The 144,179-nt window shown below is 39.7% G+C and overlaps 3 protein-coding genes across 4 annotated transcripts; 2 read left to right on the top strand and 1 right to left on the bottom strand.

The window, feature by feature from the left end:
* Positions 1 to 5,650: 5,650 nt before the first annotated feature.
* RNASEH1 (ribonuclease H1) lies at positions 5,651 to 33,425 on the bottom strand. Of its 2 annotated transcripts, XM_043988743.1 has the most exons (9): positions 33,140 to 33,275; positions 29,694 to 29,780; positions 28,237 to 28,352; positions 22,973 to 23,128; positions 13,815 to 13,914; positions 10,165 to 10,219; positions 8,152 to 8,236; positions 6,275 to 6,399; positions 5,651 to 5,961 (listed from the first exon to the last, which is right to left on the bottom strand). In XM_043988743.1, the coding sequence occupies exons 2-9, from the start codon at positions 29,699 to 29,701 to the stop codon at positions 5,869 to 5,871; spliced, it is 738 nt and encodes a 245-aa protein (XP_043844678.1). In that variant the 5' UTR covers positions 29,702 to 29,780; positions 33,140 to 33,275; the 3' UTR covers positions 5,651 to 5,868. The 2 variants fall into 2 exon arrangements, with proteins under 2 accessions (XP_043844678.1, XP_043844677.1); XM_043988742.1 differs by lacking the exon at positions 29,694 to 29,780 and having other exon boundaries at positions 33,140 to 33,425.
* An 18,029-nt stretch (positions 33,426 to 51,454) lies between these two features.
* RPS7 (ribosomal protein S7) lies at positions 51,455 to 65,118 on the top strand. The gene is made up of 7 exons (XM_043989694.1): positions 51,455 to 51,532; positions 51,900 to 51,982; positions 52,809 to 52,880; positions 55,959 to 56,102; positions 57,138 to 57,202; positions 63,918 to 64,068; positions 65,005 to 65,118. The coding sequence occupies exons 2-7, from the start codon at positions 51,908 to 51,910 to the stop codon at positions 65,080 to 65,082; spliced, it is 585 nt and encodes a 194-aa protein (XP_043845629.1). The 5' UTR covers positions 51,455 to 51,532; positions 51,900 to 51,907; the 3' UTR covers positions 65,083 to 65,118.
* Positions 65,119 to 83,717: 18,599 nt separating this feature from the next.
* COLEC11 (collectin subfamily member 11) lies at positions 83,718 to 141,641 on the top strand. The gene is given in 8 exon segments (XM_043981229.1): positions 83,718 to 83,853; positions 91,476 to 91,547; positions 121,387 to 121,458; positions 130,331 to 130,385; positions 140,329 to 140,424; positions 140,616 to 140,623; positions 140,625 to 140,864; positions 140,866 to 141,641. Coding segments are annotated over 7 exon segments (687 nt in total). The 5' UTR covers positions 83,718 to 83,853; positions 91,476 to 91,478; the 3' UTR covers positions 141,013 to 141,641.
* Positions 141,642 to 144,179: the final 2,538 nt, after the last annotated feature.

The following is a 144,179-nucleotide window of genomic DNA, read 5'->3' as shown; positions in this document are numbered from 1 at the left end:
TAAAGAGTCTGGCAGTGTGGTTTAGTGGCCAAAACACTTAATCCTGTTAAGGGCTAAAATTCTAGCTAAACTGTCTAAAATATCTAATGAGTGGTCGCCAATAAATTATAAGCTTTAGCAAGAGTTAGACTTTTAAGCATTTATTAAGGAGAATAAGAATTTGGTAAAGAGAGAGAAAAAGGCCTAGATTCCTATCTATTAAAGGGAGAGCACATTTCTAGCTCCGCTCTCCACCAGAGTCCAAAGGAAAGCGAGTGAGACCGAGCGCCAGTCTCTTCCTTCCTCCTCCCACTAGCCCGCGTCACTTCCTGACGCCCGGTCTTGCCCTCAAAGACCTTCGCTTCATGGGCAGAACTCTTCTACAGTAAGTCTCCAGCAGGTGGCGTCATTCCAATCGTTACAATCCCAAGTCAGAGAACTTGGACTCTATTTGTGTCTCCCTACTTACTACCTGTGTAACACCTGGAAAATCAAACTGTTTTAAGCCTTGATTTCCTCATGTTAAATGAGGGAGTTGCATTAGATGATAACTTAGGTCCTTTCTAGCTAGGTTTGCCAAAATAAAAACTTTAAAATGCAGTTAAAACAAATATATCAGTAAGATGTAACTAGTTTCTATGGAAAAAAAAAAGCTAGTATATACCAACTGGTTGGGCAACCTTAGTTCTAATTCTATCATTTCATTATTGTAATCATTTTTGAGTCTTTTACGATCTTGGCTCTAGGCACTGCAGACAGCACACCCTTTCTTTCCCCTTGTTGTAGTTATTCAGTATAGCACAGCCTTGAGCAGGACTGGGGTGAGGCACCTCAGTATTGCCCTCCTGGGCTCCTCTGTATGCCTCACTGCCACTTCTGGAAGCTTCTGCCTTTAGGTCAGAGCCTCAATCTTTTGTGTGTCAGGGACCCCCCTTCTGGAAGTTGTGAAGCCTATGAATCCCTTCCTAGAATAATGTTTCAAAAGACATTAAATGAAATACACTACATTAAAAGGAAGCCAACTTTATTAAAAATAGATATCAAAACATTTTCTTTAAAAAGTTCAGTTTCCAGGTTAAGAAATGCTAATTTATGGGGGGCAGCTGGGTGGCACAGTGGATAGAGTACTGGCCCTCGAGTCAGGAGGACCTGAGTTCAAATCTGGCCTCAGACACTTAACACTTACTAGCTATGTGACCCTGGGCAAGTCAATTAACCTCAATTGCCTTAAAAAAAAAAAAGGAAAAAAAAAAGAAATGCTTTAGTTCTTAGTAGACAAGCATCAGTTGTTACTACTCCCAATTCCAGGCTTCCACAGCTCTGCTTCCTAAAGCTCTCATCAGCCTCTAGCAGGTAGTGGTAGTTCATCCAAAGACTGTTCTTTATTTTCCATTGCTTTTCAATTTTCCTTTTCTTTTAGCAAATGACACATACTTGGGGGACCACCTCTATAACACAGTCCCTCTGGGATGAACGAACATTCACCCTAGACTTTCTCAGTACACTCCCTTTCATGAAGCCTTCAGAAAAAGGGTGTTTCACAGCTTCAGATCTCTTTCACAACAGCCCTACTAGGAGACTAGAGAAACATCCTCTCCTTGCACCTTACCTAGGCTTCTTCTCCCTTTACGTTCATGTAGGCTCATAATGACTTATTACTGTTAACATTTTTTTCTTTCTCAGTTCCCTTCCATGAGAGTACTTCATTCACTCTATCTTTTTTTTTTTTTAGTGAGGCAATTGGGGTTAAGTGACTTGCCCAGGGTCACACAGCCAGTAAGTGTCAAGTGTCTGAGGCTGGATTTGAACTCAGGTACTCCTGACTCCAGGGAGGTGCTCTATCCACTGCGCCACCCAGCTGCCCCCATTCACTCTATCTAAATGTCTCACCATGCTTCAGACTTCCCATTGGGCAAAGTTATTCAAAGAACATGGTAGCAGTTTCCTGAAACGTTAAAAAGAGAAGAAACTGGGGCAGCTAGGTGGTGCAGTGGATAGAACACCAGTCCTGGAGTCAGGAGGACCTGAGTTCAAAAATCCAGCCTCAGACACTTGACACTTACTAGCTGTGTGACCTTGGGCAAGTCACTTAACCCTCATTGCCCAAACAAACAAAATACTAAAAAGAAGGTTCAAGGGGCAGCTAGGTGGCACAGTGGATAGAGCAGTGGCCCTGGATTCAGGAGTACCTGAAGAACAAGAGAAGGAACTGTACTCCTGGTACCACATCAAGGAGATAAAAGAATTGTGATTTCTACTACATACAAAATCCACAAATTCTGTTAAAATTGACCTTTCCTAGTTCAGTTTATAAAAAAACATTAGGAATATGTCCTTTAAGGTTTGCAAAGCACTTTACATACATATATACGTTTTATTTGATCTTCAAATTAACCCTTTCACAAATAGAAACCAGAGAGGTTTAGTGGTTTGCCCAAAATCACACAATAAAGCGTTTGAGGCAAGATCTGAACTGAGGGCTTTCTGATGCCAGGTTCAGCACACTATCTACTGTGCCATGTTGCCTCTAGTATTGTGTAGCATAGAGTAAATATATAAAAAGGCAACTATTAAAAACCTTTACTGCTCTTGATTAGAGGCATTTCTTCTACTTATAACTATTGGTTGTCTAAGACACTGAATCTTTCAGAATCCTTCATTTATTATCAACTGGGTTTATAAAAATTAAACCTGGGACATTTGGTATTTTTCAAATTAAAAAAAATATTTATAGCTGCTCTTTACGTGGTAGGAAGGAATTGGAAGTTGAGGGGGGTGCCCATCAATTGGGGAATGGCTGGACAAGTTGTGGTATATGAATACAATGGAATACTACTGTGCTGTAAGAAACGATGAGCAGGAGGAGTTCAGAGAAACCTGGAGGGACTTGCATGGGCTGATGATGAGTGAGATGAGCAGAACCAGAAGAACATTGTACACAGTATCATCAACATTGAGTGTTGACCTACTGTGATGGACTATATTCTTCTCACCAATGCAATGGTACAGAAGAGGATCTCCAAATCCAAGAAAAAAAAAGAACGAACGAACTGTGGAGTATAGATGCTGATTGAACCATATTATTTCTTTTGTTTTGGGTGCTGTTGTTTTTTTTTTCTATTTTGAGGTTTTGCATCACTGCTCTGATTCTTTCTCTTGTAACAGGATTAATGCAGAAATAGGATTAATGTTATTATGTGTATATATATGTGTGTGTATATCTATCTATCTATATGTATATGTATAGAGATATATAGATATAACCTATATCAGATTACCTGCTGTCTAGGGGAGGGGGGAGGGAGGGGAGGGAGGGAGAAAAATCTGAAATTGTAAAGCATGTATAAACAAAAGTTGAGAACTATCTGTACATGTAACGGAAAAAATAAAATACCTCATACATTTAAAAAAAAAAAAACTGAGCACATGGTCCATAGTTTATATCTCAAGCCCAAAGATAATGACTCCATTTCTAAAATCTAATTTCTAATTTTTTTTCATTTTTAGGTTTTATCAAAAAAAAATTATCTAACACCATTCAAATAATTTTATAGAAGGAAAACTTGTTTTGTTTTTTGTTTGTCCTTTGTTCTCAAAAAGGACCATGACATTAAGGAGGCGATGTCATGACTTGCAGTGAATTGGATTTAAGTGTGGGAGAGCTGTGCAAAGTCACCAGCCTCATTCCTCCAGAGCCATCTGGGTCCAGTGACAAGATATTTATTATCAGGATGACTGGAGATGGCTCCAGATGTTTGAGGCAATTGGGGTTAAGTGACTTGCCCAGGGTCACACAGCTAGTGTCAAGGGTCTGGGGCTATATTTAAACTCAGGTCCTCCTGTCTCCAGGGCCAGTGTTCTATCCATGCACCACCTAGTGGCCCTGTAAGGAAAAACTATCACCAAGGCAAATGAGTAATATCTATTCATTATGCTCTTAAAAATTAGGTAGAGTTTTGATAGAATTATGCAGATGAATACTACCAATCAATAGGAAGTGTTTAAGTAGACTAACTCATTCTAGAAAAGCATGGTTTGCTCATGGTGCCACTTAAGCAAGAAAGTACAGCTGGATTAAAAAAACAAACAACAAAACAGACTGCTCAGAAGCACATGCCCTGTTAGGAGAGTCAGTCAGTAGTATCACCTTCCTATGTAAAAAGTAGCACCTAATCATATGTAGCATTACAAGAGCAAACATTTATGCACAGCCAATATTTAATAGTAATTACATCATTTTGCCAGACTTTGATCAAAAATTCACCAAATTTGTGACTGGGAAATGAGGGTTACGGGAAAGAGGTAAGCTTTTTCTGACACCTTTCTCATAGAAATACAGAATTTTCTATCTCAAGTAAGAAGATGGGTGTAAAAGTACTCTGGAAACTTTAAAGTGATGTGTAAGTGTGAGTTTTTATGATATTAAGAGAGTTTAATTCAAGCTCTCTTACTGTACAGATGAGGACACTGAGACCCACAAGATTCCAGGTCTTGCCCAAAAGTCACACGTGGAGACAGTGGCAGAGACAAGGCTAGATAGAAGTCACATCCAAGCTGGGCTGGTTCCATGTTACTGAAGTGTGGTGCTCAAGTTAAAGACAGGTGGGTTCTCTGCCTTTTTATATATAGGATTTACCAAGTAAAGAGTGGGCAACATCCACTGTTCTGGCAATTACCTACAGTACTCCTGAGAAGAGTAGGAATAAGAGAAGACCTACTCCTGAGAAGCAGGAATAAGAAGGAATATCTGAATGGGTTACATTTTTTAAACCACTAGTTATCGGGAATATCTGATAAGTCTCTGCTAGAAAGGCTTCATAATTGGAAATTAAATCAAGTTTAAAATGTTGATATTTTATTTCACTTTTTAAGACAACAAAAGGATATATTATGAATAGTATGTCATTATAAAGGCCTTAATGGGTCTCTGTGGATTTATTATATTTCTTTCTATTATCAAAAATTGTAACTATAGACCAAATCATAAGGAGTACCATGTATTCCTTGACAGCCTGTGCAGCATTTTCACAAACGGTCAAAGAAAGTTTTATTTGTGCAAATTTGTTTCTTAGGGTTCATTTATACCTGTATGATAACATTATTTTCCACTAGAGTCTGCAATACCTACACAATGTCATAAAAATGGTTCTAGGCTGTTGAAAGTAATTCCACCAGTCTATAACCCGATAGGTTATAAGATGGAAAGGCTTTGCTTTTAGTCACGAACTCTGTGTGCACATGTATCACCCATAGACCAGCCAAGTGAAGTTCAGAGAAGCTTAACATCAAGAGGCTGGACACTTATTGATGAATTTTCTGTCAAAACAAACAAACAAAACCCTAATACAAGGCGGGCAGGGCTTGCAATCTTTTTTGGAGGGAGTGCTCACACTGATGAAATTGTGGATCATTTGAAGTATAGCATCACATTCAGTTCTATTCTACTGGAAGTGACCTGGGAAGATAAATTAACTTTTTAAAATATTAAAGGAACAATAATTTTAGTACTGGCTTGAGATTGCATTTACTTTTCACACTTGGGGTTGATCAGAATATCATCACCAGCATCATCATTGTTGTCATTTTACCTAACACTTTACAAACAAAACATTAACTCTTCTATTTAAGAATCAAACTTCAGTGCAAAAAATGACAAAAATGTTAGGCCATAGTCAATTATGCCTACTTTATGCTGAAATCCCAAACAATTACAAAGGGTAGTTTAATATACTGAACCATATTTCAACAGAAAACTACACGGTTTTTCTGATGAAACAAGAATGAATGTTCCCAAGTCCACCTACAATAGTGCATGTTTTTGCAGGCAAATTTTCACACAAATGATGACTAATGAACACTTGGTTTGCTCTGTAGATTACAAAAATTATGCTATGTTGATTCTTGAGATTTTTTAGCTCCTTCTCTTGCTAATCTATCAGCTTCTTCATTGCCCACAAACCCTGAATGACCAGGAACGTGCACCTGTTGAAAGATAAGTTTAAATAATAAGTTACTTAGTCTTTGGTCAATAAAATTACTTTCATTAATGAAAGAACCTTTAATGTAGTGTGAATTAATACTCAAGCTATGTCTATATGAAAACCGTCTCGATAATTTCAACTGATTTCAAATGCAAGTAAATAGCACAAAAAAGGGAAAAAAGATGTCTTTCACAAAATTGTGATATTAGCCTTTTTCAACTGCTTTTTAAATTTTTCAGAACATTAATTTAGAAAGACTATAAATGTCAAATAAGTTGAACACTATGTCAAAAGAAACACACTTCACTACTCACCCATTTAATGTCTACACCTTGCATAAGTGTATCAAGCTTAATAAAGTCTTCTTTGTTAATGACATCTTTTCCTGTGCTTGTTTTCCAGCCATTTTTCTTCCAGCCTTTAACCCAATTTGTTACACCTGAATAATTAAAATTTAACCAGTCATCACACCATTTCACAACTAACTTCATTGTATTTCATCCTCAACTTTCTTGAATTATCAGCTTTTCCAGGAATTTTCATAGCTGTGGTTCTCTATAGATATAGCTACATAAGGACCATTTGTGCTTCAATTTAATTTGCCAAAACCAATATAAACTAACCTTAGAGCCTACTAAAATAGATCCAGTTGTCTCAAAGCAAACTTCTTTGGAAGACTCTAGACATATCATTTGGCATTCTACTACTGCCCATAAGCTGTGAGTAGCCTAGCAAAAAATGTCCAGGTGAACAATGGATCAAAACTCCCCGGAACACCTGATAGATGGGTTTCATTCTGTTCAATATGAAGGATCGGGGGCAGCTAGGTGGCGCAGTGTATAAAGCACCAGCCCTGGATTCAGGAGGACCTGAGTTCAAATCCAGCCTCAGGCACTTGACACTTACTAGCTGTGTAACCCTGGGCAAGTCACTTAATCCTCACTGCCCTGCCCCCCTCCAAAATATGAAGGATCCTTGGATGATCCAATCACAATCATCCAAAAGGTGAATTAACTCATAAGAAACCTCTCTAATCATAAAAAGGGGAAAAGGACCCACATGTACAAAAATCTTTATAATTGTCCTTTTTGTGGTGGCAAAGAATTAGAAATTGAGGGGATGCCCATCAACTGAAGAATGGAATACTATTGTGCTGTAAGAAATGATGAGCAAGCAGATTTTGGAAAAACCTGGAAAGACTTACATGAACTGATGCTGAGTGAAGAGAATAGAACCAAGAGAATATTAAACACAGTAAAAGCAACATTGTGTGATGATCAACTGTGATAGACTTAGCTCTTCTCAGCAATACAAAAATCCAAGACAATTTCAAAAAGCTTATGATGGAAAATGTGCTCCACATCCAGAAAAAGAACTATGGAGTCTGAATGCAGATCAGAGCATATTATTTTCACTTTTTTTGTTCTTACTTCTTTCTTGTGGTTTTTCCCTTTTGTTCTGATTCTTCTCTCATAACATGATTAATGTGGAAATATGTTTAACATGATGTAATGTATAACCTGTATCAGATTGCTTGCTGGCTTCAGGTTTGGGGAGGGATGGGAGGGAAAAAAGTTTGGAACTCAAAAATCTTACAAAAATGAATATTGAGAGGGGGCAGCTAGGTGGCACAGTGGATAAAGCACCAGCCCTGGATTTAGGAGGACCCGAGTTCAAATCTGGCACCAGACACTTGACTCTTCCTAGCTGTGTGACCCTGGGCAAGTCACTTAACCCTCATTGCTCCCCCCCCCCCAAAGACTATCGAAAACTATCTTTAGTTGTAATTGGAAAAAATAAAATAAAATACTATTAAAAAAAACTTCTCTAATAGGGAGATATTCTCAATTTTTTTTGAATAATGAACCCCTTTAGCAGTCTGGTGAAGTCTATGGACCCCTTTTTCAGAATGTTTCTAAATGCATAAAATAAAATGCAAAGAATCACAAAGGAAACCAATCATATTAAAATATACTTATTAAAACATATTCTTTAAAGTTCACAGACTGTAGGTTAAGAATCCCTGCTCTATACCAACTCCTATTCCCAGTTTGTCATTTTGGGCTGAACCTGTCCTCTAGAAAGTACTGAAGATAGCCAGAAGTCACTTGAATTCCTCTCTTCCAGGTAAGCAGCTGTCTTAGTCCCTCTACACATAAGAGCCACAATAAGAAACAAAATGATAACTTACCATTTATAGTAAACATACTATCTGTGTAGAGAACCAACTTACTGATGTTTTGATTCTTTGCTTGTTCGATTGCTTTACAGGCGGCCTTGAAGAGATATTTTCGTAATTACACAAAGGAAAAGTGATTAACTTACAGCACTTCAGGTTTATAATGACTATAAAGTTTATTTATTTGCTCTAATATCACTCTAGGTTCACAAAGCTGATGATTCTTAGCTATAGAAGGGACTTTAGTCTGTATCTAATCCAGATGTTCTTGTCATTTGTGTCATGTGTCCCTTTGGCACAGTGGTTAAGCTGTTCTCAGAAAATGTCATTAGATGTATAAAATAAAATACACAGGATCACAAAATAAACCAGCTACATAGAAATAAAGATGTTAAGAACCCCTAAGCTAAACCAACCTCCTTATTTTACAACTGAGGAATGACTCAGTTATTATATTCCCTATCTGATATAATGTCACAAATATAAGTGGAAAGCTATATGAAAAAAAGTTTGTAAATTTTTGTAAAAAAACACTTCAGAATATATTATCACATCCTGAATAAACTAATCTTGTAGCATTACAACATTCCCTCCCTTAAAACAGCTAATCCAGGGCAGCTAGGTGGCTCAGTGGATAAAGCACTGGCCTTGGATTCAGGAGTACCTGAATTCAAATCCAGCCTCAGACACTTGACACTAGCTGTGTGACCCTGGGCAAGTCACTTAACACCCATTGCCCCGCAAAAAAAAAAAAAAAAAAGAAAAAAGAAAAAACCCCCCGCTAATCCTGTTCCTTGTCCTGAGACCTCCACTTTCTACTATTCTTTTTCAGGCTGTGAGAAAATAATGGGGTTTTGGGACTCTCAGAGACCCCCTCACTCAAAGGCCTAACTGCCTGACCTTTTAAGACTGGCCCAGAGTCAGCCAAGTGGGACCTGGGAAGGAGAATGGGCATTAAAACCACACCCACCTGAAAGCCTTGTTCCTGCCAGAGGATCTGTTCTCTGGGCTCTCAAATCAGCACCCTCAAATTTCTTGGCCCTGGAACTTGGTGAAAGCAGAAGTGACCCATTTTCTCTCTTCCCCTAGCTAGGCTTTCCTATCTTTCAGAGCTGTGTGTGCTCTCTACTAATATTTAATATGCTTTAATAAATGCTTAATGCCCCCAAACTGGTGCAGTAGTCACTAATTTCTAAGTAACATATATATAATAAACCTCAGCTAATTTTCCCTAAACTTGGGACAGAAATAAGGAGACCACATATAGTTTTATTTGCCACAAGGCCCCTATTCTTCACCAGCTCCAAACTCCTCCCTTCCCTGGCTCAGCTCCTTTGTAAACCAACCAACCTCTAAACTTATTCTGTACTCGAATCCGTTACTCCCCTGTCCTATTACTGATTACACCTTGCCAAACTCCAGTCCTGGATTACTCCAACAATCCATCTCTGTCACTCCTATTTATGTATTGCTGAACAGAGCTGGAGGAAATCACAACTGTGCTGACTGGGTCAGCTCTGAATTTAAAGTTATCTGATCTCAGCCGAGCCCTCACCCTAGCAGGACAATCATTTTACTCCCCTTATCTGAACTATTATTATCATCAGTCCACTGGGGTTACTCAGGCTTACAACCTCACAACCTCAGTGTCATCTTCCACTCTTCAGTCTAACTCATGCCACATATCCTGCTCCACTCTGAGATCATGTTTCATTTACTCTGCTATCTTGTATGTATCTACATGGTTTTCCTCCCATTAGAATGTGAACTACTAAAAGGCAGGAACTTTATTACTTTCTTTTGTATCATGAGTGCTTAGCACAGTGCCTGGCATTGTAATAAATGTTTAATAAAATGCTTTTTGATTAACTAAGCCTTTTCTATACCTGAACTTTTTTAGATTAGTCCAAGTAATACAGAACTAGATTTCATTTCATAATCAAAGAAAAACTAAACTATTAAGCAGAGATCCACTAATTTTTAATATTTTAAAAGCATATGAAACTCTGATAGCTCACAACTTACATGTATTTCTGCTCTTTGGTTTGTCTGTCGCCCAGGAAGTCTATCACCCACATTTCTGTGAGAGTGGAGAAAGAAAAGGAAGAAAGGAGAGGAAAAAAGAAAAAGGAAAAGAATGAGGTAGAGAATGAAAAGAAAAAAATGTATAAATCACTCTTTAGGCATTACAAAATACTAGGTAAAAATCTAGCATGTTTAAATACATATACACATGTGCACAAGGATATGAGTGTGCGCGCGCGCGCACACACACACTTGAGAGGCAGCACATTATAGAGTTGGCCTTGGATTCAGGAAGACCTCCTTTGATACTTAACACTGAGGAGGTGCTAATCTGCACAGGGAGAGATTCCTTACCAAGTTCCCTATTCCAATTAAATTATAGATTGGGTCCAAAATTATGTGTATTTACTAACATCTTATTAAACATTTTATATTAAATATATATAATAATACTAGAGAAGAGCAGTGTGCCTTAGTGAAGGGAACACATCTACTTATTTCTAGACAATTTCTTTTTATTTACCTTCAGCTGAATGGCTTTTAGATATAATTAAATTTCTTTCAGGGCCTATGCTTTCAGGCTTGGGTTTGTACGCCTCAATTTTATGATATTACTATGGTTTCACATACATTTGCACCAAAATATTCTTAAGAGCAATTCACCTGTTACATCCTTCTATTCTCGCAAACGATAGGAGTTATTGCCTAGGCTAAAAGACTAGTACCCTAACTTCATGACCAATAACCATTCCATCTGGTCAGGGTCCTTAACCTTTTCTGTGTCATGGACTCTTCTGGCAGTGTGGTAATGTCAGACCCTTCTCAGAATATTGTGGTTGGTGTGTGTGTGTGTGTGTGTGTGTGTGTGTGTTTAATTCATAATTGAAGGAAATGATAAATGTCAGTTAGAGGTTAGTGAAAATTAAGATGTAATTTTTTCCTATCCAAATTAATGTACCTTCAGAAATCGATCTGTGGACCCCCAAAACCTCTGCATCAATGAAGAAGCCTGAGATACTTGTATGAACTGATGTAAGGTGAAATGAATAGAACCAAGAGAACATTTTATACAGTAACAACAATATTATAAACAACTCTGAAAAACTTAGGCACTCTGATCAACACAATGAACCCACCACATATCCAAAGGACAATTGATGAAACATGCTATCTACCTTCAGATAAAGAGTTAATATAGTGCAGATAGAAGCATATTTTCTTTTCTTTCTTTCTGGACATGGCTAATGAGGGAATTTGTTTTGCTTGACTATACATATTTATAATGGGCTTAGGTTTGTTTTTTTTTAAACTTTCTCAATGGGTAGGAAAGAGGGAGGGAGAGAATTTGGAACTTGAAAAAAAAGGGAAATTCTATATTAGGTAATACTGCTCTGTTATGGGTTATGTGAATCATTTAAGTAGATGACTAATTTTGGCACAAAGTATTTTGAATAGAAAGAGACTTGCTATGAGAAGTTTGGAAGAAAAGGAAAAGTCTCAATCATACCTAAGGCCTTTCTGAAAGGAAAATCTGAATAATGCTGAACTGGAACATGGTTTTCTAACATTCCTAGGCCTTTTAAACAATAGTTGATCTTTTAACTATATTGGGAGAAAGAAGAGGATCAAAGAAGGGATTTACCTTTGCTTGGAGTGGTAGGGACTATCATAACTGCCAATAGGGGAAGACAGAAGTGCTCAATTCTAATTTTCTTCTGTTTTCTCTAACAAAGAGAAAGATCTTTGCACTAGAAATGACAAAACAAAAATGACTGATGGAGAGTTGATAACCAGGATAAGTAAGGCCATTGTCAGTGAGGATCTAATTGACCTTGATGAATTAAATTCACCTGTTCCAGATGAACTACATCTGGGTACTGAAAGAAACAGTAGGTGTGACTTCAGAACAACTATCAGTGATATCTGAGATAGCATGGAAAAGAGAAGATCTGTAATATAATAGATGAGGAAAATATTATGATATGATTTATCTAGATTTTAGCAAAGCTTCTCATAAAATATCTGATACTATTCTTAAGGACAAGGTGAAGGGATATAGATTACATAATAATCAATTAGATGAATTCACAACTAGCTATATGGCCTGTTTCAAAGAGTAGTTATTAATGGTTTGTCAGCTCTAATAGATGTCCAGTTGTGTCCTTCAAGGATTTCTGCTTGGTCCTATGTTGTTTTGGCTCTGATGGGATAAAGACATAGATGACTCACACATAAAACTTGGAGACAACACAAAACTGGACCATTTACATGCTAGAGCACTAGACTAAACCTAACAAGGTGAAATTCAATAGGGAGAAATGTGGTGTTACATCTGTTTACCAAAAATAAACTTCATACTTAAAAGATGGGGAAGGCATAGTCAGATAGGAGTTCTGAAAAAGATCAGGGAGTTTAAATGGATTGAAAGCTCAATATGAGTCAGTAATGTGCTGTGGCAGCCAGAAAAGCTAAGGTGAGAGCTTGGGCTGCATTGAGAGGCAGGAGTAAGGAGGTGATAAGACTACTGTACTCTGCCTTCACCAAAATTCATCTGGATCTGTGTTCAATGTTGTGCTCAGTTCTGAGTGCCAAGATTTAAGGATATTGATAAGCTGGAGAGTATGCAAAGGATGACTATCAGAATGGTGAAGGGCCTTGATTTATGTTTTCTGAGGTTCATTTGAAAGAACTGTCCATGTTTAACTGGAGAATATAAGGTTCAGAGGGACAAGATAGTTGTCTTTAAGTATCAGAAGTTCTGTTTTATGGGGAAGAGATCGGACTTGTTCTGACTGGTCCCAGAAGGCAGAACCAGGAGCTGTGGGTAAAAGTTGCAAAGAAGCCAATTTAGACTTGATGTCAAGGAAAAATTCCTAATAATTAAAGCTGTCCCAAAGTGGAATGGGATGCCTCCAGAGGTGGAAATTTCCCCCTTCTTAGAGGTCTTCAAGCAGAGGCTGGATGACCACCTGTCAGGTATGTTAAAATGGGTATTCTTTTTGTGTACAGGTTGGACTAGATCAAAGCTTCTTAAAAATGTGGGTCAGGACCCCAGATGGGGTTGCATAAATGAATGTGGGGGTTGTGAAAAATTTGCCAACAGTAAAAGGTTTGTATACCTATTTTATGTAGCTATATACCTGGAGTCATGTAAAAATTTCTTGGGCGAGAAGGGGTCACGAGTGGAAAAAGTTTAAGAAGCTCTAGACTACATGACTGGTATGATATATTCCCGTTCTCAAATTCTGTTAGTCTGTAATATTTATAAAGTGCTTCAAGGTTTGTAACCCCATATTCTCATTTGATCTTCCTAATAACCTGGGCTAAGAGAAGCTAAATGACATATCTGCCCAGGGTCCCACATCAACTGCTGAAGGTAGGATCTGAACTAAGGTCTCTCCAAACTCCCAGTTCAGTGCTCTTGCCATAGGAAAATTGTGCTTCTCAAACAATTACAGCAGGTTCTCTACAAGTCTTGATAAGTTTTAAAATATGTCAAAGCAACTGGGTAAATGTGAATATCAGAAACTGAAATGAGGTTTAAAATAAAGTCAGGTGTGACCCTGGGCAAGTCACTTAACCCTCACTGCCCCGCAACCCCCCCCCCAAAACAAAACAAAACAACAAAAATAAAGTCAGAAGTTGCTTACAGGGGATGGCCTGGCCCCCAGTAAACACCAATGCCTGCTCGTGCTTTATTTCTCCCATTACTGGAGCAGCAGCCATCTGTGTAAACCACTGCTGCATCTCCTGTGAAACAAAAAAACTTGGTCAGTATTGCACAAGGGTAATTATTAATAATGCCAAATACTTTGCAAAAGTTTACTATCATTTCTAATGAGGAATTTTTAAGGTGGTTCAATTTGATTAAAGGCCAAGAAGAATAACCTCATTTTTCCTTCTGGGGTTTCACTTTTAGGTCCCACCATTTCCTTAGAATCCAGCATTCATGCGCAAATCAATGGGTTTTGAAACTACTTTGTGCAACTGGGTCACACAAGAATGATCAAGCCCCATCTGTCTGGATTCTAAATGAGAAGGAAAGATCATCAGAGAACAGCAAAACTGTCTCTTTGTGTACCATAAGCAATGATTCTTTTTACACATGAAGCATCTCTGCACCAAGATGACGCACAGAGCCTGAGTCCAATAATGATCAACGTTCCAGCAGATCAGGCCTCCTGCCTAATGTTAAATCAACTTCAAAAAGATTTTAAGTATGTATGCCACTAATTCTTCAGTGAAGAGTTCCTCTGATGACTCATAGTGAAATGAGGGTGACCTTAGGTTCTCAAAATCTATGCAAGCTCTTGTAGATCCTACAAAACTGAAAAGGATCTTTGTACACAATCAGAGAAGGATGGAAAGGAAATATGACTGTTATCCAATGATCAGTCTAGGTAAGGATGAAGAGGTTCATGAGCAGATGGGCCACAGGGCAATGAATTTTTTGGCTAAAGCAATCCTTTAAGTACATTTACTAAATAAGAGAGAATGGATGCAATGTGTGTCAGTGGAAGGACTATCTGTTCTGACAAAAATCAAATTCTTTGTCTTTATCCTGGAACCTTTAATCAGAAAGTGGACAAAAGTATGTATGTCTAAATAAGGGAGGAAACAAGAAAATCTTCTGTTATGCCTCCAAAGTAGACAGCTGTTAAAATGTGAAATCTGTCCAAATGGCTATTGGAAACCATCTACATTTGCAGTGGAGAGACACCATTAAAATTTTTTGTCAGAAGTAAATCTACTGGGACAGCTAGGTGGTGCAGGAGGGGGGTGGGGGGAAGAAGTAAATCTACCGGGGCAGCTAGGTGGCGCCAGTGGATAAAGCACTGGCCCCGGAGTCAGGAGGACCTGATTTCAAATCAGGCCTCAGACACTTGACACTTACTAGCTGTATGACCCTGGGCAAGTCACTTAACCCCAATTGCCTCACCAAAAAAAACTTAAATCTACCACAACTTCTAGAAGCCAAGATGATGGAGTAAGTAGTAAATGGTCATAATTCTCCCATATTTACCTCCAAACAAACCTAAAATAGCACCCCAAAATAAATCCCGAAACAGAAGAACCAACAAAAAGACGAGAGTGAAACATTTCAGCCAAAGAAACTTGGAAGAATGGCAGGAAAGGTTTGTCTTACTTGGGTAAAAGGGGAGTGTAGTCCAGGACAGAAGCATCCCAGCAACCCAGCAGCAAGCCCCACCTAAGCAAACCAGCAGGAGATCCTGAGCCTCAGTGTGGTGGAACAGGCAAAATGTCAACACCAGGACTCCTCAGGTGCCTCAGCATAGCTAGGGGAACAGGCAGACTCCAGGTCCAAGAACTACCACATGCTTCGGCGTAACCCCTGGCAAATAGGCTTGTGCTAGCAGCCAGACCACAATGTGCTTTGGTGTAGCCCTGGGAAATGCTTAGCACATACCAGACACTAGCACTAGGACCAGGTAAGCTTAGCACCAGGTAAGTTGCCAGACTGCTATGGTATCCAGAAGCACCTGCCACACCCTCAGTATAGCACCAGATAAGAGGATCCCAGGTGGGCCTCAAGGCAACATTAGTGCATCACCAGATAAACAGTCAGGGCCTTTAGAGCCTGGCACAAGAAGCCTGAGACAAAAACCCTCCCGCCCTGGGAGCAGAGCTCATATTGAAAAGAAAGGGAAAAGGCAAAAAAAGATAAGCAAAAAACAACAAAAAAAGACCTGACCATAGAAAGTTATGGTGACTGGGAAGACCAAGACACAAACTCAGAAGAGGATAACAATGTCAAAACACCTATGGGCAAAAGCCCAAAGAAAAATGGGAAGTGATCTCAAGCCCAGAAATAACTCATAGAAGACTTCAAAAAGGAACTTAAAAATCTTATAAGAGAAAGAAGAAAAATTGGGAAAAGAAATGAGAGTGATGAGGCACCTAGGTGGTGCAGTGAATAAAGCACCAGCCCTGGATTCAAATCCAGCTTCATATACTTGACACTTACTAGCTGTGTGACCCTGGGCAAGTCACTTAACCCTTATTGCCCCACCCCACCCTCCAAAAAAAGAAGAAAAGAAAAGAAATGAGTGGTGCAAGAGGACTACGAAAAAGTAAACAGCTTGGAAAAAGAAAACTGCTTAAAAAGTAGTATGGGGTACAGTGCAACTGCTTAAGAAGTAGTATGGGGGCAGCTGGGTGGCCCAGTGGATAGAGCACCAGCCCTGGAGTCAGGAGGACCTGAGTTCAAATCCAACCTCAGACACTTGAAACTTACTGTGTGACCCTGGGCAAGTCACTTAACCCTCATTGCCCCACAAAAAAAAAATATTAATAAAAAGTAGTATAGCCAAATGGAAAAGGAGATAAAAAAATGCACTGAAAAAAACCCAACTCCTTAAAAAGTACAACTGGCTAAATGGAAAAGGAAGTACAAAAGCTAACTGAAGAAAACAACTTAAAAATTAAAATTGGGCAAATGGAAGCTAATAACTCTTTGAGACATCAATAATCAATTAAACAAATTCAAAAGAATGGAAAAAAATAGAAGAAAATGTAAAATACTTCATGGGAAAAACAACTGACCTTTAAAATAGATCCAGGAGTGATGTCAAAATCACTGGACTACCTAAAAGCCACAATCAAAAAGAAGACCTGGATAGCATCATTCAAGAAATTACCAAGGAAAACCTCCTCATTGATATTCTGGATGCAGAAGGCAAACTAGGCATTGAAAGAATCCATTGATCATCTCAGGAAAGAGACCACAAAATAAAAACTCTAAGGAACATTATTGCCAAATTTCAGAACTATCAGGACAAGCAAAAAATATCGCATGTGGCCAGAAATAAACAATTCAAATATCAGGAAGTCACAATCAGGATTACACAGGACTTATAACAGCTGCAACATTAAAGGATCAGAAGTCATGTAACATGATATCCTAGAAGGCAAAAGAGCTAGGAATACAACCAAAAATCACCTGCCAGGCAAAATTAAGCATAATACTGCAAGGGGGGAAAAAAAAGATCATTCAATAAAATAAAGGGATTTCAAGCTTTCATAAGGAAAAGACCAGAATTGAAAAAGAAAATGATCTCCAATATCAAGACCCAAGAGAAGCCCAAAAAGGTATTAAAGGAAAAGGAAACATAAGAGATTCTATGAAACTGAACTGCTAATATCCCTCCTCCATGGGAAGCTGATACTTTTAAAAATTGATGTTAAAATTTTGTTTTTACATATATTTTGGAAAATAAAATTCTATTCAGAGTAAAAAAAAAATTGTATCAGTAGAAATGTTTTACATAATTTCACATGTATAACCTATATCTGATTGCTTACCACCTTAGGGAGGAGGAGATAGAATTTTCTTTTCTTTTTAGTTTTTTTTCCAATTACATGTAAAGATATTTTTTTTGTTTCAAATTTTTCTCCCACCCTCTTCCCTCCCCACTCCCAAGGCCAGCAAGCAATCTGATATAGGTTATACATTACAATCATATCCAAATAACGCCATAGGAAAATGCCTGGAGCAGCAAAACTCACAGAAGAATGTGTTGAAATTATCTTCTAACCAAGAATGGTTTGGAAGATCAGAAGGAGGGAGCTGCTGTGCTGATACAGGAGTCAAGCCCAACCCCACAGTCACCCTGACACAGATCCAGTCCCAGGAAGGCCTCACCAGAGAGGGAGACCCCCAGAGCCTCTGAATCAGCTGAAGTGCCAGTGTCTTCTGGAACTAAGCTCACAGCCTGGTGAGAGGATTGAGCCCTAGGCAGGGGGGAGACTACAGGGGTCTATGCTGGTGCTGAGGCAGAACTTGGATTTTTCACCCCTGCCAAGAACCAGGAGGTAGGCTTGAGTAGTAGTGGCCCAGGTTGGGGAGGGTCACAGGCTCATCGGAGCTAACAACTACAACACACAAAGCTGGCTGATTAGCAAGTTGGTCAACTAGGACCAGGGAACAGGCCAGGCAAGTTAAGAACCTGATCCTCTTTAAATCATACCACCTGGGACCTCTTAAGCTTGGGATACTGCAGCCTGGAAACAGTGCCCCACTTTAAGGAGCTAAAAGTCAAGTAAAAGAAAGGCAGGATGAGCAGGCAGAGAAAGGTTAGGACCATAGAAGGTTTCTTCAGTAACAAGGAAGACCAAGGTGCACCCTGAGGGGAAGATGTCAACATCAGGACCCCTATATCTAAGGCTTCCAAGAAAATATGAATTGGTCCTAGGCCACAGAGGTCCTCAAAATGGACTTTGAAGATAAAGTTAGAGAGGTAGAGGAAAAAATGGAAAGAGAAATGAGGGTGATGCAGGAAAGACATGAGAAAAAAGCCAACAACTTCAAAAGCCAAATGGAAAAGCTCTCTGATGAAAATAATTGCCTAAGAATTAGGATTGAACAAATGGAAGCCAGTGACTTTATGAGAAACCAAGACACAATAAAGTAAATCCAAATGAATAAAAAAATAGGGGGCAATGTGAAATATCTTCTGGGGAAAACTGCTGACCTGGAAAATAGGTCCAGGAGAGATAATTTGAAAATTATTGGTCTACCTGAAAACCATGATCAAGGAAAGAGCTTAGACACCATCTTCCAAGATATTCTCAGGGAAAATTGCCCTGAAATTCTAGAAGAAGAAGCTAAAATAGAAATTGAAAGAATCCACCAATCACCTCCAGAAAGAGATCCCAAAAGGAAAACTCCTAGGAATATTATAGCCACATTCCAGAGCTCTCAGGTCAAGGAGAAAATATTGCAAGCTGCCAAAAAAGAAAGAATTCAAGTACTGTGGAGCCCCAGTCAGGATAGCACAAGATCCTAGCAGCTTCTACATTAAAGGACCAGAGGGCATGGAATATCATATTCCAGAAGGCAAAGGAATTGGGATTACAACCAAGAATCACCTACCCAGCAAAACTTAGCATAATCTTTCAGAGGAAAAAATGGGACTTTAATGAAAAAGAGCACTTTCCGATATTTTTGATGAAAAGACCTGAACTGAATGGCAAATTTGATTTTCAAATACAAGACCCTAGAGAACTATAAAAAATTGGAGTTGGGAGACATGCCTGGGATCATACGGTGGGTTACTGTCTTGTGTCTAAGGCCAGGTTTTGGCTGGGATCCCCCTGGGTCCAGGGGGGATGCTCTGTCCACTGTGTCACCTAGCTGCCCCATGATGACATCTTTAGGGTTAAATTGAGGGGTGAGGGGAATGGGCAGAGGTGAAATCCTACATGAAAGAAACAGGAAAAGGCTTATGGAGTCGGGGAAGAGATGGGAGAGGAGCAGGGCAGTAAATGAGCCTAACACTCATCAGAATTGGCTCAAAGACCTTAAACTCATCAGAGTTGCCTCAAGGAGGGAGGGATACACACACACACACACACACACACACACACACACACACACACACCCAACTAGGTGGAGTAATCTATTTAATCTGGGCAGTAAAGGAGCCTTTAACACTCATCAGAATTGGCTCAAAGACCTCAATTTCATTAGAATTGGCTCAAGGAGGGAATAATGTACACACTCGATTGGGTGGAGAAATCTCTCTAACCCTGCAGGAAAATAGATGGGGAAGGGGATAAAGAGAGGCAAAAGAAGGAAGGGCAGAGTGCGGGAGGGGACAGATAGAAGCAAATCCCTTTTGAAGAGTGATAGGATGAAAGAGGGATAATAGAATAAATATTATGGGAAAGGGAATAGGATGGAAGGGTATCAGTTAACAATAGTAATCATGAAAAAGAGAAAAGGGGGAAAAATTGTACAAAAAAAATTTATAGCAACTCTTTGTGGAGGCTAAGAATTGAGAATCAAGGGAATGTCCATCAACTGAGGAATGATGGAAGAAGCTGTGCTATATGATTATGGTGGAGTGGTCTTGTGCTACAGGAAATGACAAACAGGATGATCCCAGAAAAACCTGGAAAGACTAATTAACATCGAGGTATAGTGAAGTGAGCAGAGCTGGGAGGACATTGTGCTTAGTGATAGCAGTATTGTTCAATGAGCAATTATGAAGGACTTAAGTACTCTCAGCAATGCAATGATCCAAGACAATACCAAGGAACTAATGAGGAAGCTTACTTTCCACCCCCATAGAAGGGATTGATAAAAAGAACACTTGTGGATTGTATGTATATAACATGGTTGCAATCTTGTGGAGTGGGGAGGAAAGGAAGGGAGGGAGAAAAATTTGGAACTCTAAATTTTATGAAAATGAATGTTGAAAATTACCCCTACATGTAACTGGAAAAAATAATACAAATGTTTGTTGCTAAAATACACACACACACACACACACACACACACACACACACACACGCCAAAAAAAGAAAAACTAAGGAGGTAAAATTTTTTTCAGCAGCACATGGCACCTACATAAAAATTGACCATTTATTAGGGTATAAAACCCTCAAAATCAAATGTAGAAAAGCAGAAATATTAAATGTATTCTTTTTGGCTCATAATACAATAAAAATTACATTCAACAAAGGGCAGTGGAAAGACAGATTAAAAATTAATTGGAAACTAAATAATCTAATCCTAAAGAGTAAGTGGGTCAAAAAACAAATCACAGAAACAATCAATAAATTCATTAAAGAGAATGACAAGGGGCAGCTAGGTGGCACAGTAGATAGAGCACCAGCCCTGGATTCAGGGGGACCTGAGTTCAAATCTGACCTCAGACACTTAACAATTACTAGCTGTGTGACCCTGGGCAAGTTACTTAACCCCAACTGCCTCACAAAAAATAAAATAAAAATAAAGAGAATGACAACAATGAGACAATCCCAAAATTTATGGGATGCAGCCAAAGCAGTACTTAGGGGAAAATTTATTTCTCTAAATTGAAAGTTAAAAAAAAACTACAAAGCTAATAAATAAAACTAAGAGCTGGTTTTATTAAAAAAAAAAAAAAACAAGGGGCAGCTAGGTGGCGCAGTGGATAGAGCACTGGCCCTGGATTCAGGAGGACCTGAGTTCAAATCCAACCTCAGACACTTGACACTTACTAGCTGTGTGACCCTGGGCAAGTCAGTTAACCCCAATTGCCTCACTAAAAACAAAAAACAAAAACCAAATAGGATAGATAAACCACTGGTTAATTTGATTTTACAAAAAAGAAAAGAAAACCAAATATCCAATATCAGAAATGAAAAGGGTGAAATCACCGCCAATGAAGAAATCAAAGTAATCATTAGGAAATATTTTAACTTCTTTATAGGGTAAGACAGATTTCTATATCCAACTGAGTGTGTATGTTATTTCCTCTTTGAGTCAACTTTGATGAAAATAAGGTTTAATCTTTGCCCGCCAATTAGCTGCCTACAGAACAAAGGATAGACATTATCATAAAATACAAAATCAATACATAATAGGATAAAAAGGGCCAAATGGGAAAAATTATTTCCATTAAAGACCTTTTATAAGGGTCTGATAGCCAAAATATACACCAACATAAAGAAAAAGAGACATTCACTCATGGTTAAGTGGTCAAATATATGAACAGAAAATTCTTTTAGAAACTTACAAACTATTAATAACCATATAAAAGATTGCTCCAAGTCACTAAAAAGAGAAATGAAAATAATGCTAAGGTTTCTCCTCACACCCAGAAAATTGTCGCAGATGACAAATGATGGAAATGGTCAAAGGTGGAGGGAATGTGGGAAGACAAGATCACTAATACACTGTTGGTCAAGCTGAAAACTGGTCCAACTTTTCTTGAAAGCAATTTAGAATTACAATAAAAAAAAGTGACTGAATTGCTCACATTAATTTGACCTCAAAATTCCACTACTTGGTATATATCTCAATGAAGTCAAGACAGAAAAAAAGGCTTCCTATACACCAAAATATTCACAGCCCCACTTTTTGTGGTAACAAAGTAGATGCCCATGAACTGTGTAATGGCTTAATAAATTGTGGCAGAAGAATGGAATAAAATATTACTATGTCATTAGATACAGCTCAAGTACCACCTTCTACATGATGCTTTTCCCCATGCCCTAATTGCTAAATCCTCTTTCTCTCAAATTACCTTGTAGTTAACTAGTTTGTATTTATTCTGTCTATACTTATTCATGTACTTGTTAGCTCCATCATTAGAATGTAAATCGATGAGCAAGGATTTTTCATTCATTGTATTTGTATATCTGGCACGTAGAGCAGTACTAGTACAAAGTAGGATCTTAATGAATCCTCATTGATTCAAAGAAGCATAGGAAGACTTACATGAACTGATGCAGAAGCAAAATCAGGAAAACCATAAACCCAACGACAACAATGTAAATAAAGAACTGAATGCTTTGAAAATATAACAAGCTTGGCCCCAGAAAATACTTGGAAATATACTTTCTTCCTTTCATTACAAAGGCAAGGGTCAATTGGTATGGAAGATTATATATACTATTAGACTGGACTGATGTTGGTTGGTTTACTGAATTGTTTTTCTTTCCTCTCTTTTTAAAAATTATTTTCTACAAATGATGGCTCACTGAGTAGGGTAAGGGAAAAGGATATATTTGGAAAAAAGCATTTTATAAAAAGATATAACAGATGTAAATAAAAATACAGTCTTATTTAAAAGCAGGAAAGGAACCACTATTTAGAAATGGAACAAAAAAATTTCAAAAATTACATACAATGTTATCCATTTCACTAGTGAATATAGCAGTTTTCTACTTAACTTTTGTAAAAGGTTTTAAGACTTTTACTACATTTTCAGTTAAATTAGCCACCCCAAAGTAAACAAGTTAAATACATATAAATGTTCATATAATATATTGCCAATAAATCAAGTTCAAAACTTACCCATATAAGAAAATGTATCTTTGCCAAGGGAAGGTACTGAATCTGCATTTTGTTTTGCAAGTTTGGGGCAAGGCTCTTCCTCTTCATCTGATGACTCATAGGATCTCTTCTTTGGCTTCACTTCAGGGTCTTGTGTGTCACATTTCTTCTTCTGCTCTACAAGTCCATGCATAAGTGAGCAGCAAGAAATTAAACACAAACTTTCATCAAAATTCTGCTTCTAACATAATGACTGTATTCCAACATTCTCATTTCACAGTTTAGAAAACAGAGGTCTAAAAACGGTAAATGACTTGCTTAAGGCCATACAGATAATCTGAACACAGAAACTCCAAATCATAAAGCATTTATCAAGTGCCTTCTATGTGACAGACACTACCTTCTAAGAAGGAAAATAAATTGGTCTCTTACCTCAAGGAGTTTTTGTGGAAGAGGAAGGAGGAATCTAGATTCTTTTTTTATGGTATATCATGGCCTCAAGGTGTCCTCAAATATTGCCTTCTCTACTTAAGAAATGTCTTTAAGGACCCAAATGTACATAGAAGCATACAAACTACTAAGGATCTATTATCTTAAAATTGGCATTCTGTAATTTAGCTAGATTTTTCATTCTAGGCTCAGAGTACAGGAGTAAATTCAGAACACATATTCTTGTGGAATAAAATCTGGCTTTGCTTAAGGATAAAGTTTTTCTGTTAAGATTCCCAAACCAGGGGGGCAGCTAGGTGTCCCAATGGATAAAGCACCAGCCCTGGATTCAGGAGGACCTGAGTTCAAATCCAGCTTCATACACTTGACACTACCTGTATGACCCTAGGCAAGTCACTTAACCCTCATTGCCCTGCCCTCCCCTCCCCCCAGGAAAAAGATTCCAAAACCAGGGAGAGATCTCTCAAAGGCATCTATTTCATTAATTAAGGTCCATTAAGAGAATGGAAAGAAGTCTAGAAAAGGAAAAAGGTGTGAAGAGATAATAACTCCCTACCACCAAATAAAAACATTAAGCCCAATAATAAAGTAATTCTGAATTCTAACCCCAAAGCAAAAACTTCAGCAAAAGGTGTGGTTACTTATAAAATAAGTCTTTACCCTACTCAACTGTTCCTAAATCTTCTTCCACTAACCCTGTTCTCCTTAACCTCACCTGACTTCCATAGAAGAAAACTATGGCAAATAGGTGTTTATTGACTGAAGACATTTAAAAAGATTTAGGGATGTAAGGAAAAATATGAGAATTTAGGAGCAGAATAATTTACCAAAATGAGGAAATTTTGCAGAATGGAAAACAAATTATATGTGAGTGACAACTTGCTCTAGGATTAAAAAGGTTAGTCCTAGTCCTATCCTACTATACCTCCCTTATCTCTCTGTCCTACCCTCCACAGCAGCTCTTCCAAACCTTTTCAAACTTCCCATGGCTCCTCTCTTCCCCTCATTTTCTCACCCAAGAAGCTTACCTCATAGAAAAAATTGAGGTCATTAGCTGGGAGATCCTTCTTTCCCCCCTTCCTTATCTCATTACTCAGATGCCTTCTGTCATTATCTTCTTCACATGATGAGGTGGCCTTCCTTCTCACCAAGGCTAACTGCTCTTTCTGCACTAGTGATCCCATTCATCTCATTTCCTCTAACAGACTGCCTCCTCTGTAATCACCAGACAATCACTTATTCTCAGTCTCTTCTCTCTACTGGCTCCTTCCCTACAGTCTACAAACACCCATATGGTCCCCCCCATTTACAAAAAAAACCTTCACTTGATCCTTCTATTCCTGCTAATTATCATTCTTTATCTTTTCTAAGCTTTTTGTGGCTAAACTCCTTAAAATGGCTGTCTTCAATGACTGCTGACATTTTTTCACCTCTTATTCTTTTTTCAATCCCTTGTCATCTAGCTTCTTACCAAAACTTCTCTCCAAAGTTACTAATGATTTCTTTTTTTGTTTGTTTGTTTTTCTGGGTTTTTTTTTTTGCAGAGCAATGGGGGTTAAATGACTTGCCCAGGGTCACACAGCTAGTAAGTGTCAAGTGTCTGAGGCCAGATTTGAACTCATGTGCTCCTGAAACCAGGGCCAGTGCTTTATCCACTGTACCACCTAGCTGCCCCTGATTTCTTAATTAATTTCTTAATTAAGAAATTAATTTCTTAATTAATAAATCAAATGGTCCTTTCTTAATCCTCATACTTGATCTTTCTATAGCCTCTGACATTATTGAGCACTTTCTCCTCCTTGATACTCTCTTCTTTCTAGATTTTCAGGAGATTATTCTCTCCTGGTTTTCTCCTATCTGACTACTCCTTCACTGTCTCCTTTTTCTGGATCCTCCTCAAGACCACGTCCTCTAATCCTAAGTGTCCCTCAGGGTTCTGTTCTGAGCCCTCTTCTCTTTTTCATCTATATTATTTCATTTGGTGATTTCATCAGCATCCATGGATTTAATTACCGTCACTAAACTGATGATTCTCAAATCTACCTATCCTGCCCCAATTCTCTGCTGGCCTCCAGTCTCACATCCCTAAATGCCTTTTAGACATGCTGAACTGGATGTTGTTCAGTAGACATCTTAAACTCAACATGTCCAAATCAAACTCATCACCTTTCACTCTAAACTCTTCTAACATCCTTATAATTGTCCAGGGCAACACCATTTTCCCAGTTACTCAGCCTTGACACCTAGGTGTTATCTTCAACTCCTCACTATCTCTCAATCAGATCCATTACCAAGGCCTGTCAATTTCACCTTCGAGTCACTTCTAGAATACGTCCTTTCTCTTCTCTGCCACTGCTATGATTCTAATAGTCCCTCATCACCTCATGCCTAGACTATTCCAATAGCCTGAAGAGCCTGCCTGCTTTGGGTCTCTTTGCACTTCCATTCATCCCCCATTCAGTCACCAAAGTAATTGTCCTAAAATGCCAAGTCTCACTTTATCATCCCATATTCAATAAATTCCAGTGGCTCCTTATCACAAGATAAGATTCAAGACACTATTCAGAATCAAAATACAAGATACTCTGGCACTCAAAGCCCTTCATAACCTAGGCTCTCTCCTATCTTTCCAGTCTTCTTATGCCTTACTCTCTACCACATACACTTTAACTCAATGACACTGGCCTCCTTGCTGTTCCACAAATGAGATGCTCCATCCATTTTTTTCTGGCTGTCCTCTATGCCTGTAACGCTCTCCCTCCTCCTCCTCCTCCATGCCTACTGGTTTCCCTTGCTTCTTCTTAGTCCCAATTAAAAACCCTATCTTCTACAGGAAGCCTTTCCCAACCCCTCTTAATTATTTCCTACTTATCCTAAATATGGCTTGTCTGTATATATTTGCTTGTTGTCTCATCCATCAGATTATGAACTCCTTAAGGAGAGGGACTATCTTTTGTTACTTCTTGTATCCCTAGCTCTTAGCCTAGTGACTGTCACATAGGAACTTAATAAATGTTTACTGACTGCTAATATATACAGAACTACATGCAACATAGAAATTCTTTACTAGCTGTTTTACTTTCCAATCCTGAGAGACAGGATAGAAGTTAGGACTTACACATGTTTGTCAAATATTTATTAACTGACTACTATATACAAAGAACTGAGTAAAGTGCTAGTGATAGAATATATACATAGTAAAGTAAATACCAAGTATACAGAGAGTAATACAAAGTAATTTCTAAAGGCAGCATATACCAATAACTCAGGAAATCAGGCAAAATCTTGTAAAAGATGGCATCTAACCTGTTCTCTAAGAAATGAAGGGGACAGTTTTATAGAAACTTGGAAAGATTTTTATGAACTGATGCAGAATAAAGTGAACAGAACCAGGGGAACAATTTATACAATGACAACCATATGGTTAAGACAAACAACTACGAAAGAATTAGTGTCTCTGATCAGTGTAATGACTAACTACGATTCCAGAGGAGTAATAATGAAACATACTAGTCACCTTCTGAAAGAAAGGTGAAGGGGGGCAGCTAGGTGGTGCAGTGGATAGAACACCGGCCCTGGAGTCAGGAGTGCCTGAGTTCAAATCCGGCCTCAGACACTTAACACTTACTAGCTGTGTGACCCTGGGCAAGTCACTTAACCCCAATTGCCTCACTAAAAAAATAAAAACAAAAACAAAAACAAAAAAGAAAGGTGAAGGATTTAGAATACAGAAGGAGACACACATTTCTATTGGGGGGTGGGAGGGTAGAATGACATGGCCAATGTGGAGATTTGTTTTGCTTGACTGCATGTTTGTAATAGAAAGTTTTGTTTTCTTTCGTTTTCACTTAGGTGGAGACTCCAAAGAAACCTAGAAAAGTAATTTTATTTGAGCAATTGCAGTGCTAACATCTTATAGGGTGAAAAACAACAAATATTTCTTCAAAACCTTAATGTCTTGGGGCAGCTAGGTGGCGCAGTGGATAGAGCACTGGCCCTGGAGTCAGGAGTACCTGAGTTCAAATCCGGCCTCAGACACTTAACACTTACTAGCTGTGTGACCCTGGGCAAGTCACTTAACCCCAGTTGCCTCACTAAAAAACAAAAAACAAAAAACACCTTAATGTCTTTAAGGGGCATCAAGGGAGTTAAACAAGAAAAACAGAAGACCTAGAGACCTGGATTGGTTCTGTTCTCAAGGTCTTAAGGGGGAATGAAAATCAAAGGAAACAGAAATACACTGATGTAAAAAGGCAGGAGGGTGGAACTTGCTATTCTCATAACTGGGGTTTCTCAATAGGGTATGGAGGAAGGGGTGAAAGAAAAGGGCATCAGGTAAACCTAACTGTTACTTGAAATGACAAACAAGGGTTGAAAATACAGAGATACTGGGCAGCTAGGAGGCACAGTGGATAAAGCACTGGCCCTGGATTCAGGAGGACCTGAGTTCAAATCTGGCTTCAGACACTTGACACTTACTAGCTGTGTGACCCTGGGCAAGTCACTTAACCCCAACTGCCTCCCCCCAAAACCCCACAGATACCACCACCCTCTTTAGGTAAAGAAATTCTGCTTATTTCTTTAGAATGAGAATCTATCAGAAACCCTGGTAAGCTTAAATAACAAGATCTATGCTTTAGCCCCATTTCTCACTAACAACGAGGTGTGATAGTGAAGAAATCATCTAATCTCTATGGGTCTCAGTATCCTTATCCATGAAAAAGAAATAATACTATCCAGCTGCCTCACAGAATTATTTTGAAGATCCAATGAGACATAATAAATGTGAAAATGCTTTAAAGGTGTGGGAGGAGCAAAAGCATAAGGCATATTACCTGTTGAATGATCGGGGCTTGCAGTATTCCGGACAAAGGCCCAAGCCTCTTCCTCAGTAGCAAACTTCTTGAACCTGGCAGCAGGAAATCGGTTCACTTGTTCTTGGCATTCACTCCTGAAACAGAAAGACATAAATCACTTATAAAGTAAGGGTACAATAATAAAAACAATAATGGTACTTACAGAGCACTTTAAGGTTTGCAAAGCCTTGCAGAGATGTTATTTCATTTGAAGTTCACAATAAATCTGGGAGGTAGGTATTATTATTATTCCCATTTTACAGATGAGGAAACTGGGATATAGAGAGATAACTGACTTTTCTAGGGTCACAAAAGTAATAAATATCTGAGGTAGGATTTGAATTCAGATTTTCCCTACTCTAAGTTCAACACACTGTCTATTATACAAACTAACTGCTTATAAACCCTTAAAGAAGTGCTTTATAAGAAGTGCTTATAGTAGATAAAGCACTAGCCTGGATTCAGGAGGACCTGAGTTCAAATCTGGTCTCAGACACTTGACACTTACTTGTGTGACCTTGGGCAAGTCACTTAACCCTCACTGCCCTGTAAAAAAAAAAAAAAAAAAGCAGCAGCAGCTTATATGTTACCTGCCTTTCAACGAAGTGTTAAGAATTTGTTCGGGTTTATTTTTCAAACCTAACTTTTTAAGATGAAAAGTGATTTGATTCTGAACTACCTAATAGTATGAAACATCTTTCTTTATTCTCAATATATCTAGTACATTTGCTGTGTTTTCCACTCTAAATACTAACTAAATTAAGAGACTACTTGGCTTCCTCCTAGTCTAAGGGTTTTTAACCTGTGGCTTAAGAACCTGTTTCATCTGTTGTTTTTTGTTTGCTTTTCTGAGGCAATGACTTGCCCAGGGTCACATAGCTAGTAAGTGTTTCATTTGTTTTAAAAGTATCTGGTGTGGGGGGTAGTGGGGGAGCAGCTAGGTGGCTCAGTGGCTAGAGCACTGGCCCTGGAGTCAGGAGGACCTGAGTTCAAATCCGGCCTCAGACACTTGACACTAGCTGTGTGATCCTGGGCAAGTCACTTAACCCTCACTGCCCTGCAAAAAAAAAAAAAAAAGCATTTTGAAAACTGTATTTACATATAATCATTTTCGTTTGTAATCCTATGCATTTTACTTATGCATCTGAAAACACTATTCTGAGAAGGGGTCCATAGGTTTCACCAGATTGCCAAAAGGATCCATGAGATGGTTAAAAAACACTGTTCTAATACAAAATGTACTAAACTTATTTGTATTTTCATTCATTAACTTAATTTTGTTTCCACCTACTATGTTCAAGGCACTGTGTTAGGTACTGTCCAGTTGCTTTCAATGTACAGGATTTGGGCTTGCATATTAGAAAGACTTCAATGGAACCATGATCTGATTGACGTGAGAGCACTGTTCAAAAGTACAGATCACAAATCATTTATACCTTCTCATCCTATGTAGCTCTTATGCACATCCTCCCATAAACTCTTCATAAACGATCCAGGTCCAGCCCAATGTTCATCTAAAGTGTCTATTCAAGATATACAAACATATATACAATGGACATGTATGTATTTTCACACATGCATACCATCACACATACCACCTGCATATTACCATCTTAACAGACTTTCTTCATACATTTGGATTTTCCTGTGTTGCTTGCTAGGCAGGCTAAATTCTTAAGTGGTTGTAGATTGTATAACTGAGACTTTGGAAGTTCTGGGGCTTGTTTCAGTCAGTACAATGTCACCCAGAAAGAGGAACGGCTAGAAAAATTGGGTCAGAAAGACTGGTGTTTGAATCCCACCTCAACCACTAGCTGTGCAACTGTGACCAACCAAGTCATTTAAGCACTCTGAGTTTTAGTTTGTTCACCTGTATGATGAGGAATTTGAACTTGAAAACCTCTGGGGTCTCTTCTAACTCTAGATCTATGATCCAAAGAACTTGCCTATTATTATCATCTGTCATAGGGAATTTCTTTTCATTTGGATTCTAAACTCATCCTTCAGACAATAGTGAACATAATCTTTCATACCTTGCTTGATACTGATAAAATCAAAGGATGGGGGCAGCTAGGTGTCGAAGTGGATAAAGCACCAGCCCTGGATTCAGGAGGCCCTGAGTTCAAATCTGACCTCAGACACTTGACACTAGCTGTGTGACCCTGGGCAAGTCACTTAACCCTCAATGCCTCACCAAAAAAAAAAATTTAAAAATTAAAGGATCTTTAAAGTTCTCTGTATTACATTTATCAAGGAATCTTCTGTGATCATAGCATGCAAAGGAGATACCTTTAAAGTTTGTTTTTCTCTACTAAGTAAAATGTTTTAAAAATAACCAAACTGTGGGATATGGTATTCTCTGTACCTTCCAATCAGGTCAGTGAAAATGTGGTCAGGTGTAAAAAAGAGTTTGTGAAAACCTGCTTTCTCATCTTTTCAAGGAAACTCTGTGTGTGTGTGTGTGTGTGTGTGTGTGTGTGTGTGTGATTTTTATAAAATGAGATAGTAGGTACTGGTAGAATTATTGCTTTATTTCTGGTAGCAAAACTATCTTTAAAAAAAAATTGCCGGGGGCAGCTAGATGGCACAGTGGTTAAAGCACCAGCCCTGAATTCAGGAGTACCTGAGTTCAAAAAGGCCACAGACACTTAACACTTACTAGCTGTACGACCTTGGGCAAGTCACTTAACCCCAATTGCCCCACCCCCCCCAAAAAAATTGTTCAGTAACTTCTCCACTTTCACGTATTTTGAGAAATGATTTTTAGTGCTTTCAAAAGTGTCACCTCCTGCACAGATTTCTTCTAATTATATGTTAGCAATAATAATAAACACTTCTAATTTATGTAGAGCTTTAAGGTTTACAACACTATGCTTATGTTGGAATATCAGTCTGTTGTGGTGAAAGCATTAATCTTGTTGAGGCTTCTTTCCATATTATTCAGGTTAAGATGGTCCTCAATTACTGCTATCTGGTGTTAATTTAATGTTTGCCAAATAAGATTATAAGCTTCTTGAGGTCAGCAGCCATGTCTATTACAAGGTCTGTGTTTTTTATAGCACCTAGCATAATACTGGTCAAACAGTAGGTGCTCACCAAAATCTTTTTATGGATCAACTAGTCAATCTTAGATATAAACGAGGGGCACTATGCAATGAAGTGGATAGAGTGCCATGCCTGGAATCAGGAACACCCAAGTTCAAATCTGGCCTCAAGACACTAGCTTCAAAACCCTGAACAAATCACTCCACCCTGTTTGCTTCAGTCTCTTCATCTGTAAAAATGAGCTTGAGAGGGGCAGCTAGGTGGCGCAGTGGATAAAGCACCGGCCCTGGATTCAGGAGTACCTGAGTTCAAATCCGGCCTCAGACACTTGACACTTACTAGCTGTGTGACCCTGGGCAAGTCACTTAACCCCCATTGACCCGCAAAAAAAAAAAAAAATGAGCTTGAGAAAGAAACGGCAAACCACTCCAATATCTTTGCCAAGAAACCCCTATATGGGGTCACAAAGAATCACACAGGACTGAAACGATTCAACAACAAAAAGATAAATAACAAAAATGATCCTCAGTTGAACAAGCACCATATTAGAAGCAATCTATTAATTTATCTTTTCTTAAGAAGGAGGATGAACAAAAAATGTTGCTATAGGATTCTACAATATTGTCACCACTCTTAAGACTGAGATTTAGTTAGCCAAACTGCATCTCTCCAAACATTTTTTGGGGGGGGAGGGGGGAGGGGGGAGCAATGAGCTAGTAAGTGTCAAATGTCTGAGGCTGGATTTTAACTCAGGTCCTCCTGAATCCAGAGCCAGTGCTTTATCCGCTGCACCACCTAGCTGCCCCCCAAACATCTATCTCAAGTACTCTTTTTAAACATACAACAGGTACCAAATGTTTGATGTTGCTTCTGCAATTTCTCATTGGCTCTCTCAGCCCGGCAGTAAGTAGTTTAGACATTCAAGTCCCCCCCCCCCCCAATCAACTGAATGTCATGTTATAGTGAAAAATATTCTGCCCTGGAAAGCAGGGGACCTAAATTCTGGTCCCCAAAATCTTTTTAGCGTTATCATCTGTAAAATGTTAGGATTAGAGGGGATGAACATTAAGGTTGTTTCCAGTTTTAAATTGTTATTCTAGGGGCCTGTTGCTCTCTAAAATCCCTTCCACCTCTAAAATTCCAGAATTGGTTTCAGGATCACCTAAGCCATGGTCCCACTTTGGAGCCCAAAAGGCTGTCACCAAGATCTTCTTCTGCCTTTGTCTGATAAGTGAGGGAAATTAACGGACAGAATGCAGGGCTGGCAAAATGACAAGCTTTCTTTAAGTAATTCCCTGGTCAATCACAAAATGCAGCCGATCACAGACCATGCCAAAGGGAGAATTTTATTATAAAGATGGGCCAAAGCTTGTCATCTAAAAACCTCCCCAAAAGACTGACCTTTTCTCATTGGTGGAGACAGGCCTTGCCAAAGGGACTGGGTCAGAAGGCCCAAGTGGGCACCCTGTGGCATCTGGGGGAGGCAGAAAATGGTACCAACAACATCTTGTGCTGGGGACAAAGATGTGCAAAGGTGTGTCTGAGGTGTGTCTGATTGCACTGCACTTTGAAGATGGGGAAGAAGTGGAAGGGAGGAAGTCAACCGACCTGGGAGGCTGGAAAGCACACTCACTCACCAGGAGGGCACACGCATCCACTCACCAGGAAGATACTCTTCCCCCCCGCCCCCCGCGGGCACACACACTCAGCCATCAGAAGGTCACACTCACTCAGCAGAATAGTCTCCCCCATCCACCCAGTGGGTACACTCACTACTAGGAGGGCACACACGCTCTCCCACTTTCCAGGAAGGGGGTACACTGCCTCACACACTCACCAGGTGGGGAACACGCCCGTCTTGCGGCCCCTCCTCACCGCGTAGAACATGCCGGCGCTCAGGCGGCGCGGGCCACAGCGGCCGAAGACACCCGGGACTACTCTGGGGACGGCGGCCCAGAGCCTCAGCATGGCCCGCTCTGGGACATAGTGGCCGCGGGGACAGCTTCCCGGCCCGGGGCGGAGAGGACGCGGTGCCGGAGCTTCCGCCCAGGCGGCCGCAGGGACGTTCTCCACGCCCACCGAGGCTGGGGCCGCAGCTACCAGAGTCCGATTTCCGGGCTGGGGAAGAGCCGCCCCCGGCCGCGCTCCTCCCGCGGGGGCGGGGCCGAGGCCGGAGCACGTGTTTGAAGGTCAAAGCGGGGGGAGGTGCTTAATGGTTGGTAATTCTAAGAAAGCCCGAATGCCCACCTTGCCTTCAGCGAGCTTACGTTCTAATGAGGGGAGGAGGGGGGAAGGGAGAGGGGAAGAGGCAAAGTGCTTATGCTGTTTACTGAGGGCAGTCTGCTAACCTTTTTTTGTTTTCTTTTTAAAGTTTTCTTTTTAATTGTGAACTTAACTACGAGGACCAGGAAATCATTGTTTAAGAAACCGAGCTGGACATTGTTATTGTTTTAAGAAATAGGCAGGGGGCAGCTAGGTGGCAGTGGATAAAGCACGGGCCTTGGACTCAGGAGAATCTGACTTCACGTCCGACCTAAGACATTTGCTCGTGCTAGCTGTGTGACCCTGGGCAAGTCACTTAACCCCCATTGCCCCGCAAAAAAACAAAAAAGAGAGAGAGAAAGAAAGAGAAAGAAAGAAAAAGAGAGAAAGAGAAAGAGAGAAAGAAAGAGAAAGAAAGAAGAAAGAAAGTTTTTATAAGGTTGTAAACCGTCCAAACAGTGGGCCTCCTTCTCCGGAAAGTCCCCCTCCCAGGGACCTGGAGCCCCAAATACTCAGGAATTTCCAGAGGTGTCCGACTGGGGGCTTTGGCGCTTCTCTGCTGACTGAACCAGAATTAAATGTAATTTGGGGACAGTTAACAAAATAAAGAAGATGCAATAGAACATAGATAATGTTAATACATGGCTTTCTAAGTCTCAGCAGGCTGCCTGCTGGGATCCTTAAGTACCGTTTAGTGGTGCTTTCCCCCCCATTTCTATTTGACACACCAGGTGATCTCTGAGGTCTTTATAGCTAGTTTTGTCCCCTCTATTAGATACTTTATTATATTCCTACAAGGCAGGGGGCATAGTTCCAAAGTGTTTGTATCTTCCCCTTTTCCCTGCCGAATTTTATCTTAATAAATGTTTGGTGCCTTTATTAATAATGGTATTCTGGCAATCTTTCAGCAATCCATACATTAACCTGCTACACATGGTGCTTCATCAAGAAAATCTTGGATTAAACTAAGGGAAAAAGAGATCTCTTTCCATCAACACAGAAAATTTCAGCACACACTTAGAACAGTTTGGGAACAATGACACATAATGGTGTTTCAAGTTATCTATGATTTTATCAGTGTAGGTCAAAAAATTTATTACCTGGTGGATGAGCCTCTGTAGTTAGATAGGCTGGTCTTTAGAAGGCACATCCTATCCATTTTAATCTGCACTCAAAGTGTGATGAGACCTAGGCAACTTGTATTTTCCTGGTATAAATTTGGGAAATCCATGTGAACCTCTAAGCAATGATGATACCAAAAGAGAATTTTAGGAGGGAAAAGCATCTCATCAATCAGTTATGTCCTTCGGATAAGGGCTAACCTTAATCAGTTGAGACTCTAAACAGAAATTAGAAGGAGAAAGCCTGCATTATAAATTAATAGTTATTAATATAATTGTATAATAATTCTCTTAGGCAACTAGGTAGCAAATAGGATAGAGTAGCAGGCCTGGAATCAAGAAGACTCCTTTTCCTGAGTTCAAATCCCTACTCAAAAACTAGCTGTTTGACCCTAGGCAAATCAGTTAACCCTCTTTGCCTCAGTTTCCTTATCTGTAAAATGAGCTGGAGAAGGAAACGGCAAACCACTTCAGTATCTTTGCCATGAAAACCCTAAATGAGGTCATGAAGAATTGGACACCACTGAAAAGCAAGGAACATTCTCTTGGATCTTGAACCAGATCCTACTCAAACAGGAGACAATTTCTGTTTGGAGCATAAACAAAATCCAGTCTGGGCCAGCCCTTACCTTGAGGAAAGGAACCCCTGTCCTTGATCTTCCTCATTAGAGTTTACGGTGACATGACTCATGAAGAAGAAAATTGGCTAAAGAGGTCGTGATGGAAATGGCTTCCCTTGGCCCAAATTGCTGCAAGCTGCTGAGCCTCATGATCAAGTCATGTTCTCAGTAGGGAAACTGAAGACTTTTAGTATACCTCCACATGAAATGCCCACCAATCAATTTAATTAATAAATTGATTAATTACCCCAAACTCTGTTCCTCAGGGTTTTCTGTTTGTCACATGCCCATGCCTCATAACTATTGTACTTTTTAACTTCAAGATCACTCTTCCCATGGACACGAGGTGTATTTGTAGGAAACTGTTTCCCAAGTTTTACCCCAGGATCGGAGGAGGATGATGTTTTGTACTTACTGTTTTCTCTTTGCCACTTGAATAAATACCTTTCCTGATTGTATCTACTGGCTGGTAAGGGGGCTCATAAGCTATAGTGTTAGTAGTACAGCTCTACAGTATTATTCCTAGGACCTGAGACAGCAGCTAAAAGTGTGAGTTATGGAGTAAAAGATGAAGTGTTACATATATATTAGGTTCCTATATGACACCTCATTGCCACAGAAAATAGGTGGAGGGGGTCCTTAGGTATTACTCTTTAAAGAATTACACCCTTTCACGCACAATTCAGTTAAAATCAAATAGTCTTTTATTTAGGCGCTTAGAGAAAGTGACCAAGAGAGAAGGAGGAGATATCTTAGAGATATCTTGGTTCTCCAACAGAAGAAAGGCAAAAGCTTTTATAGACCATAGAAGGGGTAACCACCACCTGACAATGGAAAGTCCTTTTTGGGGGTGGGGAAAGCTTGAGTGAGGTGCTGGACCAGACTTCTGGAGTTATCTCTGTCCCTTGGCTCCAATCAGGCAGCAGTGATCCTAATGGGCTTATCTCTCTTACTTCCCAAGGCATGTCTGTCCTTTAGCTAGTAGGCCAGTTTAAACTTTAATAGTTTCAAATTCCTTGATATGTCCCAACCCCATAATATCATGATTCCCAAAGATATTCCCTAAATTCAACTGCATGAACTAATAAATATAACTCTTAGTTCATTCTTTGTAAGGGTCAAAGTCTAAGTAGCTATGATTAATCTATCAATATCAATATTTATTCAAAAAATTGCTACTGTGATATCAGTTTGGGTAAGCGTATTTTAATTTATTAATATAATGTACCAGTAAAGGATAGATCGAGAGTCTTCCTAACTTCTCATGGTCTCAGGATGAGTGATAGAGAAAGCAGGGAGAGAGCTTTGGCGTGGCAGTTAGTGCAAGCAGGAGAAAAGCACTCTGTTTCAAAAGACCTAGAATGAAGAGGCTGGTCATTACACATTGATCAAAGCCAATTGGTTATCATCATTCAATTTCCTTGATTGACATGACTCGAGGGTGGTCTAGCAAAATGAACTCTCTACAGACGACATCAGGAAGAAGAATGTAAAAGACCTTCACTGCAGTTCAAAGCAAAGTTCATTATCTAGGTGTGGTTTGATCACATCAGTCCTTCACTTAACTAGACTAGAGTCTGTCTCTTTTGTTCTTTTGTTCCCTTGGGTTTTTCCCAAATAAGATTTGCTGAAGTTTCTGAAGAACTGGACTTTCTGTAGTTGGGGGTGGGGGGGGGAGGGGAAGAGAGCACTGAGAAACTCATCCCTGGGTCCCCCAAGAAATCTATTATTAATAATTAACTTCTCACAGATGCTTACTATGTGCCAGGCATTGTACTAAGAGCTGAGACGAAGACAAAAGTGAAACTCCCTTAAGGAGCTTATCCTCTAGGGTAGACTGGTGCTTTAAAGGAGGCTAGGCATGGTGAAGTCCGAACAAGAACTTCAGCAGCAATAGCATCTGCTCTTAGAGGCTAATGCCAAGATCCATCTTCCTGACTTTAGTCTGTAGGAATGTCACAGGGTGGGAGAAGGTTGGGGGTTCTTAGGTATTCATTCCTCTGTAAAGAATTATACTCTCACACACCATCCAATTAGAATTAAAATGGTCTTTTATTTGGCAATAGAGAAAATGACAGAGGGGTAAATCAAAGACTTCACTCCTAAAGAGGACTCAAACATTCTCCTCTCTGAACAGAAGGAAGGCAAAAGTTTTTATGGAGGATTAGATGGGGTATCCACCTAAAAATGGAAAGTTCCTTTTTTGGGTGGGGTGGAGAAAGCCTGTATGTTTGTCATATTCTTGAGAGTTGAGGGGGATTTTTAAAAAAATTATGATCCTGCCCTTGGGGTTATCTCTGTCTCCTAGCTCTAGTCAGGTAGTAGCCACACCTAAGTGACTTTCCTGCTATAGAATTTTATCTCCCCTTACTTCTTTGGTGTGTCTGTTCTGATATCTAGTTGGTCAATCTAAACTTTAATAGTCCCTTGTCCTGTTATGTGGTCATCTTTGGTTTTGCTTCTCACAGGAGAAACTTCTGACTTATCCTAAGGCCATGTCAGGAAGAAGGAATAGAAGAGTAAGAACTACTAACAAATAAGTTTTGCCACAGTTTCAGCACATATAGATAGCAGAACTGTTACAGCAATGGCATCAGCTTTGTTTTCATCTCCCTGAGGCACCCTGGCTATATTATTTTTCATAGTCCTTTATTTAGAATGATTATATATCAGTGAGGGAAGCTAGGTGGTAGTGTGGATAGAGTGCCAGGCTTAGAGTTAGGAAGACCCCTCTTCCTGAGTTCAAATCTGGCCTCAGACATTTGCTGTATTGCCCCAGGCAAGTCAGTTAACCTTGTTTGCCTCAGTTTCTAATCTGTAAAATGAGCTGGTGAGGGAAGTGGAAAACCACTCCAGTATCTTTGCCAAGAAAACCCCAAATGGGGTCACAAAGAGTTGGACACAACTGAAAAAATGAATGTGTGTGTGTGTGGGGGGGTGTATGTGATGGTGGACGCTAAAAAGGATTAACAGACAACCCAAAATCTGAGCTCTAAGACCTGAGCTCTAAAAGGGGCTAGTAGATAACTTAACAACTCTAGCTAAAAGGACTTAACAGATAAGACTTGATCAATAGTACTACTAAAAGGGTTAACAGAGAAACTAAGGTTTGTGTTCTCATCAACGGTACTGTAAGCAAGAGGGTTCAAGTCCCAAACAAGCAACACCATCAACAGAGACAGTAACTAGGGACTATTAACCATTAATAGCCATTAATATTACCAGATGACAGGACACCTAGAAACCAGATCTTAAGTAAAGAGATATCAAAAACACAGAGACCCTCTGGGTCTGACAAGTTTAAGCATGTCTTTAGGAACATGCGCAGAAAGGACCAAATGTGTCCTTAGGTTCACCTTATAACATTTAAACCCAAAAAACACACCTCCAAGGAAAAAGGTCCCGGCCTTGGAGATTGTCTTAGGACCCCAGGAAGTCCAAATTAGGATAAATCCTCCAATGTACCCCCTTAAAAAGGAGATTAAGATAATGAGGGGATAACCTACTTTTTCTCACTATAAATATAACCATTTTCATCCTCCTATTTGAGACACCTCAATGGTGCTCTCCCTGTGGTCATCAGTCTTTCAATAAAACTTGGGAAACTGAGTCACTGAGTCTTTTAATTCTTTAGAATGCCTCACGATCAATTTGATCAATTAAATCTATCCCCCACAGCATATATATGAAAGTGCTTAAATAGCCTCACAGCTCACATACCTGTAATTGGAACCAATCTCATTCGAAGGTATAAAATAGATAATGTTGGTCTTAAGTGTTCATTCCTACTTTTAGCTCCTTCTTTTTTATCACCTTTGGCCCAGCTGATGTGGGATAGAATTAAGGGTCAAATTGATCGTGAGTCATCCCAAAAGAATTACAAGACTCAGTGACTCAGTTTCCCAAGTTTTATTGCAATACTGTGAGTGATCACAGGGAGAGAACCAGAAAAGTGGAAAGATATCTTTCAAATAGTGAAAGAAAAGACAGTTATTTTTATAGTATGGATAAATTGATTATCAGTCTCATTATAATAATCTCCACCTTAGGGAGGTACAGGGGAGGGCCTGTCCTAATTTGGAGTTCCTGGGGTCCTAAGCCAACCCCCAAAGCAGGTACCTTTTTCTTCGGAGGTGTGTTTTGGGGGTTTACTCATCATAAGGTGAATCTGGGGACAAATTTGGCCTTTTCTGCACATGTCTCTTTCTGGTTCCCATGCTTAGTTTCAAACATTTTCCTTTATCTTTTATTTCTAGTCTAAATTTCTATAGCCTGTCAATGTATCATTGTTATAGTCTTAGGCCTTCATGGCCTAGCTCCCTCTGTTCCCGTTATGGGTACTTATTACTGTGGGTAAGAGAACGTAGCATCCTGACTTGTAAGTTATCCATTAACTGGGGTCTGAATCCCTCTTAGAGCTCATATCTGAATTAGAACTTGGGTCTTAAGTTTTTCTATTAACCCCTTTTTGCCTCCTACATCATAACTACAATACCCCAGGTGCTTATCCTAGTTTTTTCCATTCAGTCTAGGTCTATTCTTCATTGGTTAACAAAAGTCTTCAATCTGTTCCCTGGAAAAGCTTGGAAATTTCAGCTCATGGGCCAGTTAAATTTTAATTGTAACCCTCTAGAAATATGGTTTCTACTTTTATTATTTACCTATTTAATAATATTAAAGCAGAAGTTTTCACCAAATAAAATCTGTTTATCAGTGCTTCTCCAAAGTTTTTCCCCCCTCTGCTTTAATCCTTTTCATCAGGACAAAAGATATTAGGCAATTTACTTTATGGGGTGGGGAAGGACTTAGTTTCCTCATCAAGCAAACCCTAGATCTTGCCAAATAGGGAGACAAATCAGCTATGGACAATATCTGTTAAGAGTATAAGTTTGGGGCAGCTAGGTGGCACAGAGGATAGAGCACTGGCCTTGGATTCAGGAGGACCTGAATTCAAATCTGATCTCAGACACCTGACACTTACCAGCTGTGTAACCCTGGGCAAGTCACTTAACCCCCATTGCCCTGCAAAAAACCCACAAAAAAAAAACAAACCCCAAAAAACAAGAGTATAAGTTTACTTTATAGGACAATGGTTCTTAACTTGGGATCTAGGATCTAATGGATGAATGAATGAATGAATGAATTGAATGAATGTTATGAGGTTGGGACTATTAAAGCTTAAACTGACCAGCTAAATTAAAGGACAGACATACCTTGAGAAGTAAGGGAGATAAGCCCATTAGACATGGCTACTACCTAAGTGGTGCCAAGGGGATGGAAATAGCTCCAGAAATCAGAACAACCACTCCTTGCCTGACTTTTCCCAAACTACCCCCAATAAGGGCTCAGGTGATCACTCCATTTACCATTTATAAAAGCTATGACCTTTCTCCTGTTCCAGGAGATAAGTATCTCAGAGGACCATGTCTTTGAAACTATGTCCCCTCAAGAGGTTTGACTTCTCTCTTGGTCAACTTTCTCTAGCACCAAAAATAAAAGACTGTTTTATTCTAATTGGATTGTGTGCAAGGGGGTGCAATTCTACCCGATTCTCCCCCCGCCCCCAGTCTTTGCAGCTAGTTTCTTTGATAAAGGTAATTTCTAACTGAGTCAAATTTACAAGAATAAGGGTCATTCCCAAATTGAAAAGTGTTCCAAGGATATGAATGGGCAGTTTTCAGAGAAAGAAATCAAAGCTATTAATAGCCAAATTAAATAATCCTCTAAATTACTAATAATTAGACATAGTCAAATTAAACTACTCTGAAGTACCAACTCATACCCATCAGATTGACTAAGATGACAACAAAGGAAAATGACAAATGCTGGAAGGGATGTGGGAAAACAGGCACACTAATGAACTGTTGATAGAGCTATGAACTATTTCAACCATTCTAGAAAACAATTTGGAACTATACACAAAAGGCTATTAAATTGTACATACCATTTGACTCAGCAATACTGCTAATAGGGCTATACCCCAGGAAATCAAAGAAAGAAGAAAATATGTACAAAAATATTTATAACAGCTCATTTTTTTGTGGTAGCAAAAAATTGAAAATTATGGGGATACACATCAATTGGGGAATGGTCAAACAAATTGTGGTATATGAATTCGATAGAACACTATTGTGCTATAAGAATGATGAAGGGGGCAGCTAGATGGAGCAGTGGTTAAAGCACCAGCCCTGGATTCAGGAGTACCTGAGTTCAAATCCGGCCTCAGACACTTGACACTTACTAGCTGTGTGACCCTGGGCAAGTCACTTAACCCCCATTGCCTACAAAAAAAAAATGATGAAGGCAATGGTTTCTGAAAAACCTGTATGAAGTAATGCCAAATTGAAGGGAGCAGAACCAGGAGAATAATCTACACACTAACAGCAATATTGTAAAGATAATTCACTTTGAGGGACTTAGTAATTCTGAACAACCAATGACCTACCACAATTCCAAAGGACTTATGATGAAACATACTATCCACTTCCAGATAGAGAATTAATAGACTAGAGGTACAGATTGAATCATATTTTTTCTTCTTTCTTTCTTTCTCTTTTTTTTGAACAATTAATTCAGAATGGGTTTTTTTTTTTGGCATGGCTATAAATATTTGTAATAGGTTATGTTTTTCTTGTCTTTTCAATGGGTGGAGGGAGGAATAAGGGAAGGGAGGAATTTGGAACTAAAAAAGGAAAAGTCTTTGTGTTTAAAAGAAAAAATAAAAATTTAAATCAGTTAACAGAAAAAGAGCTTGATATGGAACCCAATTAAGTCCATCTGGGGAATATTTAGAGGTAAAAGCAGAAGGAGGTCAACAAATAAATGAAGTGGAATAGCAGTTTTGTGCCCTTTTCGTGGCCAAAGGCAGAATCACTGTACTAGGACTCTACTACTTCAGAATACAATGTAGTATATGAGAAAACAGCAATGGTACTTAAGAAAATGAAATCCAAGGAAGCAGCTTAGACCTAACTAAGCATGTTCTGGGTCTGGAATCAGGAAGACCTGAGTACTTGCTAACTCTGTGACCCGGGGCAAGTCACTTGCAAGTAACCTGTTTGCCTCAGTTTCCTCAAATGCAAGAGGGGGATCATAATACCACCTACCTCCCAGGGTTGTTGTGAACGTCAAATGAGCTATTAGTAAAATGCTTAGTATTGTGCCTGAAACACAGTAGGCACCACATAAATATTAGCTATAATAATAGTAATAATTATTACTATTGTTATAAAAAGTCCTTGATAAATTCTTGTTTCCTTCCTTCCTCAACAATAGCTAATAACAATAACAGGTGGAACTGATACAGCTTTTTAAGGTTTGCAAAGTGCTTTTCATACACTACTTCGTTTGATCCTCATGACAACCCTGTGAAGTAAGGTGCTACTCTTATTCTCATTTTGCAAATGAAGAAACTAAGGCTGAATTAGGTTTAAATGATTTGACTAGGTAAGGGAAGGGAAAGGGAATAGACATTTATATGGTGTCTATTATGTGCCAGACACTGTGCTATGGCTTTAACAAATATCTCATTTGACTCTTACTACAACCTTGGGACAAGTGTGCTATTATTATCTCCATTTTACAATGGAGGAAACTGAGGCAGAGGTTAAGTAACTTGTCCAGGGTAACACAACTAGTACATACCTAAGGAAGGATTTAAATTCAAGTCTTCCTGACTCTAAGTCTAACATTCTATTCCCTGTTTCAACTAGCTGTAATTTCACTGGTGTGGCCACCTCCAAGGTAGATCAAAACTCTTCTACATTAGTAGACTTTTCATGAGCTACTGTGGTTGAAAAAATTATTACTAAAAAATAATGAATGGGAAGATTAGGATATTGACAAGACACCAGTGAGGTGAAATCATGAAGAAATTATCCATTCATGCTAGAAAGAAAAGTATAGAGCCTGTCATGTTACAAATATTAGTAATATTAGAGAATAGCCTTTGAACTACCATGAGGATTACTACTGTATTAAGATCATTCTTTGTAAACTCTGCTTTACTGAGAGTGGAACTTTAAAAATTCCAAGACATGCTTATGACCTTGTTTTAATTAAATGCATGCTAACTCAGACTTTTCACATTCATTACAGGCTTGCACATTCATTTTACTTACATCCTCCTTTGGCCAATAGATAATAATAAATTTTTTTCTTTAAAAAAAGTTGCCAGCTGTAAGTGGAGGGGAGAGAAAAGACCTTCTGTTAAATTCAACCCATTAATTTTTGGTTGAACAGACAGGTCCATAAATTCAATTTACATGCAAGGACTGATCAGTAACTCTCCTTCTGTCACTACAGCACCAACACTGAGAGTGGGGATTTGGAGAGAGAGGAAAATGACTTTGAGGTCTGTTAACTGCCATTTCCCCCACCCCCTTTCCCATTTTTCTGACCTTAAAATAATCTCTGTCTCAAATGCTGAGATTACACATTCTCCAAACATGCATCAATTTACAGGTAATTTAGAGAATTCTTCATTTTTTTGGCAGGAAATATGGATGTTGAAGGCCAGGAACAGGGGGACAGGGAGTTTGCTAGCAATGCTGTATGTAATTTTACTGGTAGACAGGAGTGTCAAGAATCATCCTGGTCCAATTCCCCTAGAATCAATTTGATTAACAGGGTTCAGGGCTAAGTGGAATCATTAGAGCATTACTAAGGCACCTTCAAGATTATTGAGTCATAGAATGGTAAAACTAGAAGGTCCCATAGAGATCATTTCGTTCTAGAATTACAGAATGTTAGAGCTAGAAGGGACTTTAGAGATTGATAATCTAATAATAAGTTCTCATTTATACCTAAATACTTCAAAAGATTCACAATTTTTCCCATGTAGGCCCCTTTTTCTGGACCAAAGTGGAGATCTCAACCTTTCCAAAGTTCAGTAGGTGACCATTATTCATAAATTGTTGTCATTATTTAAAGGATGTAGAGAATTTCCAATGAGGCAACTCGACCAGTGCAGTTAGTTAAGCAATAGTTCTGCTAGTCTGAGAGTTTACTTAAGGCACTGAAAGTTAAGGGACTTACTCAAATCAGTATGTGGCAGAGCCAGGAACTGAACCCAGGTCTTCAAGTCTTGCAGGGCAACTCTTTATTTTTCCATGCCACCCTTTCTATTCATAAAATTCAATTTAAAAAAAAAATTCAAAAAATAAAACACATTACCTATGGCCAACCTTGTGATGTCATTCCAGATTTATTTAGACTAGTCCTCCAAGTACAGACATGCAGGCTCTCTACTCAAAATCCTTCCAGCTTGGTAGATAAATTCACATTTATATAGTGCTCTATAATTTACATAGTACTTCACAAAAACACTGAGAATTACAGAATACTGTAATACACATATTCCAGATTAGAAAACAGTAGCTCAAGGGGCAGCTAGGTGGCACAGTGGATAGAGCACTGGCCCTGGAGTCAGGAGGACCTGAGTTCAAATCCGGCCTCAGACACTTAACACTTACTAGCTGTGGGACCCTGGGCAAGTCACTTAACCTCAATTGCCTCACTTAAAAAAAAAAAAAGAGAGAAAACAGTAGCTCAGAGTTAGCAAATGGCAGACCTGTTTTTATAGGATCATAGAATTTGGAGCCAAAATGTACTATGAAATCCTTTCATTTTATAAATAACTGCCCTGGTCCAAGATTACAAAAAGAATAGACAGCAAAGCCAATATTCAAATCAGGCTGGTCTAATTATTTAAATTTAAATGCCCCTTCTACCATACCATGCTGCCATATTGAATCCATATCTCTTGATTTCAGGCTCAGTGTTCTTTCCACTAGAGAAATTGCAACTTTCTTATTTTAAAGATGAAGAAACTGAAGCCCAGAGAACTATTCTATACAATGCTAATATACAGATGTTAATATATATATTAATGTGTTAATATAAAAGGCCTCAAAATAATTTTAAAAAGAAAGGTATTAATTTTTTAAAAGAAATCATTGGTAACCTTTGGGTGAATAGTTTTGGTGAAATGACTGGGTCAGAAAACAAATTATAAGGGATTGAGAAAATGAGTAGGGGCAGCTAGTACAGATCTAGAAATTTGACAAGTGAAAGGGAAAAATGATATAGAATGTTAATTTTGGGGGATAGGAGAATGAAGTAAAGAGCTTTTTGTTTGTTTGTTTTTAAGAATAGGAGTAACCCAAGCATGTTTATAGGCAGTGAAGAAAGAACCAATAGAGTGATTGAAGTTGGGGGGTGGAGATGCCAGGGGAAAAATGGTCTATATTAAGGAGAAAGAAGTTGGGATCAAGAACACAGAGGCCTTGTCAAGAAGAAGAGCCACCTCAACCTAACAAGGGGGATTAAGATGTAAAGAGATGCTGAGATATAGAATAGTGAAAATGAGGGAACCTATGATATATGGTATCATTTTTCTTAGTGAAGTAGGAGCTAAGGTAATATGCTGAGAGAGGAGTCTGGGAAAGGTCAATCAAAGATGAATGAAGGCTGGTTAAAGTCAGGTAAGAATTTGTAGTGGACTCAGTCATCTTAGTTATGGGACTTCCTCCAGAAGCTTTCAGAACTCAGGAGTAGAAACAAAGAAATATTCCTCACTTCAGGAAAAATAATACAATAAAACAAACATTTATTAAGCACCTACTATGTGCAGAGTGCTGTGATAGGTTCTGGGAGTAATGAAAAATTTAGATAAATGTGATCCTTTCATGAAGGTTCAATTATCATCTCTCCTCAGATGATTCCCAAATCTATTTATCCCTCCCCAGTCTCTCCCCAGAACCCCTGTTCTACATCAACAGCTGCCTGAAGCACATATCCTTTTCCTTTTGTTTTTGTTTTTGTTTTTGTTTTTGTTTTTGTGAGGCAATGGGGTTAAGTGACTTGCCCAAGGTCACACAGCTAGTAAGTGTCAAGTGTCTGAGGCTGGATTTGAACCCAGGTCCTCCTGACTCCAGGGCTGGTGCTCTATCCACTGCACCTCTAGCTGCCCCCAACAAAACCAATTTTAACAATTTAAATGTAAATAAATAGAATTTTGGTGTAGCTAAAAGTAAACTGACCTCAGAGTTAGAGGATCTAAGACTTATCTCTCTGTTTTTCTTCTTATTACCTAAGAATTCAAGGCACCTGGGCCCAGAGTCAGAAGACCTGAATTCAAATCCTACCTCCAACACTTCCTAACTGTGTGACTCTGGGCAAGTCATTTAACCCTGTTTGCCTCAGTTTCCTCATCTATAAACATGAGCTGGAGTAGGAAATGGCAAACCATTCCAGTATCTTTTCCAGGAAAACCCCAAGTGGGGTCATGCTGAGTCAGACATGACTGAACAACAACCAGTTTCCAAATCCTATTGTTTCTACCTTCTTAATATCTCTTCTACATGTCCTCTTCTCTTCACTCCCACAGCCATAACAGAACCTTAATACTTCTAACCCAGACTATTTCAATAGGTTTCTAACAGGTCTCTCTTCATGTCTCTTTCTACTCCAATCCTTCTTTCACTCAGCTACAAAGTGATGTCCCTAAAGCATCAGTCTCACTACAGTATTCCCTACCCCACCACCCCCAGTCAATAAACTCCAGTGATTTTCATTACTTCCAAGAACAGATAAAAATTCTTCTGTTTTAGCACTTAAATCTTGTCATAATCTGGCTCTTTCCTACCCTTTTAGTCATCATACATTTTAATCCTCCTGAAAGACTATAGGATATTGCATATAGCTATATTGACCTACTTGCTTGTACTGTTGCTCTCTTCATGTGGCTCCACCAGGGAGGCAAGAGTAGACATCTCTACATTATCCTCCTTCTATCTCCCTCCAAGGGAGACTTTAATTCCTTCCAGGAGGGGACGAAAAAGAGGGGCCAAATATTGGCCACTCTGATTTCCCCAGAAAGGTACTTGGTTAGAATTATATCTATCATCTCCCTTAAATATTGTTAGTCTAGGGGAAGTAACTTTAAAGTTCATGCTAAACTCCTGATTGCTATTCATTAATAGGGAATGGGGTGGCAAACTTTATATCCAAAGGTGAAACTCCCTTCTCGCCAAATACCAGTTCCAAAATGAACACACATGGCAAATAGCAAAGAAAACCATTTATTCAGGTTGGTAGCAGACCAGAATTCAGAGAATGTATACATATGAGAATACTTACAGAGAATACATAATAAATGAGCTTTCCCTCTGGAAGTGAAGTAACAGCTCAACTGAGAGTCTCAGATTTCACTGAAAGGGGAAATTTCCCAAAGTGATAGAGACTGACAGCTCTTTAAATGTTAGCATCTTCCCAGGCTCTTTCTGCTTTCAGAGGTGCTGAAGAAAGGTTGGCTTCACACATCTCTGTTGAAGCTATAAATCATAAGAACCTGAAGAAAGTGGATCTCTCTTGTCTCTTTATCCTATCAACTCTACCCTGCCCCTCAAGCTAGCTTGGGGCATTCATCTCCACCAGTGACAAAGCCCCAAACCAAAGGGCTTTGAGGCTCAGGTGACATCCTGCTCCTTTAGATATAGATATAGGGGCCCTGATGTTGACATCTTTCTCTGAGGATGCCCCTTGGTCTTCCTTGTTACTGAAGAAACTTTCTATGGTCCTCACACCTTTCTCTGTCGGCTCATCTTGCCTTTTTTTTTTTTTTACTAGACTTTTAGCTCCTTAAAGTGGGGCACTGTTTACAGGCTGCAGTATCCCAAGCTTAAGAAGTCCCAGGTGGTATGATTTAAGGATAATTTCCTGGTCCTAGATGACCCCAGACCAACTTGCCAATCAACCAGCTTTGTGTGTTGTGGTTGTTAGCTCCAAGGAGCCTATGCCCCTCCCTGACCTGGGCCACTTCTACTCGAGTATACCACCTGGTTCTCATTAGGGGTGTAGAATCCAAGTTCTGCCTTAGCACCAGCATAGACCCCTGTAGTCTCTTCCCTGCCCAGGGCTCAGCCCACTCACCAGACTGTGAGCTTAGTTCCAGACAACACTGGTGCTTCAGCTGATTCAGAGGCTCTGGGGGTCTGCTTCTCTGGTGAGGACTTCCTGAGACTGGATCTGTGTCAGGGTGACTGTGGGGTTGGGCCCTACTCCTGTATCTGCACAGCAGCTCCCTCCTTCTGACCTTCCAAGCCGTTCTTGGTTAGAAGATGATTTCAGCACATTCTTCTGTGAGTTTTGCTGCTCTGGGCATTTTCTTATAACCTTATTTGGATGTTTTTTTGGAGCAATCGTGTCATGAGTTCGGGAGCTCACTGCCTTTCCTCCGCCCCATCCTGCTCCTTGAATAGGATTCACTCCATGGCTAGGTCTGGAACGCTCTTCCTTCTCACCTTGACCTCTGGCTTCCTTCAACAAAGCTCAAATTCTATCTTCTGAAGGGCTTTTTTAGCCCAACTGCTAATGTCATCTCCTCTAAGATTACCTTCCATCCACCTATATCTGTAACATACATCTCATATGTATCTATTCAGATATTGTCTCCTTGGTTACAATGAGAGGCCCTAGAAGGCAGAGACTGTTTTTATCCTTTCTTTATTTCTTTAGTGCTTGACACAATGCCTGCCACATAGTAGATGCTTAATAAATGCTTTTTGATTAAAGAGGTGATTGATTGTCCTGTTCTATGGTGCCTTGGTGAGACCACATCTGGTCTACTATGCTAAATTCTGGGAACTACAGATAAGCTGGAGAAGATCCAGGGGATGCTAGGATGATGAAGATAATGCCACATGAGGGCATGTTGAAGGAACTCAATATGTTTAACCCAGGGAGGATATGAAAGCAATCTTCAAGCAAACTGAAGGCTTGGTAGATGGACTAGAGTTTTTTTTTTTTTTTTTTTGCTTAGCCCCCAAAGCAGAGGATAGAGGGTACAAAAAGGTAGATTTAAAATTGATGTGAGAAAAGTCATCCTGATAATTAGAGCTATCCAAAAGTTGAAATAGGATACCTAAGAAGCTAGTGGAATACTCTTGTCTGAGCTCTTCAAAGCAATGGCTAGATGAATTGTTTGTTGTTTGTCCTCTGTTCTCAAAGAGGACCATGATATCAGGAAGGTGGTATCATGAATTACAGTGAATTGGATTTAAGTGAGGGAAGGCTATGCAAAGTAACCACCTCACTTTCCTCTGGAGCCATCAGGGTCCAGTGGCAAGATATACATCAGAACCACTGGAGAATGGCCCCCAGCTGAATGAATACAATACTAATAAGTAAGATATAGTGATTTTTTTTAAAGTTTGCAAAGCACTTTTGATACACTGCCTCTTTTGAGCCTCACAACAATTCTCTGAGATAGGCACTACAGGTATAGTTATCCTCATTTTAGAAAACAAACAAACAAACAAACTAAGGTTTGGAGAGGTTAATTGTCCATGTGGCACAGAGCAGAAGTGCCAGAGGTAGGATTTCCACACAGGTCTTCTTGACTCCAAAGCTGGCACCTTAACCCCTTATCCCACACTGCTTCTTGTCAGGGTTAGAGGGGATTTTTTTTTCAGGTATGTTTTGGACTAGATGGCCATATTTTGATCAGCGACTTGGATAAAAGCACAAAAAGTAGGTAGGTAGGTAGGTAGGTAACAAGCATATATTAAGGGCTTACTATATGTATCAGGCAGCTAGCTGGCACAATGGATAGAGCTTGAAGGGCTTAGAGGCAGGAGGACCTGAGTTCAAATTTCACCCTCAGACACCTACAAGCTATATAATCCTTCACATGTCATTTATCCTGTGCCTTCAGTGAAGATAATAATAGCACCTACCTCTCAGGGTTGTTGTGAGGATCAAATGAGATCATTGTTGGAAAGTGCCTGGCTCATAGTGCTATATAATTGTTAGCTATTATTATTATTTGTAAAGAACTTAGTGCAGTGCCTAGCACATAGTAGGCTGTTTAAAAATGTTTTTGTTTCTTTCCTCCCCTTCACAGAATCTTTAATTTCTGTCTGAGCTCAGCTCAAGCAGGGAGGCGTTTCCTGGTTGTTTCTCCCCTCAACAACCCTCTCCTCTCTCTGGCAAAGCCTACAAGTGCTTCTCTACAACCTCCTTTCCTTTTTTTTTTTGGTTTTTGTGGGGTTTTTTGTGGGACAATGAGGGTTAAGTGACCTACCCAGGGTCACACAGCTAGTGTCAAGTGTCTAAGGCTGGATTTGAACTCAGGTCCTCTTGAATCCTGGTGCTTTATGCACAGCACCACCTAACTGCCCCTGTTTGTTTGGTTTTTGAACCTCCAGTCTTTCTATCAATTACCTTGTTTACTTTGAGAGTCCTGCATAGTATTTCCCTTTCCCTTTCAAGCTTCGATCCTGCATCTCTGACTGGCATTGGCCTTAGTAAACATCAGTGTTCTAGGTAGCTCCCTGAGAGTATGGGTTGCAAAGAATGCCCCAACCGGCATTCCTAGAGGGGTTTCCCTCTAATAGTGAAATTACAGGTCCAGTCCCTCTCCCTGTTGTTTTCACATACTTATGTTGTTTCCTTTCTAGTTTAGCATGATGCCTGGCACACATTGGGCACTTAATACATACTTGTACACTAACTGGATTCAAATCCTGGCTATGGAAGTCACTGCCCTTCTCTGTAAACGGAAAATTGGAGGAGATGATCTCTGAAGGTAGCTTTCAGTTCTAAGATCCTAGGATCTTTGGGCCTCAATTCCTTCGGTCTGTAGAATGGGTATAACAATTTTGCATTATTACTTCCCTCACAGGGTTATTGTCCTATACAAATGCGAATTGCTATTATATTTTTTTCTATTATCTTAACCGGTGAGCAGGCGGTTCAGAATCATCCGGCAGAGGTGGGAGAGGGGCTTAAAGAAGCAGAGCAGGAGACGGAACCTGAAGTCACGGCGTAGGAAGGAAAGACGGGAAAAAAATAAGGCAGAACACAAAAGGCAGAATCGAAGAGAGGGTGCTTAGGGATCCAACCCCAAGTGGTGCCCTGGGGGCTCCAGCTCGAAGGGTCACCATTTCCACGTAGGGTGAGCAAACCTCTTGGTCACACTTATGCGGAGAACGAAGAATAACACCTCTTTAGGTAGACCTTTTACTAAACTCGCATTCCCCGCCCACTGCCCCCAACCACTTCCGGTTCCCATTTAGGCATCTTAGACAGTTTCAGCGGTTCTCTTCCGGTTTTGTGCGCCAGTTCTCGTTCGCCCCGCCCCTCGCCCCGGTCCTCCTTCCTGTAGCCGAGATTTCTGGTGCTCTCGCGAGAGCTCTCCCTCTTCCTAGCCCGGCGCTCAGCGAGGTGGGTGAGCGATCTCCTGCTTCCCGGGCCTAAGTCTTCTCTCCCGGCTTTTACTTCCTCGAATACCGCTCCGAAGTCGGCGTTAAAGCGGCGGGGCCGTCTGCTGGGATGGGGATACTACAGATTACCCTCTCCGGGGCCGCGGATGGCCTTGCCGGGAGACTTTCCAGGCCGGTGGCTGCCCCGGAGGGGGTTGGTGGGGTGGGGGTTGGGCGCTCGCGCTCGGAGGAGCCGCGCCTCGCCCGCCTGGTGTCCCGCGTGGCGGCGTGGAGGGGAAGGGGCCCGGTCGTGCTCGGGCTCCGGGAGGGAAGGGGAAGGGAGAGGGACGCGCACAAGTTTTAAAGGCGCTCTGTGTTGTACTTTATAGGCGGTGCCATGTTCAGCTCCAGCGCCAAGATCGTGAAGCCCAATGGCGAGAAGCCAGACGAGTTCGAGTCTGGCATTTCACAGGTGCGTCTATTTGGGATCCCTGACTGGTGGCTCCCTTCCCCTCCCCAACTGAGTCCCTCTCCCCTTGGGGCATAGGGTGATAGGATATGGAGCTGGAAGTTTAGCCCTATTTACAGACCAAGAAACTCAGAAACAGGGGCCAAGTTCCCAAAGTTGGTAATAACAGCAGAGATCCGAACAGGCCTTGCGTCTCCCAGGATCTAGAACAGTGTAGTTCCTAGTAAGCAGTTAATACTTGTACCGATTCCAAATAGGAGAAAAAGGTTAGATCATAAGATTCAGATTGTCAAGTCTGCAAGCATTTAAACTCACAGGTACCAACTCACCGTGTTAAGTCCTGGGGTCATAAAGCCCATGCCCTCAAGGAATTCACAATCTAACGGGGACACAAGGTACAAATAAAAAACAGGATAGGTTGGCGACAGAGAACTGTGGGTGGTGGGTAAGGCTTCTTGCAGAATGTTTGAAGCTTAGATTTGAAGGAAAGGACCATGCAGATATAAAGCTCATTTTACAGATAAGGAAACTGATGCCCACAGAGAGGAAAAACTCCAGTAGGTAGTCTGGAGTGCTTGGGCCATCTAGTTCTATTTCCAAACTCAGTCTTAGCTGGTAATTAACAGGACACGTGGATCTAGTTTCAGTGGGGAAAGAGAACGGAAAGCTCTGAGGCATAATACCTTGACCCAAATTCTGCACGTATCAAATTTTTGCCCAGTTTATGATAGCTTTTTGGTGTCCTGGAAAGAGAGGGGATCGTTTTGCAGACTCTCCCACTTTGGAGCAAAACATTGAGATTTGTTTAATCATTTTCCATTTTTTTCAGGCTCTATTGGAGTTGGAGATGAACTCTGACTTAAAGGCTCAATTAAGAGAGCTGAATATCACAGCAGCTAAGGTAAAGAGACTCTTTAATTGTGGTTTTTGTTGTTTGGGGGTGTAGATGAATTGAGTATATACTTAGAAGTTTGCCACAAGGAGTAACTAGAGCTCTTCTTTTTTTGGTGAGGCAATTGGGGTTAAGTGACTTGCCCAGGGTCACACAGCTAGAAAGTGTTGTGTCTGAGGCTGGATTTGAACTCAGTCCTCCTGAATCCAGGGCTGGTGCTCCATCCACTGCGCCACCTAGCTGCCCCATGAGCTCTTTTTACTACCAAATCTTATAGGGTATAACTTACAAAAGATTTGTCAACATTTTTTCATCACAGAATAATAGAGCTATATTAGAAAGTAGGATGATCCAGATTCTTAGAAGTGGAGGATTGCTGCCGAAAACCTATTGTTTCTAGGAAGAAAATGTAAAATTCATTTTAATTGTCTATCTTGGTAAATCTCAGAGATACCTTTTAGTTTTTCTCAATTTTTTTGTTTTGTTTTTATATGAAAGTGTATTCTACCCGTGTTGGGTAAAATGGTAAAAAGGAGCTGGAAGAAAAGAGGGTTTTTGAGGGGGCCAATCAAAATGCATTCTCTCCTCTCTTCCACTTTGTAGACTGGAAAACTTAGGGATCATTTTTTGATTCCTTGGTTCCTCACCCCTCTCTATCCAATCCGTTGCCAAGGTTTGTTGATTTTACCTTTGTAACATCTCTCTTACAGTACCCCTTCTCTCCTTACACTGCCACTACCCTTGTGCAGGCCCATATCACCTTACACTTGGACCACTGTAATAGCTTGCTTGGTTGGTCTCCCTGTCACAAGTCTTTCCTCACTGCACTGCTCAGTAAACTCCAATGGCTTCTAGTCATTTTCAGGCTCAAACCTAAAATCCTATTTGTTGTTTAGAGCCCTTCGTGATATGACCCTTCCCCTGCCTTTGCAGTCCTTACACCTTACACCTCTCCCCAACATGTACTCTTCAATTCAGTGACACTGGCTTCCTTTCCCTACTCCGAGGCGTCCTTCTTGTCTGGAATGCTCTCCCTCTTAGCTTCTTCCTACAGGTTCCAGCTAAAATTGTACCTTCTATAAAGAAGTCTCTCTTGATCTCTCCTAATTCTTGTGTATTTCCTCTGTTTTAAATTTATTTCAAAAATTTATCCTGAACATAGTTTGTATGTTGTTGTTTGAATGTTATTTCACTTGATTAGACAGATCCTTGAGAACCGTGGGATGCCTTTTGCCTTTATATTTCTAGCACTTAGTTCAGTGCTTGGCATATCATAGGCACTTGCTTAATAAATGTTTATAAATATTTTGGGAAGAGAAAAATCTACAGTATATGTAGATCTAGCAATTTTACAACCACATAAAGCTATAACTGGTGGAATGTTGTGTGTTAAGTCTTCACTGATGTGGTTGAGACAGTTGGATTCAAAGATTTTTGGGTGAATCTACCAGACTTTGAAGGTTTGTCACATGTTAGTGGCAGAGAAAAAGTAGTATGGAAGCTTAAACATGTTGCCATAAAAATGAATGTCAGCATTAGAAGTGAGTTTAGAAATCTAGACCATGGGTTCCTTTTTTCAAAAACTATTTTTGTATTTAAGTTTAATAATGGTACTGCATCTAGAAACACTATTTTGAAACAGGTTACTAAAATATATAAAGCTTCATTCAGGCACTGCTAATCTGGGATTTTTGAAAGCTTCACCTAGTCTGGGCTGAGGTTCACTTTACTGTAAAGGGTAATGCACTAAGTAGAGAACATGACAATTTCAGAGAGAAAAATATTAAGAACTTCACATTTTATGCAAAAAAATATTAATTATAAGTTTATTATTGATTAAAATAGGATTTATATTAAGCAATAAAAAACAATTTTAAGTTATTTGGATTTACTTCTTGCATTTGTGTAATCAAACTTAATTCCTTTGAAAATGTAATTTCAGACTTAGACTAGTTCTTTCGTTTTCAACATTTGTTTATATAAGATTTCCAATTTCAAATTTTTCTCCCTCCCCTAGACCATGGGTTCTTAAGAGGGAGCTGTGAACTTAGATTGGGAGGGGGGGGAATTTTATTCTTCTTTGAAAACTGGGTTTTCTTTGTAACTGTGTTTTTAAATGCATTTAAAAATAGGAGAAAGTTGTTTTTGTTTTAAGATGAAGTGGGGGTAAATGGCTAGTCACTATGAACATATACTATTTTCCTGAAATAGTACCAATTCTACAATATATGAAAAGGGGCAATATTGATGGGTGTTAGACATAAACAAAAAGAAAATGGAATGATTGGTATTAGTTATGGAGAGGACATGACTAAAACCCTGATGACAACTTTTTCAGGTTAATGTGGTTAGTATCCCCATTTTACTGGTATAGAAAGGGTCAAGTGACTTGCTCATGGACATCACACAAGTAGTTTAAATGGAGGTCTCTTCAGACTCCAGGTCCAGCTCTCATAAATTGCAAAAATAGAGACCCATTTGTAAAGTTAATTTTCATTCATTACACAATGCACCAATACACCCACTATCCAATGATGTTGACATTTAAAAATTGTCATAGCATTATTTGTGATTTCAAAAATCTGGAAGCTACCAAAATGTCCATTGGGGGAATGGCTAAATAAATTGTGTGTTGATGTAAGGGAATAATATAGTGCAGTTCAGATAGACAAATGTAAGACATGAAGAAATATGGAAAGACTTTATGAAATAATGGCAAGTGAAGAAATTGGAAATTACATCAGTACATGCTGACTGACCATATGTGAGAGTAAAAGAGAATGAATAATAACTGGATGGGACTCTTGGAAGACTTAAAATGAGTAAAAAGGTTGAATGAAATGTATTTGTCTAAATGTAAATAGTTGCGATGGAAGTTTAGTTGACTATTAATATTTAATACTTTAAAAAGGAAATGGGTTTTTTCCCTTTTTAGTTCAGGTAGTACAGTTTGCCACTTAGGCAACTAATAGTTTTAATTTGAAAGCTGGTAAAAATGTATGGTGGAACAGTGTTTTACTATGCGGTGCTGGTTTTTTAAATCAAAGGAATTAGTTGGTAAAATAACTGCATTTTTTTCATTCCTAGGAAATTGAAGTTGGTGGTGGCAGAAAAGCCATCATCATTTTTGTTCCAGTTCCTCAGCTAAAATCTTTTCAGAAGATCCAAGTACGACTAGTTCGTGAATTGGAGAAAAAGTTCAGTGGCAAACATGTGGTCTTTATTGCTCAGGTAAACACCATTTCAGAGCTTCAAAACTTTTAGGGAGGTTGAGTTGGGGGTATAATAACAAAATGGGGCCATTTATAGCATGTGGGAGAAGTCATTCTGGTTTAGGGATGTGTAGGGGAAAGATATTTTGCACATTTGTGTTATCTGTGAAATATGATTAGTGTCTCAGATTTTTTCAAAAGTTCTTGAAGACATTTTAGACTATTTAGGGAATTAAGGGGCTACTCTTTGAAAATCACTGATCTTTGGATGGTGAAATTATTTAGGAAGATGATTCAATAGAAATGTGGTATGTTTTGAGCTTTGGTTTTCTTTTAACAAGTATTGTTTAAGTAGTAATAATTTAGCAATGACTAGGTGCTAAGGTTTAAAGGACATTTTTTAAAAAGAGACAAGAGCTGGCATTGGTTGGTCTAAATCACAGATGGAAGTAAAAATGAAAGTGGATGAGAGAATCCTATTTTGTATGGAACTTTCCCAAGAATATGGGAAAAAAATCATATTAGAGCCCTTGCCCTCAAGATACATACAAATGTGAAGTAACTGAAGAAAACATTTGTAATTAGTCATATTTTTGGATCAATATCTTAGAACTTGATATGGTTTAAGTAGAGTCAAGAAAGAGAAAATTTATTTAGACTTGTGATATGGGGGAGGGGTTGAGGCAGATTTAGTTGACTTGAACATTTTCCATAGTTCTTAGAATTTACTTGTCAGTGACTTTTTTTTTAACCAGCTATTTTCTGATAGTTTTTTTTTTTAATCTGGTAGGGAAAGATGGTTTGTGTTTTATGTTAGTTATGATAGTTTTCTCGCCACTGTGAAACTGCACTAAGGTGGGATTGCTCTGGATTTCTCTGGGATTTTCAAAATTCGTATTTCACAATATTTTAATTTCTTTGCTCTTTGAAACTCACTTATGCAAATATAGTACATGTATAATTAAAAAAATTAGGAGTCGATGGTAAGTAGAAAACCGATTTTTATAATAGATTTTGTTTCTTGAATAATTAAACACTATAATCTTTGTTACAGAGGAGAATTCTTCCTAAGCCAACAAGAAAAAGCCGTACAAAAAATAAGCAAAAGCGTCCCAGGAGGTGAGTATATCCTATTAGCTCATTAAGAGTCATACATCTGTAATATTTAACAAGACAGAAAGGGTAATTTGGCAGAGCCAAATTTATAGGCTTTGGAAAGGATATGGAGGAGATTTTACCCAGGACCATTTTAAGTAACATCTAGTTTAAGTACTGAGTATATTCATTTTCCATCTCCCTTTTCAGAAATTTGCTTGAGTAGAGCACAGTCTATAGTCATGTTATTTTTCAATTTAAAGGAAATTTAGAAAGACTTCTAAAATGTTCAAGTAGTAGTAATATGCTAAATGATTCTTTCTTTATCAGTATGGAGGTAATACCTTGAGTCAGGAGACCTAGATTTGATATTAATTTCACGGCCCTGGGAAAATCAGATTCTTAAAAAGAAGACTATTTTCCATGTTATTTACAAGTACTACAAAACATGCATCCTTTTTTATAAAGGAATGATGAAAGCTGGTACAGTTAGGGAAACAAGCATCATATAAATAATAGTATCGTAGGGATGGAAGGAATCTTCAAGATAACCTAATGTTATTAACTCATTTTTTTAAAAGGGGCAAATTGGGGTACAGGTAAACTTGCCTAGATAATAACATTTATGTAGCACTTTTGCAAAGACCATTAACACATAATACATCTTCATAACCAAGCTTGTGAGGTAAGGTTTTTCTTTTTCCAGATGAGGAAACTGAGGCTCCATTTGTCTTATTAAATCAGAGTTAGGGTTTGCTCCCACAAACACGTGACTCCAAGTGGACTCCCAAGTCCACTGCTCTTTCTATTGTCCTGTGGTGCCGAATTGAGCACTTTGGGAAGCAAGAGTGGGATTGACACAGTTGGAAGGAGTATGGTAGAGGGAGTGGGAAGGAACAAGGGAAATTAGTAAGAGTGAAAAGATTTCTGAGCAAGTCAGGGTTCAAGTGAGTTTATAGTATAAATTTGTAATTGACCTAGTCAAGCCTGGTTTTGTGGTTTCAGACCCTTTCTTCCCCCCTCCCCCCCACAACAATAGTTGGCAGGAACAAAAGATGGTGGGTGAACCACACTTGAGAACTGGCTTAGAAAGTTCAATGAAAGGTTAAAGGGGCAAGGTATTCTAAGGTAAGGTGCCAGAAAGTATCTTTAACTTTACAGTCATCACTAGATAGGGAAAATAGAGAGGAATTAGTGGAGACAGTTTAGGTTATGACTATAAAGAAAGTAAGGTATTAAGAGAAAATAAGTTTGGAGCTGGAAGAGAGAGAACTTGGAGGTCATCTTGTTTAATCCCTTATTTTAGACATGAGGAAGGGTAAGTGACTTAACCTAGTGAAAATCTGCTGTTAAAACTAATACTATTTGCATTGTTCCACACTTTTAAGGTGAGGTTATGTGTCTTAGTGGGAAAAGTCACTGCAGTTGAACCTCCTAAGAATTGTGAAGCATGGGCATTAGACAAATAACAGCAATGCATTTAAGTAAAGATTGTGTTGGGATTGGTTGGAGAAGAAAAACATCCAACTAAAGGTTAGTTTATTATCTAATGGTAAGGTTGCGTTACTGCGAATAACTTAAGAGAACTCAGCATTGAATTGAAGCTCAGTATTAAAGGGAAGTGTAGTTTTGTAAAGGCATTTGATTCTGTTTTATGCAGTGTTAGATTCACATGTTGAAATCAAAAGTGAATTGATCATGAAAACGAGAACAAGAAAATTCATATTTACTTTAGTTTTTTTTTTTTAATGGCCAGTTTTATATCTGTATGATGAAAATCATCAATGAGGTGAGATCAGAGCTAAAGTTACTGAGGTAACTCTTCTGTAGCAGGCAGATATGTATGTTCTAGAAAACCCAAATGTATTAAGGTGTGCTATGGTCCAGCAAAGTGTTGGACTAACCTCACTTTACTTGACCCAGAATTTTCTAATAGAACCTTTCATTATTGATGTTAGGAGACATGGATGAAAAGGAGTGCTTAATTTACTCTATTCCAAAAAGACATTTTAGCGAGGTAGGGTCATCTTGTTGTTCTAGTCATCCTATCCATCTTATCAGAATGGAAGTTAAAAGGAGATTTTGTTTTTCCCCCCTCGTGCATGAGCTTTTCCTATAAGAACTATACCACTCAAAACAAATGCTTTATCTCCTATTTTAGCTTTGTTTTAAAAGTGTTAGACTAGTTTTCTTTTGAATTAGATATGTAAGAAACCTAAAATATTTTAATGCTGTTTGGTAGTAACTGGTTCCTTTGAGTGATATTTGGTTGTAATTGGATCAATCAACAAGCACTATATTCCTGTGGCTGTGGTAGGCCCTGAGGATGGAATGACAAAAATATAAAACAGTCCATTCCTTCAGGAAACATCTACTAGAGGAAAAAACATGAGGACATAATATTTTATGAAAAGTAAATGGAAGATAAAATAACCAAGAGATGAGGAAGTGTCTTGTAGGTGGCTGCACTTAGGTAAGTTTGAAAGAAACTAGGGTTTCTGAGGAGTGGTGATAACGAAAAGGAACACATTTCAGGCTTGGACAGCTTGTGCAAAGACTAGATGCCTGGAGATGGGGTGTGGATAAGAAACGGCAAGAAGGCCAATTGATTGGAGAAGAGTACTTGTTTATGTAATAGTCCTGGAAAGGAAAACAGGAGTTTTGTTTTTATTCTAAAAGCAGTAAGGTGTCACTGGAGCTTTTTAAGCATTGCAGTAATGTAGTCAGAGCTTTGTACTTTGGGAATATCTTTTGAACAGGGAGGGCAGGGCAAGGAGGCCAACTTAGGCTTCTGCAGTAGTTTAGGTATAGGAAGTGATAGATGAGAATGGTGGTCATGTGACTAAAGAGAAGGGAAAGGATATGAGGCTTATAGTGGGGGTAGGATTGACAAGACTTTAGCAACTGATTGGATGTGTGAAGTAAGGAATCAAAGGTGACTTGAATTTGTGGAACTGACTAGCCATATTGGTGGGTATACCTGATAAATAAGGCAGATGAGTTCTGCTTTGGACATGTTGAATTTTATAATGCTTACTGAACATTTGGAAATGTCCAATGGGTAATTGACACAGGGATGGAGACTTAGAATGTGTGTGTGTTTATACAGAAGGTGATATATTTCCTCTTCTTCCCCCCCCCTCAGATTTGTCATTTGCCTAAAATTGATAATTGAACCCAATTCATTTTAGTGCAGGTTGAATAGGTAATGGGTAAATTCATGGTACACATTGCTGTTAACTTTGAGGTATACAAAATACATGGTTGGATAGTAGAGGGTTTGAGTAACATTTGGTCTTTGATCTAACTTAATTTGAACTGATTTCCAAATGGTGATCAAAGTGTTAAGGTATTAAAAAGGTTCATTCTGATAATAGTGTGTAACATGGGTTAGACATCGAGGGCTAGAATGCTAGTGAGAAATTGTAAAAAAAGATCCATCTAAACAAGGTGATTAAGTTTGGAATTGGAATGCCTATTTGTCTGGTCTTTGAGGTGAAGCAACTTCAAAGACCTAATCTTGTTAAAAATTTTCAAATGTTTCCCAGGCACATGTTCTTTGCACAGCACTGGGAAAACATTAAACTCTAAGCATCTATGTACAATTTGTTTTGTGCCATCCAACTTTACTTTTGGGGCCTTTGAAACATGACTTCAGGTTAATCTTGATGGTTTGATTTCTGTCGTGCTTATTTATGGGGGTTTGAAATTAGAAGCTATTTATCACTAGTGGTGTTAGACATCCAGGAATATATAATTTGAAATGTTGATTGAGAGCTTCTAGCATACACAAGTCTACATATTGTAGGGATCATATCAGGCAGAGGAAATGGAATTAAGGATGAGGTAGTGAGTAGTCTTGACAAGTAGGTTGAGATCTTATAATGGAACACTGAATAACAGGCTGAGAAGTTTGAATTTGTAGGTAATAGGGAACTGTTGAAAGTGTTTAAGCTAGAGAGTAATATGTGCTTTAGGAAGAGTAAGCAAAACGGGAAGGAGATATTAGAGGATAGAGGCCATAATATTTGGACTGTGAGGCAATGAAAGTCTAAATTAGGAAGACCTGATCTTGGTGATTTAAGTGGAAGGAATAAATGTGGCAAAGCTGTTTGGAGATAGATGAATGTGATAATAGGTTTAGGAGCCCCCCCCCCCTTTTTTTTTTTCGGGGCAGTGGGGGTTGCCCGGGGTCACACAGCTAGTGTCAAGTGTCCCGGAGGCTGGAGGAGTACTCAGGTACTCCTAAATCCAGGGCCGGTGCTTTATCCACTGAGCCACCTAGCTGCCCCTAGGAGCCTTTTTTAAAGTACATATTCCTAGAATCATAGATTTAAAATTGGAAGGGGTCTTTTGAAATCATCTAAGCCAACCACTTCATTGTAATAGGTGAGGAAACTAAGACCCAGAAATGAGTTTTTCGTGATTTGCCAGTCAATTAGTAATCAGACCAGTGTCCTTTGACTTCTTATCCCACAACATGATTCAGCATGACCATTATTAGGAGCCCAGGTAGTCATGCCCTTTTTTTTTTTTTCTAAATTGCTACTCTACATCTGGGAGTTTATAGGGAAGGATCAGATCATTTATCTGGCATGTTGAGTGGTAGGAATCTAGTAGCAATGTACAGAATCAGAAACTAGCTGTTTTTTTTCTTTTCCTTAAAAGTAATAAGCATTTTTATTTATAGTTTTGAATTCCAATTTTTATATCTCCTTCCCTCCCTCCCTGAGGCAAGCAGTCATATGGGTTATACATGTACAACATTAGTCATTTTGTACAAGAAAACTTGAGTAAAAGAAAAAATGTCTGTTCTTTCAATATCAGTTTTTTCTTTCGAGGTGGATAGTATGCTTCATTAGTCCTTTGGGATTGGATCACTGTATTGTTGAGAATAGTTAAAGTCATTCACAGTTCTTTATCAAACAGTATTTCTGTCTCTGTGCAGAGTGTTCTCCTGATTCTGCTCACTTCACTATACATCAGTTCATACAAGTCTTTCCAGGCCTTTCTGAAATCCTCCTGCTTGTCAATTCTTACAGCACAATAATATTCCATCACCATCATATACCACAGCTTATTTAGGCATTCCCTAGTTGATGGGCATTCCTTTGGTTTCCAGTTCTTAGCCACCTCAGCTGAAGTTTGAGGTATTAATTTTAGGAGAAAAAAAAGGAGATGGCATAAAACTGAAAAGACAGGGTTTGGAATCAGGAGCTAGGTTCAAATTCCTTTTTTTTTTTTTTTTTTGGTGAGGCAATTGGGGTTAAGTGACTTGCTCAGAGTCACACAGCTAGTAAGTGTTAAGTGTCTGAGGTCAGATTTGAACTCAGTTCCTCCTGACTCCAGGGCTAGTGCTCTATCCACTGTGCCACCTAGCTGCCCCTTTGGGTTCAAATTCTGCCTCACTAAACTTCTATGGGCCTCTATTTTTATGTAAAATAAGGATTTTGGAGTAATTGGCCTGTTTATAGCTCTAAATTTATGATCCTAAGTTAAATAGTATGAGGTTTTACCTCAGGGTCAAGGCTTAAGTAAATGTAGAAGGAGGCCTAATTTGCATCTAATTTACTGATTTGCATTTGTCCATTGCAACCCCACCCCCCCACCCCTCCAGTGAGGGTTAAGTGACTTGCCCATGGTCACATAGCTAGTGTCTAGTGTCTGAGGCCAGATTTGAACTTAGGTCCTTCTGAATTCAGGGCTGGTACTTTATGCACTTCCATCTAGCTGCCTCCTCAAACAACTTTCAAATAAAATATTAGATAGTGGTGTTTCTTTCCTCTTAAATACACTATCTGCTATAGGAAGGGAGTGAGAATTTGGTTGTATTCGTTGGAATCTTGGAAACATCCATCACTACTACTTCAACACCCTCTTATGGGATACAGTTTTATTGTTTATTGGTGTGGCATGCTTTTTGTGAGTTAAGTTTTATAATCTATAGTTTTCTGTTTAAATGTCAGTGGGTTTTGTTAGAGACTGTATGTTCTGAAAAAATTAATGGAGTATGAAATACTTGAACATGCCAAAGAAATTTTATAGGGTATTAAATGGGAAAGCCTCATATTCACTAGCATGCATGATGGTTCTATAAAATACATGGAGAAAACTTTGTCTTTATCAAATGTACTTTATCCATTAAATCTTATGGACTTATGGGTAAAGATATTTTTCATACAATTTAACTACCTTGAAAGTAAGACTTAAAATTACATTATGACAAATGAAGATATAAAATAACATGCATAAAATAACAATATACTATAGCTTTTTATTTATATAAAATATAGCTTTTCTCATTTATAAAGCTAGCATGTTGTAATGATGCAATCTGGCTTGTTGGGGTTTGTAGTGCTTGAGCCACATATAACTAAATATCACTAATATAAGTACTCAGTTCAATAATAAAAATCACAACTTCAGTTGCTGCAAACAAATAACTTTGTGGCCATACTGGTGATGAACCTTTCCAGAATTAGCTAGAGTGGTCTGTCTTTGGGTCTGTGCTTAAAGTGTTTACAGCTTAGCTTGCTAAAGTTTGTTTGATTGGTATAGCCAAGTACATAGTGTACCTGCACCTTAATGTTGAAATGATTGTATGATTGTTCCATTGGAAAAAACTGTGGTTCATCATTTAACAGTTTATAGCATATAAAGCAGTGTATAGATGTCAGTTTACCAAAAGGCTAAAGTTCAATTGACAATGTAACTGTTTTGTCTTTTTTTTTTTTTTAAGCCGTACTCTGACTGCTGTGCATGATGCAATCCTTGAAGACCTTGTCTTTCCAAGTGAAATTGTTGGCAAGAGAATCCGTGTGAAACTAGATGGCAGCAGGCTCATAAAGGTCCATTTGGATAAAGCACAGCAGAACAATGTGGAGCACAAGGTAATGTAGATAAATAATATTTGTTTGTAGTTTGACTTCATATTCACCTTTTAAGATAGCCTCATCTGTCCTTGGGTGTGAACTCTTTCTGCTTTAAGCAAAACTCTAAATCACTTCAGCTTACCTTGAACTGCTCATTTGATTTTCTCTGAATAGAAAATTGTTTTATTTTATAGTCTAGCTTTCATTTGTCTTAGGCACAGATTTGTGATATTTTTACCTCTTCTGTTTCTTGACAAAGGGTAGTAGGTTGCCCCCCCCCCTTTTTTTTTTTGCAGGGCAGTGGGGTTAAGTAACTTGACCAGGGTCACACATCTAGTGTCAAGTGTCTGAGACGATTTGAACTCAGGTCCTCCTGAATCCAGGGCCTGTGCTTTATCCACTGCGCCACCTAGCTACCCCATAGGTTGCTTTTTGAAAGGAGGCACTTAAAGAAGAGATTATTTTCATTGAAATATTGAATTTGAAACTTGAAGCCTTTTCCACTCTACTTGTCATTCATATTTTAAGGACATAATTTTTAGGATATGCTCTTGGCTTTTTGAAAGTAAAGGTCAACAGTAACCCTAAGAAGTAAAAACACAATTGTGTGATGGCAAGATGTCATTAGTGAGTACCTTGTCCAGTTTTACAAATGAAAGAATTAGGTGTAAATGTTTTAAGCTTGAGTTGCATATTAACACAAGACGTTTTTTAAAAATTCTCCAGTTTCAACACAGTTGACTTGTCATGGTTATGTCCATGTCTATAGGATCCTGTATAGTATTATAATGGGTTATAAGGTCTATTTCATAACAAATTTAATCTTCATTTGTTATACTCTTCAGGGAATTGTTCTCTATATTCCTCTAACTCAAATACAACTCACTTTTATAAAAGCATTCTTTGTTAAACTGTTGAAAATAATAAAAGTTGTCATTTTTTTCCCTTTTACAGGTAGAAACATTTTCTGGCGTTTATAAGAAGCTGACAGGCAAAGATGTTAATTTTGAATTCCCAGAGTTCCAGCTGTAGATGGATAAATGATTAAATAAAGTCCATTGTTCATAACCTTGTCTCAATTCACAATTGTTTCTCTAAAATTACACAAGCAGCAGCACAGTTATCTATATTAATAACCTCACATAGGTCATGAGACTGTATTCGAATTGCAGAACATAGTAATGATTGAAATTAAGTGTGATTTTTCTACATGAGAATTTTAAGTAGAAAGGTGATCCTGGGTCAAGTACCTTGAAGTACTCCTGCAGGAAAACTGGCAGTGTTTTTCAGAGCATTGGTATTTTTATTGGCATCAGGAGAATACAAATTAAGGATTCCAGGAACACTTGAAGCTAAGTCGGCAGTTTATGTAGTTTGCATCATGAGAAATGAGAGATGTGCAATTGAAGTGGATCTTAATCTGGTAGTGTTATTTGGTATCTTCAGATTAAAAGGGCCTATTATAATTATTGTAGTTAAAATCTATGCAACTTCTGCTAGGTCTCTTATTAGCAGTTAGCTTTGGGATGAGGGAACAGCTTTTAGAATAAAGTGTATCCTGAAACAAGTAACTTTTAAAAGAAACTGGAGGTGGTACTTGTAGGCCATGGTCATAGTTTTTCTTGTAATTTGTTACTAGGAGCTTTTGTTTCATCACTAGTGTTCCAAACCAAACATGGTTGCCTTTAAACCAGTAATGATGTCTTGGTGTTTTCAGGTCTGTTATTGTCATACTGGGTCACAGTGTCTCAGTGCCTGTGTTACCTTGGGCAAGTAACAACTCCTGAACCTGTTTACTTTCTTTGTTCTTTTTGGTGGGGCAATGAGGATTAAGTGACTTGCCCAGGGTCACACAGCTAGTAAGTGTCAAGTGTCTGAGGCTGGATTTGAACTCAGGTCCTCCTGATTCCAGGGCCGGTGCTCTATCCACTTCGCCACCTAGCTGCCTCCTCAGTTTACTTTCAAATGAAAAGGTGAGACTAGATGACCTCAAAAGTCCCTTACATCCAAATTTAGGATCCTATGCAGCTAGGTGGCCAAGTGGATAAATCACTGGCCCTGGATTCAGGAGGACCTGAGTTTAAACCTAGCCTCAGACACTTGACACTTACTAGCTGTGTGACTCTGGGCAAGTCACTTAACCCTCATTGCCTGGCCGAAAAAAATGCATTCTTAACTCTAAATCAATTTATACCATTCTTCATGCTTCTCAGTTACTTAAATTTTTTTTGCACTGTAATAGTGCATTACTCTTGTAAATATATTTCAGAAGTAATTAGATTTTATTGCATTTGATGTATTCTATTCCTCTGGAGTTTTTAGGAGTGTTCTGTAAATTACCTTAGAAGTAAATTGAAATAGAGCTTCATTTTTATTAACTATCTTGATTCTTAGGGAGATCAAAGGGTGAGTTCATTCTAGCAGTGTTTTTATATATGTGCACACACAATATGCTATCAAAATGTGAAGGAAATGACCTTTCTGTGGCTATTTGAATATCACAAACTAGAAGTTCATAGATGAGTAATGAGAGACAGGATTTGATCCCAGGTCTTGTAACTCAGACCAACATGGTTGAATTGCATGACTTGATTATCATTCTAAATGATTCTTGGTCAGTATTTATTTTGGTGAGGCAATTGGGGTTAAGTGACTTGCCCAGGGTCACACAGCTAGTAATTGTTAAATGTCTGAGGTCACATTTGAACTCAGGTCCTCCTGAATCCAGAGCTGGTGCTCTATCCACTGCACCACCTAGCTGCCCCTTTGGTCACTTTTTTTTGTGGGGTAATTGGGGTTAAGTGACTTGCCCAGGGTCACACAGCTAGTAAGTGTTAAGTGTCTGAGTCTGGATTTGAACTCAGGTATTCCTGACTTCAGGGCCGGTGCTCTATCCACTGCACCATCTAGCTGCCCCCTTTGGTCACTTTTTAAGGAGAAATTTTTAAAATATCAAAGTAGAAAATTTTAATTGATGTTTAGCTATGGTTCAGGTGAGTTCAATGTAGCTATATTTTGTAAGCCTATCACCAAGTTTCCCAAATAATCATCCATGATTGCCTTCTATATGGCCTTTTATTCAGCATGTTGAGCTAACTTAATTTTAAATGTTTTTGATACCTTGTTTTTGTGTCACTTCCAGATTTTCCCAGAAAATGATCCTTTGTGACAAAAAAGGAAAAAAGTTGACCAAGCCCATTGGATAATAAGCAATATTCATTACTTAAAGCCACCATCCAGATCCCCCCAAAAAGGTTTATTCCCCCCTCCCCTCCAGCCAAGTTTTAGGTTTTAAAAACATTTACAAAGTCAAGTATGCATACCAGGAAAATGATATGAAACATCTCAAAAATCTGCAGTGTTTTAAAACTTTAAACTACACTTGAGATTTTTGGAACACCTTGTATACAATGACTATAAATGATGCAACAACCTTCTATGAGTTTTTTTAAAATTCTGAACTTTACCAAAAAAGGACATTTTAATCCTACAGAACATGGAATAGAGGATTTGATAAAGTATTATTTTATGTGCTGGGCACTGCCTTCATAAATGCAAGAGAACAATAGGGATATCTACTTGCAAAGAGCTTATATACTAATTGGGGTAAGACCACATAATGGGGGTGGAGCAGGATGAGGGGGTGTGGTGGTTAAGGCTACTGAGAAGGTGGAGCAAGGGGAAGAATGCATTGGTCTGAAGGTGGCTTGGGCTCATCAGGATATGGTGATGTTGACCAGAGCCTCACCAATCAGGAGAGCAGACATCTGGGCGAGTCATTCTGAGAAGCTGGTGAGGAGGTGGATCGCACAGGAGATTGAATTGAAGTGAGAGTGAATGTATATGTAAAGGCATACATACACATAAGGGCGGTAGGTTGCACAGTGGGTAGATTTCCAAGACTTCCTGAATTCAAATCTGGCCTCAGACACTAATTTTGTGACAGAGAGCAAGTCACTTAATCCTATTTACCTTAGTTTCCTCATCTATAAAATGAACTAGAGAAGGAATTAGCAAACCACTATCTTGGTCAAGAAGGCCACTTTTTTTTTTTTTTTTTAGTGAGGCAATTGGGGTCAATGGACTTGCCCAGGGTCACACAGCTAGTAAGTGTTAAGTGTCTGAGTCTGGATTTGAACTCGGGTACTCCTGACTCCAGGGACGTTGCTCTGTCCACTGTGCTACCTAGCTGCCCCAAGAAGACAATTCATTTTACAGGATATCTTAAATGTCAGTGCATTTTAAAGCTGGCACATTGTGAAAGCTTAATAGATGTCAGTGTTCCTTTGTTTCAATGAATCCTTTTTGGTGGTGGAGGATCTTTCCTTGTTGATGGCTGCTGACTGATCAGGGTAGTGGTTGCTGAAAGTTGGGGTGGAGGTGGCAATTAAAAAAAAATAAGACAATGAAGTTTGCTGCATTAACTGATGATTCCTTTCATGAACGATTTCTGTGTAGCATGCAATGTTTGATAGCATTTTATCCACAGTACTTTCAAAGTTGGAGTCAGTCATCTCAAACTTTGCTGCTGTTTTATGTAGTATTCTTCATTATTGTATCTCAGGGAATAGGGAGGCATGAGGAGAGGGAGAAGAGACAGGAAATGGCCAGTGGTGGAATAATTATTGATTTAAGTTCTCCATCTTATATGGATGCTGTTTGTGGCACCCCAAAATAAGTACAATAGTAGCATCAAAGATCACTGACCACAGATCACCCATAACAGATATAATAATGAAAAAGTTTGAAATAATTATGAGAATTACTAAAATGTGACAGAGATGATGTGAACACAAAATATCAACAGATTTGCTAGATGTAGAGTTGCCACAAATCTTCAATTTGTTTAAAAAGAAAGAAGAAAGAAAGAAAAAAAACTTATCTGCAAAGTGTGATAAAGAGAAATGTAATAAAACGAAGTATGCCTGTAGATAGATGGATACTAGATCACTAAGTAGATAGAACATTGGAAATTAAAAAAAAAAAAGGTACTCCCTGTCCTCAAGGACCTGATTCTAATGGGGGAAGGCTACATATAAAAAGGAGCTTGAAAGGGGAGGGGAGAACAGGAAGAAGGAAATGGAAAAGTAGTTCAAGGAGACTTGGCCTGATTTGGGCTTGAAGTGAACATGGTTGAAATGGGTACTTCCTTAAATGGAGGGTCCGGGGACAAACTCATCAATTGGAAGAGGAGGCTGTTGTGCTGTTGGGGCATTTCCAACTTAAAAAGGCCAATGGGTCAGATGTGAATAGTCCCAGGAGTCGAAGGCTGACCTTAGTTTGATGTGGTCATGGTTGGCATGGGTACTTCTAGCTAGTGCCTTCCCTGACCCCCATTTGCCTTGTATCTATTTTAAAATTTTAAGTTTAATTTTTTCAGTTGACAGAAATCTATTTTCTTCTCCCACTGGGAAAAAAAGGAAAACTATATCTTCATAAAGAATGTGCATATTCAAACAAAACAAATTCCTGCATTACTTGAGTCCAAAAAAAAAAATGCATGTCTTGTTTTGCACCCAGTCTCAGTGACTTGAGCGGCTATCTGTAGGGGACTTTAGTGCAGAAGGAAAGTATGACAAACAAAAAAAAGTCTAAATAAGTGCAGTATTTTGAACAGATGTTAGGAAATGTCTACATCACATAAGAATGAATCCCTGTGTCTGGACTTTTATACAGCAATAAGCAGTATTGACATGTAATGGTCCCCAACATTACAAGAAGAAATGTTTGTAGGGAAATGGTTTTCCCCCCATCCCCATTGCTTCCTTTTCCTTGTAAAAATAGCTTAATCCATTCTAATTCTCATAGTCACACAAAATTTGGTTTTAATAGGCCTGATGAAGCATCACAAAGCTTGGTAGTTACTAAATACTACTCTATCATTTCAGCACCTTGCATAGTTAAAATGCGTACAATTAGACATTTAAAATAAAAATCAGACTATTGACATTTATTGAAATTTGTAACTGGTATAACACAGCCTCAGTACAATTCAAGTAGAGACATTTCAATTACCAGATATGTGCCTGGTTACTAAGGAGCGGATTAATATGACATGAATTCTTTTTAAAAAATACTTTTAGCTTAGATGAATTGTTCTCACTGTAATCAATAGTGGCATACAACAATGGGTGAGTGATTATAATGAAGTTTAGTCTGAATGCTTCTTTGGCAATTACGTTTTTACTCAAAATTCTATATGGGTAAAATCAAGTTCATGCTCTGTAATAATATATTTAAATGAGGCCGTCATTTCACTTAGTATACTGTTTATTGCCTGCACCTAAAAATTGCCTAACCATCCCTTTGAAAATGGAACCAATCACGACTTATTCAAGTTTTAATCATTATTTGACAGAACACAGCATGCTTCATAAACAAGGTAATCATTCTGTTAATTTGCTTCACAATCATGTCCTTGTTTGGGGTTGTGTGAACTTGAAGTACCTGAGAAGTCCAAATGAGGGATTTAAAGGGTAATACTGCTTTGTGGGCTTTTACTATCTGGTAAATGTTTTATTCTTTAAAAAGTTAAAAGGTCTGTATGCAAGTATAATAGTTGCCTACTCTCTTATCAGGATGAGACTGAACATCAATCAGTGATGACACACTTGAATATCTGTAACATTGGACTATGTCCTTGCTTCCAACATCTCCTTTCTTTTTCTTTTTGCTGAGGCAATTGGGGTTAAGTGACTTGCCCAGGGTCATACATCTAGTAAGTGTCAAGTGTCTGAGGCCGGATTTGAACTCAGGTCCTCCTGACTCCAGGGTAGGTGTTCTATCCACTGGGCCCCCTAGCTGCCCCTCTCCTCTCTTAACCCGTCTTCCATATAGCTACCCACAAAATCTTACAGCACAGATCTGACCTTGCTACTCCCTTACTTAAGAAGTTCCAGCTTGACATTTAGAGCCATTCATAGTTTGCTGTTCTTTTGCAAGTGTTTGCTGTATAGCTATATATCCATATAGATATATAGATAGAAAGCTATGTAGCTGTGCATACATCCATACATCCATAGACATGATCTAATTTAATGGACTGTTCATGTCATAATCTAGACAGTAGGCATCCTTCATTCATTTGGCTTGTGTAGGTTGTTATGTAGATCTCTTTTGAGTGGTCATGGATTTCATTGAGAAATTCTTATGGAATTCTGAGGTTGGATGGAACTGGGACTATCTCATCAGCAATAAGAGTATCTGGGGAGGGACAGCTGGGTGGTACAGTAGATAGAGCACCGGCCCTGGAGTCACTAGGACCTGAGTTTAGATCTGGCCTCAGACCCTTGACACTTACAAGCTGTGTGACCCTGGGCAAGTCACTTAACCCACAATGCCTGATCAAAAAAAAAAAAGTATCTGGGGATCTGGGGGCAGCTGGGTGGCACAGTGGATAGAGTGCCGGCTCTGGAGTCAGGAGGACCTGAGTTCAAATCTGGCCTCAGACCCTTGACACTTACTAGCTATGTGACCTTGGGTAAGCCACTTAACCCCAATTGCCTCACCCCGCTCCCTCCCCCCCAAATAAGAGTATCTGGAGGACTCTATCAAAGTATCTGGAGAGTCCTTCAATATGAACCCTTACCAGGTCCTTAAGTTGTTGCTTTAAAGACATCTTTCTCCAGTGCTTTTTTTTTCTTTTCTTTTCTTTTTTTTTTTTTTTGGTGAGGCAATTGGGGTTAAGTGACTTGCCCAGGGTCACACAGCTAGTAAGTGTTAAGTGTCTGAGACCAGATTTGAACTCAGGTCCTCCTGAATCCAGGGCCAGTGCTCTATCCACTGCGCCACCTAGCTGCCCCCAGTACTTTTTGTTTTTAATGGACATTTTTTGTTTTTACATCACCAACTTTTCCCAATATACCCTGCCCCACCCCCTTCCTGGAAAGCCTAATTACACAGAACAAAAAAAGAGAACAATTCTGCAAAATTAACCAATAAAATGAAAAAAGTCTGACATCAAATAGCATGATACCCAGAATCCCCTATCTCTGCAAAAAAAAAAAAAGCACCAGTGACTTCTGTCTTTTTTTTTTCTTTTTTTTTTCTTTTTGGTGAGGCAATTGGGGTTTAGTGACTTGCCCAGGGTCACACAGCTAGTAAATGTCAAGTGTCTGAGGCCAGATTTGAACTCAGGTCTTCCTGACTCCAGGGCTAGTGCTCTATCCACTGTGCCACCTAGCTGCCCCTCTTCTGTCTTTTCTTTGAGACCATTTGGTCATTATAATGGCATAGGATTTTATTTCCATTGTTTCATTGTTATTCTTAGTAATAATAACTAACATTTATATAGCACTTGCTATTTGCCAGGCATTGTGCTAAATGCTTTACAATTATTCTCATTTGAGCCTCACAACAACCCTGTGAGGTAGGTGCTATTTGTATTCTTTCCACTGACATTGTTGTAGACATCGTGTATGTTGCTTTTCTGGTTGTCCTTACTTCGCTTTGCTTCAGTTCATTCTAAAGCTTTTTGAAAAAATCATCATGATATTGATTTTGTTTAGGCAACAAAGGGTGGTGGGAACATATTTCAATATTATAAAATTTTGGATTGATTTGGGGTCTGAAAAAGGAGCACATCCAGTAGAATTGTGTTAAAGAAATGGTGGAATAAATCCCCTTTCAGTCTCTTTTATTTTGTGGAAGGAGCACTAGACCTGGAAACAGAAGATGGGCTTGAATCCTGGCTTTTAGCTGTGTCCTCTTAGGTAAGTCGTGTCATCTCTGTGAGCCTCAGTTTCCCCATCTGAAAAGTAGGAATAATGGATTCACTGCCCACCTGTTACAAGAAAGTTTTTGTTACCCTTCAAGTGTTAAATAAATGTGTAAATGATTATTCCTTTGTTTAAAAATTACTGTAAAAGATGACAATCATCTTACCTAGTGAGAGTACGAGCAGTCCATGGTTATTTCCTCACAAGCAAAGTGTCAAACAGTTACATGCATGTATGACTATGAATGTGAAAATTCCCATAGAGTGACAAACTCAGTGTGTGAATCTGGCTCTTGGTACCCAAGTTTCTCATCTATCTCTGTAAAAAGTAAATAATAGCTGGGATATATTCCAGGTTTTAGCCTGACCTCACTGGAAGAGGCCAGAATGTTAAATTGAGCGCATCAGGGGTCATGAGGGAAAAGGCTATTCCAAATGTTAACTGTGACAATGCCATTGATGTTTTCAGACATGGACCTTTGGAAATAAAAAGAAAGGGAAAGACAGGAATGAATGTATCTGTACTTTTCCATTTGCTGATGTGGGCTGGTAACTTATCTACAAGGATGACCTAAACATATCTTCTAAGCTAACATTTCAGAAGATCCCATTATAGCTGATACAACACTAGGCAATATAACATGTGTTACATATGTACCTCTGTTTTTATAACTAAGGGTTATTCTTGGGTTAAAGAAGCACATTATGGGTTAGGTCCTTAGGACAAACAAGACGATATAGGAAAATAAAAGATCATACCTCTGAAGAGGCAGAAATGGAAGCGATAGGTAAAAGTAACCAGAAGAGACATTAGTTCATTTCCTTCATCTTGCCCAAGATCACACTGGTACAAAGTGACAGTCAGGAATGGGAACCCTTATACCATGACACCATCCTGCCTTTTTTTTTTTTTTGTGAGGCAATTGGGGTTTGCCCAAGGTCACACAGCCAGTAAGTGTTAAGTGTCTGAGGCTGGATTTGAACTCACGTCCTCCTGACTCCAGGGCCGGTGCTCTATCTACTACGCCACCTAGCTGCCCCCATCCTGCCTTCTTAAAAGCAAGGTTAAATTAGAGTTTCTCCTGCTGGGAGCTCCCTAGTTATCCAGAATGGTATATAGAGATGATATCCTAAGTAGGATGTATAGGGCCTGGCCTCACCCTAGGTATAGGCAACTTTTGAGATGTGATTTGTGGAGAATGGAAATACTCACCTTCCACAAAATATTTCTTTTCTCAACAAAATGGTTCCTATATTGCTGAGTTCCTACAATGAGCTTGACTCTTTGGGGACTTTTTTTTTTTTTCAGGGGCGGGGGGAAGATGTCATATTGTAATTAGGCAAAGACATTCTGTGACCTATGAAGGTATAACTCATTAACTGGTGAACACCTACAAGGAGATGTGTTTATTTAATTAATACATTATCCCCTACTGTCATTCTGGAAGAATAAACAACTAAAGAATAAGACCATCAGTCTTCCAGTAACCCAGCCTTGAATTGGAGTCATTTTAGTTTCTCTCTGCTTCCTGCCTCCTGTAAACCCAATCAGTCATCAAGTCTTTATGATTCTCCAGACTTTCTCATTGATCTCTTGCATCTGGCACTGCTACAAAGATAGGGAATAAGCTTCTGTTATCCTTACTGATAAATATAGAAAAGTTACCTGTCTGTATTCTGTAATGTGTCACCTTGCTTTGCAAATTTTAAAGTGCTTTATTAATGCTGGTTGTTATAGGCCTGGGTACCTCATCTGAATTGGCCAGGGTACCTCAGAAGTTTTCTGGGGGTAAATCAAAGAACCTTCTCCTTGAGAAACTAAACCAAAGGACAGACACACCTAAAGAAATAAGTGGCACTTGATTGGAACTGAATTAGCTCCAGGACTACCACCCTTCATTCCAGTCTCCCCCACCCCTGGGGAGATAAGATTAGGAGTGGCTGCTGCCTTGCATGAGGGGGAGAGAGATGGCTTGAGAGATCTGGAGCCACCCCTCACCCAACTTCTCCCAGCCACCACCAGTGGGGGATGGTCCTCCCTCAATAAGGGAACTTTCCACAGTCAGATGATCACCCCATCAGACCACCACCATCAGTCCTTTATAAAAGTATCTGCCTATCTTCTACTCAGGGAGAAAGATATCTCAGAGAGCCATGCCTCTGTGCCATGCCTTCTCCCCATAAGAAGTCCAAGGACTTCTATCTTGTTTTCCTTTCCCAAGCACCTAAATAAACTATTATTTTATTCTAACTGCAAGAGGGTGTAATTCTTTAAAGGGGAATTCCTAAAGACCCCTGCCCCAAACCTCCATCTATTTCCCCATAACACTAGTTATTATTATTTATAGCATTATTTAATTATTTATATTATTATTATTGTTCCCCCCCCCCCATTCTATGTGTCTTGAATATAGCATGTGCTTAATAGATTTTGTTCAATCAACAAACATTTATTAGGAGTAGCAAGGATGCCAGTTTGGCTTTACAGTAGAGGGGAGTGATGTGAAATAAAGCAGGAAAGGTAGGAAGGTGCCAAGTTATAAAGAGCATTAAATTAAATTAAATTAAGTTATAAAGAGCATTTGATACTTGAAGTGTCATCCTTGATTCCTCACTTTTTTTTTTAAGTGAGGCAATTGGGGTTAAGTGACTTGCCCAGGGTCACACAGCTAGTAAGTGTTAAGTGTCTGAGGTCAAATTTGAACTCAGGTACTCCTGACTCCAGGGCTGGCGCTCTATCCACCTGCGCCACCTAGCTGCCCCTCCTCACTTTCTTTTAACCCTCCCTTACCCCATCCAGTAAGTTTTTGTTTGTTTGTTTGTTTTTTAGTGAGGCAATTGGGGTTAAGTGACTTGCCCAGGGTCACACAGCTAGTAAGTATTAAGTGTCTGAGGCTGGATTTGAACTCACGTCCTCCTGACTCCAGGGCTGGTGCTCTATCCACTACGCCACCTAGCTGCCCCCAAGTAAGTTTTTACTGTTGTCAAATCTCTCCTATTCTCACTCTTTGTCTCCTCTGACACTGCTCCAACCCTGGTGTAGACCCTCATCTCCTCACACCTGGATTATTGCAATAACCTGCTGGTTGATCTCCCTGCCTTAAATTTCTCCCCATTCCAATCTTCCCAACACTCAGCTATTTAAATGATCATCCTAAAACGGAAGTCTGACGCTGTCATCCCTCTCCACTCCCACCTACACCCTATTCAACAAACTTCAGTGGCTACCATCTCAATCAAGAATAAAACCCTTGGTTTGACTTTAAAATCCCTTTATAACTTGGCACCTTCCTACCATTCCAGGCTTTTTACATCTTAATCCCTTAAAATGTACTCTGCAATCCAATTCTTTGAATATTGCTTCACTCTTTAAACTCAAAGCCACTTGAGAGCTGGAGCCATTTTTGCCTTTTCTTTGGATCTCCAGCACAATGCCTGGCACATAGTAGGTTCTTAAGAAATGCTTAATAAAACTCAGTCGACAGATCTTAGAAATCATATTATTGAATATAACTGGTTGAGCTTCCTTTTTGAATTATAGTCTCCTATATATGTTTCCTCTCTTTAACCAGTCTTGTGACCTTGAGCAAGGCACCACTCTGAAACTCAGTTTCCTCATTTGTAAATGAAAGGGGTGATCTATATACTAGATGATCTCTGAGATCCCTTCCTGAAACAAAATTCTGTGATTTCAGTCTCTTAGTTCCTAGCTCTCTGGACTCCCAATTCAGAGGCAATGTGGAGTAATAGAAAAAAACATGGGAGTTTTGGACTCCAAAAACATGGATTCAGCTTCCTGCTCCACCACTGACTAGTGGGAAGTCTTGGGTAGCAAAAGGTTGACAACAGGAGACCAGATGTAAGGGTTGAGAGATCTCAAAGACAAATTTCACACATCCTCCCCCCTACCAGCCAACTCTGTCTAACGCAGGGATTTTTTTGTTTGTTTGTCTTGTTCTCAGTTGGAACCAGCCATCAAGAGCTGATTGTTAAATTTTCAGTGTGAGAATTTGCACCTAAAAACTGGCAAATGCTACAACCAGGGCTTGACTTCATTTGTTTTTGTGGTGGTTGTTCTTTTCCATTGAGTATATTGATGTAGAAACTGTATATGTTTTCTTGGTTCTGCTTATTTCATTTTGTACTAGTTCACATTTGTACATAGTTGTTTGCATGTTGTCTCCCTCCTTAGTCTGTGAACTTGAGAACCAGGGCTGTCTTTTGCCTTTGTATTCCCCTGTACTTAGTAAAGTACCTTCCTAAACTTGACACTTAGAAATTACTTATCGATTTACAGAGAACAACACTTTCCTGGTCCTCTGCATTCATTGTATCATTGTTTCTTATACCAAAATAATGTTCCTTTACATTCAATGTACATAATTTGTTTAGCCATCTACCAGTTGATGGACTTTGTTTCCAGTTCTCTGCTACCACAAAAAGCATTACTATAAATATTATGGTGCAAACAGCACTTTTCTTCTTTCTTTCTTTTTTTTAAATCAATGTCCTCCTTGGGGTATAAGCCTATTAGTAGAATCTGGGTTAAAATATGAACTGTCACTTACTACCTATGTGACCTTGGGCAAGTGACTTAATCTCCTGGATCCTCAGTTTCCTCAACTATAAAATGAGGGGTTTGGTTCCATGGTCCCATTTAGCTCTTGAATCTATGATCTTCTGAAATGCTGGAGGGTTTTTGTGGATCACAGTTACTGCTAAAGGGTTAAAAAAGGGATTCTCCAAAAGGGCCATCTACATGACTGTAATGAGAACCCTGACTCATATTTTCAACTTTCCACACTTTTCCTCCTAATTATTATCCGGGCTGGACAGCTGATCTATTTTCAAACAGGAAGCTGTTTACAGATAACACTTGCAACTGATCTGCCTGGTTTGCTGAACTGTCTGAAAGCAGAAGGCACCAGTGCTCCCAATTTAAGACCTCCAGGCTTCTGTAAACAGCAGCGATGAGGTTCCCTGGTGCAGTGTCCCCGAAGGCAGGCAATGGTCAGGAGGCCCCCTTCTTCACCCAGCAAGCCTAAGGTAGGAAAGAATGAAACTTTATATTTTTTATACTTAAAAGGAGTAAGCCATCCAGCCAACATTTCAAACATCGATGAGGCACTGAGAATGGTAATATGAATCCAAATAATGGCAGGGGTTATGTGTAATGGCTGGACATGAGGTAAAACCGAAGAAAATAGAAGAAAGAAGTCCTTTTCGACTATAGCATAAGAAGTAATTTCTCACAAAACTAAGGGATTTATTTCCTGGGACTTTCAGCGAATTTGGGATTGGTAACCTGATGAGTGAAACTTTCAGATTACCCTTTAAGAAAAGAAATGGCAATTACAACTCACAGTTTTAAAAAATAATACTTTAAGGTTTATTTTAAAAATTTAAATAAAAGGAATGACTGTTTCATTTTGAAATATCCCTACCAAAGTGAAAAAAGTATTGCTATAAGAGCAGAACTTTGTGTCTGAAAATATTAGAGCAGAAACGGATATTAGAAATCATCTAATAATAAAATAACATATTTATACAGTCCTCTAAGGTTTGCAAGGCACTTTATATCCATTATCTCCTTTAAGTTTCACAATAACTCTTTGTCTTTTATAGATGAATAATCTCATGGACATTCAGAGATTAAGTGATTTGCTTTCATTTTACAGAATTGAGGCCCAGAGAGGGGAAGTGATCTGCCCAAGGTCCCAGAAAGTAGTAGAACTGTATCAAGTGTCTTTAGAACCTGGTTGAAAATTTCTAATTATGTGCATGTATATATACATTTACATATTCTGATTTTATGTACGTATATGTGTATATACACATGAGTATGTATGGATACATATACATATGGACATATTGACACACACACACATATATACACACACATTGTGTATAGGTATATTTGTCCATATATATATATATATATACACATATGCACACACATGGATATCCCAACATAACATGTCCTAATTTTATTTGCTCATTGAGTGAAAGTCAAGTGCCACCAACAATATAATTCCTAGTAAATAATCAATAGTGTTTTTTCAAAAATAGCTGAGAGGTCTGAAGGGAGCATTGGATCAGAAGAGACACTTGGGTTCTTTGTAGTCTTGACTCTACCAGAGATTACTTTTGTGGCATTGGGTGAATTATTTGACCTTTCTGAGTCTCATAATCCTCATTTGTGAAATGAGAGGATTGAACTAACTCACCAACATCCTTTCTAGTGTTAACATCCCTTCCAGTACTGACATTCTATGACTCTAGCTATAGAAATGCAACTTATGGTGTAAGGATGGTATGTATGCAGGGTGTCAAGAGGAAAGGAGGGGGTTTTATACTCTCCAATGGAATTATTTTATACTGTCCCTAAAGCTGGAATGAGGGGAGGACAATCATCCTGTACTAATTTCATGCTGAAGTAGAGCTATGCTCAGGTAAAATACAATCAGGGAAGGACTATGTCACTGAAACTGAAGTGAAGTATGATTCATAGAGGGGCTCCTGATTCATAGGGCAAAAGCATAAACAAGGGCATCTATATGTAATGATGAGTTATGGATTGGTTGGGGAATCTGAGGAGGTGAAGTCGTTTTCTGGAGTTACGTTGAGATTAAGGGAATAAAACAACTTCTGAAGGAGAGGATACCATAGCCTTAGAATGAAAACTGAGAGGATAAAAATGGATAGTTGTTGAAAGTTGGGGAAAGGTAATCAGAAAAGCATGCCTACTCTTTTTATCTTGGCTGATGTTTTCAGGGCCTTAGAGATGAGGAAAAGGTATTTGCCCCCAGAATCGGTGCTGAGATCTGTGATGCTTTGGCTTCTGGACAAAGGCACACATGCCACAGGAGGGAAAATTATGAGCTGGGAATTCACCAACTGAGCTCCCAAACCCACCTTCTGAAATGACCAATGACAAAATATTTATGGCACATATAAAAATGCTGGGTCCTGTAGTAGAAATTCAATAATAATATAGTGCCTTTTTTCTGGGACCAAGGGGGACCTTTTATTCATGTTCTCATTCATTCTTACAACATATCCTGGCCAACTATTCAAAATTAGAATTTCTTTCTCCCCAAACTCCCTCAAGAAGTTTTTTAATAGTTTGTTATCATTCTCCAAAGGACCTTTCTTTTCTTTTCTTTTTTTCTTTTGGTGGGGCAATGAAGGTTAAGTGACTTGCCCAGGGTCACACAGCTAGTAAGTGTCAATTGTCTGAGGCTGTATTTGAACTCAGGTCCTCCTGAATCCAGGGCCGCTGCTTTATCCACTGCGCCACCTAGCTGCCCCCAAAATGTTTTTAAGGTTGTAAGGGACCACAAAGGTTATTAAGTTCAAACCCCTTATTTTACAGATGAGAAGACTTAAGTTTCAGACAGATTAGTAATTTGCTCAAGGTTATACAGATAGTAAATGGTAAGATGGGATTCAAACTCAGGTCCTCTGACTCTAAAGAGCCCTTTCCCCTGTACTATACACTGTCTCCAAATACTTTATTGAAGTCTTTCTACTTAAAAGCAAGGAAAACCCTGGGAAAAGGAGACAGAATATATGGAGTATATATAGATAGGGAGGGAATCATGGAGGGGTAGGGGTGTAGAACACCAATGTAAGACTTTCTAGTCTCCAGTTTCCCTGAGGCCTTGTAGGGTAGTGAATAAGTTTTCTGACCCTGCTTCCTCCTTCTTCCCCTACTCCCCCTCTTCCTTTTCCTCCTTGTTGAGCCAAAGTATGAGAATCACATCTTCATCCATTTAGCTTTTATATCCTGACGTTTTCTTGATACTGACATTTGAGATTGCTTTGGCTAAATTTTGTCTTATTAAACAAAACTAAATCTACTCTTTGACCTTACTTTAACAAAATGCTTTCAGCTTCCTGGTTTGTTTTTTTCAGGCTTTTATCTACTTTCAAAATTATTGATGTTTCTGATTTTTCAAAGATTCTGATATTGGGATGATTTGATTAAGTTTCTGATCATATCCACTTTGACATCTTGTTTATTCATCTGTAGCTCATGGATCTGTGCTTCCTTCTATTGCCACTAATCTTCCCACTTTCATGAGGCGAGCTTCTTTGTGTATGAGAGGGAAGGACATCTGCATAGCCCAAAGGCGCCTCCTCCTCCTCCCTAGCCCAGGCATTCCCTGCCAGGAGAAGAAATCTGGGCTTTGTGAACAGAATGTACAGGCTCTTAGCAGAGAAAATCCTGGGCAAATCTGCTTGTTATTCAGATATGGAGACTCCAAAATCTTCATTTAACCTTAGATCACCCCAACTTCCTTATTCTTTTTTTTTGGTGGGGCAATGGGGGTTAAGTGACTTACCCAGGGTCACACAGCTAGTAAGTGTCAAGTGTCTGAGTCTGGATTTGAACTTAGGTCCTCCTGAATCCAGGGGCCAATGCTTTATCCACTGTGCCACCTACCTGCCCCTTCCTTATTCTTTATAGCTTTGAAATATTGTTTAAGAGGCAGCTAGGTGGTGCAGTGGATAGAGCACTGGCCCTGGATTCAGGACTACCTGAGTTCGAATCCGGCCTCAGACACTTAACACTTACTAGCTATGTGACCCTGGGCAAGTCACTTAACCCCAATTGCCTCACTAAAATATATATATATATATATATATATATATAGTTTAAGAGGCTCAGAACACCAGAGGTGAAAAGTAGCTTCATTTTCTCCTGAGCATCCTATTTTGACTTTTCTTCATTTTTGCAAAATTAAGTTAAAAATAACCTCAAATTTAGATTCCCCTCTAAGCTAAGCTAAGTCATTGGTAACACCAAGGTTTCCACTTTGCCTTTGCTTTAGCTTCTGAAGCACCCATTCAATGTGGGCTCATCCAAAATCTTTTTTTCTCTTACCCTCGATTTCCTTCTCAGTCATCATGCCTTTAACCTTTGTCAACACTTAATATTCAACTTTCAAGGCTGACAATATTAAGAAAGTAATCTCTGCTTGGTCTCTCAGGCATCTTTTCATTAGTAAGTAAATCTCTCTTTCAGACTGAGAAATGATATCAAAATTACCACACACTTTGGAAAACAGGGCCTGCTTCATGGATATTCCCTCTTAGATCCTTACTGTCTGAGACATAGTGGATCTGGAGTCTTAGAGACAAAGCTTTGATTACTGGCTCTGCTATTTACTAGAGCTGCAGCCATGGCTTGTCTAGTCATTAGTAGACCTCTCTCAGCCTCCGTTTTCATATCTTTAAAATGGAGATAATAATGCTTGCAAGACCTAACTCAGAGTCGTGAACAAAGTGCATTGCTGACCAAGGACAAATTACTCAACTTCTTAAAGCCTCTGTTTTCTCATCTATAAAATGGGGTAAATAATACTAGCACTTCACAGGGTTGTGAGGATAAAAAAGTGTTTTGTAAATCTTAAAGCCCTATAGATATGTAAATTACGATTATGAATAAACTGTAAAGTGTTACATTAAAAAAACAAGCTATTATCACTGAGTCCAAGGCCAGTAGATCTTTGGTTAAATACATATATTGAGGCATCTTTTCAGTTACAAGAATCCCTAAGTGGTATAGTTGGCAAGAGATTGAGTGGTGAGTGATTAAAACAAATTTGGGAATCAGAAATTACATATTTTCCCAGTGACTAGAATCCTTTGGGCTAGACAGAAGGTCCCAAGACAGGAGGCCTGGAGACTCAGTCAAAACCCTGTGACCTTGTTTAGCAGAGAATAAAAAAGGATGGGAAGGAGGGAGAGAGAGAAAGAAGGGGAGAGGAGGGGGAGGGGAGGAAAGAGAGGGAGATGAAAACAGAGACAGAGACTGAGAGACTGAGTGAGAGCAATGATGATTCCACGTTGCCATTTCCCCTGATGAAAGTTTCAGAGTGGTTCTGAGAGGAACTTTGCCTGTCAGGAGGTTGGTGAGGAAAAGCGGAAGCAAAACTCCAATGTTTTAATCCAGGTCCTAAATGAATGAAGCTCCTGGTAACTAGCTATTGGCCAAGAGTTACCTTTATGAGGACTATATAATAAACCTTGCAAAGTATTGAAACGGATATTCTTTGTGCTAGAAAAATGACATTGATAACATGGGGGCTCTTGAAGTAGAAACTACTTAGAAGTTGCAGTTGCCAAGTTTATATTATAAAGGCAGTGTAATCCCTGTTACCTGAAGATTTCTTTGAGTTCTTGCTTCACCACCCTGGAGAGATTTAGACAATATCCCTTCATGGGGGTAGGAAGTTGACCCAGATGACATCTATGGTTTCTTCCCACTCTAAGATTCTGTGATAAATGGAGTCCTCTGTTTTTTTCCTTACACATAAACAGAAATGTGAAAGTGGCTTGAATGATCTACAGTGGATACTTGCTGGATTTTTTGATATATTAATTAATTTATTGATTTATTGGGTCTCTGAGTATTAGGAAGGGAAGGATACCAAAGAAAGGAAAGCAAGGCACTGTCCTTTTCCTTCAGGAACTTGCAATCCAATTAAAGAGACTAGAGTACCTTTAAGGTTTACAAAGCACTTTCCTCACAATAACCTGTAACTCAGGTAGTGAAAGTATCATCATTCCCTTTTTACAGAAGAGAAAACTGATGTTTAGAGAGGTAAAATGTGTTGTCCATGATCCTTCTTTCCTGCTAACTGCACCACGCTCTCTCTCATCCCCCACTCCCAAGTATATTGGACTGATTCCCAGTCCATCCTTCTGCTGAACCAGGGAGGGCCAAAATAAGTGATAAGGGCAATAAGAACCATAGTAGACAGTCACAGATATCTACTACCAATTATGATGGCTTTCATCTGAAGAACTTTTGGCCAGAAGTACAAGCAGGGTAAAGAATTATTCAGTTTTTTCTTTTTTTCTTCTACTCTCTTTTTTAAAAAAAGAATTCCCATAACTGTTTTATCCATTCTTTTATTTAGGAGTCAATGACCTGCAAATACTCATTATGAAGAGAGATCTGGTTTTCCTGGGGACTCTAATTAGCCTGGTTTTCCTGTCTTTGCTAAGATCTGGATCGCCTCAACATCTTGCAGAAGAGGCCTGCTCTGTCCAGATTCTTGTCCCAGGCCTTAAAGGTAACATAGCAGTCCCGCCTTTCTCTTTGATTCCCCCTTTGTCTGGGCAGTTGTCTTGGGGATTTCTTTTCAAGTGGGCCTCACGAAACGACCCGTCTTTGGAGCCAGACACCTGGTGTCTGCAGATCTCTGGGGACTGGGCAGATAAGGTGAGCTTCCTCCAGGCTCTGGGTATGTCTCTGTGTGTAGGGCCATCAATGAATGAACTGAAGGAGGGGGCCTTACCTAGCATCACACAGCTAGCAAATGTCAAGTGTCTGAGGTTGGATTTGAACTCAGGTCCTTCTGAATCCAGGGCTGGTGCTTTATCCACTGCACCACCTAGCTGCCCTGCATTCTGTTAATTCTAATGGAATAGAGAGCATGTTACTGTAGTGAATAAATAACATATGCCTCTTTGCCTTTACTGGTTTTCATTGCCCCTCCAAAGAAACCTGGCAGATCAAGAGTTCATGAAAGGGGGGTTCTAATTTTCTATCATTTATGGTTTCTTTAGGGAGACTAATATGCAATGGAGGTTCATGGCGTTGGAACTGAAAGGGATCTTAGAGGCCATCTAGTCTAATCCTCCCATTTTACATATGAGGAAACTGAGACCTAAGAAAGTTAAATGACTTTCCTAAGATGACCTAGGTAGTAACTGGCAAAGCCAGAATTTGAACTCAGGTCCTCTGACTCCATAACTAGGGTTCTTTTCACTTAGCCATTCTGCCTCCCCTTTATCATGTCACCTTCTAACTCTTTTGTATACCATCTAATCTAACTATTTTGTATACCTATCCAATCTCTTTTACTCTTAGACCAAGAACCCTCTGAGGGCAGGAACTATGTTTTCTTTTTCTTGACATCTGCATTAGCACCCAGAATCAGAGTCTTAGGCATGTCTAAACTATAGGTGAATACTTACCTCTTGTCATTCACTCAAACATTTAAGGTAAGTATTCACCTATAGTTTAGACTGTTCTACATTGGCCATGAAGTCCAATTTTCTTATGTCCAAAGTTCCCACAAACTCATAGAAACATTGCCCTCATTTATTGTAACTTAGTCTATGCCAGATTTTTGATTCAGACAGTTCAGCAGACCATCAGCACTTAGAAGAGCTGAGGAGGAGAGGATCAACTCTTGGTTCTGGTTCTTCACTTAAGAATAAAAAGTACCATGGTTTCTACCAACCCATCAATGACTGAGAAAGAGACTATCAATACTTGTGATTTCTAGCTGAAAGGAAAAAACTGACAGAGACCTTTCGCTAAACTGGAATGTGGAACCTTGGGTCTCTTACTTAGAGAGTGAAAATTGATGACTGAAGACTGTGTCCTGAGATAACTCAGGTTCCCAAACATAATGTGGCAATGAGCAGCCCATCATTTAGTTACTGGTTTGAGAATGGCCTTTAAAAGGGAACAGGCAAGGAGCAGCTAGGTGGCACAGTGGATAGAGCACCGGCCCTGGAGTCAGGAGTACCTGAGTTCAAATCTGGCCTCAAACGCAACACTCACTAGCTGTGTGACCCTGGGCAAGTCACTTAACCACAATTGCCTCACTAAAAAAAACAAACAAAAAAAAGGGGAACAGGCAAGGGGGGGCAGCTAGGTGGCACAGTGGATAAAGCACTGGCCCTGGATTCAGAAGAATCTGAGTTCAAATCCAGCCTCAGACACTTGACACTAGCTGTGTGACCTTGGGCAAGTCACTTAACCCTCATTGCCCCACAAAAAAAAAGGGGGGGGGACAGCCAAGAGTCATATCCTCACGTCCCTCCCTGCTGTTTTCCTTAGGGATTCTTGGGCAGTCATTGTTGTGAAGGTCATTGCTTTGCTGGGATACTTGTATGGGGTTATCAGTAATGTTTTATCCAAAGCCAATGAGAAGTTCTCAGTATGAATGAGAGTTAGCTGGAAAATAAACAACCCCAAAGTCTGTGATCAGTTGCAGAAAAATAATAGAGATTAGGTCAGTGTAACTGGGGAAGTAAGTGAATACTGTAAGTGATTGCTTCTTGGGAGCAAAGGATGGAAAAGTTTAATATTCAGCTGCTTTGGGACCTCAGTGAACAGTAGAAAATATAGTAGGATGTTGCCTAGTCAAGCAAAGCAAAGCCAGTCAAAAAGGGCCTTCAGATCTTCCTGAAAATGACTTCATATGTTCAGGGTAGCCAGCATATTGGGGATTTGGAAAAAGGAACAATATGGCAAGGCAAGAAAGTGCTTCCAGGATGTGAGTATCTGCAACTGGACAGTTTAATTGCTAGTTAATGTCAGCCTAGTATGTGTTATGTAAGATATATAGAATGGGTCCCATATCTTTTCTTTCTGATGTGACACAGGCACATCAGAAAGAATGGGGAAGCCTCAAGAGGTGTCCTTGAGGACGGGAGGCTGTTTCTGATTCTTTGACGTTTACCAAGCCATTTGGTGTATTCTGTATCTGAGATTTCTGGCAGCTTGCAACACTGACCAATGCATGTGCCCTTCCCAGGGACTCACAAAGCAGCAACAACAACAACAAAAATAATTCCTGATATTTACATAGCACACAAAAGGTTTGTGAAAAGTGCTTTGTATACATTCCTTCATTCAATTGTCAAAACAAACACTGAAGGTGTTTTTGTCCTCATTTGACTGGAGAAGAAATTGAGACTTGGAGGGTTAAATGACTAGGTCTGCTTCACACAGGTAGTAAGAATTAGAGGCAGGATTTGAACTCAGGAACTATTTTGTTTTTTTCCTTGTCTACCTAGTGCCTAGAGCAATGCCTGGTACATAGTAGGTACTTAACAAATGCTTGTTGAATTGGCCAATAAAAAAACACTTTTGCAAATGATTCAACATTTCAGATAGGCTTATGCATCTTTTTTTTTTTTTTTGAGCTGTATATCTATTCACAGGTCCTAAATGGCACAAAATACCCACCTGCCATCTTGCAATAGAGAATTTCAATTGAATTTCCAGCTCATTCATCTGAGTTACATTCTGCATTGAGTTGGCTCTATCTGCATCTCATTCTTATTCTTTACATATACAGATTTACTCAGCTGCATTGTTTCTCCAGGTACAGCTAACTTGGTCACGACCAATAGGGAAAAATCTTAGAGTCAAGTTCATTAGTGTATTTATAGGAACCTTTAAAATTATGAAATCTTAGTCTGCTAGGAGGAACAGGTGGAACCAATATTAATTTACTTTCCTGACAATGATTCCCTTGATTACAAACATAATACTGTTCTCATTTCAACTCATAGACATTTGCTGGTGAATATTGGGGGGGGGGAAAGGGGGGGTTACTGGGAAACCAGTGGCAGATATGGCATTACATTGGGAATACTGAACACCTTGATATTTAAATTGGACCAAGGGCAAGTAAACCTGCTAGATAGTAGCAAAATTGTAAATTTTGGGGTCCCTAAATCCCCCTACCCCCCAAAAGCAAAGTATCGCTGAGCAGAGGGGAGGAGGCTATCTTCTTCTGTAGACCTCTCCCAACCTTTGTGCAATATTTATAGCTAAGCTGAAAAGTAGAAGAATAAACTGATTCGCAAGCTCTCAAATTTGTTCAGCTGGGGGAAGAGTTCTGCAGCTTCCACTGCATTGCCTTCCTTGGCTCACAAATAGTCTATGTGTTATTCCATACTTCAATTTATATAGGATTTTAAAATTTCATCAGGGTGGGCACTTCCTTTACTGATGCAGATGAAAAACCCTTCACTCCTGGGTTAATGGTCTTCATGAATTATGATGGCTGATGAGATTCATCCCCCTGTGTACAATCTGGTCATGAGCCTCTCCAAACTTAATTAGGCTGGTCCTTGAACAGCAGGCAATCAGTTGCCAGACCTGTTCCCAAAGCCTCTCTAGGAAGTTCCTAAACCCAGAGCTTGTGGCATAGCCCTCAGGAATCCCAGGTTAACTCTATGCCACAGTGGATGTCACTAGAGTAGGGGTTTTAACGCTGCTGCAAAACAGTTTAACAAATTTTGAACATTCAAGGCTCTTTGCAGTCTGGCTCCAACCTACTTTTTCCTAGGTGGTCTTTTATAACTATTCCATATCAATATTCTATATTCCAGTGAAATCTGGATATTCGTGTGACCTCAAATGTGGTTGTGATTTCTATTTCTTTGTTTTTCTTCAAGCCAAGATTATGATCACTTCCTGCCCCCAGATTTCTGCTTCATAAAAGTCTCCTTATCCTATAAAGCCTAGTACAAATGCCCTTTCCTTCAGGGAGGGAGGCTTCTTGCATCTTGGCCTTTCCCTTCTCCTCCTTTTCCTCTTTTTCATGATTACTATTGTTGACACTGTTTCCCTCCATCCTATTCTCTTCCCCATGATATTTATTCTGATTATCCATCTCTTATTTCATCCTATCACCTCTTCAAAGGGATTGCAAAAATGAGTGGAATTTACCAGGGGGAAGATGGCAGATAGATTTTACTCACTTACCACTTTGGTTTTTTTTTTTTTTTTGCAGGGCAATGAGGGTTAAGGGACTTGTCCAGGGTCACACAGCTAAGTAAGTGTCAAGTGTCTGAGGCTGGATTTGAACTCAGGTCCTCCTGATACCAAGGCCAGGCTTTATCCACTACACCACCTAGTAGCCCTGACCTTTCCCTTCTCTGTATGCTCATAGCGTTCTTCCTTCTCTCTATGTATTTCTGTTACTAATTTGTATTATATACTTATATGTGACCCCTGGGCAAATCACTTGTCCTCTCAGGTTCTAGGTGACTCTAAGACTATAAAGTGCAGAGAAACTACAGACATGAATTGGTGGAGGGAATTTCCTCATCTGGTACAGGTACCAATTCCTGTCACCTATTTATTTGTAGCAGTGATAGTGGTTAAGGTTATTTAACCTGCTTCTATTTGTCCCTTACCCTATAGTTTTATTTCAGCTCAGATGGCTTTCCTCTCTGTCAAGCAGGTTCTCCCTTCTTTCTCCTCCCCTTCAACTAGTCCCATTCATTAGTTCTTTAAATTTCAATTATGCACCCCTTTCCAGAGAGGGTTTTTTTCTAATTCTCTTCATTGGCTATTCTCTCTGTACTAGTCTGGACCTTCATTCTTTGATTCTTTTTTTTTTTTCTTTTTTTTTTTTTTTTTGCGGGGCAATGGGGTTTAAGTGACTTGCCCAGGGTCACACAGCTAGTAAGTGTCAAGTGTCTGAGGCCGGATTGAACTCAAGGTACTCCTGAATCCAGGGCCAGTTCTCTATCCACTGCTCCACCTAGCTGCCCCCCCATTCTTTGATTCTTGACACTTATGTAGTCTTTATTCACTATATTCCTCACAGAATCAAAGCTTCTGAGGCCTCATCAAGTGTTGTATTGTTTTCTTTTGTAATATTTATTCATAGATGCCTGAGCTCATTTACTAGATCTGGAGGCCATATTTCCTTATGGTGTTACTGTTTTCTCTATTTATCTGCTTATGTTCAACATTTTTGAGTTTTCTTCTTCTTATTTCAGTCTTTTCCCCCTTCCCCCTTCCCCCCATTACTCACTTTCCAACTCCATGCCCTCTAATGGTGGATTCCCTAGGGAGTGACTCTCAAAGCATCTCAACCTCGTCCCAAGCTGGGCTTGTTCTCTTTTATTTTTCTGCAACTAATCACAGATTTGGGGCTTATTTGTTTATTTCCCAGCTCACTCTCAAATACTGAGAATTTTATATTGGCTTTGGATAAAACATTTCTGATAACCCCGTACAAGTGATTTTTCTGGTACCTTAATACAAGCAAAGATCTGGAGGAACAATGATTGTCCAAGCAGCCGCTGGGGGGAGGCATGCCAAGAGGACTGAGGTTATGACTCTGGGCCGTTCCCTTTTAAAGGACATTTCTCAAGGCAATAAGCTGATGATGAACTGCTCATTGATACATTATGTTTAGGAACCTGAGTTAGTCTCAGGGCATATTCCTTAGCATTCAATTTCCACTCTCTAAGTGGAAGACCCAGGATTCCACATCTCAGTTTTGCCAAAGGTCTCTGTCAGTTTTTTCCTTTCACCCAGGAATTACAGGGATTGATAGTCCCTTTTACCATTCATTGCTGGGGAGCTAGAAAACACAGTACAGTCTATCCACTATTCTCCTTAGGCCTCATCTTTTATGGGTCAAGTTTTAACGTCCATTACCTCCAACCTCAAGCTCAGTAAAGCACTCCTTTGCTCTTTTATTTGGGGCGTTATTGTGTTCTTTAAGAAAGGGCAGGGAGGGGGCAGCTAGGTGGTGCAGTGGATAAAGCACAGGCCCTGGATTCAGGAGGACCTGAGTTCAAATCCAGCCTCAGACACTTGACACTTACTAGCTGTGTGACTCTGGGCAAGTCACTTAACCCTCATTGCCCTGCCAAAAAAAAAAAAAAGTGATGAAAGGGCAGGGAGCCTTAGCCTAGGTTTGACAGGAAACTCTACAGTTCTCCCTCAGAGCCTTGGCACTGAGGTTTTGACCTGTCCAATAGGATGCTCTTTCTGGTTCATGGCTAAGTTCCCTTGGTGAGGGATCTTACCTTAATTTAATGCATGTCCCAACTCTTCATCTCTGCAAGCTAGGCTGTAATTAGAAAGGTAACATTTGCTTAATAATCACCAAACAGCTCTAGGGGTTCAGGGTTTTCTAGTCACTCCCCCCCATCCCTTTTTAAGGCTTTCACTTTGGTCTGTTCTGAGGCCTTCCTTGCACTGTGGGCAGGTTCGTTGCCTCTACTGGCCTTTTCGTATGAAACTGAGCTTCCGAGCACCCCATATTATACACCTAAAAAGGCCTTATCATCTGTCCCCTACTCTCTCTATTTGCCCCTTATGACCTTCGACTTTGATGATGTCTAGGACAGAGGTGTCAAACACACCCACGACACTCCTGAGTGAGGCCTAAATCAGACTAAGATGTAATGGGGAAATATTGAATAAAATAAATAGAAATACAGTAGAACATAGAAAATGTTACTATGTGAATTTTTTTTAAAATTTTTTTTTAGTGAGGCAATGGGGGTTAAGTGACTTGCCCAAGGTCACACAGTGAGTAAGTGTTAAGTGTTTAAGGCCGGATTTGAACTCAGGTACTCCTGACTCCAAGGCCAGTGCTCTATCCACTGTGCCATCTAGCTGCCCCCTACTATGTGAATTTTAAAAGTCAATATGTGGCTTGTAGGAATCCACATGTATGAATTAGTGGTCCTTGCATCTATTTAAGTTTGGTAGTGCTGGTTGGTGTATAAATCTGAACAGAGTATATAGGAAATGGTCTGAGGAAACCAAAGAATGGTAGAACCATCACCTGACTTGTTCTGAACACTATGTTTATCTTAATGCCACTGAAGATCGCATTACCCTTTTTTTTTTTTGGATTTGCCATGAGTTTGTAGATTCTCAGGTCTTTTGGACATAAACTCTAGCCGTAACTCACCTATCCTGTCCTCCTGTCATTGATTTTTTTGAACCCAAGTTTAGGTCGGTGATAGTTAAGTCCTTGAGATCTGTTTATACACATGCGTCTCTCCTTTTGGGAAGGCCTGTGCCAGAGGGTGGGGGATTGTGGGGGATTCTGGCAGTCAGTAGTTGTAGGATCCAAACCATGCTTTCTAGAGCTACTCCCTAAATGTTTGTGAATTTCTTCCACAGGGGATGCTGGAGAAAAGGGAGAGAAAGGGTCACCAGGTCGGCCTGGCAGAGTTGGTCCTTCAGGAGAAAAAGGTAAAGTCCAGACATTTAGATGCTGATACAGGTTTCACACTCAATCCTAAAGCTAATAGGGAGAGAGTGGGAGGAATCAAAGTGAGGAGGGAAAGGAAGAAAAGAGAAGAGGAGGGAAAGGAAGAAAAGAGAAGAGAAGGGAAGGGAAGATAGATTCCCACAGACTTGGATAATTGGACCATATATTGTTGTTGTTCAGTTGTTTCAGTCATATTGAACTCATTGTGACCCTATTTGGGGTTTTCTTGGTAGAGATACTAGAGTGGTTTGCCATTTTTTTCTGCAGCTCATTTTAACAGATGAGGAAAATGAGGCACACAGGGGTAATTGACTTGCCTTGTATATCTGAGGCAAGATTTCAACTCAGGAAGATGAATCCTCTTGACTTGAAGGTGGACATTTTGCCCATTGTGTCACCTAGCTGCATGGGAGGGGCCACAGAAATGTCTACTCTATGTCCCTCATTTTACAGAGGAGGAAACTGAAGGGACAACACTGCCCATTGCTATCACTTACATGGTTAGTGATAGCAGAACTAGAACCCAGACCTTCTAATTCCCAATCTAGTGCTATACCACTCTGACCCCTCCAAATCTTTCCTTCAAATTTTCCTTCAAGATGAACTTCCTTTATGAGGCTTGAATATCTTGAAGATAATTAAAACAAATGTAGAAAGAGTAGGGGTAGCTAGGTGGCACAGTAGATAGAATGCTGGGTCTGGAGTCAGGCAAGCCTGAGTTCAAATCTGGCCTCAGACATGTACAAACTGTGTGATCCTATGCAAGTCACTTAATCCTGTTTGCCTCAGTTTCTTCGTCTGTAAAATGAACTAGAGAAGAAAGTGGTAAACCACTCTAGTAACTTTGCCAAAACAACCCCAAATAGGGACACAAAGAGTCAGATATGATTGAAACAACTGAACAACAATAAGAAAGATTATATATATTTTCTAACCTTTCTATCTTGCTGGAACCTTCTTCCATTAAGTTTCTCCTACCTTCCTTACTTTGCTTCCCCCCCATACCCCAATTTCTACCTTATCACATGCTTTTCTATGGGTCAATCTTGGAAATCAGTGATTTATTCACAGTTCATTATGCTGCTTGGCACCTCACTGGTGCTTTGAAAATAGAAAGTTATCTAAAATAAAAAGTACTTTCCCTTATATGGAAATGTAAGGACCTGCACTCTGCAAGTGCTTCTACCACCCAGGAGTGTATGTACAGCACTGTTTATTCAATACTTCAAAGTTCTGTAATTTCATGGGTAAGGGTATTATCTCTACTGGCCCAGATCACAGTATTTGTTGGAAGATTCATAAATAGCTGTGGCCAAAAAATTCATCGCCTGATGGTCAACCCGTCTGAAGATAAATCTCCCTGCATAGGTAGGCCTTATAAAGCTGTTGGGGCTAGCGCAGATATCTGCTGTGGGAAAGAGGCCAAGGGTTTGCTGGCTTTGGTGCAGGTCTTTCTGTGGTAAGAAGATATTGTGGGAAGGGCAGCATTATGCATATGTGGAATAGGATAATAACAACATAGATCTAGAGCTTGAAGCTACTTAAGAGACTATATTGTAAACCCCTTCGTTTAACAGAAGAAACTGAGGCTCAGGGAGGGACTTGTCCAAGGTCACACAGTTGCTTTAGTGATATTATCCGAGATCCCCTAAACAAACCTCACTATCCTCTGAATCTCAGATTTAGAAGGGACTTCAGAAGATATCTAGTTCAATGTATACCTGAACAGGAATCTATTTTATAGTATAAGATTTCTGGTAAGTGGTTATCCAGTTTCTATTTGAAGGTAGCATGGTTCAGTGAGAAGACCACTGGCTCTTGAGCCAGATTTGAACTCAGGAAGTATAAGGTGCTTAAAAAGAGCATCTGACACATTACTATTGTTGTTCAGTCATTTTCAGTCCCTGACCAACTCTTCGTGACTCTATTTGGGGTATTCTTGGAACTGGGTTCAGACCTTGACTCTTGATACTTGATACCTATGTATGACCTTGGGCAAGTCCCAATTTCTTTGGGCCTCAGTTTTCTTAACTGTAAAATGGGAGAATTGAACTCAATGGCTTTTGAAGTCCCTCCCTGTTCTAGAGCTATGATACTATGATTTTTAGTGAAGCGGAATAATCTATTTCTTCTGGAGAAAGTCCACCTTAACTTTGACAAACAAGCAGTAGGTATTTCTTAACATCAAGTTCATATCTGCCTCCCTGCAACTTTTTTTTTTTTTTTTGCGGGTTAATGAGGGCTAAGTGACTTGCCCAGGGTCACCCAGCTAGCAAGTATCAAGTGTCTGAGGATGGATTTGAACTCAGGTCCTCCTGAATTCAGGGCTGGTGCTTTTATCCATTGTGCCACCTAGCTGTCCCCTCTCCCTGCAGCTTTTACTAATTAATTAACTAATTTAGCAATCCTTTATGGAATACCAGTTGTGTGCAGAATATTGTTCTAGGCAATGGGGAAGGTAAGAACTTTAAAACATGGTCCTTACTCCCATGGATCTTGCATTTTAGCAGGGAGATAAAATGCAAACAGATAAATATAACACACTATAGTGATTGGTTAGTGTATTAATAATGATAATGATAGCTAACATTTATGTAGGACCTACTATGTGTCAGGCAGGCAGCTAAGTTGTACATTGAAAAGAGTTCTGGCCCGGAGTCAGGAAGACTCATCTTCCTGAGTTCAAATCTGACCTCAGACACTTACTAGCTGTGTGACCCTGGGATAGTCACTAAACCTTGTTTACCTCATTTTCTTCTACCTGTAAAGTGAGCTGGAGAAGGAAATGGCAAACACCTCATATCTTTGCCGCGAATACTCCAAATAGAATCACGAAGAGTTTGTCAGGACTGAAAATGACTGAACAAAAATAGTAATGTGTCAGGCAGTGTTGTTAAGCACCTTATACTTATTATTATCTCAATTGATCCTCACAACAACTTTGAGAGGTAGGTACTTATTGTCCCCATTTGACAGATGAAAAAGCGGAGGCAACAGAGGTTAAGTGACTTGCCTAGGATCACACAACTACTAAACGTCTGAGGGTGGATTTGAATTCAGGTCTTCTTGACACCAGGCCCAGTGCTCTACCCTCTATACCCTGTAGCTGCCACAGCACCTTTAGGTGGATTAGAGAGCTGAAAAACAAAGTGCTATGTGAGATTACCTGGATGGATCAGGGAAGATTTCCTGGAGAAGGTGGCATTTGATCTGGGCTTTAAAGGACAGGTAGGAAGCCAATAGCAAAGAGGGAGAGTGAGGGCATTCTTTTTTTTTTTTTTAATTAATAAAGTATTTTATTTTTTTCCCGTTACATGTAAAGATAGTTCTCAACTTTTGTTTATACAAGCTTTACAATTTCAGATTTTTCTCCCTCCCTCCCCTCCCTCCCCCCTTCTCTAGACAGCAGGTAATTTGATATAGGTTTTATATATATATACATAATAACATTAATCCTATTTCTGCATTAGTCATGTTATAAGAGAAAAAATCAGAGCAATGATGAAAAACCTCAAAATAGAAAAAAACAACAGCATCAAAACCAAAAGAAATAGTATGGTTCATTCAGCATCTATACTCCGCAGTTTTTTTTTTTCTTGGATTTGGAGATCCTCTTCTATCATGAGTTCCTTGGAACTCTTCTGTACCATTGCATTGGTGAGAAGAATAGAGTCTATCACAGTAGGTCAACACTCAATGTTGATGATACTGTGGACAATGTTCTTCTGGTTCTGCTCATCTGACTCATCATCAGCTCATGCAAGACCGAGTGAGGGCATTCTTAGCATAGAATGGAAAAAAGCATGGAAATGGGAGAGGTCTTTGAGTGTTGGGACTGAGGGGAGGTGGCAGAATCATTCAGTTTTGACTGGAACATAGAATATCTAGAGGAAATAATCAGACAGAGCTGGCCAATTAAGGTGACACCAGATTTTGGAAAGTCATGAGTATCCCCAGGCTTTGTACAGTCTCTATTCAGAAGGCAGGAGGGAGATTCTACAGGCTTTTAGGTAAAGGAATAACAAAAGCAGAAAGGTAGTGATGTGTAGGAGGAGAAAATGGAAAAAGGGAAATCAGTAAGGAAGTTATTGCAATAGTCCAGGAAGGTCTTAAAGCACTGGCAGGTGTGACCCTGGGCAAGTCACTTAACCCCAATTGCCTCACTAAAAAAAAAAAAAAAAGCACTGGCAGGATGAATGCCAAGGAAGGGACAGATACAGAGGGAACTTGTAGGAAGGTAATCAATGGGTTGTTTGGAAAAAAGGAGAGGGGAAAGCCATAGATGATTGTTGTTTGGAGCGTGTGCACCATTGCCCAAAATAGGGAAGTCAGCCTGTTTTGGGAAGGGGGTCAGGGAAGATGATGAGTTCAGGTTTGGTGATGGTGAGTTTAAAGAACCGGGGGCATGTAAAATTAAGAAATCCAACAGAAAGATAAACACTAAAAAAATGCCATTGGATTAAGAGGTCAGTGGTGTACTTTGAGAGAAGTTTCTGTTAAATGGTGGTGGGGGACCCAGTTTTTAAGGGGTTGAGAATTAAGTAGAAGATGAGGAAGAGCAGAGAGTGTGGAGACCATTTTCTAGGAGTTTGGCAGGGACAGGGCAAAAAAAAGAATGGTCGTTTGAGGCTTTTTATTTGTTTATTTTTAGTTTAAGGGAAACCAGAACATATTCCTGGCTGAAAATAAAGGAACTAATGGAAGAGGAGAGACTGAAGATTAAGGAGAGGTGGAAATAATTGATAGAGCGAAGTCCTAGGGGAAGAAATTATATTGGTGGCCCAGGCAGAAGGTTCAGGCCTGGCGAGGAGGAGAGGAACACATCTTCAAAGTTAAGAGGGAAGGGGAAGAAAGGCCATAAAGAAAATATCGTAAGGTGGATGGTAGGAAAGCAGCCAGTTCGACTAGAATTTAGAATCTATGAAAAGCACTGGAAAGGTGACGACAATAATAATAAAAGTTAATATTTATAGAGTCCCTTTTAAAGTTTGCAAAACACAGCTTTATTTCATTTGATCCTCACCACAACTCTGTGCAGTAGGTGCTATTAACACCTCTGTTTTTAAAGAGGAGGAAACTGAGTCTGAAAGAGGTTAAGTGACTTGCCCAAGGTCACAAACCAATCTGAGGGAAGATTTAAGTTCTTATCACCTTGACTCCAAATCCAGTGCTCTCTGTGTGATGTTAAGCTCTTGGTTAGGCTGGATGAATGCTTTTGAAATGCCTTAAATACCAGGCTAAACAGTGTGCATTTTATCCTATAGGCAGTAGCAGCTGCTAAAGGTGTCTGGGTAGACAAATGGCATGTTCTAATCTGTGCTTTAGGAAGATTATTTTAGTAGATTTAACAATAGCTAGCATTTTATGTAGCACTTTAAGTTTTGCAAAGTACTTTATAAATATTATCTCATTTGATCTTCACAACAACTCTTCGAGGTAGGTGCTACCGTTATCCACATTTTTTACAGTTGAGGAAACTGAGGTAGATAGAAATTAAGTTACTTGCCCATGGTTACACAGCTAGAAAGTGCCTGAGACTAGATTTGAGTTTAGGTCTTTATGACTCCGGTTCTAGTACTCCATCTAGCGCCACCTAGAGCCCATTGGGAGCATGGATTTAAACGGCCAGAGACTAGAGGCGGGGAGAACAATTAGGAAGCCATTCTTTCTTTCTTTCTTTTAAAAATTTATTTATTTAAAATTTATTTTAATTAAATTTAAATTTAAATTTTATTTTTTTTGCGGGGCAATTGGGGTTCAGTGACTTGTCCAGGGTCACACAGCTAGTAAGTGTTAAGTGTCTGAGGCCAGATTTGAACTCAGGTTCTCCTGAATCCAGGGCCAGTGCTCTATCCACTGTGCCACCTAGCTGCCCCTAGGAAGCTATTCTAATTGACCAGGTTAAAGGCATTTAAAGGCCCAAATTAGGGGTGGAGGGAACACAAGCGGAGAGGAGGGGGCAGATATGAGCAAGTTTGTGAAGGTCGAATTGATAATACTTGGCGACTGACTAGATATGGAGGGTGAGGTTTCAGATATGGGTAACTGAGTTGAGGATGCTGGTTGCCACCCACCAATAGAAGGAAATAGAGAAGAGGGGCAGGTTTTAGGCAGGAAGATGAGGAGTTCCATCTTGGACATATTGAGTTAGAGGTGCCGGCAGGACCTCCAGATGGAGATGTCTAGCAGGCAGCTGGAGATGCAGATAAAACTTGTCTGATCTTCTTCACAGGTTTCTTTTTTTAAAGATTAAAATAAGATAATAGAGACAGATATGGAAGCACACTAAAAAGTTAAAAGTGTTATAGAGATATGAGGTGGTGTTATTATATTTATTATAAGGAACTCACATTTGGCATGCTTTGCCTAATATACAGGTTGTTCCTTAGGAGCTATTTCATAGGCTAGCTTTGGGAAGCTCTTTTCCTTCTATTCCAGATGGTTCTTGGTTCATTTTCTTAATTTCATTTCATCGAAAGTGGTTACAAAGCTGTGATCATAGAAGAACATAAAGTGAATCATAGACTGTTAGAGCTCAATAGGACCATGGAGATTATTTAATCTAACCTCTTTGTTTTATAAATGGGGAAACTAAGACCCAAGTACATTAAGTGATTGGTCCAAGTAGCTAGCAGAGCCAAAATTTGAACCATTTTCTTGATAAACAAGAAAACATTCTATAAGTGATAAGGAAACATTAGAAGTTTCTGGGCAAAGTAGTGACACGCACATTAGGAAGATTGCAGCTGAGCTTTGAATACCTTTTAAAATGTATTTATTATTTTGATCTGGCACTGTCTCTTACAATATGAGCTGCTTTGGCTCTGTGCTCCAGGTACATTATAGTAGATTATGACCAGGGTAAAGAGGGCACAGGGTGTTAGGGTTATCCTGGTTGTGAAACAGTAGAGCCAGGTTATTGAGTAAAGAAGTCTTCATTAGCATGAATAATCACAATTATGAATACCTATCATCTTCTGATGCTTCAAGATTTCCAAAGTGTTCTTTGCATAATGACCTCATTTATAGTATTCCTATTTCATAGATTATAAAACTGAGGCTCAGAGAAATTGAGTCATTCCCCAAATCACACTTGGCCAAGGTCCCACAGTTTATATGCATTCGAGCAAGGGATCTTTTGACCTCTGCATGTCCCTTTTCAGGTCTCTAGTTCTATGAACATCTGGTCATAGATGACTAACTTACTTATTTTCATATAGGACCTTAGCATCACTATAAAACAGGGTTAAAGATTCATGTCCTTCCTACCTCATAAAGTAGTTCTGAGTGTCCGGTCAGATAATATAAGCATGAAAGCCCTTTGCAAACCAAAGAATGCTATGCATATGCAGGTGATATTTTTCGTTTCCCCACCCAACTCTTGGATAATTTGGTGAGAACACTAAATCGATTTCTGATCTGGTGACAGAGAAAAATAGGAACGACTAGGACAATTTTTTTTATCCTCTTGTTTATCTCTCTTCATTTCAGACAATATTGGCCCAGTGAGACTTTCCTTGGGTCAGTCAGTCATCAACAAGCATTTATTAGGAACTTTCTATGTTCTAGGCATTGTGCTAAGGGGTGAGGATATAAAGAAAGGATGATTCAGAGAGGCTTGGTTACCTCCCTTCCTTTACTGAGCCATGGTGCTGACTGAACCTGCTACATCCTATTTAGCCACTCTGTCTCTCCCCCTTCTGCTGGTCACAGTACTGGAAAAAAAAGGGTGACTTGGTGGCCTAACAAAACCAGGTGTCCTGAATCTTGGTCACTTTTCCCACCAACATGTATAAAGTTCCTTCATGTCAGATTGTACTATGACATTGTCCTAATCGGCACTGTAGTTTCACCTTTCCTGTCAACCAAGATTTGCAATGATTTTCTCTCTTGATTGTTGAATAAATGAATAGTGTACAGTAGGGCAACCCCACAAGTACAAAAGGGGAGTTACTTTTCCCTCCCCCACCCCCTTCTGTCACTTGTTTCTAAAGTATCATCTGCAGCTGGAGACTAAGTCCTGTCTCCTGAGTGAAGGATGCAAACTCATAGGAAATGACTGTGAATTACTGTGAGTGCTGCTTTTCCAGGTTTCTAAGCCCCTGTATTTTCAGCAAAACCCCTGCTGTGCCCTCCACTTCATTTATGAAAGGGTAGCCAGCTGCATCGCCTTATTTCCTTCTCATAGCAAAACACCTGAGAGAGAAGTTCAAAAAGCAAAAAAATAAAACACAAAACAAAACGCTTCCTGTCTGTCTTCTACCTTCTTTGTGTCCACCAGTGTTGTTTTTGGAGGGAGGGGGAAGACAGATAACATTCCAGTCCTATTTCCTAGGAGCAAAGCACCTGCTGAGTTGCGGCCTTGCAGTTGAGATGAATTTCATTCCTTCTGATTGCAACAACACATCTCTAGACAGATGGAAGTTTTTCCATGGCATAAGTCCAGTCCTCCACTAAACCCTGTCTGTTAGAGGTGACCCTGGGTTCTTGAAGGCTTATGCCAGAAAACTCAATCTCTAGAAAAGTCCTGCAAGTTGGAAAGGCTTCAGGTGTGGGCTTGTGACAGGCAGTGTCTGTGGTCTGAGGATAGTCTACCTAAATAAGAGAGGATAACTACCAGGTTGGCTGCAAAATTATGAAATTTTCTTGTCTGAGGAAACTCTTGAAGATTGCCTATCAAATGAGTAGAGGGCTCGTGATCTATGTCAGAGGAGGGAGAAACATTGAAGTAAGTTTAAGTATCCTATGAGATCATAAAATAATGTTGCTTCCTTTATTCTCCCCACCCCAAAACAAACAAACCCTGGCCCTGGGAAAAGGTACATTTGGGTTAGAAGTTGTAGGACTATGAAATAAAAGAAGTCAAATCCGATCCTTCATTCAGTCAACATGTATTGTATTATTTATTTTTTGTGGGACAATGGGGGTGAAGTGACTTGCCCAGGGTCACACAGCTAGTAAGTATCAAGTGTCTGAGGTCAGATTTGAACTCAGGTACTCCCTGAATCCAGGGCTGGTGCTTATCCACTGTGCCACCTAGCTGCCCCCTCACATGTAATTATGGAATTAGTCTAACAGCTATTACAAAAATGAAAAGAAAAACCTCTATATTCTTATTGGCTTAAGTTGGACAGGACCAATTCTATATCCTTCATTTAGAACTTAAACATATAATACCATGAATTGTTGGTAAGGGCAATGGTAGAGGAAGGCAGTTGAAAGAACACTGGAATTGGAATGTCAGAAGACCTGAGTTAATCTGGTTTGTATAACTTGCTATCTATGTGACCTGGGAAAGTCCCTGTCCCTCTCTGGGCCTCATTTTTTTCTATCCTAAAATAAAGATATGGGATTAGATGATCTAATATCCCTTTAGCTCTAAATCTTATGACCATGTGAATGCTGGATGGTAGGATTAAAAATCTGAGCTAGTAGTTCTTTAGTCCAACTTTCATTATATTATTAATGAAAACCCGAGATTTGGGAGGTTAAAGGAGGCCTAAGACCACACAGTTAAGTATCTGAGATAGGACTTGAATGCAGGTCTTGTTGACTCCATGTCCAGAACTTATCCGTAAACTGTGGTGTCATTCTAATATGTGATTCAGATAGAAGGAATCATGCTGCATTGGAAAAAGAGCAAGCTCAAAGTGGTGAAGATTCAGGCCCAAGCCTTAGTTCTACTACTCGAAATATGATCTTAGGCAATTCACTTCTCTCTTCTGTACCCTGTTTCTCTCCATTTGTATTGATCTTTTGTGTATAAAACTGGGACATTGTGGAGCACTGAGTGTTGACTTTGCAGTCTAAGTGGGCTAAATTTGACTTATAAAATGTTTTCCTTAAATATGTAGCATGACAATATGTCATTTTATTGGTTATCCAGAGTAGGAGTAATATGTAATCAGTTCACTAGGGTGGCCATCTACGCTAATCACCAACTAAGTGGTCTTGAGGGTCTCTGGAGTACGTACAAGAAAGTATCCCACATGTTTATGAAGCCCCAAGTACTAGTGCTGAGAACTAGCCTGGTTCAAATTATCTAGGGGATGATATTATTCAAAATATTATAGATAGGAAATTTGTGGCTCACGCCCCTTGTTCTATATCTGGTATCTTTCCTCTCAGTGACCCCCCCCCCACATTTACAGTACACAGGGCATTGAACCTAATGTGACTGTAGTGTTTGTAAAATATAGCAAAAATGAAAGAGAGGTTAACGATGATAATGATGATAGCTGACATTTGTATAGTACTCACTACATGCCAGGCACTATACTAAGCATTTTCCAATTATTATCTCACTTGATCCTTACAACAACTCTGGGAGGTAGGTGCCATTTTACAGAAGAAGAAACTGAGGCAAATAGAGGCTAAGTGACTTGCCTAGGGTCACACAGCTGGTAAATGTCTGAGGCTGAATTTGAACTCAGATTTCCTGACTCTAGGCCTGACACTATATCCAGTGTGTCACCTAACTGACCTCCAGCTACTAATACGAGGACACTAAAAACATGGGAAAGATAGCTAATACATTGGATTATAAAATCAGGATCTAAGTATCTCTTTACAGGCTGGAACGATGGGCCAGATTTGAACATGATGAAATTTAATAAGGATGAATGTAAAGTCCTAAATTTATGTTTGAAAAAGGCTTAGGAGTTTTAATGGATAGGGAGCTTATTTTGAGGTAAAAATGTGATAAATCCATCCCCAAAGCTAATATAATCTTTAGCTGAACAACAATTACAGTTCACAGAACAAGCATAGTCATAGTCTCATTGTACTCTTGGATGGTCAGACTATGCCTAAATATTGACTTTAGTTCTGGATGTCACACTTGAAGAGGGATATTGACAAATTGGAGCTTGCCCTGGTGACTAAAATGGTGAAGAGATCTGAAAGCAAGACCTATGAGGAAAGGTTGACAGTAACTGGAGAAAGAAGGGGAAACATGAGATAGGATAGAGTTGGGGACTGGACCTGTGATTCAGTGAAATAAGGAACTCCCAGATGAGGGAACTCTCTCCTCCAATGCAGGTTGGCATCTTCTCAGCAGTTTATAGTCTTAGTGAATTGCCTATAGCACTGAGAGGTTAAGTAATTAATTGTCAAGGGACACAAATTAGTAGTATGTGTCAGACATAGTACTTGAAAATAGGTCTTTCTGGGCTCTGAGCTCAGCTTTATATCTACTATGCCTTGCTGACTTGTCTTTAAACATCTGGGTGGCTTTCATATGGAAGATATTAAACAACTTTTTTTTTTATCTCCAGAGGGAAGAACATGGTAAAATGGCTGGTAAAAGTTACAGAGGTAAATTATAGATCATCATGAGGTCCAATTTTCTAAAGGTCAGACTTGTCTATCAATGGAATGGGGTGCTTTGTTAGGTAGTTAGCTCCCTATAACCAGGCATGATCATGTAGAGACTGGTCGACCATCTGTTATAGGATGTTATAGAGAGAATTCTTGCTTTTGGCGGGGGGGGGGAGTTGGGATTTGATGACTTCTAAGATTCCATGAGTCTATGAATGATGGTGTTTTTTGGGAGGTGATGGGGGAGTTTTTTTCTTTCTTTCTTTCTTTTTTCTTTTGGTGAGGCAATTGGGGTTAAGTGACTTCCCTAGGGTCGTACAGCTAGTAAGTGTTAAGTGTCTGAGGCCGGATTTGAACTTAGTCTCCTGAATCCAGGGCTGGTGCTCTATCCACTGTGCCACCTACTTGCCCCAGGGAGTTTTTTTCTTAAAATTTTTTTTTTAATTCCAAATTTAATGAACACCAAAAAAAGCCCTGACCCTAGTAACTGAGGTGTTTGGGTTTATCGAACACCATGTTATTATATTTGTTTGCTTCCATATATTGTTTTTCTAATCTGTTCCACTGATAAACTTTTATATTTTTTAGATACTACCAAATTGTTTTGATGATTATTGCTTTGTAGTATAGGTTGAGATCTGGTACTGCTAGGGGAAAGGGGACATTTTAAAATAGTAACCTCCATTGTTTAATTTGATTCACCCATTTTGGTTTTTCCTTCTGCTGAGTTTCTGGAAAAATCTGAGTCTTGATGAAAGCCTGGAGAAAGATTGTTTCATTTCAGTGATGTCCAATCCCAACATACCTGTTTATATAGCAACTACCACCAAGATACCAACCCTTCAATCAGTCCCCAAGGAGCAAAAACAAAGTCTGCTTCTCTAAAAATAGATTCCTTTTTGTATCAAATGAAGTTTTCTCCTACTACTTGGTATGGGATTGGCAGTTCCATCTATATATTCAGATTTGGGCAAACCCTAACATATTTAGGAGGTATTTCTTTTTTTCCTTTTAGCTCAGGAAATTGAAACAAGCAACAAATAACAAATACCACACTGATGGCATGCTTGTTCATGACGAATTCACAGATTCTAGAAACACTCTATTTTCTTTCTATTCTCATGAAATCTAGTGGGTATTTTCATTTAAAAATAGGGAAACTGAGACAAAGGTGAATCAAATAATTTGCCCAGAGGTCACAGAATTAGAATCTCGACATCAGAACTGGAGTCTAGGAGGCCTCTCTCCTGCTTTAGGGTGTTAAGGACTCACAGAATATTAAATCTGGAAGGATCCTCAGAGATAATTCTGCTCAGCCTTCTTTTATGCATAAGGAAATTGAGGTCTAGCGACTTGCTCATAATCGCCTGTTTCAAAAATGGCAGAGATGAAATCAGAACTCTGATTCCTGGGCTAATAAATCCCCCCACAAAACCATGCTTAGTCTTTTGTCATCTAGTTGTAACATAATATGGGACTCAGAATGAGCTGAGTTAGAGATATGTAGAGGGCTTGGTTCAGCAGAAGGAACACTGACTTTGCAGTCAGAGGAACCTGGTTAAAATCCTCTCTCTGATACTTATTTTTTTTTAAATTTTGAATAAAAGTATTTTATTATTTTCCAGTTACATGTAGAGATAGTTTTCAACATTTGTTTTTATAAGATTTCCAATTTCAAATTTTTCTCCCTCCCTTCCCTCCCTCCCCCCTCTCCTAGACAGCAGATAATCTGATATAGGTTATATATACGTAATGGTTGAAATGATGCCACTTGCTGGAGACTTACTGTAGAAGAGCTCCGCCCATGAGGTGAAGGTCTTTGAGGGCAAGACCATGCATCTTTTCTTTGGCGTCACTTCCTGACATTTGCTGGTGGGAGGAAGAAGGGGGAGCCTGGTGCTCTGACACGCTCTTTTGTGTGGACTCTGGCGGAGAGCGGAGCTAGAAATGCGCTCTCCTCTTAATAGATGAATGTAGGCCTTTCTCTCTCTCTTTACCAAATTCTTATTCTCCTTAATAAATGCTTAAAAGCCTAACTCTTGCTAAAGCTTATAATTTATTGGCAACCACTCATTAGATATTTTAGACAGACTAGCTAGAATTTTAGACCCTTAACATAGGTTATATATATATGTATATATAAAATAACATTAAACATATTTCTGCATTAGTCATGTTATAAGAGAAGAATCAGAGCAAAAAGGAAAAACCTAATGTGTCAAATGAGAAAGGTAGACTAATGGTATCTATGATCCTTCCTAGTTCACATTAGGAAATCAAGAATTATTTTCTATACTTTGAGATTTCTGAAACTCATTTTCTTCAATAATTAATACCAGCTTACTTTGTTGGCTATCATCCCAGAAGATACTAGGTCACAAGGAGAAAAAGTTAGTTATTTATATATTAAGCTATAATCAATCATAGGATAAATTAATATCTATTTCATTTCAAAAGCAATTCCTAGAAAGGAATTCCTAAGAACTATGAAAATCCCAGAGAGGACGTTGAGACTTCTGATGTTATCCCCAACAATCCCTTAATAGCTTTGAATTCCAATGCAGTAATAATAATGATGCATGTTTCCATAGTGCTATAGATTTACTGGGCTCTTTCCCAACAACTTTGGGAAGTTGGCAGTGTATTATTCAAATGGATCTATAAGCTCCTCAGTTCAGGAGTTCTCTCCAATGGTATAGATGCTAAGGCATCTTTTTTGTCTCTTGTCCATGCACTCCTGACAGTTCACCACAAGGGGTCCACCCAACATGGTAGATGGAGGTCTTTCTTGTTTTGTGATGATGAGGATTGCAGTGGTTTGCTTGTCATTCATTCCTCGCTCTTTCCATGTGACCAACTCATCTTTTCTTTAATTCCTTAATGTGACTTCAGTTCATATTCTTCTTTGGAGTTCTTTGTTGATTATATGTTTTAGCCTTCTCACGTCTACTATGTACCTTTCCATTGTCCTCTCTTTGTGTGATACTAATTTTGGTTCTCTGGGGTCTTTATAGCAGCAACAGTGGTGAAATATTAGTATTGAAAATATGGGCCTTTGATTTCATAGGAAGCTTCAGTGAAAGAACTTTGTAATCCAGTCTACTCTCCTCCTATTTAACTCTGTGTCCAATTCACTGGCCATCTGTCCAGTCTATTTCAGACATACATGCTATTGTACCAGTTCTATAGGTACCCATCTAAATGTATGTTGAAATCCAGGCTATAAAAATTTGTCATCCACTTAGTCTTTCCTGTATAGATGGACAGGTCAAACTCCTTTAAGTATAAATATTATTCTTCCCATTTTATAATGAAAAAGAAGATATCAGAAGTTGTGGCTTGTTCAGGGCCATACAATTAATCACTTGTCTCTCTCTCCTCTAATACTGCCAGCTCCCTGGTACAGACCCTCATCACCTCACATCTGAACTATTTAAATAACCTTCTGGTTTATCTCCCTGCTTCTTGCCTCTTTCCCCTCTAGTTCATCTTGCACTCAGCTTCCAAAGTGATCTGAAAGTACAGGTCTGTCCATGTCACGCTGCTCTTCCCTTCATTCAATCAACTCTAGTAGTTCCCTATTACTTCCAGGATAAAATAAAAAAATCCTCTATTTGACTTTTGAAGGCATAAACCAGGCTCTTTCTAGCAAAGAGGTTAGAACATTGAGCCTGGAGTCAGGAAGACCTGAGTTTAAATCCAGTCTCAAACACTAGCTGTGTAACTCAAGGCAAATCATTTAACCTCTGTTTATCTCAGTTTCCTCAACTGCAAAACAGGGATAATAAGAACACCTTCCTCACAAAATTGTTGTGAGGATCAATGATAGAATAACTGTAAAAGGGGGCAGCTAGGTGGCACAGTGGATAAAGCACTGGCCCTGGATTCAGAAGGACCTGAGTTCAAATCCGACCTCAGACACTTGACACTTACTAGCTCTGTGACACTGGGCAAGTCACTTAACCCTCATTGCCACCCCACCCCCCCAAACAACAACAACAACAACAACAACAACCAAACAAACAAAAAATAATAATTAAAATATTTAGTACAGTCCCTGCCATCTAGTAGGTACTATATAAATGCCTCTTCCCTTTCCCTTCCTCTTGAAGTCTTACACTTTACTCCACTTCATGTAAACTATAATCCTTCCGGTTCCTTGTAGAAGATGCTTGTCTCCCAAATTCATCCATTTTCACTAGCTGTCTCCCTTGTCTAGAATGCTTTCTCTCTTCATGTCTGTGTCTTGACTTTCTTCAAGTTTCAGCTAAAACCTTACCTTCTGCAAGAAGCCCTTCCAGATTCCCCTAAATGCTAGTCCTTTTCCTTTGAGGTTATCTCTAATTTATACTGTATGTAGCTTATTTGTACATAGTTGTTTGCGTGTTGCCACCTCCGTTAAATTGTGAACTCCTAGTGCTTAGCATAGTGTCTAGCACCAGATAGTAAACACTTGAATGCTTCTCCTTCTTCTGCTTTCCTTCTTTCTTTTCCTCTTCCTCCTCTTCCTCCTTCTCCTTTTCTTTGTCTTCCTCCTCCCTTTTTCACTCATCCTTTTCCTTTCTCTTCCTCCTCCTCCCCCTTTTCTTACTCTTCTTTCTTTTCCTTTTACCCCTCCCCCTTCTCCTCTTCTTCCTCTTTCCCCTTTCTCCCTCTTCCTTCTCCTCCTCTTTCTTTTTCCTCTTCTCCCTTTTCTTCCCCCCTTTTTTCTTCTCCCTCCTCCTCCTCCTCCTCTTTTTCCTTAGCAAAACCAGAATTTAAAACTCAGATGCTCTGACCCCATGAAAAGTATTCCTTCTACCACAACACTGGAAATCTACTCTCCTTTTGTTTCAACTTAATCAATGTAAAAATCACCTCAAGTTTATATTGTTGTTTACTAAGGGCTTTTGCAAACATTTTCTCAGTTGAAGTTCACAATAGCTTTGTGAGGTCATTAGTATGGTCACTGTTATTACTGTTTTACATGTGAAGAAACTGAGGCTTAGAAAGGTTAGGTGACTTGCCCAGGGATACACAGCTAATAAACCATGGAATTGGGATTTGGAGTAAGGTTACTGCAGTCTCATTGTATTTAGAGCATTGTTTTTTTTGCTGAAAAACTTGTCCCTGACTCAACAGATTCACCAGTGTGTGGATGGATGTGTTTTCAGACAATTGTGGACAATCACATGCATCTGTTTTCTAGTGGGATTAGACATAATCACAGATATCTGATGCTTAGCAAACAATTCTTTCTCCCAATAGTGACTGTCCACAGTAGGGAGTGATTATTATTCCAGTTGATGGTGTGCAAAACATATCAGAGATGAAGCCAGGGAGCTTATTTCCACTGGGAAAGGCCAAATTGGGATTTGAGGTTGGATTCGGAAGTAGAGCCAAGTGTTTCTGAAGAGTCTTACTCTCCAGTTAGGGTTCCTGAGGAAGGCCACTTGAGACAAAACAGCTCTGCACCTTAGCCAGGAAAAAGACTCTTAGTGGAAAGGAGAAAATGGATTCATTTCAGGGCTCCCACTCATTTGCTGATGACTACTACTAATAACTCCAATTTCTATAGTGCTTAAAGGTCACCAAAGCTGTCTCCCCACAACAGCACTACCAGGTAGGGAGTATGAATATTGTCGCAGTAATAATTAGTAATAATAATACCAAATGCTAACATTTATATTGTACTTTAGGGTTTGCCAAACTCATTACATATATTATCTTATTTGATCCTCTTAGCATACCTGTGAGGTAGGTGTTATTATTATTATTATTACCATTTTACAGATGAAGCTGAGGCAGATTAAGTTACTTTCTCAGGGTCACACAGTCAGCAAGTGTCTGAGGTGGGATTTGAACTTGAATCTTCCTGGATCCAAATCCAGTGTTCTATCCCTTATGCCAAGATACCTCTCATTTTACATATAAGTACTCCAATTTTATAAATTAGGAATTGGAGAAGCTTCTTTTAATTTTTAAACAATACCTTCTCTGCTTACTTCACAGTTGTTGTGCGAGTCAAATGGTAGAGATAATAATGTATGTAAAGCGTTTTGTAAATCTTAATTTATTGTTGTTGTTCAGTTGAGTCCAACCCTTTTCAACTTCATTTGGGGTTTTCTGGGCAAAGATACTGTAGTGGTTTGTAATTTCCTTCTTTAGCTCATTTTACAAATGAGAAAACTGAGGCAAACAGTGTGAGAATTAGAGTGCTACCAACCTGCTGAGAAAGATATTGCAGGGAAGCTCCACCATGAAAAGAAAGCATGTGACTTAGTGTCCGGAAGTGAACTTTCTGGGGTTTCAAAGGTCAGATTGGCCTACCACTGGTGGGTTGTGTCAATCAGAGCTACCAGCCAATTAGCTTGGAGCTGTGTGTGTGGACCGTCCTGTTTCCTGTTTCACTGGAGGCTTCTGGGAGAAGCCAGGGAGAAGTGGTGGGCCTTTTTGGTTCCAGACTTTGGTGTGGTGGTGGACTTCATGTGGGCTGCTAGGGGCGAGGGGACCTGGAAGGATTTTTTCTTTCTGGATATACCAAATAGATCTAAGCTAGGATTTTCCATGCTATAAGGAATCTGTTTTCCTCTCTCTCTCTCTTCACTAATTTCTAATACACTTTAATAAATACTTAAAAGGCTAAACTCTTGCTAAAGCTTCTAATTTAAGGTGACCACTCATTAGATTTTAGACATCACAGCTAGAATTTTAGACCTTAAAACAGCGTAAAATGACTTGCTCGGGGTTATGCAGCTAGTAAATGTCTGAGGTAAGATTTGAACTCCGGTTTTTCTGACTCTAAGCTCAGCACTCTAACCACTGTGCCTCCTAGCTGCTCTTGTGAACCCCAAAGCACTGTGTAAATGTTAGCTACACTTATTGCAGGATCACAGATTTAAAGCTAGAGGGGACCAGAGGCTGCTCATTTCCCAAATAAGGAATCTAAGACTCAGAGAAATGCACTAAGCTGTCCATAGCTACTAAATTTTAGGGGTAAGATTTGAACCCTGGTCTTCCTGGCTCTAAGCCAGCACTCTATCCACTATGGCCTGCAGCCTGTGAGTGATGCCCTCCTACTACCAGCTGCTCAGAGCAACATCATCACATCCCTATCCTTTCTGTTCCTCTGACTCCTAGATATAGATACTGTTATGTCTTGTATGTCAGACTGAAGCTCTGTGGGATATCTATGATGACAGAACAGCATCAGAGCGAGGCAGTATAGTCTAGGGGCTAGAGAGCCAGCTTCAGAATCAGGAAGATCTGAATTCAAGTCCTGCTTTTGGCATTTACCAGCAAGTCACCAAACCTCCCAGGAAACTGTAACACTAGAAATTGCAGAGCAGATACTAATCCACATTGATAAAGGGAATTTCTTCACCAGGAGCTCACAGGTCTTGTTTTTTTGTTTGTTTGTTTTTTTTTTTAAACGGTCTTGGAAATAATTGGTTCAGCCAGGTTTTCAAGAACTTTCTAGGCGGAAAAAAATGCTCTTTGGCAGAAATGTTCATGTGGTTTTGGAACCAAAGATTCTGGGGAAGAGGATTGTAGCACCTCTTTTATTCTTTCTCTTACTTAACAGGACCTTTTTTCTCCTCTCAACTCCAAACGGGATGAACCAACAATAGAACGGGGAATGTGCCCTCACCTCATCTTTCTACAAGGAGATTTGAAAATGCACTAGACACAATTACCTTCCATCCTGGCCCTTTAAAGTTTTAAGCACACTCAGTGGCTCTGACACCCTAGAGCTGCAGTGAGCTAATCTAATATCACCATTCTCACATTCCATAACATTAATGAGAAGTGGAGAAAGCCTCTACATTTGCCTCCTCTAGACACACACAAGGAGCTTGAGTAACTCCACAGCAGGATGGTAATTCTTATTAATTTTAATGAAGATATCATACAGCCCTTTTAAAGTGGAGATGGGGCAAAAAGAGGCACTTGGAAATCAGCATCCTCAGCAATTTTTAATGAAGATTTATCATGTGCCCCATTTATAAACCCCAGAAATCCTGCCACTGAGTTCACAATGACCTGCCAGCTTCCCAGTTCAGGAGTATACCAGGTTTTCCACACCATGAGAACATGGGGGCGGTTCCCCCTTTCATCTCCATTGCATTTCACATGACAGTGAGTCTAGAAAATCAGTATGACACACTTTTAGAAAGACATGTCTGCAAAAGCACGTTTTAAGCCTGGTTCTTTATTCCTCACACAGCACCAGCTGAAAACATGGATTTGATTCTTATTCTAATAAAGGCTGGAGAGCAGCAGGAGAGAGTTGGGTGCCCATTTGTTTGTCTCATTATTTCCCAAAAGCAATCCATCCTCAATCAGATTGTTATCTTTTCTTGCCAGTCATTTGAACTCTACCCTATCCAGCCAGAGACCTGCTCAATTTGCCAGCCAGAGGCCATGGTGCAGAATAAATGGATTCACCATCAATAGAGAATCCTTTCCAAGTGCTAAGCCTACTGTCCTGTCCTAATGAGAATCAAACCTGAGAGACCAGGGCCCTCACTGCTTGGTTAGAGACTGGAAGGAAGGAAGGAAGGAAGGAAGCAGAGCTTGACTTGGCTGAAAACATTCAACCTACAGGACTACTCTCTGAAATCAGCCTGATAGACCATCATGCTTTGTCAGACTGGATCCATTTATTTGTGTAGGCAGTTCATGAGCCCAGAGGTAGGGTGGATATGGAAGCTTTATTTGACAGATCATCCCCAAGTTGATTGTCACCACCCCTCTGATCCCATTTTACTAAATATGTTGATTGCCAATGACCTCATCCATAGAATAGTGGCTCAGGGTTTTTACTGTCAACACAGCTTCCCCATCCCATTCACTGCTTCACTTTAGCAATCTCAAGCATTCAGGGAAATTAAAAGGAAGGTGTTACCCTTTTTTGGCAGATGAGAATACTGAAATAGAGAGAGGTTAAGTGACTGACCCAGAACCACTTACTCAGAAGTGTCTGAGGTGGGATTTGAATCTAGGTCTTCCAAAATTCAAATCTAGCACTCCAAGCTATGTATGGTCTCTATCATCTGTGCTCTTCATCATCCTTGTATCAAAGTCTCCTTTGGAGATTGATCAGGGAAAGAAAAGACAGGACTGTTTAATGTATCAGGAAGAGCATTCAATTGGGAATCAGGAAAGACATGAGTTAAAAATCTCACCTCTGATAACTAGCTGTGTGTCCATGGGTCAGTAATTTCACCTCTCTGAGCCTCTGAGATTCCTCTGTAAATTGTGTATAATAATACCTGGAGTATCTGTTATTGTAAAGGTTGAATTGAAGTACTTCCTAAACCTTTAATTATTATATAAATGTCAGCAAGACTCAAATATGTCAAAGGCACATTCACATATGATCTGACATTTCAGTACTTCAGTCTTTTTCAGAAATACAGCTGAGGATACTGGGGCAATGAAAAGCCACAAGATTATAAGATCAAAGCTTTAAAGCTGGAAGGGAGCTTAGAGTTTATCTGATCCAACACCCTCATTTTACAGATGAGGAAACTGAGGCCCAGAGGCAGTCAGTGACATGTCAAAGGTTACATAGGTGGAAGGTAACAGAGTTTGGATGCACAACCAGGTCCTTTAACTCCTGTTCCAGTTAATCCTTCAACAACATCATCTTTCATAGGCTAAGAATCCTGTGTTTGCAAGTAACTAGTTGACAGTGAAAGAGTCTACAACCTAATCCTAGCATTATAAAGTTGACACCATTCATAACATGTTGAAATAGTACCATGGGTGTTGTGGTTTCTAATAAATGAATAAATTCATCTTCAGGATATAGCTCTGATCACAGGCCAGCACAGTAAGGCACAACATCCTTTGTGTTAAAGCCATTCTGGTGTTTTTGTACAAAAGCACACATCCTGCCTTATCCATGAAGGCTTCCCAGATTAGTCCACAGTGAGCTCATGGTGTTTATTGTCTGTATTACTCCCATGGTGGTGAATTACTTCCTGCCTTTTTGATATCTCTTGTATTGAATTGACTTTTTGATTGTTACTTACTCATTCATTCTCCATCCATCCATCCATTCATCCATCCTTGATCTTTTTAGGTTCTTGTGTTCCACCTGGATTGCCAGCTCCTTGAGGTAGTACTTTTTCTTGTTTAGTGCTTTTACAGTTGTCCATTTCCTTTTCTAGCTTATTTTATGGATGAGTAAACTTAGGGAAACAGAGTTAAGTGACTTTCCAGGGTCGAACAAGTAGTAAGTGTCTGAGGCTGAATTTGAACTCAGGAAGTTGAAGCAGTGCAGTGTAGTTAAATTTTGAGTTGGAGTCAGGAGTTTCCAGTATTGATTTGGTTACCAACTTCTTGTGAGACCTTGGGCAAATCCCTTATCTTTTCTGGGTCTCAGCTTCCTCACCCCCAAAATGAGGAGGATAGATTACCTCAAGGGTTCTTAAATCCAGAGTTAAGACCTAAGGGCTTCATGGATGGATATCAGAGGGTCTGTGGACTTGAATGGAGGAAAAAAAGTCCTATCTTTATTTTCACTTAGCTGTAAGTAAAATTTAGTTTTTTCTTCAATTATTTAGCAACATTATTTTGAGAACGGGTCTACCCATAGGCTTAATCAGGCTGTCCACAGCACAGAAATGTTAAAGACTTTGGACAAGAGGATCTCTAAGCTCTCTGTTAGCTCTAAATCCTATGATCACTGTCTTCCGCAGCTTTTATTCCCCCACGGTGCCTTGTGAAAAGCTCTCAATAAATATTTCTTGATTGATTGGCAAATAATCAAGGAGAAGAAATAAACACACAAATATGAGCAACCTCCCCAAATTAGTACTAGCTTTTCTTTCACTGTGAAATCTCTGAGATGGGCTAACAGCCAAAAGCTTTCAACTCCTTTTCAGGTTATAACTTATTTACAACAGCAGGATGTGTCCTAGACTCTCACTGAATCCTTCAGCTGATGAAATGAATCATTAATTAATCTCTCAGCTAAGGTGGGAAAATTTATGTGGAAAAAAAAAAGCCCAATTATATTCATCATTCCAGGTGTTTCTTCTGGAGTGAATCCCCTCCAGGGTCTAATTATCCCTCTGTCTACTTGTCTGTCTTTGCTCTCAGGACTCTTCTTTCACAGAGGAAGAGGCAGCTGAGAGCTGGAGAGAAGAGAAAGGCGGCTAGCTGCAGCTAGTTGTGAATTCCTCTCTTCAAGGGCCACTGCAGCATCTCTCCCCCCTCTAGGTCAAATTGCTGGAAATGGCTGAGCCTCTCTGCAGGCCACATTCTCCCTAAAGGTTACCTGGTTTGGGTGGGGGCTGAATTTGGACTTTGCTATCTTTTTCAGTTGGAATTTTCCTAGCAAGTAGTAAATTCTCCTTCCAAATAGAATTCCTTATCAGGACCAAATTAGATTGCCTTATGGCAGGTTATCAATTCCTTCACTGGGGAGGGGGTTGGACTATAGGACTTCTAAGATCCATCCAAACTCAAATATTTCATCGTTCTCCCCTTGATAAATGGAAAGTCAACTTCATAGGGTGTGTGTTTTATATGCACATCCCCGGCGGTCAGTGGGGCTGCCAACCGCAACATGACCCTCTTGGAAGCAGACATTCAGCATAGTGTAGGTGGATCTTGATACCATCCCAAAAGAGTTATTATTGAATGTACCAGAGGGATTTCATCTCCCACCATGGATCTACTGCAAGACCTCTGATGTGGCATGAAGTTATGGACCAAAGTCACTTGTATTCATGTTCCAGCTGTGCCGCTCACTAGCTGTGTGACTTTGGCCAAGTCACCTTAATCTCAGTTTAATTCTTCTGTTAAGATGAGGGTGGTTTGTGTAGATAATTGGCTGAGGATCCTTCCCAGTCTGATGAGTTCTGTGGTTTATATAGTGGTATAGTGGATTTCTTGTGGACTAATCAGCATCAATCCATTGTTGGAATTCCTCCAAACTCCCTGACTGACAGAAGTCTATGGTTATAATGAAGTCACCACCTGAATCGTAGACTAACTCACAGTGTTGGGAAGGATATCGGATATAGGCATAGTAGGAGATTTAAACAATGAGAGTAAGATTTAAACCTTAAAGGACAGGGCCTAACCATATCACTCCTCTGCTAGAGAACCTCAGTGGCTCCCTATTACCAACAGAGATAAAATATAATCTCCTTAGTCTGGCCATTAAGGCCTTCCACAATTCAGCTCCAAGCTACCTTTCTACCTTTCCTATCACACAATTCCTTTCCCTATACATATTTTATCTTTCTTCACAAATTGGAATACTAGGAAATTCCTCCATCTTATCGGTCGCATTCACAAAGCTGTCTTCTGTGCCTTGGATGTAATTCCTTTTTTTCTACACACCTGAAATCCGTCAAGGACCAGGCCATTTGCCATCTCACTCACTGAATTTTTCCCTGATCCCTCCTATTTAAACTGATCTTCCCCCTGCCTCAAAAATTTTCTAGTAGTATCATTTTGGCTTATCTCTGTACCTATCCCATGCCATCTTGTATTGTGTATTGCTTATTTGGTATATTTTTAAAGCCTTCTACTGTTAGACTGTAAGCTCTTGAGGGCAGGAATTGTGTTGCTTTTTAAAATTTTTGTATCCCCAGTCACTAGCATAGGACCTCCTCATACATAATACTTGAAGTAGTATTTATTAGTTTATAGATTTCAGAGAAGGTTCCGATCTGTATTCGCAGGGGGAGTTTCTTCATTTGAAATTTACTAAATTATAAGAAATCACAGATTTAGTCATTATCCCTTTCCCTCCTAAGGAGTAATAAATGCTTGTTGACTTCAGTCTTATACTATTCTGGTTCTGGTTTTGGACTCTGTCACTTTTCAGGCTGGAGATAACTTGGTGAAGTCAAGAGCCACAAGGATTATTAAAAGATGGGTGGGGAGGAAATCAACTTCAGAAATAGCTGAAGGAAACACATTATCTCTCTGGCTTTTGTCACAAGTGAGCCAGCCTCAGCATGGCTGTGTTACACAGCTACACCCCAGGTAGAATTTAATTTCCATTGCAGAAGTTGGTCAAGCAGCCAGAGTCCTTTGAGCAAAATACTATAATCAAGCCAATCTCTTCAACTCCCACTCTTCCCTCTGCCAGCTAACAGAATCATTTTCCTTTATCACGCTTTACGAATAGGTGCCATCCTCTTAAGGTTTGCCTCCATAAAGCTATTTCTGTCATCTTTCACTGTGACACGGTGCTTCGCAGTGATGTCGGCCCTCATTAGTTTCTTTACCCATGTAGCATTTCTAGATTCAGTCTGTGCACTTTGCTTTATTTGGTAACTGTCTCTCCCACCCCCCTCTTCTTTCTCTTCTCCGTTGTTGCCATGATGGTTTCTTCTCTTATAGGAACTAACATAATGAGACAGTCTGTGTCATAGCAAAAAGTAGAGGAAAGCAGGCTGTTTATAGAGCCTATTTAGGCTGAGCCTTTGCTTTGGGTATAGCTTATGTGGGGAATATGACTTTGGTCTGCGGCTTTCATTTGCTGCAGTGACCCAGAGCAGCAGCTGGCAGAAGGAGTGAAGGAGGAGGAGGTCTGGTATTACCAATGGTATCTACATATAGAATGTACATTTATTTGTGTATTTCTGGCGGAATGTAAACTTTTTTTCTTTTGGTGGGGCAGTGAGGGTTAAGTGACTTGCTCAGGGTCACACAGCTAGTAAGTGTCAAGTATCTGAGGTCAGATTGAACTCAGGTCCTCCTGAATCCAAGGCTGGTGCGTATCTCCTGCGCCACCTAGCTGCCCCCAGATATAAGCTTCTTGAGGGCGGGGACTGTTTCATCTGTTTGTTTTGTCTCCCCTAAAGCATATAGTATGCACTTAAATATTACTAATGACCAATTTGCAGCACTTTTAAAGTTATAAGTCACTTTACATATATTACTCATTTGATTCTCAATAATAACCTGTGACAGAGGGAGTTCTAATCATCCTATCTTACAGGGAGGAACTAAGCAAGTCACTTAACGTAGTAAGCTCCTGAGAAGGATTTAAAACTCTGGTTTGAATTCAAGTCTAGAACTCTATCCATATCCATACCTACTATACCAGTAGTGTCAAACTCATATAGAAAATGAATCCCTGTGGACAGCATATTGACTTAGAAAACCTCAACTTAACATTATCTTTGTTCTATTGTATTTTATTTATTTTTGTTAAACATTTCCCATTATATTTTTATCTGGTTTTGCTAGTGCTCCTTTTACTATGTAGATGTCTCATACTATCTACCTGCTGAACTGAACTGAACTGAACTAGCTCCATCCTTCTTCACTATTACCTGGCTGTGAGAACAAAAGCTTTTGGAACTGTATTTTGCCTTTTTCTGACATCTCCTTCTCTTGGCTCCCTTGCACAGTCTTTCCTTGTCTGCCCTATAGATGGCCCTATCTCTGGGCTAATAATCATAATTTAAAAGTCATACCTTTATATCACTCTGAGGCTTATAAACAATGAATAAGAAGACAGTTATTAGGTGTTTACTAAGTGCCAGGATGTGCTAAGCACTGGAATATACGGATAGTGAACACCATGATCTGACTCCAAAGAAGCTCACATTCTAATAGAAGGAGAGACACCTGGGAAGGGTTCAGCAGTGTTAGGTAGGGTAGATGGAAGCTTGTAGAGGACTTCCATAAAATTTCCCTGTGAAGTGGGCGAATCATGGATTTGTAATTGGAAGAGAACAGAGATCCAACCCTTTATTTGTTTTAAGATGCAGAACTGGGGGCCCAGAGAATTGACTTGCCAATGTTGCATAGGTGGTAAGTGGCAGAGCTGGAATGTAAGTCTACCAGCCCTCTCATTTTAAGGGACCTGATGCCTCAACCCCAAAGATTTGGGTTGGTAGACTCTCAGTTCTTAATGCTAATATGCTCTTTGTTGTTGTTGTTTTTGGTTTTTTTGCAGGCAATGAGGGTTGAGTGACTGCCTAGGGTCACACAGCTAGTAGTGTCTGAGGTCATATTTGAACTCTGGTCCTTCTGAATCCAGGGCCGGTGCTTTATCCACTCACTGCACTACCTAGCTGCCCCCAATGCTAATATTCTTAATACACTAAATCATTGTGGTATTCGGAAAGAATGCTGGATTTGGAATTGGAGGACCTGAGTTTAAATGCTGACTCTGACTCTAAATAACTGTGTTACCTTAAGGCAATTCATGTAAATTTTCTGTGTCTCAGATGTTTTCTTTCTGTTAAAAAGGAGATAATCGTATTTTCATGACCTCCCTCACAGAATTGTTGTGAGGAAACTGCTTGGCAAATCTTAAAATGCTCTAGAAATCTCATTTGTGGTTGATGGTAATGGTTACTTCTACAGACCACCAGGGATGCTTCATGGTGCCATGGAGGTGAGCCTGGGTAATGGAAGGCCATGCCAGCATAGTATAAATTCTAGTAGGGTCCTAAAAAGTAGGAAAGACTTCAATCATGGACCTGTCAATTAGAGTGCATCTTTTGTCAAAGGACCAGCCACTTTTGGAGAGGCTTATCACTAGGTTGGTTCTAGGGGTAAAACGTTTTTCAGCTACTGCAACTACTGAAGGTCATTTCCTAGGAAGACTTAGGGCCATGATGGAGGGAGTAACCATACCAACTAAATGAGATATTCTTTAAATATCGTTATCTATAAATATCAGTAATAGAAATTGTTAGTATCCTGGTAAGAGATCATGTCCTGGGGAACTCTGAATCCTTTCCTGTTTCCAGAATACCATGGAGAGATAGTGATAGAAAATGTAGAAGAATTAAGAAGGTCTCTTGATGAGGGTGAAAGAAGGAGTGTCAAAGCTGGCTTAAAGCTTACTTAAAAAATTAAGATCTTGCCAGCTGGTCCCATAACTTTTGGCAAATAGAAGAAGAAGAATGGGAGCAGTGTCAGATTTTATATTCTTGGGTTCAAAGATCACTGCAGATAGTGACCACAGCTATGAAATGAAAAGATCTATGCTCTTTGGAAGGAAAGCTAAGGCCGATCTGGACAGCATAATAAAAAGCAGAGCCATCACCGTGCCGGCAAAGGTCTGTATAGTCAAAGCTATGGTTTTTCCAGTAGCAATGTATGGCTATGAGAGCTGGACTAAAAAGAAGGCTGAGTATTGCAGGACTGATGCTTTTGGATTATGTTGTAGAAGACTTTTGAGAGTCCCTTGGACAGTAAGGAGATCATATCAGTCATACTTAAGGAAAGTAATTCAGACTATTCACTGGAAAGTTGAATCCTGAAGCTGAAGCTTAAAAACTTTGGCCACCTAATGAGAAGACAGTACTCATTGGAAAAGACCCTGATGTTGGGGAAGATTGAAGGCAGAAGGAAAAGGGGATGGCAGAGGATGAGAGGGATAGATAGTGTCATGGAAACAGCAAACATGAACTTGGACAGACTTCAAGAGATAGTGAAGGATAGAAGTAACTGGCATGCTGTGGTCTGTAGGTCACGAAATGTAGGACAGGACTGAACAACTCAACAACAACAACGACAACCACCATGAGAGATAATAGACCCAGGCTAAGATTTACAGTAAATGAACCCATTCTTTGTGGAGTTTGGCAAAATCGTATTATTACTTTGATTTAGTATTGCTATTCTTCATATATATGTAAAATTGAGAGGCATTGTGCCATAATGGATAGAGATAGCCTCAGAGCTAGACAGACCTGGGTTCAAGTCCTTCCTCTGACACACCCAAGGGTGTTCAATTCGAGTCAAGTCACAACCTCTCATTGTTCTAGGCAGCTCACTTCAAATCCCTTAGTTGCAGAGAATGTGCCAACCTGCACTGATAGAGGAAACTCTTCACTGGAGGCTGTTATATAAAGGAAACTATAGGACTACTCCCTATCCCTAAATTTTTCTGGACATATTCTAGTTTTACATGACCAGCATTTCCCAACTCTCTCCCTACCCTGTGCCTCAAGAGTGAACCATTATAACAAGGAATAGAGAAGAAGGAAAAAATAGTTCAGCAAAACTAACCAACATACTGAAAAAGTTTGATATTATATGTATCTTTCCACACCCATAGCCCCCCACCTCTCCAAAGAAGTGGGGTTAAGTGCCAAAATGTCTCTTCCTTGGAGCCCAGCTTGGTCATTATAATTCTTCAACATTTAGTTTAAATTGTTTTGCTGTGGCTCTTTCTACTTACATTGTTATATTTATCGTATGTATTGTTTTCCCGGTTTTACTTACTTAATTTACATACTGCTATTCTTCTAGTGAATTCTGACTTTCACCTTTTTTTAGGCTGGCCACCTGTGGTAAATGTGCATGCCTGCTTAGGCTTGTGAATGTGTATGAATTTACATGAATGTATGAGAGTGTGGACATATGCATCTGCATATGTGTCTGTTATGGAGGTATAAGAACTGTTCAGTTTCCAAAGCACTTTCCTCAGAACAGCTTGATAGAGTGTTTAATTTAAGTATCATTATCTCTTATTAACAGATTTGGAAATTGAGACACAGAGCTGTTAGGTGACTTGCTTATATATTTGAACCCAGGCCTCCTCGGACTCTTGATTCTGTAAGTGTAAAAATAGGTATCAGTGTGCAAATGACGAATTACTTCTTATAGTCAGTCCTCTATGGAGAGAGAGAAAGAAAGGATAGATATTTTGGCAGGAAACTGTTGACAGAGCTGGAATCTGATATCCCAAGTGAAGTATAGAATTTCTCTCCTGACAGCAAAAAGGAGCCTTCTATCATTTTGGGACAAAGAAGACCCAACCAATCTGAAGAGGCCGAAGATCCTCATTTTCATAATATGACCAATCCCTACTCTGTGTATGTAGGTCGAAACTCCTCTACACTTTCTCATCTTGTGCATTCTTTTCTGTAGAGTCCACCCAACACACTGAAGACCTTTTTCTAACTGCATTAATGTTATGTTTTTTCCTATACTTGTTTCTAGGTAAAGTATAATTGTATATGCACTCACTGTGGCCATGGGAAGTTCTCTCTGGTCCTATGCTACACTCTGACCCAAATAGTCACCACTGAAATAATCAAAGTGATATTTGTTTCCTGCTTCTAACTAGAAGGATGTGCTAAGTCTTCCTTTGTAATTAGAAATGGGAACCACTTTGATTCTGTCATATGCCATGAAGTTAGAACACATGGAAAAAAATTCTTATTCATAGAAAAAGTTGAGGCTTTTCTTAATTTCTTTGGTTCTTGAACTGGGGATCTTGAAAAGGGGACCTTTCTTCCTGCTGTAAAATCACAACATAAAATTTGACCCTCTTGAGCTCTATAATGCATATGGCCTTTGAAGCTGCTGTTTTCAAGGGAATGACTTCTTTCTGTGGATGGAATATGTGCAGCCCATGGGATCTGTACAGCACCTCAAAAGTATTAGAGTGTAAGTTGTAGGCTTCTTGGATTTTTCATCTATTCAGAAAATCTGCGAAAAGGTAATATCTTAAATAATGTATTCAAAACCCACCTTTCATTTTCGTTTTTTCTTTTCTTTTTCCTTTTTGTACAGGAGACATGGGAGACAGAGGACAGAAAGGCAGTGTGGGTCGTCATGGAAAAATTGGTCCTATTGGTTCTAAAGGTAACTTTGACTCAATCTTATCCCCTCCCTATGTTAACTGGGAATCCATAGTGCCATTTACTTTTAGGATGAATCCCACATTGCAGGAAGAGAGAACGCCTTTGCCAGAGGATTCTTTTTGGGTTTTGTTTTTGGTCTTTTGTGAATGACAGACCTTGTATTGCTTTAATTACTCATCAAAATGTTTGAGAGCTCTCAGAAGGAGTTTGGAGAGATATCAGTGATAATTACTCACTTTGGGAAGCTTTCCTCCCCCATTTATTTATTTATTTATTTATTTATTTATTTCTAGCATTTAAAAAAAATTTGAGTTCCAAATTCTCTCCCTCCCTCCCTCCAGATCCTCCCCTACCCAGTGAGAAGGCAAGCAGCATGATATCAATTATACATGTGAAATCATGCAAAACATATTTCCTTATCAGCCATGTCACAAAAGAAAGCAATAAAAATAACATGAAAAATTATACTTCAATTTCCACTCAATTCATCAGTTTTCTCTTTGGAGGTAGATTGTATTTTTCATCACATTTTGGGAAGCTTTAAAGTAAACTAAACTCTCTTCCTTCTCTTGAGCGTTACTATTCAGCACAAGAGCTAGAAAGTTTGGAAAGGGTGGCTAGGTGGCTTGGTGGATAGAGCAGCAGGCTCTGAAGTCAGGAAGACTTGAGTTCAATTCTGACCTCAGATACTTACTGGCTGTGTGACCCTGGACACAGTTTCCTCAACTGTAAAATGGGGATAATAATATCACCTTGCTCCCAGGGTTGTTGTGAGGATCAAATGAAATAATGTTTGTAAAACACTTAGCACAGTGATTGGCACATAGCTATATGTTAGCTATCTATGGTCTTCCAGAAAATTCACCGTTATTCCTGAAGAAGTTTCTGATTGTTAGTATCATATTCATTTTTTTTCCTGGTGTGATATAATCTATATCGAGAAACTCTGGTGTAGAAACTTTTAACTTAATTCAGAGTGAAACCCCTATATAAACTTATAATACTAGAGAGTTGGGGTCGGGGGGTGGAGGTGGGAAGAGAGCTTTAAGTGCCTTTCTTGATTCTAAAGCCAATCTGTATCGGTCATTCAATCAACAAAACATTAAGTGGCCACTCTGTTCCAGGCACTGCCCTTAGTACTGGAGATAAAAGAAAGGTAAAAGACAGTTCCTGGTAGCTCAAGGACTCACAGTTTAGTGGGTGTAGACAAAATGCAAGCAACTATGCAGGATAAATTGGAGAACTCACAGAGGAAGGCACTAGCATTAATGGGGAAGGGTGGGATTTTAGCTGAGACTTGAAGGAAGCCAGGAGGCAGAGATGAGGAGGGAGAATTCATGTAAGAGGGACAGTGAATAAAAATCACCCAATAAGGAGATGGCATATCTTAGGGTTGAGAAGAGCAACTGGGGCAACGTCATTCGTATCACAAAATGTTTGTGTGTGGAAGAGTAAGAAAACTGGAAAGATAGAAAAGGTTATGTTATGAGGACTTTAAAGGCAAAAGAAGAGAATTTTATGTGTGATTCCGGAGACAAGAGGGAGCCAGGTTTCCTGACTATAGGTTAGTTTTCTATCTACTATGCTAAACTGCCTCAAACATCATTTATCCTTAACAAGTATAAAAAAATTAAAGTATAATTTGGGTAATCAATGGACCATGTGTGGTAAAACATCCTATCTATTAATCTTAACCTCCTCTTTCTCTAGATCACTAAGCAGGGGCATGGCGATAATGATAAAATCTTATATTTTATAGAACTTTACAGTCTTCCCAATGCTTTCATGGACATTTTTTTTATTTGTTCCCACAAACAAGCTTTGGAGAAAGCAATGCAGTATTGTTATCTCCTTTACTGATGAAGAAACTGAAGCTCAAAGACTATAGTGATTTGTTTAATCTCACACCATATCTTTAGTTTTATCATGGTTCATTGTATTCTTGAGAGGCAGCATGGTGTATAGGATATATTGAGTTGGCCTTGTAGTCAGGAAGGCTTGAATTTACAGCCTTCCCTCTGTTATTATTTCCCATTTATCCTATATATAGTTTGTTGTGCATATATTTGTTTGCATGTTGTTTCCTTCATTAGACTGTAAGCTCCTTGAGGGTAGGGACTGTCTTTTTTTTTTTTTTTTTTGGTGAGCATGAGGTTAAGTGACTTGCCCAGGTCACACAGCTAGTAAGTGTCAAGGGTCTGAGGCCGGATTTGAACTCAGGTATCCTGACTCCAGGGCCGTGCTCTATCCACTGGGCCACCTAGCTGCCCCAGGACTCTCTTTGGCTTCTTTTTGTATCCCAGCAGCTTAGCACAGTGCCTGGTACATTGTAGATGTTTAATAAATATTGATTGATTAAAATTCTTCTTGATCATAGCAAGTCACTTACTAACTGACCTCAGTTCCCTCAAGTAAGTCATTAAGACCTTGAAATTATTAAGGAGATGGCAAACCGTATAATAGGCGAGTTTCCATACCAGGTATTCCCCATACTGATGAATCACAATTCAAACTGTCTTCCCTGACCCTCCCTACTTCCATTACAGTTTTGGTGGCTGGCAAAGAGATAACTATTAAAACAAATGGGATGAAAACATTGATTTTTTATCATGTTTCACATGATTTACTACAGTATTATGGTCCCTAACAGATTAATGGTTCCCTTTGTTCTCTTTTCATTATACTTCTCTAGATGTGTAGCTCATTAGCTCTGAAGTTTAGATAGTTTTTCAACATTATTTCACCAATGAACTTTCAGGGGACAACCCTTCATTCTATTCAGTTTAGTTTAGTTTCCATCAGTTCAACAAATGCATGTACATTCCTGATATGTTTAAGGCATTTTGCAGAGCACAATAGATATATGAAAAAGAATAAAACTTGGTCCCAACCCTTAAACAGCTTAGACTTTATAGGGAAGATGAGATGTTTACACAATAATTGAGATAAATTAGTTTTTAAGTCATTGAGAGGGGTACAAAGTACATCTAGAGGTTGTGGGGGATTAATTCTGACTATAGGGGACCACAGAGGAGAGGATCATCTCTTTTCCCTTTGACCAACTTGTCCAGCCATCTAGTCTAACCATACCACAGAGATTAACAAAAGAAATGAGGGGGCAGCTAGATGTGCAGTGGTTTAAAGCGCTGGCCTGGATTCAGGAGTACCTGAGTTCAAATCCAGCCTCAGACACTTGACACTTACTAGCTGTGTGACCCTGGGGCAAGTCACTTAACCCCCACTGCCCCGCAAAAAAAAAAAAAAGGAAATGAGGAAACCTAACGTATCTCTGTGCCTACTAATTATCCCAGTAGGGGATAGGAATTAAATATATGATTTCATTGGTGTAGGAAACTTCAGGGGAGAGAAACTCCTCTAACAACTTACATTCTTAGAGAGCTCATAGAGCAAAGCTTCTTAACTATGGATCTAGACCCATATGGAGTCACATTACTGTATGTGGGGGTTGCAAAAAAATTGGCACTAGTAGAAGGTAGCTATTTACCTGGAGTCATGGGTGAAAAGGGGTCATGAGTGGAAAAACTTTAAGAAGCCCTTATCTAGAGTACTGAGAATTTAAGTGGGTTACCCAGAATCACACAGTCAGTATGTGTCAGAGCTAGTATTTGAACTCAGTTCTTCTGGGCTCTGAGACTGGTCCTTTAGCCACAACTCAATGCTATTTTTGTCAGTATGCTGATTATAAAATGGTGGGTGCAAATCCTGGCCAATAAGGCAAAAGTACGATCTACTAGCTTTATTCTGTTCCAAGACTACCTCTGTATTAGGCAGTCATCTGGCAAATACGATGAAAGAGTCCCATCAATAGTGGGAATGGGGTGGAGAACACCCATTCTCACATCGGATAAGCAGCTTAAAGTGCATGCTCTATTAACAGTGAATTGAGAGCACCCTTTATTTATTTTTTATTATTGCGAAAAACATAGTTCTACTTTGGATAATTCTTTAATTTACTCATTCATTCAGCAGATGTTTTTGAAGCACTCATTCTGCTAGGCCCTAGAAGAGAATGGGATATGTTTCCTACCTTCATTGAGCTCACAGTTTTGTAGGGATAGATCACAAACATAGATAATTTCTTTTTTTTTTTTTGGTGAGGCATTTGGGTTAAGTGACTTGCCCAGGGTCACACAGCTAGTAAGTTTATGTGTCTGAGGCCGGATTGAACTCAGGTCCTCCTGAATCCAGGGCTGGTGCTCTATCCACTGCGTCACCTAGCTGCCCAAACATAGATAATTCTAATGTATACTGTTACATACTTTGTGCATTCGAGAGATATGCATCAGGATACTAAAATACTAGCTAAGGTTGGAGAATAATGCTTCTTACCCACCAAGGGGATCAGACAAGGCTTCCTGAAGGAGAGGGTGCTTGAGTTGGACTTTTAAGGGTAGGGAGGAATACAGTAGATGAAGAATGGAGGCAGAACATTCCAGCGGAGGACAGACCAGAGCAAAGGCACTGGAGTTATGAGCACAGGAGCATATTTTGGGGTGCAAAGGACAATACTTTGGCTGGAACATGGTGTTGAACAAGATAAATCTGGAAAGGTAGGGTAGTGACAACCATAGGGTTGGGGGGGTTGGTAAGCCAGGAAAAGGAATTTGACTTCCCTCACCAGCCAGTAGAGATTTATTTAAGATTTTGAGCAGTACAATGACAGTCAGTCTCCTGTGTAAAAAAGATTATTCAGACAATGGTATGAGGGGGAATTACTGGAGGAGGAAGAGAGTGAGTTTCCAATATTCAACCCCTGGATAATCTGAATAAGGCCAGATAGAGCCTTATCAGGCATCTCACAAAGCTTTTAGACTAGAGCTTGGTTCATTTTGATTTGCTTTGGTTGATCATTATCTCAGACTTTGATAAGATGAAATTTTCAGTCACTTTTTATGCATTAACTAAAGACCCAAAGGAACCAGGAGAAACAGGCCCTCTACACCCCTTTGTTCTTATGTGGAATATGAGCCTTTTCTATGGAAGCTACACTTTTCCCATGCTGAACTAGGTTGAAGTTGCCTTTCTTAGTGATCCAGACTTGTGATTTCACTGGTGTAGGAACTCCTAATGAGGAAACTTCAGGCCACTGATTCAGTCTATATCTTTTTCTCCCTTCAGTTTATTATCTTAGAGTTGCCCAGAACGAAGCTTCTTAAACTGTGAGGTGTAACCCCATATGGGTCGAGTAACTAAATGTGGGGGGTCCCCCAAATTTGGCAAAGGTAAAAGACTAAGAAGTTTTGTTATATACTATATACCTTGCAGTTATGTAAAAATTTCATGATGAAAGGGGTCTCCTGTGGAAGAAGTTTAAAAAGCCCTGGTCCTAGAGACTGAGGTTTTCACTTGCTCATCTTCACTTATATGTAGGCAGTTTGTGGCACAGTGGGCCTGGAGTCAGGAAAACCTGAGTTCAAATCTGAAATCAGATACTTATTAGCTCTGTGACCCTGGTGCAAGTAAATCTCTTAATCTCTGCTTGCTTAATCCAATGGAGGATGAAACGGCACACCGCTCCAGTATCTTTGCCAAGAAAACCCCATGGACGAGGTGAGTGAAATGTTATGGGGTTCCACAGGGTTACAAAGGGTCAGAGAAAACTGAACAACAACAACCAGGGTTATCCTTTTTCTTTTAGACTTTTTTTTAGAGGTAAAATATTAAATAGTCCTGACTTTGAGACTGTCTAGATACTATACCATGCTGCCTTTTGCTAGTGGGAAAAAATGTTTTGGTGTTGTCCAAGAATTCAATATAAACATTGTAACAATTGGAATGAGGCCACCTGCTGGAGATTACTGTAGAAAGCTCCACCATGAGGAGAAGGCCTCTGAGGCAAGGCCATGCGGCTTTTCTTTGGCATCAGGAAGTGACATTTGCTTGGTGGGAGGAAGAGGGGGCGAGGCTGGCTCTCTCACTCTCTTTCCTTAGGACTCAGGTGGAGAAGGGAGCTAGGAATGCACTTTCCCTTTAATAGATAGATGAATCTAGGCCTTCTCTTTCTTTTTACCAAATTCTTATTCTCCTTACTAAATGCTTAAAAGTCTAACTCTTGCTAAAGCTCATAATTTATTGGTGACCACTCGTTAGATATTTTAGACAGACTAGCTAGAATTTAGCCCCTTACAACATTTAGAATCATTGAATTTTAAATTTAGAAGCATTTCATTAAAGCTTCATAGATTTAGGTAGCTGAAAGGCCGTCTAGTCCAACCTTCTAGTTTTATAGATAAGGAAATTGAGATCCGGTCATTGAATGACTTTGCCCAAGAACACACTGAGAGTAAGTGGAGAGTTAGAATTTGAATTCAAGACCTGTGACTTCAAGTTCAGTGTCTTTCCACTATATGTACAGTCTCAGACACTTATTAGATGTGTGACCTTGGTAAGTCACTAAATCTCTCTCTGCCTACATTTCCTCAGCTGTAAAACAAAAGCATTAGACCTCGTGGGCCTCTAAGTTTTTTTCTGCCTCTAAATCTATGATCATATCACCTAAAGGAGCCCAGATGGGGGCAGCCTGAGTCACAGATAGTTAGTGGCTTCATAATAGTCAAGGAGTTCTGTTCTGCTCAGCACGAGATGATAAACTTCTGTTGATAACATTCACAAAAACATCCAATGTGTTGAAATTCATAGATTTCCTATAGAGCTGGTGTTCTCTATACTCATTTGAGGAGAGTGATGAACATTTGCATATTGGGAGAAGTTGCATTATTAATAAGAATGTTATCTATTTAGCCCAAGAAGCAACTCCATGCCGCGTCTCCCTGGTGTTAAGAGATCCCATCTTTCACATTCAGGAAAGTAAATATATCAATTCAGGTTGCCCCTGGATTCACTTTGTCAGGCTTGAGTGGGGCATATTCCTGGAAGTTCTCTTGTCCCTTGTTTATAAGGTTAGGGATCACAGATTTAGCACTGGAATCTAGTCTGATCCCTTCAATTTAGAGATGAAGCTTGGCCAAAGTAACAACACATTCTCACAGGGAATTTTCATTTAAAAAAACTATTGTGGTTTAATGTGTTTTGTTTTGAGCTGTTGTCATTGACTTTATTTATGTACCTTAATTTCAAATTTCCTTGGAGGAGTGAGAGCCACCTGAAATCATATCATGAAGGTTCATAGTATAATTTAGGTGGTTCAGTGTGTGGCACAGGGTGGTGGTGGGTGTCAGAGGCCCTGGTTCTAATCTTGGTTCTGTCACTGACTACCATGTGGTCAAGTGTCTGGGTCTCGGGTTTTGTTTTGTTTTATTTTGTTTTGTTTTTTTGGCCAGCAATGAGGGTTAAGTGACTTTGCCCAGGGTCACACAGCTAGTAAGTGTCAAGTGTCTGAGGACGGATTTGAACTCAGATCCTCCTGAATCCAGGGCTGGTGCTTTATCCACTGTACCACCTAGCTGCCCCCTGTTTTGTTTTGTTTTTAAATCTGAAAGCAACAACAAGAATGGCAATTAACGATGATAGTGATTAATCAACCAATCAGCTAATATTTACAAAATGCCTACTATGTGCTAGACACTGTGGTTAGGTTCATGAATAAAGTTATCTCTACTCTCGTTATGATGATAACTGACATTTATTTTCTAAAGGTTCCTCCATTTTGAATATCCAATTAAAATCCATCCTAATAGTGAATTGTTTAGAATGATTTCTCTAAGCATTAAATTTAATTGAAAATCAGGGAACTCCTTAATATGGTCTTATGTATATGCTGTCATTTAAAAAAATATAAGGGCAACTAGGTGGATCAGTGGATAAAGCACTTGTCCTGGATTCAGGAGGACCTGAGTTCAAATCTGGACTCAGACACTTGACACTAGCTGTGTGACCCTGGGCAAGTCACTTAACCCTCATTGCCCCCCCCCATACACACACACACACACACACATATGTATATATATATATATATATATAAAGCCAGTGTGGATTTTAACATAAAGAATAAGTTTTTCTGTGTTTCATACTAAGATCTATGTTATATCCAAAGTGAAAGATGAGGGTTATAATGTAAAGGTTAAAAAAAAGTGGGAGTAAAAGTATTTTTGTTGTTCACTTGCTTTGTGTGACCCCATTTAGAGTTTTACTTGGCAAAGATCCTGGAGTTGATTTGCCATTTTCTTCTCCACTCATTTTACAGATGAGGAAATTGAGGCAAACAGGGCTAAGTGACTTGCCCAGGGTCACCAGCTAGTAGGTGTCTGAGACCAGATTTGAACTCAGGAAGTCAGTCTTCTTGATTTCAGGCCCTGGCACTCTCTCCACTGTTCCACCTAGCTGAGATAATAATTATAAAGTGCCCAGTGCCTGGAGCATAGTGAGAGCTATATAAATGTTAGTGATGATGATGACAACGACGACTGACCAAGATTATACTGGTAATAAGAGGGCAGAACTAGAATTTGAAACAAAATCTATTGTTCTTTCTACTGTCTACTGCCTACCATGTTACCATTTTTGAATTTCCTTTCCATAAAGGAGGGAGGTAGGGGAAAAGGAGTTCAGAATCACTCATGATGTTAAGGATTCAGGAGGTAATGTCTGTGAAGTGTTAGATGAAATGCACTTAATTTTACAGAACTAGTTTAAGGAATGATCATTCACTATTGCCTAAATCCCAAAATGTGCATTACTTCAAATATACTGTTAATAAAGCCCAAAGCAAGAGCAATTTACAGAACATAGCGACTCCCTGTTGTTATATGGCAGACAGAGATGGGGTCTTGGGAGAAACTCTGGGGCATTAACATAAAAGATTCAATAACGATTCCAACGCATGAAGTTTCTTAACTAATGAATCGTGTGACCCATTTGGTATGCTGACGAAGCTCTTTCTTTTTCTTTCACAGGTGAAAAGGGAGGAGATGGGAGATGTAGGGCCACCGGGTCCTAATGGAGAACCAGGTAAAGCATTCAGGGGATGAGAACAATTCACTTTAAAAATACTATCTTTGTAAAAAAAGAAGCCCCCTGCATTGTAATTTTTAAAAGCTTGAAAACAGGCCATAGAGGTAGGTGAAATATGCTTTCTTGGTTACACAGGAAAGCACAGGAACCGATCACATCAAATTATATTTAACGTGATAGAGCATCAGTGCTCATTGTAGATGGTCTATCTTCCTTTGTAATTATTACCTTATTTTGACTATGACAAGTGAGAAGGTGAATGGATGCTTTCATTTGGTTCATGGACGTTAGAAGGATTTCATCAGGGAGATTTTTAACAGGATTTCTGAGTGGATGCTCTCTTCTCCATAAAGGCCTTTTCCTCATTTCTATCTGAGTTCTCTTTCTTCCAAATGAAAGTGAACCCTCCTTCTCAATTTCCCTAGATCTCTCCTTTACCCCCATTACTTCCTGCTTTGTAAATGTTGAAGCTCTCTATTTTCTTCCAGTAGAATGTTAGCTGGGGGATGGGGGTAGGGTGGGGTACAGCAACTAGGTAATTTCAATTAATTAAAATACGTTCTCTCTCTGTCTCTCTCCCTCCCTCCCTTCCTCTTTTTCTCCCTCTTTCTCTTCCTCCCTCGTCCTCTCTCTTTTCTCCATTTCTCTTTCTTCTCTCTTTCTCTTTTTCTCCCTCCTTGCTCTCTTCTCTCTCTTTTCTCTTCTTGTTCTTCTTTCTCTCTCCCTCCATCTTTCCTCTCTCACACACATACAATCCATTGTGTATTCAAAAGATCTTTTGCCTTTACCTCTACCCCATTTCTTCTTGATCCCTCAACCCACAATCCCTAGCAGTTATCTCTTCCTTTTCAAATTTTCCTTTGGTACTCTGGGGCTCTCTTAGGTTTCCATACTGTACTGTCTTGTCTGCCTGTATGTCATATCCCTGGGATGTAAAGGCTTTCAGGGTAGGGATTAAGCACATAGTAGGCAATTAATAGATATTTGTAGAAATGAGAATTAACTTTGACACAGCATGATAGATTTTGGAGCTAGCTGGGACCTTAGCAGCCATTGAGTCCCAACCCATTCATTTTAATTTTTTTATTTTTTTTTATTTTTTAGTGAGGCAATTGGGGTTAAGTGACTTGCCCAGGGTCACACAGCTAGTAAGTGTTAAGTGTCTGAGGCCGGATTGAACTCAGGTACTCCCGACTCCAGGCCAGTCTCTATCCACTGCGCCACCTAGCTGCCCCCAACCCATTCATTTTATAGATAAGGAAACTGAGGCACAGAGAAATTAAGTGACTTGCCTGGGGTCATATGGCTAATAAGTGTCTAAGGTGGATTGGAACTCTGGTCTTCCTGACTCTAAGTCCAGTACACCCTGCTTCCTCTTGTCCTTCTGCTGCTGCTTAAGCCATAGTCCAAGCTCTAGGAAAGGTCTGTGCTGGACTTCCTGGAGCTGGCAGTAGGGTGTCCGGGAGCACTGTGGGGCCAGACATGAAGTGGGGAATCTAGAGGGAATCTTAGTTTGGAGCACTTCAGGAAGCTGACTGACTATGTGATATGAGCCTAGTCCTGTGGTGTCAGCAATGAGCTATAAACCAGAGCATAGGTTCTAAGTGTGAATTGTTAGCAATCGTATCACAGTCATAAACTGAGCACTGTCTCTTTGTTACACATATTGTGTGTGTGTGTGTGTGTGTGTGTGTGTAAAATGCATTACAGTACAAGGCACATTATCCACATTATCTCGTTGAATCCTGGCAACACTGAACATCCCTGTGAGGTAGGTAATATAATATTTTTGCTTCCATTTTATAGATGGGGAAACTGAGGCTCTAAGAAATGACTTGTTTAAGGTCTTTAGCAAGTGGAAGAGTTAGTTTTTAGAACCCACCCCAATTTTTTTTCAGCTAGGAGATGCTGCCAAGCTTGTTATTCTTTGTGTGACTAACATGCTGTGTGTAACAATTTGTTGCATCTGTACAGTGCTTTATTTATTTATTTATTTATTTATTTTACATATAAGGCATTTTATTTTTTCCGTTACATGTAAAGATAGTTCTCAACTTTGTTTATACAAGCTTTACAATTTCAGATTTTTCTCCCTCCCTCCCTTCCCTCCCCCCTCCCCTAGACAGCAGGTAATCTGATATAGGTTATATTTCTATATCTATATCTATATGATATATAGATATAGATTTATCTATACACCCATATATATATACACACATAATAACATTAGTCCCATTCTGCATTAGTCCTGTTATAAGAGAAAAAATCAGAGCAATGATGAAAAACCTCAAAATATAAAAAAAAAAACAACAGCACACAAAAACAAAAGAAATAGTATGGTTCATTCAGCATCTATATTCCTCAGTTCTTTTTTTTTTTCCTTGATTTGGAGATCCTCTTCTATCATGAGTTCCCTGGAACTCTTCTGTACCATTGCATTGGTGAGAAGAATATAGTCCATCACAGTAGATCAACACTCAATGTTGATGATACTGTGTACAATGTTCTTCTGGTTCTGCTCATCTCACTCATCATCAGCCCATGCAAGTCCCTCCAGGTTTCTCTGAACTCCTCCTGCTCATCGTTTCTTACAGCACAGTAGTATTCCATTGTATTCATATACCACAACTTGTCCAGTCATTCCCCAATTGATGGGCACCCCCTCAACTTCCAATTCCTTGCTACCACGTAAAGAGCAGCTATAAATATTTTTGTGTACAGTGCTTTATTAAAGCACTTTCATATCCACTGTCTCACTTGGATCTCATAATATTATTGCAAAGTATTCAGTACAGATGATATTAGCCTCATTTGGTAAATGAAGAAAATGAATTATACAAATCAGGAAGATATGGAATAAGAAGCCGGGTTTCTTTGCTCATTTGTATTGCTATCTTTTGTTTTTGCCAAACATTTATTTGAATACCTATTGTCTACCAAGCCTATGCTAGGAACTGCGGGGAGGGAGGGGGAGGAGATTCGAGTTTAGGTAAACATGATTCCCTGCTCTAGCTTAGGAGTAGATCAAACACAGAAAACTATAGTTCACAAAATTCTAAAAGTGCATTAGAGAGATGCAGATTAGTGCCCTATGAATTCAGAGAGGGAAAACCTCTGTGGGTGGGTAGGACTGCTTCTAGATAGGAGCTGACATTGCTTTGGTTTTAATGATAGGTAAGGAATCTGACAGGCTAAGAAGAGAGGTAATGCATGAATAAGAAACAGAGTGAGCAAAGTCCTGAAATCTGGGAAGCAGAAGGCTTGTTGTTTAGTCCTGTCTGACTCTTTGTAACCTATTGGGGGTTTTCTTGGCAAGAAACCTGGAATGGTTCACCATTTCCTTTTCCAGTCCATTTGACAGATGAGGAACTGAGGCAAAACAGTGTGAAAGTGACTTGCTCGAGTCACACAGCTAGTAAGTGTTTGAGACTGGATTTAAATTCATGAAGATAAGTCTTCCTGATTTCAAACCCAGTGCTCTATCCCCCACACCACCTAGCTTCCCCCAGAGAGCAGCTGTACCCAATGTGGGATGTAGAACAACAAAAAGGCAGGGATGTAGGGATAGCATCAGACTGTGGAGGGCTTTGAATGCTAGGCAAAGACACTTTCTAGAGAGTAGAGAACCACTGAAGATTGTTGAGCAAAGGCATGATATAACCATATCTTGGGGTAAGAAAAATTATTCTGCTGGTGGACTGGGGAAAGATTGGACCAGGATGAGAGTAGAGGTGAGAAAACTTGTAAGGAAATTATTAAAATAACATAGGTCAGGGGCAGGTAGGTGGCACAGTGGATAGAGCACTGGCCCTGAGGTCAGGAGGACCTGAGTTCAAATCCGGCCTCAGACACTTAACACTAACTAGCTCTGTGACCCTGGGCAAGTCACTTAACCCCAATTGCCTCACCAAAAAAAAAAAAATTACATAGGTCATTGTCATTGAGAGCTTGATTAAGATGGTTGCTGTAGAAGTAAATGGGAGGTTATGGATGCCAGAGATGATGCAGAGATTAAATCAGTGATGGTTTGGATATGAGGTGAGGGAGGGAAAAGAGTCAAATTTATTTCAGTGTTTTGAACTTTGGACTAGGTGAAAGGTAGCACAACTGGAAAATAGTGAAACCACAGTAGGAGCAGGCTTGAGGGAAGAATTCTATAAGTCTATTTGGGAGGTACGGGAGTCTGAAATACCAGTGGAACCCCAAGCTGGATATATCCGTGGTAAATGGAGATGTGGATAGGGAGTTTAGGAGAGACGTATGGGCTGGGCATGTAGATTTGGAAGTCATCAGGATAGAGGAAGTGTTTGGAGCCATGGAAACACATGAGATTGTTAAGGGAAAGGTGAGTAGAGGAGAGAGAGAGACAGGGGCCTAGGACAGACCTTGGGAGGCATTCATTATAAGGTGCTAGAAAAAGGAGAAGGAGCAGTTTGAGAGGCAGGAGGAGATCTGGAGAGTGTGTTGTTTCTGAAGCTAAGAGCACTCTATAGGAGGGGGTGGATAATAATGTCAATTGCTGCAGGAAGGTCCAAGGAGGTAGCTCCAAGAAGGCATTGAATTTAATAGTTAGGAGATGACCTTGGAGACAACAGCTTTAGTAGAGTGGTATGGGGCTGATACCATACTGCTAGGGGTTGTGGAGAGCACGTGGAGGCACCTTTTCTTTCCTTCAGAAATGAAGAAGAGTTGAGATTATAGATAGATGGATTTAAGATCTCTCTCTCTCTCTCTCTCGTCTCTCTTTTTCTTTTTAGTGAGGCAATTGGGGTTAAGTGACTTGCCAGGGTCAACAGTTAGTAAGTGTTAAGTGTCCTGAGGCTGGATTTTGAACTCAGGTCCTCCGGAATCAGGGCCGGTGCTCTATCCACTGCGCCACCTAGCTGCCTCTATATCTCTCAATCACTCTACACATCTACACATATGTTTTATTGTTGGTCCAATATTCCTTTTACTACATTGAACTACCTTTCAATATAATGGAATAACAACATCATGATCCAAGAGAGGATGTGTAAAGGAGGGAAGAATTTGGAGATTTACATTGCAAGAGCACCCAAATGGTATATCTGAATATTGTTTGAAGGTATGTAGGCTCACATACCACTTACTTTTTATGTGCCGTCTAGGAATCTGTTTCTCCAGAATGCTGGTTTCTGATTCTATGTGCGAGTAGAAATTATTGCAGACAAACCTTTCTTGTCTACTCTTTTTCTCTATCCTGAGTTAGAAACCTGTTTTTGTCTACCCAGGACCTAAGTAGAAAATCAATTTGACCCATCTTTCTCGCCACTGTCCAGGCCTATGATAAATTGAAAGGCTAAAAGTGCCAGTGGATCATATACTGATTCCCAATTTTAAGATCTTTCTACTTATGGCTCTGACTCAAATTGTTTGTTGAGAGAGTTGACCTCAGAGTCAGGAAGACTTAGCTAGGTTTAATAGATGCTGGATGTGCTACCCTAGGTTTGAAGGAAAGGAATCAACATATCTGTAAACCTTCCATGTTTCAGGCACTGTGCTAAGCACTTTACAAATATTATCTCATTTTATTCTCACAACATCCTTGCAAGGTAGATACTATTATTATCCCCATTTTACAGTTGAGGAAACTGAGGCAAGATACCCAGTGTCACACAGCTAGGAAGTATCTGAGGCTGGATTTGAACTCAGGTTTACTGGACTTCAGAACCAGTGATCCATCCACTGCACCACCTGGCTATTACAGAAAAGTTTCTTCACTGGAAATTCTTTGTATACACCAAAGAAATCACAGGTCCAACCATTCTATCCCACTCTTCTCACCTTCTCTCAATCTCTCCCCTCCCCCTGACCCAAAGAAAAAAGTTTTGTTGAACTTTATTATAAATCATTTGGATTTTAAGTGATTTAAAAAATGAATTTAACTTGAAACACCAATGAAACTACACACATCGCACAGCTAATTAAAAAAAAAAAAAACCAACAGACCTGACATCATGAACTCTAGGTGAAGATATTCTTTTTTCTTTTCTTTTAAAAATTTTTTTAGGCAACAAACATTTATTTTATTTTTTCCAGTTACATGTAAGGGTAGTTTTCAACATTCATTTTCATAAGATTTAGAGTTTCAAGTTTTTCTCCCTCCTGCCTCCCTTTCCTCCCCCTCCACAAGATTGTAATCAGGTTATATATGTACAATCCACAAGTGTTTCTTTTATCCCGTTTGAACCCAGGTCTTCCTAACAAAGTCCAGTAATCTACACATTATACCACACTGCTTCTCAGTATGATAACGACTGCAGTGTGAAGTGTTGTTTTATTTTGTGTGTGATTCTCTTCTTCGAGTCTCCAGTTAAAAGTTGGTCACAAAAATGAGAGTCTTTCTTATTCACTGACTTACATCTTGGAATACACCACAAGTCAGAATCACTTTAGACAGCTCTGAGTCTCTAGGGAGAGAGGCGGAATGAATGGAAAACATAAGTTTCCCTTCCTCAGAGGATCGCATTTTGATAGTGATTTGATAGTGATGGGGGGGGGGCTTATCAGGCTACTCTGGGGTCAGAAAAATTTGGAAGGAAAATGAGGAAATAACTCTTTGAAACTCTAGTTTCTCTCTGAAGAGGATCTTCTCCTGAGCGTCATAATATACCACAAGTATCAGTGAACTTGGCCATAGCAAGTACTTGGGAGAAACTTTCAGAATTAAAAAAAAATAAACAAAAAACCCCTCCAAAGTTCAAATATAAAAAGACAATATTGTGTGGAAGAAGTGACATGAATGCTTCTGACACTAGGCTGGAAGAGATAGCAGGGACACTGAGCAACAGAGTTAGGATGCAAAAAGAACTTGACAGGTCAGAAGATATGCAGGAGCTGGAAAGGTAGAATTTAATAGGGATTAATGTGGAGTTCAGCACTTAGGTTAATGACAGAGAGAGAGCAAAGAGACAGACATACAGAAAGACACAGAGAGGGAGAGAGAGACAGAGACAAGGGGGAGAGACAGAGACAGAGATAAAGGGAGAGAGACAGAGACAAGGAGGGAGAGACAGACAGAAACAAGAGGGGAGAGACAGAGACAGAGACAAGGGGAGGGAGCAAGAGTGAGAGAAAAATAGAGTATGAGAATCGCTGTGTATTTTAGTTGATTGAAAGTTCAAAATAAGTCAATATAGTGATAGAAGGATCATAACACTAAGGAGGGTAGGGGCTGTCTCTTGCCTCTTTTCCTATCTCCAGCACTTAGCACGATGCCTGATACATAGTAGGTGCTTAATAAATGTTTATTGATTCATTGATTGATTTATGGTACCACTGCCCTCTGTCCTGGGACACTCACAGACCATGTTAGTGTCTTTAGAACAGGGTGACCAGATTGAAGGCACTTGAAAACTGCATAAGAGATAATATAATGTCAAGCCCTTTACAATTTTTTTTTTGTCGGGGCCATGGGGGTTAAGTGACTTGCCCAGGGTCACACAGCTAGTAAGTGTCAAGTGTCTGAGGTCGGATTTGAACTCAGGTCCTCCTGAATCCAGGGCCGGTGCTTTATCCATTGCACACCTAGCTGCCCCCTACAAATATTAAAGCAATACCTACACTCTGACTATTATTGTGAGAAGAGTTGAGGAAAATGAGGATGATAAACTAGGAGACAAAAGACTTAAGTGAGACGTGTTGGTTATTTAAAAAATATTTGAGGGGCAGCTAGATGGTGCAGTGGTTAAAGCACCGGCCCTGGATTCAGGAGTACCTGAGTTCAAATCCGACCTCAGACACTTGACACTTACTACTGTGTGACCCTGGGCAAATCACTTAACCCCCCATTGCCTACAAAAAAAAAAAAAGAACAAAAATACTTGAGGCTCTGTCTCATGGAGGAGCAATGGGATTGGTTTTGTTTCAGCTTAGAGGGCAAGAGTTAGGGTTAAAATCTTGCCTCTTGGCACTTAGTAGCTGTGTCCACCCTGGGCAAATCATTTAATGTCTGTGGGCCTCCCATTCCTTATTTGTGAAAAAAGGCTGAATTTGATGCTTCTGAGGGTCCTTTCTGTTTAAGATCTATATACTATAAATGGGATGGAGGTGGGGGCACTAGATGGGACCTCTGAGGTTCCTTCAATTTTAACTCTTTGGTTACCTATTGTTGTTGTTTGTCTTTCATTTTTGAAGAGGACTATGACATCAGGAGGTGATGTCATGACTTGCAGTGAATTATAATTAAGTGAGGGAGGACTGTGCAGAGTCACCAGCCTCATTCTCTCCTCTGGAGCCATCTGGTTCCAGTGGCAAGATATACATCAGGATGAGTGGAGATGGCCTAGGGTATTTGAGGCAATTGGGGTTAGTGACTTGTCCAAGTCACACAGCTAGTGTTAAGTATCTGAGGCTGGATTTGAACTCAGATTTTCCTGTCTCCTGGGCCAATGCTTTATCCATTGTGCCACCTAGCTGCACTATTAAGGATGTTGTAGAGAGGAAGACCTATTTTGTTTTTTGTTTTGTTGTTTGTGTGTTGTTTGTTTTTTTGCAGGGCAATGAGGGTTAAGTGACTAGCCCAGGGTCACACAGCTAGTAAGTGTCAAGTGTCTGAGGTCGGATTTGAACTCAGGTACTCCCTGAATCAGGGCCGGTGCTTTACCACTGTGCCATCTAGCTGCCCTGAGGAGACCTATTTTGTGTGGGATTGAGGCTCTGCTTGATCAAATAAGGCCTAAAAATCCTTCCAACTCTGACATTCTATGAACAAATGTCTATCTTTAAATAAATGAATGGCTACTTTATGGAGCTTGAGTAGTTCTTTCTTTTTTCTTTTCTTTTTCTTTTTCTTTTGCAGGCAATGAGGGTTAAATGACTTGCCCTGAGTCACACAGTTTGTAAGTGTCAAGTGTCTAAGACTGGATATTTGAACTCAGGTTCTCCTGAATCCAGGGCTTTATCCACTGTGCCACCTAGCTGCCCCGAGTAGTTATCTTCTGCATCAACTCTGTCTACCCCTCCTTGGAAAACATAAAACAAAAATCTAGCAGGAAGGAGTAAGATTAAGTACAAGGAAAACATTTCCATCCTCCCTCCCTGCCATGTATAGAATAGGGTTATCAAAGAGGGTTGTAGATTCTTCTTTCCAGAGACAATTTTAAAGAAATGATTTCATTGCGATCTTTTGTTTTTTACTTCACTTAATTTCTCAATATTCATTTTCCATCCTCCACTTGAGAGATATTCCTTATAATAAAGAATAAAAAAGAAAGAATGAAAAAAAATATTCAGCAAAACTAACCACACAGCAATTGAGCCTAACAGTAAATGTGTTGTCCCTCACGCCATAGTCCACCACCTCTTTCAGAGACTTAAAAATGCATCTGGTGTAGTGCAGAGGCAGCTAGGTGGTACAATGAATACAGCACTGGATGTGTGTCAGGAAAATTTGAGTTCAAATCCAGCCTCAGATGCTTCCTAGCTGTGTATACCCTGGGCAAGTCACTTAACCTCTGCTTGCCTCAGTTTCCTCATTTGTATGATAGGAATCATAGCACCTCTTGTTGTGGAGATCAAATGAAATAACAATTATAAATGCTTAGCAGAGTGCCTGCACATAGTAAGAGCTGTATAAATGTTAGTTATTATTGTTATTATTTATTTACTGTGTGAACCTGAGCAAGGCAGTTAACCTTTTGGGGCCTCTGTTTCCTCATCTGTAAAACGAGGGAGTCAGATTTAATGACTTTTAAAAGTTTCCCTTCCCCCTTTAAAACTATGATTACTGTGTGAACCCTTGAGTTCTGTGGTCTCATTTAGCCTCCAAGACTCTCAGTTTCCTCTTCTGTAAAATGTTGGTGTTGGGTTTGGTGGTGGTTTCAGCTTCTATCCCTTGATCCCATAAGTAGGGGAATACCAGTCTTCTTAGTTTGTTGCCATGTTTACCTCATGATGAGATAAACCTTGGTCTCCACAGGCATACCTTGTGAGTGCAGCCAGCTCCGAAAGGCCATTGGGGAGATGGATAACCAGGTGGCTCAACTGACAACGGAATTGAAATTCATTAAAAATGGTATGTTCATGTCAATGTTTCCCACCCCTCCCCTCTGCATTTTTTCCTCCCCCCCAAGATAAAATTGCTCTTAAGTAATGTTGCTATGTTATCCTCTTTGCTGTGTGTGTCTATTTTCTCTTTGTGGTGTGCATTAAGTTTGTTGTATAGAAATGCGAGTGCTCACTTTTCAGCACTGCCCTCCCCCGCAGCTGTCGCTGGGTGTGCGCGAGACAGATAATAAGATATAACCTGCTGGTGAAGGGAAGAGAAAAAGATACGTCGATGCCCAGCTGTACTGCTACGGCAGAGGAGGGAACCTGGGCATGCCCAAGGACGAGGCCTCAAATGGCCTGCTTGCATCTTACATCAATCAAGCTGGCCTCACTCGGGTTTTCATTGGAATTAATGACCTGGAAAGAGAGGGCACTTTCGTGTATTCTGACCGGTCCCCCATGCAGTACCTTTAACAAGTGGCGGAATGGAGAGCCCAACAATGCTTACGACGAGGAGGACTGTGTGGAGATGGTAGCCTCTGGGGGCTGGAATGATGTGGCCTGTCACATCACGATGGATTTCATTTGTGAATTTGACAAGGAGAATGTGTGAGGTGGAGGCCCCCACCCCCTATTTAATCTCAGCAAGGTCAGGCTAAATCACTACTTGTTTATAAAGTAAAAGTATTAATGTTACCGTCTCCAAGTATCCACTAACATCAGATAAGAGGGTACAGCTGTAAATATGAGAGGTATTTCCAATATCGGTGTTTACTCTTCAGAAGGGAAGAGCTTTAGCCAATCAGGGCATCATTCATCTTAGCCTAAGAGATATGTTCTGGTTTAGAAGGAAAAAGAAAAATGTTTCTCAGGTTGGGGGTTTCTGAAGTAAAGTTTTAATATCTTTTTACTTTTAGTCAAAATGTTAATTGTGTGGATGTCGCTCAGAATTGTTCCACAACGGAAAAAAAAAAAGCCCTTGGCGGTCCTCTAAGCTTAAATGGAATTTTAAAATGTTACAGATAGTTACTCACAGATATTGCATGGGGCTACAGTCGACTAGCTTCCTTCTGGTTCCGTGGAGGGGGAAAAAAGAACCCTTTCTTCTTTTTGCAGAAATTACTGTCGATGGTTTTGAAATTATCACTTTTATTTCTGTATGCTGCTGGGCTTGAATTGCCCCAAAAGGAAAACAACTTCGCTGTGCTTTCAAACTTGGATTTCAGGAAGAAAAAAAAAATTACTCCCAAACAATTTCCTTTGAGTGAGTGTCTCTTTGTTCCTGTATTACCCATATCTTGCCTTATTGTCACACTACTCCATTGGCCCATTTTTTCCTTCCCATCACATATTCTCTAGTCACAAACCAACCAACAAAACCCTTCATTTCTCCAAGAAGAAATGAAAAAAAAAAAAGAGAGAGAATTCTTTCAGGTTGGTGTTTCAGGCGACTAAATTATTCCCTTCACCAGAAGATCCTTGGTAAATTATGTGATCAGGTAGTTTACCTCTGACACGAACCCTCATAGGACAAAAGGATCCTAGGATTTAAAGCTGAAAAGGGCCTTGGAGATCATCCATCTAGTTCTACATTCTCATTTTACAGCTTCCTAAAATGAGTCTCAGAGAGGTGAAGGTCGTTTGTCCAAGGTCATACAGACTCTATAGCTAGGCTAAGATTTGGACATGGTCCTTTGACTCAAGATTCATTGTTCATTCCATTACACCAACCAATCTCCCTTTACTGGTTTACTGCATTTTACAGGCAGCATCATGATATAAAAGCATTTCCCTCATCACCACTGTACTAAAATTCCTAAATTAATCATACCTTCGAGGTAAGGTGCGAAAGGTGACTTTTAGAAAGCAAATATGTTATCTAGGAGCTGTAACATATCTAGTGGGCTCCTGGATGTATAATATTCCCTCCCCTCAGTGCTACCTCAGGTTTGAGATACTTTATGGGTTAGCATTTACTCAGAACTACAGCTTGTGATCTGCCCTGACCTCCAAAGTGTTTATTTTTACAAGGCCAGAGGACACAGGAGTTCAAAGCAAAGGGATATTAGAGAGGCATAGCAAATTAGGTGATGAGATTTTTCTCTCTCATGGTGGGGTACCTAAGCAGTAACTGGAATACACAAAACTAACATGTAGGAAATATTCTTCATCAGATTACCACACCAGAGTGTTGGAGGATACCCATATAGAAAACATGTGACCAGTGACTACACATAGAGATCATAGACAGGGAATGTATATGTATAGGAACATATGTGAAAGGAACCACGTGCTACAAACATGTATGACCAGAACACATGCAAATAGGGATGTATGTGACTAGATTGAGCACTTGACTGGGATAATTCACTTCTCACTTGGCAGAGACTCCCATGTTGCCTAGATTTGTCATTTCCTTTGCTGCTTTGCTAGGTAGCACATCTCCCCTCTCCGCTGGGCATTGCATAGTATCTTTTGGGCCTCATATCCTTCCGGCTTTAAATCTATGGACCTGTAATGCCCTGGGTGGCTATGCAAATGAATTTAGAGATGAGAACAAAAGGACTGAGGTTAGGCTTGGATCCTTTGCTCTAAATTTCTGACATTATTATGCAAACCTACTGGCAACAAAATCTCTCCTTGTTGCCCAGCACAAAATTGACAGTCTCTCTATACTCACTTAAGGCACTATCTTGAAATGGGATACTGAGTATTTGGAGGAAGCAGCATGTTTCAGTGGAATAAATATTGGAATCATAGGGACAGCTAGGTAGCACAGTGGATAAAGCACCAGGCCTGGAGTCTGACTCATCTTCCTGTGTTCAAATCTGGCTTCAGAAACTTAGTGCCTGTGTGAGCCTGGGCAAGTCATTTAACCCTGTTTGCCTCAGTATCCTCATCTGTAAAAATGAGCTGAGAAGGAAATAGCAAATCACTCCAGGTCTCTTTGCCAAGAAAACCCCAAATGGGTCATGAAGAGTTGGACATGACAAAAATGACTGACCTGCAGCAGCATCTTGGAACTATAGAGTTTGGGTTCAAATTTCATCTGTGCTAATTTCTACCTGTGTGACCTTGGGAAAAAATTGAATTCTTTGGGTCTTGATTTCCTGATTGGTAAAATGAAGAAGTTGAACTAGATGATCTTTAAGCTTCCTTTGAGTCCTGCTGTGATCACAGGTATGGGAAGGACCAGATGCCCTCTGAATGAATCTCTGAGATTCTATGAGTTTAGTCTACCTAGGCTTCTATTCTTTTAATATAGTTTTCCCCTCAGGAGAAAATTTAATTGCTTTGTGGATGAGCCGGATAACCTAGCCCTGAAAGGCTTCTCTATATTTATTATCTGTCAAGTTAGAAAGGGGAGTGGTGGTCATATTTGTTCTTAATTAAGTTTCTACACTGGCAAAGCCATCTCTGTTTAGTCTCAGGGAGCAGAGATGCCCTCAGCTTTTGGTACCCTGGTCAGCTTCTTTTCTAAGCCCATGCTCTGTTGGTTTCCTTCAGAGGATGGAACTTGAATCTACTAAAGAGAAAGTCTGTGCTTTTTCTTCATAAGGCTTAATCATGGGTAGAGGCCTGAGTATTTCTCATGGCCTATCTGCCTGTCTTCCCCTCCTTTCTTCATTATGGGGTAAAGGGCAAGGTGTTAAGCAGGCATTGGATTCTATTCCAGAAATAGGACTTAGAGCTGATAGAGCCCTTAGAGACCATTTACTTTGAACCTCTCATTTTACAGATGAAGAAACTGAGGCCCAAGATCCAAAGAATATAAATGCC

This window comes from Dromiciops gliroides, chromosome 2, assembly GCF_019393635.1.
Source record: "Dromiciops gliroides isolate mDroGli1 chromosome 2, mDroGli1.pri, whole genome shotgun sequence".
NCBI lineage: Eukaryota > Metazoa > Chordata > Mammalia > Microbiotheria > Microbiotheriidae > Dromiciops > Dromiciops gliroides.
Note: the sequence above shows the minus strand (reverse complement) of the source record. Positions and strands in the feature narration are given on the sequence as shown.

Bases quoted from the DNA above. Each gene is read 5' to 3' on its own strand.
- RNASEH1 (XM_043988742.1), bottom strand. From the start codon at position 33,270: ATGCTGAGGCTCTGGGCCGCCGTCCCCAGAGTAGTCCCGGGTGTCTTC. The intron at 28,353-33,139 runs GTGAGTGTGTGA...TTTCTGTTTCAG, and splicing joins ACGGGCGTGTTCCCCACCTG to GAGTGAATGCCAAGAACAAG. The intron at 6,400-8,151 runs GTAAGTTATCAT...TTAATTATTCAG, and splicing joins TAGTATGTTTACTATAAATG to GTGTAACAAATTGGGTTAAA.
- RPS7 (XM_043989694.1), top strand. From the start codon at position 51,908: ATGTTCAGCTCCAGCGCCAAGATCGTGAAGCCCAATGGCGAGAAGCCA. The intron at 52,881-55,958 runs GTAAAGAGACTC...TTTCATTCCTAG, and splicing joins TGAATATCACAGCAGCTAAG to GAAATTGAAGTTGGTGGTGG. The intron at 56,103-57,137 runs GTAAACACCATT...TCTTTGTTACAG, and splicing joins ATGTGGTCTTTATTGCTCAG to AGGAGAATTCTTCCTAAGCC.